Source organism: Biomphalaria glabrata, chromosome 9 (genome assembly GCF_947242115.1).
Source record: "Biomphalaria glabrata chromosome 9, xgBioGlab47.1, whole genome shotgun sequence".
Taxonomy (NCBI): Eukaryota; Metazoa; Mollusca; class Gastropoda; family Planorbidae; genus Biomphalaria; species Biomphalaria glabrata.
This window is the reverse complement of record NC_074719.1, coordinates 3,262,783-3,382,782: the sequence shown is the minus strand read 5'-3', so window position 1 is coordinate 3,382,782 and position 120,000 is coordinate 3,262,783. Positions and strand designations below refer to the sequence as shown.

Here is a 120,000-nt window from a genome sequence, read left to right as displayed (position 1 = left end):
TCTTATAAACTTCATTTTTCTGAACATTTTTTTTTATTGCGGAATTTTTTTTTTTTTATTTTTTTTTTAAGGATTCGAATAAGAGATTGAGTATTTTCAAAACAATTAGATCAATTATAAGACATCAGTTAGGCCAGGGGAGGCACGGTGGCTGAGCGGTAAAGCGCTTTACTTCCGAACCGGGGGACCCGGGTTCGGATCCTGGTGAAGACTGGGATTTTAAACTTTGGAATCTTTGGGCGCCTCTGAGTCCATTCAGCTCTAATGGGTACCTGACATTAGTTGGAGAAAAGTAACGGGGGTTGGTCGTTGTGATGGCTACATGACACGTTTGCTAACCGTAGGTCACAAAAACAGATGAACTTTACATCATCTGCCCTATAGACCACAAGGTCTAAAAGGGGAACTAGTTAGGCCAGGTTCACATCTAACCTTACATTCACATACACCTATCCTTTGATCTGCGGGACCGTTGGGGCACTACACAAGATCTGTTAACCTTCTTTCTCCATTCTTATCTCTCATTTGTCTTTGATATAATATCATTTGGATGTTCTTTCTGAAAATATTGAAGCCTGCCTGGGTGGACCACTTCGGGGGCCGATTTTGAGTTTGTGTTTCCACACAAACTGTCTTTTGTAACCTTGTTTCTTTGTTTAAAAAGCGTGTGTTTTTTTTAAAGAATAAATATTTAATCTTAAAAATGTAAAAATGAAAACAAAACACAGTCATCCGTATAATGCAATTTCTTTAAAAGTTATAAACAAGGACAGAGGAAAACATATTGGTGATCCTTCCTTACATAAACTGCTAAAAAATATCATTTTAAATATTGATTTGTCAATTAAAGTTTAAGTTTATGTGTGTGTTTGTGACTGTGTTTTTCATATACCTACTGTGCTAATTTGTCGACTGCGATGCTCTTTGGGCTGTCAACCTTACGAGCTGTGATATTTGAGTGAACTGTGATATTTGAGTGCGATCCGTCAGGAAAACTGAGACAATGTACTTGTTCAAAGTACCAGTGTAGAATATTAAATTTCTCTCTGTGTCGATTGCTATACTATTTATCAGACTCGCTGAAAAAAAATATATTCAAAAAGTCAAAAAAGTCTACTGTTTGAGATTATTGAAGTAAGATCAAAACGTCACAACTTCTAGTGTGCACAAAAGTAACAAATTATCGGTACCGGTACACTGGGCCCTGGGTGAGTGACATGCTAGGCCTAATCTTATCTCTTATCGAAAATATTATTCTAAGGTCACCACCATGGGAAGCGTGAAACAGAAGACACAGGTAGCATGTCAATCACGCTATTAAATTTTTTTTTTAGTGTGCTGTGCAGCAAATATATCTAAAACATTCCAAATTACATAACTAGTCCAAAATCTTCATGTTTTCTATACATACACCAAATAGATGCTAATTAGAGTTATCCTCTATACTCACATATAGATCTAAGGCATTCTAAGCAAAAGAAATATTTTTACCAATTGTTTCTCAATGACCCTATCACTTGTCTGGACCAGTTGGGAAAAGGGGAAGGAAGAAGGAGGTATCTTGGTGAATGTTTACATGATCGTTTTGTAAATGCATAAAAAAAAAACATCTTTACTCATGACTGATTCAAACCCTTTTCAGACCTTGCGGTTTAATGGGCCAGATGATGTAGAACTCATGTTTCCATGTCTGACGGTTAACAAGGTGCCAACACAGTGACAGACCTCCCGATTTTCAAGCCTCAGTCTCCAACTCTGACCCTCTTGTAAGCTCTAGTCTCCAACTCTGACTCTCTCATAAGCTCCAGTCTCCAACTGTGACTCTCTCATAAGCTCCAGTCTCCATCTTTGAATTTCTCCCAAGCTCCAGTTTCAAACTCTAACTCTCTAGTAATATATATATATATATATATATATATATATATATATATATATATATATATATATATATATATATATATATTAAAAGACCAGCTAAGGTGCCAACTTGCCTTAGCTGACTTGCATGAGGCTTAAGAACGAGACAGCTGGAGATCACACACAAAGGCCGCGGGATACACATTTGAGACCAAAAGAAAATCCGCTGCCAAGGACAGACGCAGACGACGAAAAGAAAATCTTAATCGACCACCGGCGAAAAATTTGTATGCTTTGCACTGAATGTAGCGAGAATGTGGCGAAATATGTAGGTCACAGCTGGGCTGCGTAGCAATTGACCTTGTTAACATTATAAAAAGATTCTCTGCCTGCCAGTGGGCTGTTCTGCTGCAGACCTGCCAAATAACCAGAAAATTTTACAATTGACACTGAAGGGACTGCAATGAATTTTGTTTTCCTTTAATAAAGTTCAACCCTGGCAGTGCCAGAGAATGAAAATTAATTCACTTCCATATTAATAATGATCTTTATTATCCGTGACGAAATTGTTTACAATGTGGCGGATTACAATCTTAATATACTTTACATCTGAATTGCTCTGATTTGGTTGGATGCCTAGCCATACATTTTTAAACTGTCAACATGATAAAGTAAAGTTAGCCTTTCAGACCTTATGGTCCATAGGGCAGATGATGTAAAGGTGATCTGTTTATAAGGCCTACGGTTAACGAGGGTGTCATGTGGTCAGCGCAATGACCAAACGTTTTACTTTTCCCCAAAGATCCCGAAATAAATAAAAAAAATCCCAGTCTTCACCAGGAATCGAACCCTGGACCCCCGGTTCAGAAGCGAAGCGCTTTAACACTCAGCCACCGCCCTATTGATCACAAGGTCTGAAATGGAGTACTTTACTTTTTTACCATGATAAGGCCGAGTATATGGCTTGCCGCTTTCATTATCTGAATGGGGTGTAACATTTTCTGAGGGAATATTTTGAAACTGGACTTCCAAATTGGTAATGTGACTTTACTGTTTGTTTATATCCATGCATACTGGCACCCCAATGTATAGTCAATCTTCCTTGATATATTTTACAAAAATTGTTTAAATATGGGTAAAGCGTTAATTTTTTTAAAATCCTGTTAACTGTAGTTTTTAGTGTTATTTCCAAGAATATAACCCAGCATGTAGCTGTAGTCTATCTTATCTTATATAATACAGACGTTACTTCAAAAAAGAAGATAATTACGTCCTACGCGTCATGCATTTAGTCATGCATATTAACCAATGACTTAAATTCTGCCAAGTCACTGGTTTTCTTGGCTAGCTCAGGCAACCCATTCCATGCTCTAATAGCACTAGGGAAGAAGTAGTATTTGTACAAATTTGTCCTAGCATATGGGACGAGGAATGTGCCTTTATCTTTGTGTCTTTCAGAGTATTTTATTAAATTTTGTTTTTGTATCGGAAGATTATGGTTCAGTGTTTTATGTATGATTGCTACTTTACTTTTGAGCCTTCTGTCCTGAAGGCTTTCACCTTTGAGACAAAAAAATAGTATATACAAGAAAGTATTGTATTTCAAATGTCTGGTATGTATTGGGAGGGATTGTTCCCATTTTAGTTTGAAAACACAAGGGTTAGATAATAACACAACTTATTAAGGTTTGTACCATGAATTGGTAAAATTGAACTTTTGGTGAATGTAAGTAAAGTTACAATAAAAAGTTAATTGCTTTATATACACCTTTCAATCCAGAGGGATAGATGATGTGAAGGTCAATGAGAGTGTTAAGTGACCAGGATGGCTGCCTGGTCGTGCGGTTTGCGCGCTGGACTGTCGTTCGGATTTATCGATGGTTCAAATCCTTGCCCGCTCCCATCCCCCGTCGTCCTGCGGGAGGTTTGGACTAGGATGTAAACTATCTTCAACTCTGAAGGAACATCCGAAACATGTAAAACATTTTACAAACAAACCAGAACAATGACCAAAAATAATTACTTCCCCAATGTATGACAGGTAGCCAATAGAGTTGGCTGGACTCAATAATCTCAGTTGACACAGCGTATAATGGCTGAACTTCTCAATGGTTGGATTAACTGCCTGGCCATGTGGCAAACACTTCAGAATGCAGACTATAATTTTGGGTTTGAGCCTTGCCAGACACTATCCCAAGCAACCATGCAAGTAAGTTTGGTCTAGGATGAAATAATCTTCATTTCTGAAGGAATATCTAAAACTCAGAAGACAAGATTTTCATTAAGATTTTATTCGCCAACAAAAAAAATTTTTGTTTCCAATCAATCAGATTCAATAAATCAATATGTATTTAATGTATCAGTCTATGTTTTAATCAATAATTCTTGATCACGAGTGGCAAGCATCAGGTACTTGTACTCTTGTAAGCATAAAGACCTTTAACTTTAGGAAAGTCTTTGGTCCCGACAGGTCTCTGGTTGCTTCCGTCACGATTCAAACGCATGATATTTCTACAAAAATAAATATAATTGGTAATCAGTATAAATTTTAACAAATTATTAAGCCTCAGCTTTGCTTTTAATTTTTTAGCAATTGTATAGCTTGTAAAATAAGAAGATAAGAAGATATAATTATTGTTTCTGGGATCATTTGCCCCTTTAATGTAATTTTATTTTGTGTTATTTCCCTTTATGTTAATGTGATTGTATGATTGTACATAAAGGGTACATTGGAAGATTGAACAAACAATTAGATTTACTTGATGAAAGTCTTAGTTGTGTCAATGTGTCCTATTAAAACTATCATGATAAGCTCTTTATATAAACATGATAATACAATCAAAAGAATAGACGTAACAAAAGCTTCTGGACCAGATAAAATTAGTGGCAAGCTGGTCAAGCTATGTGCGGAGCAAATCTCTTTTATCTTCTCTCACATCTTTAACCACTCGTTGCAAACGTGCGTAATTCCAAACATCTGGAAAACTTCAGAGATCGTACCAGTACCAAAGAAACCAAAAATAGATAGCTTAATATTTCCGCCCAGTAGCACTAACACCTATAGTTATGAAATGTTTTGAAAAATATATGCTTAAACAACTTGTAGCAAAAGTCAATAACAGCCTAGACCCTCACCAATTTGCATATAAGGCAGCTAGAGGAACTGAGGATGCAATTCTATTGCTTTTGGACCAGCTTTATAAGCATCTCGATATACCCAAAACATATGCACGAGTCCTCTTCGTAGATTTCTCCTCGGCTTTCAATACCATACAGCCACATCTAATGATAAACAAACTCAATAACTTAAATGTAAGCCCTTACGTACAAGCATGGGTTCTAAACTTTTTAACCCAACGGCCCCAGTATGTTAAAGTCAACAACACCAAATCGTAAACTCGAGTACTATGTATGCGTGCTCCACAAGGTTGTGTACTTTCTCCTGTACTGTACATTCTTTACACTAATGACATAAGAAGCATCTATGACTCAGTTAAACTCATTAAATTAGCTGATGATACTGCCATAGTCGGTCTTATTTCAGAAGACGAAACTCAGTATCGAAGCTCGATAGAAGAGTTTACTATACGTGAACTGCAAATAAACACTGCATCTATAGAACAAATATCTAGGCGCTATCATTAATTAACAATCTCTCATGGGAAGACCATCTTGGAACTCTGACAAAGAAAACAGCCCAGCGACTTTTTTTTCTATACAAAGTCAATAGCTTTAAACTAAATAAGAAGATCCTAAATACAAAATCTGCTAACATACGGAATAACTTGTTGACAAGGCAACGCTTCATCTAAGCTGTTGCGCCGTCTAGAAGCCATCATAAAAAGGGCATCAAAATATTACACTCACAACATTACCATATTAAAAGGAACTTTTTGAACAAAAGTGTCTAAGGAAAATCAAAAAAATTTTGGAAGACAATGGCCACCCGCTCCATCAGAACTACGTCAGGTCGTCGCGAAGTGGGCGACTGCTGTCAATCAAAACAAGAACGGAGCGGTAGAAAAACTCGTTCGTACCTCGCTAGGTCAGACTCTATCACCGCCACTCGTTGATCAGGAAACATGAATAGGACCAAGATGCCTGTGTGTAGTCGCTGAATGAACTTTTTATGTTGTGTCTGTTGTATTTATGTGTATGTTTCTATTGTGTTGTCTTTATATGAGAAACGAGTCCTTGTAATCACAACAAATTTCCATAAGGATCAATAAAGCAGTCTTAGTCTTAGTCTCAATAAACTTTTCCCCCAAAAAATGTAAATATGCAGGGTGGCTTAAAAGTAGGTTTCCAGTTAATTGGTTGAAGTTACTTGCTTACTTGCCAAGAATATAAAATGATCTTTTTGGGGAAAAGGTGTAGACAGCTATTAAACTAAAAACTTACACTTTGTTGTAGTCAGAGTAGAAAATGTACTGCGGTGTGATGGTCAGACCAGAGAGTCGGGAGCTGTAGTCTGTGAACAAGACAAGTCTATCAAGTGAGCCAGCAGTGTTGATGACTTCAATAGTGTGCGTACCAGAATCATAGAAGTATAATTTCTTAGCTGGGAGAAGGTAATCAAAGAAACACCAAAAGTAACATCAATCAATTGAGATATACTATAGGACAAAATTGTCTCTAGGACAAAAGACACAAAAGTAAAGTAGCAAAAATACTTAAAACAATGAGCCATAACTTACAATAAAAATACTGAGAAAGACACAAAGATAAAGGCACATTTCTTATTCTTATTCTATATGCTAGGACAAATTTGTGTTAGTGCTCCTTCCCTAAAGCCATTAGTGTAGGCATTTAATTCATGTAACTGTAGCTTTGGGTTCTTATTTGTTTGTATACTGTATAGACATTGAGTAGCATGGGGAGGTACTATGTAAACTGGCTAAGCTATGACACACATAGTTCGTCGATCGTGGTTCGAGAATGACCACTTTTGTCATCCAGGGGACTGAGGGCTTTGCACTGGGGTTTTGTGCTCCTCATGCGACTGGTGAGACCTATGTGAGCCCGGAATGTTCGGCTGCACACTGGGCTGGTTATTCCAGCTGGAGCTAGTATCAGTGGCCTTGCTTTTCTTCTATGGCGTTTTTCTTCTGACAGTGTTGTTCTTTTCCTAAGCAATTTACGCGCCAGTTTTTACAGCGCAACGCCATGATGCTCTGTCATGTGCCTCTGTCTCCCAGGTGGATGGGTCAATGCTGAACGCACTTTCCTTCCCTTAGTTGTCCATACAGGAGTCGTTAAGGGATGATACCACTTCATTACAACTATTCTTATCTTAGTCATTACAGACGTTACTTCAAAAAAGAAGATAATTATGTCCTACTCTACTCTAGAAAACCTAAAAGTTCAACTTTCTTGTGATTTCTCATGTTGCTATTTTTAAATTCAATTTCCATTTTACTAGTGTTTACCTCAATGCATGGGGAAGGGGGCAGGGTGGTAAGGCGATTGGCTTCTAAACCGAGAGGTGTCAGGTTTGAAACGCCGTGATAACTGGAATTTTTAGGACACCCTCTCAGTCCATCGAACTCTAATGAGTACCTGACTTCAGTTGAGGAAAGTAAAGAATGTTGGTCGTTGTACTGGCCACACGACACTCTCAAGGACTACAGAAACAGATGAGCTTTACATCAACTGCCCTATAGATCTCAAGATCTGAATGGGGCACTTTACTTTTTTTTTTTACCTCAATGAATGTCAATGTTAATATTAGATTCATGACAATTTGAGCTTGGTACGGGTTGCCTGAATCAACCAGGAAAGCCAATGACTTAGCAGAGTTTTAATCACTAATTAATATATAGGACTAGATCATCACTTGAATAGGAAGTAATTCTCTTTTCTTTTGAATAAACTTCTTATTATAAAATAGAATCTTAAGAGACATGCAAGAAAGAAGCGACTGGTCAGAACTTTGCAATTTTAGTGATGCCGTTCATATTGTAGATAATTATTATTACCTATAGAATCCATTGCTAGACCATCCGGTTGCTTGAGACCTCCAGCTAAGACTGTACTGATCAACGTGTTGCCTTGGTAATGTCCTTTATATATTCCAGGTTGTGACCCCCAAGTTGTCCAATAAATTTCACTGTAAGTTAGCATATATAATTAGTTTAAAGGTTTTTATTATATTTTATTAATTATTTTTAGTATTATTTCTAGTCTAATACCAAAAGCTTCATAATTAATATACCCTAAAAAAAATATCTAGTCTTTAAAAAATGCAGTATTCACTATATCTTTAATTAACAATTGTACCCTATATTTTCCATTCAATCAAAATGGTTTGAGGAAGAATTATGTACATTTCTATTTTGAAAGATACATTTAAATATTATAAACTTTTTAAATCAAAAATACCTAAAAATGAAAACAAATTTGTTTATTGTTAGAATTTTAAACAACTTTTTTTCGTATAACTTACAAAGTATTAGTATCAACTGCAATACTTCTTAGGTCAGGGAGATCTGCATAAAGAGTCTGAAGATTAAGACCATCTGTGTGTACTGAGCAGATTTTGTTATTTCCAGCGTCAGCAAAAAATAAGAGACCTCTTTTGGCATCTATAGTAAGTCCAGTTATATTCCCTGAAAAAGTATACATTAGCATTGTCAAATGTTTGTAAAATGTTTTCTATATTTCGGATGTTTCTTTCAGAGTTGAAGATAATTTGCTTCTAAGTCCAAACCTCCCGCAGGATGATGGGGGATGGGAGTGGGCAGGGTTTGAGCCCAGGACCACCGATAGGCCTGAACGACAGTCCAGAGCGCAAACCACATGACCAGACAGCCATTGCATTTTGAATGGTCTTGAGAAACATATATATCAAAATGCTTGGAGACATTATTTATGTATATTCCCAAATTAAAAACAAGCAAAATATTTGTAGAAAATCCTTTTTAAAAACAAAGCTTATCTAAGGGAAAAAACAATTACAACTATATCTCTCAATAGCGTATATGTTATTTCCCTTTTATCTCATAAAATTTTTTTTTTCCCAATAGTTAATTGATTACTTAATTTTTAAATTGTTTTATGCATTGTTAGGTATGCTAAATAATTATTTAAAGTTTCCGGTTTACAATGTGAGTTTGAGAGATAATGTGTTCAATTACCAATAAAACTTTACATATTTAGCCGTATATGTGAATACTGTAGGGTTAATTTCCTTAGATGGTATCAAACATATAATGAATAAGCACTAATTAATTGACTAACTGGTTAAGTTTTTATTGATTTATGTCTTTTCTATGCCAATAAATAATTGTACACCGTTTCCCCTTGATCTGAGAATGGGTGTGGGAGAAATAACATGTACAAACTTTTTACCAGACAGATAGACAGGCAGTGAGTTGATACAATCTTTGCAAAATCATGGAGTCATAACTTCAAGCTTTTAATGAATGCTCATCTACACTGGCACAAATACCTTTAGACCATGATAATAAAAATTTCAATATCTCTTAAGACTAGATTGAAAAAAAAAAATTGGTAACTGAAGAATTACATTAGATTGCACTTGCCACTTAAAGTCATAGCTTGTTTCTGAGTATGTGTAGGCCAAATTGGTTAACATTTTTATAAAATCTAGCGTATGAGCTATCGTAAAAAGTAAAATTGTATCTTTGTAAAAATTAAAATGAAAGCATTTGCTAGAAACAGAATCTGCTCATATACTGTAGAGCCTAAGTATATGTTGGCCTCCTTCAGTCGTAGAACGACTATGGTTCATCTCAGATCACACTTTCTCATGTGGCTGTGAAGCCCTATTTTGGAGAGACACTCTATCCACAAATAGCACAGATTAAGGTGGCTTTTGTTTCGGTGGAGCTGGCCATTTTTGGATTGTATGTTTTTGCCACAGAGAAGTTTGTATGATTCCAATCTGAGTGCAGTTTTAACACTTTAACTGCATGTAATCTCTTCAAGATAAATGACTTTGTCATTAGGAAACATTCCAACTTATAAACAAGAATCCCCAAGGGGTAGTTCAAAAAGAAACTGTTTTCATTTCAAATTCAATCTGGAGGACTCAATAAGATATGTTTTTCCATGGATTCAAGACAAGAGGACAACAACAAAAATTGTTATCACTAAACACAGCAGTAGGTGTAACATTATACAAGTGAAAATGTACCTGACATTTGAACATAAATTGTTACTTAATATTTAGATTCATCACTTTTTAAATTATTTAATAATTCCAGGTAAATTGTTTCAATATCACTTGACATACATTGCAGTGATTATAATGAATCTTTTAAAAGAATATGGTAATTATGACAAAATTCATTGACATTTATTTTAATGCTTCTCACTGAGTAGCACTTTAAAAAAAAGTTTTAAAAGTACTGGTGTGAAACATACATGACAGTTTTGTGAACAAACATTGATCTTCTAAACCAGTGATGCCCAAAGTACGGCCCGCGGGCCAGAACCGGCCCGCGACGTAGTTTCATCCGGCCCGCCGAAACGTCGGCACAAAAGTAGAAAATCAAATCCTCACCCCTTCAAAACTGTTAGGGCCTCCACTTTTTCTCTGAAGGATTGGTACCATGACCTTTAACGATTGTGCGTTTATGAGTTTATGAAATGGGAATCTACCGAGAAAAGTGAATGGATCTTTTTTTGTGGAACATGATAATTAGCCAGCATATTTGTTTTGTAAAGAAAGTCTGGCTGTTTCAAAAACAAGAACATATACAGCGGCATTATAAAACAAATATGAAGGCCTTTTTGGTTTGAGCCGCGTATAAAAGATTGGTCAAACTACGCCTAGAGATTGGAGGGTCGATGGGAATATTAACCAAAAAGAGACAAGAAAATAAGTTGGTGGTAAAGGTAGCTACAATGTCGCTCACATTTTAAGTAGAGAAATGATCCCATTTTTAGACGCGTAAAAAAATGACTTTAAATATCCCATTAATTAATACTAGATCCAATATTTTCAAATAGTTTTTGGAGAATTTGGATTTCATTATTTTACCTTTTATTGATGTGGCCCGCGACACGCGTGTCGAAAGTTAAAATGGCCCGCAGGTCGAATTCGGTTGAGCATCACTGTTCTAAACAAAATATTTTATAACAGCTTTAGTATATCATATGTTTCAAGCATGTTCAATGTGCTATGGTCCAATCTCTTTTGTGGACCAGTGAAGAGGTTTTTTAGACAAGGTTTCCAAATTGCCTTTAGACAACTCATCAAGACACATCTAGGACATGTTAGTATTGTAACAAAACCAATTGGAAAGTTATCAGTACTAACCCTAACCAGTTCGAAGAAGTGTGTGTGTGTTGTAAGCTCATGAGATTTACATAAACTCTAGATACCTGGGAGTTTCTCACAATGGGGAGTGGTTTGATGAAGATTTTTTGATATCCCCATTATTTAGAACTGTCACTGCGTCGATGCGTTCCTCTACTACGATGTTAGGGGACGGGCTAGTTGGAGCCTAGCTCATGAGAGCAAAAGAGCCGCCTAACACACCCGAGAAGGCTGCGTCAGTCAGCCCAATTTCGCCCATTAGAGCACCCCGCAAATCAGCCAGGACCCAGGGGATCCCAACCAACCCTCGAGTTGGTGTCCAGCGCTATCCGCTTTTCGGAGATTCCGGTTAGGTCTCTTACTCACCATTGCCTCAGTAGCAAGCAACCAGTACCCTTGGCCACTTAAGGAGCAGGGGTGTTCACTCTGTGACCACGATGAGGTGGTACTGGAACGCCAAGACTGTAGATACCAACCGCCACTATACAAGTCATGAGTAAGCAAGTTAGTGAAGGCAGGGATAAATGAGGACATCATGGGTTGGTGCATGGATGACAGAAACTTTACCCATGTAAGTATCGTAGAACTTTTCAAATAGAAATGGGTACAGAAAAAAAACAAATCCTTATTTATACCTCTAAATACATCAACCACCAATGAAATAGTGGTTCCTAACTTGTTCACACTTCTGATCATTGATGATGCATACATCCATTCCCAGTCACTAAAATAAAATGTCTGAGTCAAAGGATCAAAAGTTAGAGCCTGTGTGATCCATTCAGGGTCAATAGTTCTGATGATGTAACTGAAAAAAAATTGTTATATACATTAGCATATAAATTTTAAAAAAAAGATAAAATGGGGAGATAACGTTTGAACAATAAAAGGAAAAGAAAGAAAGAAAATATTTGAATCAACAAATCACAACAAACTCCCAAGCTGACATTGAGAGCCAAGATTTAAAGGTGTTTACAATGTTTCTATATATAAAATAAAAGGATAAAACATAAGTTGTCGCAGTTACAGAGGCATCTTACAACAAGGCATTGTTGAAAAGGCTAAGACCAAAGTTTTAAAGAGACCTATAGACTTTTTCAAAACAAAAGAGTCCTAATTTGGCTTTAAGATCTGTTGATCTACAACAGAAGTGCTATAATTAGATTTTTAAATTAATACCTATGCTATTTGGATGTATAAAATAAGTTCAAAATATATCTAGATTTTAGCATAAATATTATCAGACCATAAACAAGAAAGAGGAAATTATCCCTTGCATATAATAAAGTTGTCTTTATCGAATGCTCTAGCACATATACATATAATTTTAATTTAGAGAGGCTTTGTGCCTTGAGTGTTAAAGTATTTGGCTTCTAAACAGAGAGGCCTTGGGATTTAGTAGCGGTGAAGACTAAGATTTTAAAATGTGTGATTTTAAAGATGCTCATGAGTGTAACTAGGCACATGACATTTATAAGGGACAGCAATAAATTTGAAGACAATGAAAATCAAACATATTGGCCAAAGATGGGAGACTGATTAAAACAATAAAAAAATCCATCTATACCTGGAAAAATTTAAAAATAAATTTAGAGAATTGAATAAACAAGAAACTGTTTAGCTCACTAACCAATTTCAAGAAAAACATTACCAACCAATAATATTTGTAAAATGTTTGTAAAATGTTTTACATGTTTCGGATGTTCCTTCAGAGTTGAAGATAATTACTTCCTAGTCCAAACCTCCCGCAGGACAACGGGGGATGGGAGCGGGCAGGATTTGAAACCGGGACTATCAATAAGTCCGAACGACAGTCCAGCGCTCAAACCGCACGACCAGGCAGCCATCCATCTCAGAAGCAAATACAATGGAATGAGACAACATAGAATCGGGAAGCTAAAATGAAACTAGTGTGATTGGTCCTGGTGCGATTGGTCCTAGTGCGATTGGTCCTGTTGGAGCATCATCAGAGAAGAGAATACCAACCATGTCCTCCAAAGCAGAAATTATGGAGAACTGCCGTATCTGGAAATCACTGAGCAGTTCATTGCAGACATAGGACTACTCGTCTAAACCAACATTACAATGAGAATGAAGAACTACAGGAGATTTAAGGCAGTTCCTCATTGTGCTAGCCACATGACATCCTCTTTAACCATCAGATGTTGAAACAAATGACCCTCACATCATCCTGCCTTAGAGATCGAACGGTGTGAAATGGAAAATCTATTCTTAAACATGTCTTACTAAATAGTATTATATAATATTCCATATCAACATCATTAGACTTGCCTGTTTGTGTTCAAATCCATTCTTATCCAATGACCATTCTCATCGCTAAATAACAAAAAGTTGTCAATTTGAAAATCTGAAACCAAAGAAAATACTGTCCATCACCTGCTGAGAAAACGTTTCAAATTTAAATATTCAAACTGTTTTTGACAGACATATTATTGTTTAAAGTTAAATGAAAAAGATCTAAAGATTAAGACAAAGACTAAGGGCAGAAACTCTTTCAGAGTTGGGCTCGTCCATTCTTTGATCTATTCCCATCACTTTCTTCGTTGTCTGCCTCTTTATTTTTCTCTTAATACTGTATTGAATTGTCCCTTCAGAAATAAAATTACTTCCAAGCCCCAAACCATCACGATGTCTATCTGAAGCACATGCTATACAACCAATCTTAGAACATTTATCATGTTAGGACAGGTTATTTCTACTTACCAGGCTTACAAGAACATTTATGAAGTTAGGACAGGTTATTTCTACTTACCAGGCTTACAAGAACATTTATGAAGTTAGGACAGGTTATTTCTACTTACCAAGCTTACAAGAACATTTATCAATTTATCAAGTTAGGACAGATTATCTACTTTCCAGGCTTACAAGAACTTTTATCAAGCTAGGACAGGTTATCTACTTACCAAGCTTACAAGAACATTTATCAAGCTAGGACAGGTTATCTACTTACCTTGAGTAGAGTTTCCTTGTTCCTGTGGTTCACAGTTAGCTCCAGATCCAAAACAATAATAGTAGCCCCTGTTTTGTGATGGAGAGCTGCACTCATCGATGTGATTTTCAGAGCCCAAACAGCCTGTTCTATTCCATGCATAGTTACTAGATAACTCCCTGGGGTTCATTTTTATCGATACATTTCTGTATAGAAACATAATAGATATTTTAGAGTATTTTTTTATATAATTATCAGAAATAAAATTGCACAAATAACTTTATTTCCCAGAAAGCAATGCTATTAGAATACATTATCTTCATATCTTATATGACACAGATGTTACTTCAAAAAAGAAAATGATTACGTCCTACGCGTCAATGACCTAAATTCTGCCACGTCACCGGTTTTCCTGGCTAGCTCAGGCAACCCATTCCATCCTCTAATAGCGCTAGGGAAGAAATAGTATTTGTACTAATTTGTCCTAGCATTAGTTAGATGAAATAAATATAGGGGAAAAATTTTAGATTAAAAGAGAGAAAAAGAAAGTGAAAAAGTAAGAGCGAAAAATAATTGAAAGAGATAGTTTGATCCTGTAATGAGTTGGTCAACATTTCCTTAAAGAATTTTGCTTGTAGAGAGTCTATATTCTCTTGGCCAACAGAACGCACTACAAACATTAACTCTTTCTCTCTTAATTGACAATACCATCATTGATTTGACCTCATTAAATTAAATTAATGTTCAATTTTAAAAACTTGACTTAGTGTTATATAAAAAGAGCGTACATTTCCCTTTAATTCTATACCAAATAAAACATTTTCTGATAATAAACAACAAAGCTATTGAAGCCCAATCATAACAGGGGAGTGAAATAGTAATGAGCAAAATGAAGAATTCCTTCAAAACATAGAAAAATAATTACGGAGATAAAGAGTTAAATCTATGCTTCAGAAAATCTGTGACTTTATGTAAAATCTATGAAAATGTTACTCTGTTTCCAAAATAATGTTTTCAACTGAAATAGTAACACAACTAAAATTAAAAAAACAAGGGTGAAACCTAATGGATTAATGCTTGCAAGATTAAACAAGACATTAATAATTGAAGGAATCTCAACTAGGAGGTACCTGTTGAATCCCATCATGTGGCAAGCAACTTTGGCATCAGGATCATTCCAGTAACAGACTCTTTCCCAGAGACCTTTGTCAAAGACTTCTATCTGACCACTGTAAAAGTTTCTTGTTCCATACATCCGAACAAAAGTTCTATTAATGTCAGAGGGAAGAGATAAACTCATGTTGTTACCTAAAAACAAAGATTTACATGAATATATGAGGTACATTCATCCCAAACATTTGAAATGAATAGAGAAGTTGTAACAAGACACTTGTATGAACAAAATTTTCTGGAGCAAAATTATTCCACAGAATAGAAAAGCCTTACCCTATGATTAGTTTTTTAATTTATTTTAAATTGCTATTTAACAATATATTTCATTTTTTTTATTTTAACATTTTTCGGATGTTTCTTCAGAACGAAAGATAACTCTCTAGCCCAAACCTCCCAACAGGACAGCAGGGATAGGTGGTGGTTTGAACAATGGACCACCAAGACAATAGTCCAGAGCACATATCACATGACCAGGCAGCTTTTACAATTGACAACAAATCTAAATAAAATACAATTAAAAATCCCCAAAAATATTGTTTCAGACAAATTAAAATTAACAAAAAAGTTAAAAATTAACAATCCTATAATAACCTGTTAGTAATTTTTTTTAGACCGACACAATAAGTGTCAAATATTTCTTTCTTTGTAACAGTCTAACAACTATTTTTCTAAGCCATTAATAATTAATGAACTTTATAAATTAGAAAACTATCATTGATTCAATCATTTATTATTAGGCATTATTTTCAATTCACACTTCCCTTTCACTCCAGTACACATTTCACTAGATCACAGTGTATTCATAATAATAATGGCAATGTCTTTGATTCAGAAGATATATTAAGGATTTATGCTGGCATGGGGAGTGACTCATTTGAATCCAGGAAACCATCAATCCAACAGCAAAGCTGAATCAGCAATAAAAATTCTAAAAGGACATTATGAAAAAATTAAGATGAAGTCCGATGCTAATGATGTTCTCCTGATGTTTAGAAATACTCCAAGGCAAGACACTAATCTGACTCCAGCTCAGATGTTATTCAGACTTTAATAACCAAGCTCTATGTATTAAAGGGCAGTTTTATTTAACCTGCTCATAAATCTCTTTATGTATTTGAAAATATGCTAGAAGTTTTGTAACTTGTTTGTTTCGTTTTGTGATCCTATTTATACATACCTACATAATCTTTGCCGTATCTGTAAACTTTGAGTTCAGACACCTCATTAAAGTTGGCAGGGCCAATTTCTGATTGTTGTGAGCCATCTTTTTTTATTTGCATCACAGTTCTAGTTAGTGTACAAGGAAAAAACAAGTGATGATTTTCTGAATTACATTTTTAATAGGACCATTAAGATAAAATATCAGTAAGTCAAAATGTACAGACTACATCATACAGAGTATGCCCCAAATATTAGGCCATACATAGTAGGCCACATAGATTAGGCCATACAGAGTAGGCCACATAGATTAGGCCATACAGAGTAGGTCTATTATTTTTTTCAACGAGATTTTAGAAATATGTTTCATTTTCTAATTGAGACAACAATAATAATAATAAGTCTTGTCTTCGAGTCCAAAGATTAATGAAGAATGAAGTATTTCCTGTGGCTACGCAACCCCAGCTGTGACTTACATATTTTGCCACATCCCAAGCAAGCAGAACCATTGCTTCCAGTAGTCGATTAAGATTTTCTTTTTGACATCTGCTGTTAGAAATATTATACTAAAAATAATAATACTTCAATTTATAGATCCCTGTTAAATGTAGGCTCAAGGTGCTGTGGTAACATTAGAAAAACAAACACAAGAGCTAAAGTGACAAACTCATCTAAAAAACTTTATATTATTATACATCATAGTTCTTCTGTAACTTACTTAGTCTCCCAAGTTGTAAAAAATAAAACATCATAAAATATGTCAAGTGAGATGTAGTGGTTTTCTACTCCTTGTAAAATTACTCTTCTGTTGTTACCACGAAAGTCTACAGACTCTATAGTGTTCATGCCACTATCAACAAAGTAGATTCTGTTCTCTGTAAAAATAAAGAATACGTTTTATTTTTTTTAACTCTCATAATTCTTTTGTTTTGGATGTTGTTTTTTTTCAGAATTGAAGATTATTACATCCTATCTGAAACCTCCCACATGGTGGTAGGGAATGGAGGCAGGCAAGGTTTAAACACTGGCACTTTCATGATGACAGTCCAGATCACATACCACAGAGCCTGATGGACATCAAGCCAACTAATACTGTTGTTGGCAGGCTTCAGTTGTTTAAAAATTCTATGGTTTATCTCAAAGAAGTTTGAATGATAGAAAATCCTATATATAAGCATCAGTTATGGTCAGAACACGGTCATCCACACAAATGCTTTCCCTTGCAGTAGGATAGAAAAAAAAAGGGAAATAATCACTAGAGCTTGGGATCAGAAACAGGACAATATCTGAAAGAATTTGGACTAAGTTCTTCAAGCTACTCAGATGTAACCTATTCCTGATTTTTCCTTAGGGCTGATACCAAAGTCTTTCTAATGTTTGGTGTTTGTAAAAATAAAATAAAGTTCCCCTTTCAGACCTTTTGGTCTTCAGGGCAGATTCATCTGATTCTATGGTCTTCGGTTAATGAGGGTGTCATGTGGCCAGCACAACGACCAACCTCCTTTACTTTTCCCCAACTAACGTCAGGTACTCATTAGAGCTGGGTGGACTCAGAGGCACCCAAGATCCTGAAATTAAACATCCCATTTTTCACCAGGATTCGAACCCGGGACCCCGGTTCAGTAGCCAAGCACTTAACCACTCAGCCACAGCACCTCATTGGTGTTTATATGTGTGTTAATTAACATTTAGGTTCAGCTACAAAGATTTGAAAACAAGTTCCCTTCTCCCATCAAAGTGGTTGCCAATAAAGAAAACAAAACCCTATTAAGTTTTAGTAGCCAACAAGGAAACTTTGAATAGTAAGACTAATATAATTTTACATTTAATTTACCAGTCATATCATAATTCAAGATATTCCAACAAGCTATTCTAAAAAAAAAGTAATTTAGATCAAAAGATAAACAAGCGAATAATTAAAAAAAACAAAATACCATTGTAATCAATAGCAAGAGAATTGGGAGATTTCAGGTTTGTATCCACTAATGTTCTTTTGTTTGATCCATCATAGCTGGAACATGTAATCTCTGGATGAGGTCCCCAGCCAGTCCAGCAGAGAATTCTGTTTGGATTTTTTTTCACATAAAATTTTTAATTAACAGTTGATGTTCTTTATAAAGATATGATAGGCTTGGGTTTTAACAATAATATTCCTTATTTATCATTATAATGAATATGGAGTTACTATATTTTTCCATTACTCCCAATTACTGGTCTGTGTTTTTGTTTTTACATATTTTAAATGTTCCTATGGGAATGATGATTATTACGTCCTTACCCAGACCTCCCACAGGATGATGTGGGATACTGGCTGGCAGAGTTTAAACCTAGTTCTTTGGAGATAACACTCCAGAGAACATAAAACAACCAGGCAGTAATTTTCTATAACAATATAGGCAGTAACTCTCTATAACAATCTAAGAAGTAATTCTCTATAACAATCTAGGCAGTAATTCTTTATAACAATCTAGGCAGTAATTCTCTCTAACAATCTAGGCAACAATCTAGGCATGATGACTACTTGATATATCAGTGTTTACTTTGAAACATTATATTCCAAAATTGTTTTAAACATTTGTCAAGAGATTCTTACTTGTTTGACTCCACATTATTAAAACAAAATAACAAATTTTTTGGTATTTAAGCATAAAAAATAGTTTGATTAGGAGGCATTAGTTAGATTTCTACACATGAAGATTATGGGCGAGTCAGTAAATCCCTATAAAATACTACAATTTATATCCCTTCTGGAACATTCTGCTTCAAATGATAAAGTTGATTAAGTTGAGTAGCCTACATCTGCTAGTAGGCTAACAAGTAAAGTAGCGATAATACATAAAACACTGAACCATAATCTTCAAATACAAAAACAAAATTTAATAAAATACTCTGAAAGACACAAAGATAAAGGCACATTCCTTGTCCCATATGCTAGGACAAATTTGTACAAATACTCCTTCTTCCCTAGTGCTATTAGAGCATGGAATGGGTTGCCTGAGCTAGCCAGGAAAACCAGTGACTTGGCAGAATTTAAGTCATTGGTTAATATGCATGACTAAATGCAAGACGCGTAGGACGTAATCATCTTCTTTTTTGAAGTAACATCTGTATTATATAAGATAAGAAGATAAGTATACAACTCAGGATCTGAGAAAAATCAAAAGCTTAAGTTTGGACTTCAAATCAAGAATGAATTCAATCAATTCGTTATGCCCTTTCTTGACCCAGCAGCCTTCAGCAATCAGTGATTGAACTGATCTACCACCCCATCCATAATACTTTACAAAAGCTATTGTTTGAGTTTGATGCACTTTTTTTATTCAAGCATACCTCAAAATACTCAAATACCTGCATAAAAGTATTAAAAGTAAAAGACTTACTGATATCGTGGATCTAGAACAATACTTCTAGGACTTAAAATATTAGATGCTACAAAAAAGTGATTTGTCCCATCTAAATTTACAGATGCAATAACTCCAAGACCAGTGTCACTGTAAAACACCTTGCTATGGACCACATCTGCTTTTATATTGTAAACTTCAGTACCTGGTTTGGAAAAAAAAAAGAAAACATAATTGCACTTTACTTAAAAACAATAACATAAGACACAAACCTTTCTGTTCTTTAATGAAGAAAAAAACAATAATAAAGGCAAGAATCTAGTTAAGTGACTTTTGTGTGCTTGTGTCAAAGTGATAGAGAAATATTTTGTTGGTAATAAATGCAAGCCAGGTAAGTGAGTCATCTGTAAGGCAAATCAAGTTAAAAACTTTACAGTCAGCTAGAGAATTTTAAGACCAGAATCATTTCATGACAAAGTATGTGAAGGCATTTTTATTTATTCTTTGATATTTCTCATTTAACTTATTTGTTTAAAGAATGAAACTACATTGAATTGATAAATAAAATTATAGTTTCATTAAACAATTTTTGAGATCGTTTTGCAATACACTTATTTCTTTTGACAGATATTTCAATTCCTCATCATGCCCAATGTCAAATACAGAGAAATCTAAAAGAACTTTTCATTTCAGGAACCCAATACTGTCAATATAATCTAAATTCTTATACTGTTAATATAATCTACACACCAATACTGTCAATATAATCTACACCCCAATAGTGTCAATATAATCTACACCCCAATACTCTCAATATAATCTACACCCCAATACTGTCAATATAATCTACACCCCAATACTGTCAATATCTATATAAGCCTGAGGGTTTGTATGAAACTACAGAGAGAACTTTACAAAGTAGAAATCTATTTGAATGTCACTACTTCCCTCCCACCTAACATTTAGTCTTGCTATCTGTTTATGGCATTCAATAGTTTGCAAGTATTTCATATTTCAGATAGTGTACCAATCAGCCAAAAAAAAAATATATACATGGTTAAAAATTGTAACTTTTGTATAGCGCTACTTTCATGCTTATAGCAAGCTCGGAGCACTATGGTCCAATCTCATTTGTGGATAGAGGTTTTCCGTGCTGCCTTTAGGGTCTCAGTAAACACAACTCTGCCCGAGTCGGGTGTCGAACCTCGAGCCCCCTTCATAGGTAGCCAAGCCAAATTCAAGGGTACTTAGCCTCTTGACCACGCTTTCCACTATGGTTATGGTTTATCATAATAGTGTTGGTGTTCTATAAATCACCATCCTCTATCAAGACACCAGTAAATGATGGGGCACTACCATTCACCAAGTACCAGGTATGCTAGTTACACCTCTGGAAACTACTATTTTGATTCATAATAATAAGTGTGTAAATGTTAAATTAATCTTGCTAACATACTATTGCTATGGCAGAAGGGGTGTATGGGGTATCTAGGAGAGGTAGCACCTCTAAAGGACAGGCTTCGTACCCTCTTTTTGAGGGTACTTGGCTCACTCTTGGTCCCCGCTCTGTACCCAACTCTCACCAGTGGCTCCCAGGGAGCTGTAGCATATGCAGCGGCCACACCCCGGAAACGGCTTTGACAGGCCGGCTAAACCAGGTAGAGGGTATCTGATGTGTCCGTGACACTCAGTACACTGAGGTTTTGTCAAACCTAGCATTTGAAGTCTGAACTTGACGTGACACTCAGTACACTAAGGCTCTGTCAAACCTAGCATGTGAAGTCTGGACTTGGCGGCCTGTGCGAAACGTCACAAAACTAGACAAATCGGACAGAAAGGCAACTACCAGCACAGTGCTCTGGAGCACTCGAGAGCAGGACAAGACACACAGAAAGTCTTGGTCATCCACTGTATCCAAACTCATCCCCGGACGTCTTGACCAAATCTTGCTTCCGTAAAAGGATGGGCTTAAGGAGGAGAGAGTGAGGTTGATGTGTTGCACTAATCCTCCTCACTTAAATCAAAATTCCAGTGCAAGTCACTGGTCACCCCCCCCCCTTCCCAAATGGCAGAATTATAAATGAAAACAAAAAAAAAGTTTTACTTAGCTCTAGCTGTCTAACAAGTCGTATATCAGTCCCATCTGATCGCATATTTAATATCTGGTTGTATTTCTTATCATAGACAAAAAGTCTGTCAGAGCCAGGATCAAAGTCAAAACTCCCAGGAATGTATACAAGTGGCAAAGGAAGGGTGATGTAGGTTTGAGTGCTGAGGTACATTTTGTAGATAGACTTTGACTGTGCATCTAGCAGAAGGAGCACATCATCTTTATTTTCCTCTGAAAACAGACAACATAGTAGTTTTTAAACTCAAACTTAATAAAAAGTCAATCTTTTGATTGCCAGGTTTTTGTTTTTTTTAGGTATTAAAATATATAACATTTGTATTTCAATACTCTTGCTATTAGTTTATAAAGATATTTTAAACAAATATTTACAGTTTTGTTTTAAATAAGCTTTCTTTTGAATACCGTTACTGATTTTAAGCCTTAAATTATGCATACATTAATTAACCCTTTAAGCGCGTGTGGTAGTTTAGCCTCTAGACATCAGAATTGTAATTCCATTTTGCATGCAATCATTGTAAAACAGCTCAGCACTTAAAGGGTTAATTTTTAAAATGCACAATGCTAGAAAAATATATATAGTAATGCTGATTATAATAATAAGGAAAAAATAAACAATACAATACTGTCACTGTCATGTTTACTGAAAACAGCTGATGTCATGATGTCAGATATATCAAAAATAAATGGATGGCTGCCTGGTCGGCTGCCTGGTCATGCGGTTTGCGCGCTGGACTGTCGTTAGGATTTATCAATGGTCCCTGGTTCAAACCCTGCCCGCTGCCATCCCCCGTCATCCTGCGGGAGGCTTAGACTAGGAAGTAAATTATCTTCAACTCTGAAGGAACATCCGATTCATGTAAATCAAACAAACAAAACAAACAAGCACAAAGTAATAATTATATCCAACCATTCTGTCTAAGTATAACAATACATCTGGTTGGGTTGAGTTTCTTGCATGACCTAGTTTGACTAAAAGGTCTGAACAAATACACAAACCTAGGAATTTTATTTAATATTTTGGAATGTAGAACTTGGAATTTTTTTTGAACTGTCTTCTATACCACATAGCATTAGAACTACATAACAAACTAAGACAATTGAACTAAATAGCACAGTCTATAATATCAACAGCATCAGATGTGTCAAAGTATGCAGGTCGCAACTGGGCATGCATGGTCACGTGAAACACATTATCTTTGGCATCAACTAGTACAACCTACTTATGTAAGACACTAGGACTTTAGACCTATTTATGTAAGACACTAGGACTTTAGACCTACTAATGTAAGACACTAGGAGGTTTGGACTAGGAAGTAATTATCTTCAACTCTGAAGGAACATCCGAAACATGTAAAACATTTTACAAACATTTTTACTAGGACATTAAACCTACTTATGTAAGACACTAGGACTTTAGACCTACTTATTTAAGGCACTAGGACTTTAGACCTACTTATGTAAGACACTAAGACTTTAGACCTACTTATGTAAGACACTAGGACTTTAGACCTACTTATGTAAGACACTAAGACTTTAAACCTACTTATGTAAGACACTAGGACTTTAGACCTACTTATGTAAGGCACTAGGACTTTAGACCTACTTATGTAAGGCACTAGGACTTTAGACCTACTTATGTAAGACACTAAGACTTTAGACCTACTTATGTAAGACACTAGGACTTTAGACCTACTTATGTAAGGCACTAAGACTTTAGACCTACTTATGTAAGGCACTAGGACTTTAGACCTACTTATGTAAGACACTAGGACTTAAGACCTACTTATGTAAGACACTAGGACTTAAGACATACTTATGTAAGACACTAGGACTTTAGACATTATTGAAAATGCCAATACCTGCTCTGCAAATGACACCAGCAGCTTTATTGGCACGGCAGTTATGTTCTCCCCAAGGTCGATGTGAACATTCTAGGATAGTAGTTTCATTGCCACGGCATGTTACATCATCCAGCATCACACTTTGACTGGTATCATAGGGAAATCCTGCAGCCCGCACTGCTTTAGCTCCATATCTGTTAAATCATAAAACATTACACAGTATCAGCATCACAGCAGCTAGCACTGCTTTAGCTCCATATCTGTTGAATCATAAAACATTACATAATATCAGCATCACAGCAGCTAGCACTGCTTTAGCACCATATCTGTTAAATCATAAAACATTACATAATATCAGCATCACAGCAGCTAGCACTGCTTTAGCACCATATCTGTTGAATCATAAAACATTACATAATATCAGCATCACACCAGCTAGCACTGCTTTAGCTTCATATCTGTTAAATCATAAAACATTACATAATATCAGCATTACAACACATATAGCACTGCTTTAGCATCATATCTGTTAAATCATAAAACATTACATAATATCAGCATCACAGCAGCTAGCACTGCTTTAGCTTCATATCTGTTAAATCATAAAACATTACATAATATCAGCATTACAACACATATAGCACTGCTTTAGCATCATATCTGTTAAATCATAAAACATTACATAATATCAGCATCACAGCAGCTAGCACTGCTTTAGCACCATATCTGTTGAATCATAAAACATTACAAAATATCAGCATCACAGCAGCTAGCACTGCTTTAGCACCATATCTGTTAAATCATAAAACATTACATAATATCAGCATCACAGCAGCTAGCACTGCTTTAGCACCATATCTGTTAAATCATAAAACATTACATAATATCAGCATCACAGCAGCTAGCACTGCTTTAGCACCATATCTGTTGAATCATAAAACATTACACAATATCAGCATCACAGCAGCTAGCACTGCTTTAGCACCATATCTGTTAAATCATAAAACATTACACAATATCAGCATCACAGCAGCTAGCACTGCTTTAGCACCATATCTGTTAAATCATAAAACATTACATAATATCAGCATCACAGCAGCTAGCACTGCTTTAGCACCATATCTGTTGAATCATAAAACATTACATAATATCAGCATCACACCAGCTAGCACTGCTTTAGCTTCATATCTGTTAAATCATAAAACATTACATAATATCAGCATTACAACACATATAGCACTGCTTTAGCATCATATCTGTTAAATCATAAAACATTACATAATATCAGCATCACAGCAGCTAGCACTGCTTTAGCTTCATATCTGTTAAATCATAAAACATTACATAATATCAGCATTACAACACATATAGCACTGCTTTAGCATCATATCTGTTAAATCATAAAACATTACATAATATCAGCATCACAGCAGCTAGCACTGCTTTAGCACCATATCTGTTGAATCATAAAACATTACATAATATCAGCATCACAGCAGCTAGCACTGCTTTAGCACCATATCTGTTAAATCATAAAACATTACATAATATCAGCATCACAGCAGCTAGCACTGCTTTAGCACCATATCTGTTAAATCATAAAACATTACATAATATCAGCATCACAGCAGCTAGCACTGCTTTAGCACCATATCTGTTGAATCATAAAACATTACACAATATCAGCATCACAGCAGCTAGCACTGCTTTAGCACCATATCTGTTAAATCATAAAACATTACATAATATCAGCATCACAGCAGCTAGCACTGCTTTAGCACCATATCTGTTAAATCATAAAACATTACATAATATCAGCATCACAGTAGCTAGCACTGCTTTAGCACCATATCTGTTAAATCATAAAACATTACATAATATCAGCATCACAGCAGCTAGCACTGCTTTAGCACCATATCTGTTAAATCATAAAACATTACATAATATCAGCATCACAGCAGCTAGCACTGCTTTAGCACCATCTCTGTTAAATCATAAAACATTACATAATATCAGCATCACAGCAGCTAGCACTGCTTTAGCTCCATATCTGTTGAATCATAAAACATTACATAATATAGCATCACAGCCTGGGGTGTGTATATGATAAAGCAAGGAAAACATAAAAGATGCTTTTTAAAAAAAAACAAAGCTTATACAAAGTCATGTAATTGAATCAGTTAGGGTTAGGTCATGTAACTAAATTTATAATAATTGTATTAGATCTAGATCTAGACCAACAACAATAAATCTGTGCTATTAGAAATAATTTTGTTTAGCGCTATATTAGATCTGAATTCTGGTGTCTATCTCCTGTTGATTGACTTTATCGTTTAAGACATTTTCATCCATTAATGTGGCCTCTGTCTTTGGCAAATGGTAGATTTAAGAAGGTACTTTAAGCCATGACTTGGTCCTTACATGTGTCATGTTATGTCACAACTAGGAATTAGTTATTTGTTTCGTAAATAGGGGAAGTTTCGGCTTTGAGACAATGACGCGACTAGTAAAAACAAGTCTAGGATTTTAGGAAGAATAACGAATGTTGACGGCTTTAGAGAGAGGCAGCTTTTTATGAACGTAGAGATTAGCTTGAGGACATTTGACAGTTCCCTTCGGTATTTCTTGTTCGCCATCAGCATTGACTAACTTATATTGAAAAGGATAAGACTGAGACTGCAGATCTGTCTTGACCATTCAGTCAAACATATTGTTAATCACAAACTTGAAGTGGAAGTCTGGTTTATGTTATACAATTTGGGTTCATCTCGCATAACCTTTTTGTGATTTATTGTTAAAGGATTTTGTCTAAGCCTGGAAGCCTATTCAAACTAACAAATTTAAAAATATTAATAAAAATGATAAAAAGTCGTGTACCTTTGATACCCTAGCATGTAACAAACCACCTGAGCATCGGCATCAGTCCAGTAGTCATCACAGACTATTCCCCATTCGCCATTGTAGAAAACTTCAACAGTGCCACTATGACTAGTATTACCATGAGTCAGACGCAGCATAGCCTTGCCTTAACAGATGACAGAGTAATAAAAAGTCTCAGCAATGAAAAAAAAAATCTTGTGTGCATTAGCAAAAATAAGAATTACAAAGATGTCTCGTGACATAAATGAAGGCATGGTGGCAAAATATTAAAGTACTTGGCTTCCAAATTGAGGGGTCTCAGAACTGAATCCTTGTGGAATTTTAAACTTATTGATTTTTAGGATGCCTTTAAGTGCACCCAACTCTAATCATCACCATCTCATCTCTGAATGTGGTCCCTTCTGGGACATAGGCCACCAACCAGCTTCCTCCAGGCATCTCGGTTCTGGGCGAGTCTCTCCAACTGTCCCCACGTCTTGCCCATTTGCTTGGCATCTACTTCCAAATCACGGCGCCATGTATTCTTGGGCCGCCCCCTCTTCCTCTTTCCTTGAGGGTTCCAGGTTAGGGCTTGCCTTGTTATGTTGGATGCAGGCTGGCAAAGGGTGTGACCTATCCATCTGCAGAGTCTCTGAAAAAATATCTACTTCAATGGGCTGCTGCTTTGTTCTTTGCCACAGTTCCTCATTCGAGATCTTGTGTGGCCAGCGGATCATAAGAATCTTCCTCAGGCAGGTATTGATAAATACTTAGATTTTTTCATGGTGGTGATGGTGGTAGTATTTGCTTAACAATGGTGTTAAAGAGCCTAATCTTGGTGGTGGTGCTTATTTCCCTAGATCCCCAGGTGTTCTTCAGCCGATGGAAGGCTGCTCAAGCTTTACCAATACGGGTTCTGACATATGCATCTGTTCTTCCATGGTGGTCTATGACACTGCCGAGATAGGTGAAGCTTTCCACCTCATCCAGCGCCTCACCTTGGACTGCAATGGGTGTATTGTGGGACGCCTTTATCTTGAACACCTTGCTCTTCTCTCTCTTTATGGTAAGACTGAATTGTCTTGATTGGGTCTTGAAGACAACAACAGACCAGAAGTGGAACGGTATACAGTGGACACTGTGAAAACAGTTAGATGATCTTGACTTTGCAGATGACTTGGCTCTTCTTTCTCACACACAGCAGCAGATGCAGGAAAAGATAAATGTTGTTTGCAGACAATTCAGCTAGAAACCCAACTCTAATGGGTATGCAACATTAGTTGGAGAAAGTAAAGGCAGTTGGTTGTTTTGTTGATTTACTGATATCCTTATTAACAGTTGTCCATAAACACATGACTTTTACATTTGAGTAAAACCAAAAGCATTTTTTAGGCATTATCAATTGTAAAATTAAAAATTCTCTTTTTGCTACTATAGTGTACCAATGGTAAAATATGGTATATATTTTTTTGGAGGTGAGTTCAATAATATAACATATTTCCCTACTAAAAATAATACATTTTTAGAAACATTGATTGTTGATATGGTGCGCAAAGGTGCACGCGTTCAATATAATAAAGTATCATTCTCCGCCATGACACTAATGGTTGTTGTTTGTTTATTGCTGACTGTGAACCTAGATCATAATTAACATGGTCGCAGCGGTGTATAAATGATCAAAGGTAATCATTAATCAGTATATAAAGGTTTATTGTTTGCAATAATAAATAGGCAACAATTCAAGGCTACGCCGTGCAATGGCAGCTAGAAATTTCCTTCTGCTACTATAGTGTACCAATGGTAAAATATGGTATATATTTTTTTGGAGGTGAGTTCAATAATAGAACATATTTCCCTACTAAAAATAATACATTTTTAGAAACATTGATATAGTAAAAAAAAAATGTTAAAAGTTGCTATACTACCTGCACGACAGTTAACAGCAGCCTGCACTTCAATCGGACATTCGGCATTTCCCAATTCTAATATGTTACAACCCAAAAGATTTGACTCATTACCATGACACTTTATATTATCAATGAAATAAGGAACATAAGAAAAAAATCTTGTTGGTCTTATAGCCTTGGCTTCAGATCTGTAGAGGTGAAAAAAGATACTTATTATTAAACTAGAGCTATGTCATACACCAGTGATGCCAAAAATACGGCCCGTGGGCCAGATCCGGCCCACGACGACGGTCTATCCAGCCGGCTCAAACGTCGGCTCATAGTGTAGAATATCCTCCCTTCCCCCCCCCCCCTTTTCAAAAAAAGGTAGAAAAATGTATCTTTACCTTTGTTAGGGCCCTCAATTTTTCTCTGATGAATAGGCACCAAGACCTTAAACACTCTGATGTAAAATCCACCAGGAAAAGTGAACGGATCTTTACTTTTTATGGAACATTGTAAGAAGCCAACATATTTGTTTCGTAAAGAAAGTTTGGCTTGAAAAAAACAACGACAATAAATAGACGTCATTATGAAACCAATATGGCGGTGGTCAAGCTTGCTCCAATGCTGCTCACCTCTTAAGTAGAGAATCGAAGCCATTATCTAACACGCAATAAAAAACGAGGAACTTAAAATATCACAATAATTAAAGTACTAGATCTTCGGGGGTTTCTCATGAAATAAGTTTGAGGTCGATGTCGTTTCCATTTTGTGACATTTTTTTGTAATGTGGCCCGCGACACGAGTATCGGAAATTAAAATGGCCCGCAGGACGAATTAGATTGGGCATCACTGTTATACACTTTTCAGACTTTAAAACAATGTTTAATCATTGCATCATACAACGGCCCTGAACAGCTAGATATTTCAGATTGAAGTCTTCTCTCAATTATCAATTCATGAATGCAAAAGGCAAACTTTGTAACATCTTGTACTTATCTTATCTTATCTTATCTTACTTGCTTCGAATGTACCTTACACTTTATAGATAATTACATTCTAGTCCAAACTTCCTGCAAGATTGGGGGGGGGGGGAATGGTGGCAGGCAGAGCTCATACCCGGGGCCTATAGAACAACAGTCCATAGTGGATACGGTACCTCATGACCATGCAGCCATTAGTGAAGTAATATTACTAGATGTATCATTTTTCTGATCTTATAAATTAAAAATATTCTCAGAAAAGAAGATAATTACTCCTTTATAAGTCTGTGTTATTCTAGTCATTCAGACTAAGTGACTTAAAATTTGCTATGTCATTTTAATCGATTAATCCTAATTTGCAAATAAAAGGGGAACAAAAGCTCTGAATTATAACTTACATAGTTCAGTGAGTTTTCTCTATTGCAATTTAAATTTCAGACATTAATTTTTCCATTCACAGAATCTCTAGAAAGTAATGAGGCCAATTTTGGAGTCAAAAGATGCCATTTGTTGAAGATCTTGACGATTTAACAAGATCTAGGTCAAGTGCACTAAATTGAGCTTCACTTTTGCCATTGCCTAGCTACTTAATAAAAACTTGTTTTAAGTTATAATTTTAATAACAACCCTAAGTTATAAATGTTAAACATTCACCTTTCATATCCCAGCATGCCACAAACTACCTGAGCTTCGGCATTCGACCAGCCTTTATTACAGATAAGTCCCCAAGTGCCGTTGAAAAAAACTTGCACTGATCCATCGTACATGTGTGTGCCATTCACCAGACGAACAGTTAAATTGGAGATTTCTGAAGAATAATGTTGTACTATATTGATGACTATCAAGTGGACGCAATTAGCATTATGTCGCTTCGAAACAAAAAAATGTCTTTAGACACTTCAGAACAAAAAAAAAGAGATGTCACAACATTTCCTATCATAATCTTTACACTTAATGTAAGTTAGAGGTTTAGATGGTCAAGTAATCTCTTTTAGAGGGTCAAGTACTCTCTTTTAGAGGGTCAAGTACTCTCTTTTAGAGGGTCAAGTACTCTCTTTTAGAGGGCCAAATATTCTCTTTTAGAGGGTCAAGTACTCTCTTTTAGAGGGTCAAGTACTCTCTTATAGAGGGTCAAATATTCTCTTTTAGAGGGTCAAATACTCTCTTTTAGAGGGTCAAGTACTCTCTTTTAGAGGGTCAAGTACTCTCTTTTAGAGGGTCAAGTACTCTCTTATAGAGGGTCAAATATTCTCTTTTAGAGGGTCAAATACTCTCTTTTAGAGGGTCAAGTACTCTCTTTTAGAGGGTTGTCACCGTGTTATTTTATATGTTATGAATGTGGCTGTGGTTATCAATGTAGGCGTGGTGGTGACATTGGGTTCTTGTTACAAATCACTGAATAATGAAATGACGCTGGGTGTAGCAGACACAATAAGTTTAATATAACACCACATAGTGAATACACCATACAATTCGACCCAGGAATGGTCAGTATTAATCCAACAGTAATATACGAATATCACAACTTAGTACTTATTCTATAACCAACTACTTTAAACATCTAACTCTACTGCTTATATCTTAAGTGACTCAATACAAGTGCTTGCTACAAGATCTCTATGTGGACTGACTGCCTTTAACTCTCTGGTTCACCTAAGGTCAAAAGTGTTCACCTTAGTGCAACATGGGTTGTGAATAAGATTCACAATATGGAATTAACATACACAATACAGAATTAGGGTTTCTACTCTATGGCACCAACTTTGAGGTGGTGACATTACCTATCACCCCCCTTTTGAAAAAAATTTTTGAAGAAATTTTTTTCAGCTTGACGACATAATTATCATAAGTAGGATCAATTGGAATTCTTGGGGTCTATGAAATGTACAATTGCAGAGTTCAAATAGAACTACAAACTTGCAATAAAATATATAATATGACAGTGTTACACAAAATATTTGCTGAATCAAAAAAATTCATACAAGGGCAAAATTCTCTAATTCATCATATTCTTGTAAGGCAATTCAAATAATTCTCTGAGTCAAATACTTAACATCCCAAATAATTCTTTACATGTAGTTCTAATATATACATCAATATTCAAATGTGTTCAATATTTACAAGTCTTTTTCATAATAATATGTGCAAAGTGTGACGAAAATTTCAATGACAATCTCCTATGTCACAATGTGAAAAATTAATACAAGTTTTTATTCACAATATCTATTTATAAAAAAATCTTTGACACTATAGAAATGTTAGAAGTCTGGTTTTTTTTTTTTAACACCAATAGTACAATATGTACAAATCATGTAGAAAATGTTACAAGTAAGTCTCAATATGTAAGTGATAAGTATAGAAAAATTCAATATATGTGTCAAAATTCAACATCAAATTGTTTAATGATCATTGTTACAAATTCAATGTATCTGTTTACTTCAATATGAGGTTTGACATCTCCATAAAAAATTGTTGTGCATTAATATTACACAAGTAAATATGTATAATGCAAGTATCAAAATATTGGATCAAAAGTATGAACATCAAATCAAAATAAATATCTTTCATGGTGCTTGTTGCATGCACCTTATGTTTCAATTAAGTGTTTCTCCATATGACATTTCAAATAATTTGTAGCTAGTAATGGCAAAAGTTTAATGTTACATTGTTTATCAAATAATTATTGAGTACAAAGTTCAAAAAAACTCTTTTGTCAAAAAAAATTCAACTGAGAAAATGTGTCAGTTGTGATACAATCTTTGAGTTTACATTAATTTGTTCAAGCATATATATACAAGCATAACATCATAATGGTTTAGTTGTATTTATTTTAATCTGTTGTGAAAAAAAATGCAAGTCCAATTTAAAAAATAATATCAAGTGTCTCTTTCAGTACTTGAAATATCAAAAAGTGTGTTTACAAGGATCTTCTTGTTGACATCAATGATTGTTACAAAAATAAAGTTCATAAGAATAGTTTGACAAAAATGTTTTCAAAAAATACAAGTGTATGTCAATATTTGATTACACTAATTGACATTAAATAAATAAAGTTCATAAGAATAGTTTGACAAAAATGTTTTCAAAAAATACAAGTGTATGTCAATATTTGATTACACTAATTGACATTAAATAAATAAGTTACATTATGAATCAATCTCCTTTTTTCAATAGTATTGAAAAATGTGACTAAGTTATATAATTGTGATAAATGACATAGTAAAAAAATTCCAATCTTGTTTACAATAGCTGTAGAAAAAAATTTGTCAAAGTTGTTCTCAATACAATGAGAAAAAATAATGTTTACATTGCATGGAAAAAATTAAGCTAGGTACTGAATAAGTTGGGAAAAAAATTCAATGTTTGTTTACATTGTTGAGTACAAAAATGTTATTCTTGTTGACCAAAGAATGTGAAAAAAAAATTGTTGGTTACAATGAAGTAATCAAATTCCAAAGTTTGTTTACAAATAGAGTTTTTTTTTTTAAAATGAAGTCTTAGTTCTAGTTCAATGTTTACAAATAGTACTCAATGTTTACAAAATAATGCTCAATGTTTACAGAATAATGCTCAATGTTTACAGAATAATGCTCAATGTTTACCAGATGCGATGTATTAAGTCAACAACACTGATGTTAATTGTGAGTCCCTTAATTGGTGTTCCGTATATTTTATGTAATAACTCTTTGTAATGGCCAAAGTTTTTTATTTGTACCCACATTGACTCTCCAAGTTCTGGATGTTTCCAAACTTTTTTATATCCAAAATCACAAGTTATTTCTTGTACTATTTGAAAAATTTCTTTCTGGAAATCACAATCAGATAGGTCATAAAACCATATTGTTTTATGTATTACTGGCTTTTGATGCACTTTAACTTTTGGATAAGATCCAATAATTACTGGACTGATAGTATTTTCAAGTACTACAACTTTTACTTTCCCTTTTATAAATGGTGATTTGATTTCAGCAATGGCAGTTTTACATTCTATCTTTCTAGAGTTTGGTAAGGTTACAATGGCTATATCATTCAAATAATCATCTTTTTCTACTAAATTGGGCTCTACAAAAGTGATTGTGGATTCTTCATCAACTATGCATACAACATCCTGATAATTGACTTCTAGATCATATACTTCTATCTGTTTGCTATTTTTAAATGTCAAGGCTAATATTTCCTCTGTTATTATTACTTTAGGTGAGCTAGTGTTAATGTCATTTTGTATTTCTTGTTTTTCAGCTTTATCTTTATCATCTATTTGTATTTCATCTGTTTGTATTTCACTATCATTTGTTTGTGTGTTAATTGTTTGGCAATCTTTATTTAGTTTAGATGCTTCTGTTAGCAAATGAGTTTGACATTCTACATCTATTTTATTTGCATTTGTAATTGACTGATTATCTTTAGTTGCTTCATGTATACTGACATTGTTGTAATCATGTGAATTAGTAGTTGATGCTAACTCAATGTTTTCTTGATTCACACTATTAGCCCATTTTACTAAGGCTTCTTCTGATAGTTCAACTATATTCTCTATGTTCCCTATAATTAGTTCTTCAGCTGGGTTGTTCATTACTATGGCTTTGTATTGACCAGTGAACCATGGTGATTCAATGAAAACTAATGCTGTTTCACATTCTTCCCATAAGTCTTTATTCGCATAAGTCAGTGTGACCTTGTCTTTTAGGATCTGTTCAGGTTTTACTAGTGATTTCTTTACAATGATTGAGGTGCAGCCGCTGTCACGTAATGCATATACCTTAATGCCATCCACATATGCAGGATACACTTTTAATTTGGCTACCTTTGTCTGTATATATGCTACTGTTTCATATTCTATTGGTCTTTCAGTTGCTACAGCTGCCATGTTTTGTCTGGTATGATTGTTATTGTGGTAAGTATGTTGTCTATCTTGAAATTGGTCTCTTCTAGACATTCTGTTGTTTTGCCATCTTCTGTTTGTTTGATGTGATCTACTGTTAGTTGGACTGTAGCTTTGCCATGTTCTTCTGTTATATTGTTGTTGATAGGATCTATTATAGTTAGGACTGAAGCTCTGGAAAGTTCTGTTATCTCTTCCATATTTATGGTTTCTATTCACATATTGCTGTTTTTCTGATGCCATTCTCTTTCTGCACTCTGCTTTGGTGTGACCCAATATGCCACAGAAAAAACATTGTATGCTCTTGGCATATTTAAATTTATTTGTAGATCTTGGATGGTTTTCTGTCACTGTTGCAGCTACATTGTACAATTCCCTTTTGTCTATGGTGATGTTTGGGTGGGAGTCCTTGTATGTTGTTAAGTTTGATATCAATTCAACTTCATTTTTTATTTTTCTCTCCTTTAGGAATGAGAATGCTGCATCTGTAACATTAATTAGCACATTCTCAATGAGAAAGAAATCTAATATCTGTTTGGGGTCATCTAAGTTACAGTTTGCGAGTTGTAGCCACTTTGTCATGTTCTGGCGCATGTCATGTATTGTTCTTTTTAAATCTGTATTCTTTGCTAGTTTTATTTCCCTAAAAAGTTTTCGATAGTGCTCCTCCGTTTTGCCAAAATGTTCAATAAGTCTTTGTTTTACTGTGTTGTAGTCTTTTCTTTGCTCCATAGTTAGTGTGTCGATGATGTTTAGTGGTTCACCTCTTAGGTTAGCTAGAAGTTGTTGAGCCATTTGTGCACTATTCATATTTGCTGTTTGACAGATGTATTCAAATTGAATAATGAAATTTTCTAATGTGTCTTCTTTTGGGTCAAAGTTCCTAAATTTGCTATGATACTGATGATGAGATGAAGTTTGACTTGCTGAATTGTCTTTGTTTTCTTTTGCTAGTTTTGCCATTTTTTCTTCATGTTCTTTTAATTTTATTTCATGCTGGCGTTCTTTTTCTTTCTCTAAGTTTTCTTGTTCTTTCTCTCTCAGTTTTCTTTCATGTAGCCTTTCTTCCCGTTGCTTGTCTTTTTCTACTCTAATTCTATCTATTTCAATTTTAATGAATGCAGCTCTATCATCTTCTTTTAACTTTAGTTTATCCACTATCTCTATTAGTTTTTCATACTCAGCCATTTTCAAAGATTCAAATTAGTAATATAGTTAATTAATAGATATGTGTACTAGGTAGTTGTAAATGAATAATTGTACAATAAATACTTATTATTGCTCAAATAGTAATTACAGGTAATAGTAGATATATATTTTGTGCGAAACAATTGAGGTTATGAGGTATCTTAAATTATTCTTGGTACTTTGTCTAGTTCGTAATGTAATACTTTACTGATCAATTATGTGATTATGTATTTTTAGTATGATCTCCCCTTGCAATGTAAAAGTTTATTGCAACAAATAATTCACAATTATGTGAGCCTTATTAGTCTGGTAAATAGTGATCAATGTATCAATAGTATCAAAATAGTTGAATGTGTTTGAAGAGTATATACAATATAAATCTTGTCAATCTCAAATCAAAATATATCCCATAGTGTATCAAGTGTGTAGTGTAGTGTTGATAATAATAAAAAATAGGTTGAAATAAGAAGTAAAATAAATATATATTAATAAGTAATTAGACAAACATAAATACACTATAGATACTAAACAGTCTGCTTTAAAGAGACATTACAAGATAGTAGAAATAGTAGACAAAAGAATTACAATGAGAAATAACTATGACGCAAAAGAAAATTCAACAGATGTAAACAAGACAATATCAATACAAGAGTTTAACAATATGATAGATACTTGACGAAATACAAACTAATACAGCTATACGATCAAGTATTTACTTTATCTAAAGAGTCCCTACCAATACCTGGATGCTGACTTTGAAAAAAATATAAATGCTCAGACTCAATAGATAATTAAATTTAGTCCCTAAAGTCAAATGTATATATATAAATACAAATGTAAACAATGAAAAAAAATTGTGGTGTAGTTCAAGAGAACTAATCAATACTGATAATACTAAGGGTAATTAAAGTTACTTCCCTTAAATATTCACTTGATGCTTGACTTGTACATTAAGTTCCGGTGATGCTCCACATAAAATATGTCCACGGTACAGTTCATATGTAATCCACTTGCTAAATCCGCAGCACAACGGTACAGTTCATAAGTAATCCACTTGTTAAATCCACAGTACAATGGTACAGTTCATAAGTAATTCACTTGCTAAATCCACAGCACAATGGTACAGTTCATAAGTAATCCACTTGTTAAATTCACAGTACAATGTTAAATGATACGGTACTCAAGTTCTTGAACAATAGTAATCCAATAGATACTTCATATGTTTGACCGATAATCCATTAAACAATTCATATAGTTGACAAGTAACCCAATAAATAATTCATGTGCTTGATAGGTAATCCACTGTTTCGTACAGTTGCTGAAACAAATATAAATAACTAAAAATGACCTTAGGTAGTGACGACAAGAGAGGTCTAAGAGTGAGAGCGCTCTCTTATTAAATGTGCTGTTAGACAGCGACAATAGGAGTGTGTCATTAGAATTATGACGAACACTCGATGTAGATGATTCTTGAATATGTCAGCTACTTCGACTGACCATATATCAGCTGTCTTCAAACGATGACTTGAATGACTTGTAGTACTAGATTTTCACCCACACCGGTTGTAGTATCACGGTTGTCTAGTTTCACCCACACAGGCTGTAGTATCCAGGTTGTCTCAGCGTATCATGTTTGATCTCTTTCGCTTAGGATGTTAAAAAGTAACTTTGAGCAATACTGTGTTCTTAAAGCTATCTCAACTGGTGTAAAAGTACAACCACATAAATCAGGCTTCCAGATAAATGACACTTAGGACAGTAGTCAACTGGAAAATATGTCGAAGTTGAAAATACAGCTCAGACAGGAACAGTTCAAATTGTTCATTTCATCACCGATGAAAAAATAGCTTGCTAATGGTAACTGTGTCATGGCAGGTCAATGTGACATGTAGTAGTAGATCTAGATACCAAGTGTGTAGTCAAAAAAATTTAATAAATTCTGGATTCGTTGTAATTCATGTATAGTTCAATCTTGAAGTATAAGTTAAAATAATAGGCACAGTTAACTTTCAATTTCAGCTCTGTTTTTTGTTAGAGTTAGAGTGTTAGACTAGCTGAAGATAATAATAATGAATAATGTCACTCTTGGATCACGTGAATCTCACTTGAAAAATTGTGTGCTGGTCTCAATAAATGTAGATCTAGGTCATCTCTATAATGTTGAATGTGTCGCTGAACGACCAAATGAGAAAAATAGTAGAGTCTATAATAATCAGGTTTTAGCTTTCTTGCTCGTTGAGTGGCGTCATGATTTGTGTAAACAAATATTTTTTAGAGTTACTTCTGACACCATTAAATGTCACTGGTTTATTTTATATTGTATTGAATGTGGCTGTGGTTATCAATGTAGGCGTGGTGGTGACATTGGGTTCTTGTTACAAATCACTGAATAATGAAATGACGCTGGGTGTAGCAGACACAATAAGTTTAATATAACACCACATAGTGAATACACCATACAATTCGACCCAGGAATGGTCAGTATTAATCCAACAGTAATATACGAATATCACAACTTAGTACTTATTCTATAACCAACTACTTTAAACATCTAACTCTACTGCTTATATCTTAAGTGACTCAATACAAGTGCTTGCTACAAGATCTCTATGTGGACTGACTGCCTTTAACTCTCTGGTTCACCTAAGGTCAAAAGTGTTCACCTTAGTGCAACATGGGTTGTGAATAAGATTCACAATATGGAATTAACATACACAATACAGAATTAGGGTTTCTACTCTATGGCACCAACTTTGAGGTGGTGACAAGGGTCAAGTACTCTCTTATAGAGGGTCAAATATTCTCTTTTAGAGGGTCAAATACTCTCTTTTAGAGGGTCAAGTACTCTCTTTTAGAGGGTCAAGTACTCTCTTTTAGGGTGTCAAGTACTCTCTTTTAGAGGGTCAAATATTCTCTTTTAGAGGGTCAAGTACTCTCTTTTAGAGGGTCAAGTAATCTCTTTTAGAGGGTCAAGTACTCCCTTTTAGAAGGTCAAATACTCTCTTTTAGGATTCAAGTACTCTCTTTTAGAGGGTCAAGTACTCTCTTATAGAGGGTCAAATATTCTCTTTTAGAGGGTCAAATACTCTCTTTTAGAGGGTCAAGTACTCCCTTTTAGAGGGTCAAGTACTCCCTTTTAGAAGGTCAAGTACTCTTTTTTAGAGGGTCAAGTACTCCCTTTTAGAGGGTCAAGTGCACTCAGGTGCACTAGTCTAAAAACACTGCACACACATGCATGTCAACATGCAGGTCAACAGCATGTGGCTTCTTAGAACTGCCCGAAAGGAACTAAGCAAGTCTGGGACAGTCATCAAGGAAACTAGACATGGCTTTTCCTTACAGCTGCAGGGGCAGAGTGCGTCAAAGTTTGACCTGAACCATGGAAAACATGCAAAGCAGGATGTTAATGCAACATTAAGGCGTGATGGTCGTGTTGGCGATGCTTTTTTGACAACAAGATGTTTTGGTGTAAATATTGCAGACATATATTGTAAATTAATTTAAATACATTTAACTAATATTATTATTTATTAACCTATGGTCCTGTAGAAAGGTAACTAATAACACTTGTCAGGTTTTAACTAGAGACCATCTTGAAAAACATTCCAAAGTGTATACATTCTATTTCTTCAAACATATTTCACAGCTTGTTAAATTGTTATATATCTTATTTTCGCTTACAAAGTCCCGTAAAAATGAAAAAAATTGTATGTCTACAGTTTAAAATAAGTGTTTCAACCAAAAAAACAACAGAAAAAAAAATTACATTCTATTTTAGTGTTTAAAAAATATTGCAGTATAAACTAGACAATTATGTTAGTAATAAATTATTGCAGTATAAACTAGACAATTATGTTAGTAATAAATTATTGCAGTATAAACTAGACAATTATGTTAGTAATAAATTATTGCAGTATAAACTAGACAATTATGTTAGTAATAAATTATTGCAGTATAAACTAGACAATTATGTTAGTAATAAATTATTGCAGTATAAACTAGACAATTATGTTAGTAATAAATTATTGCAGTATAAACTAGACAATTATGTTAGTAATAAATTATTGCAGTATAAACTAGACAATTATGTTAGTAATAAATTATTGCAGTATAAACTAGACAATTATGTTAGTAATAAATTATTGCAGTATAAACTAGACAATTATGTTAGTAATAAATTATTGCAGTATAAACTAGACAATTATGTTAGTAATAAATTATTGCAGTATAAACTAGACAATTATGTTAGTAATAAATTATTGCAGTATAAACTAGACAATTATGTTAGTAATAAATTATTGCAGTATAAACTAGACAATTATGTTAGTAATAAATTATTGCAGTATAAACTAGACAATTATGTTAGTAATACATTATTGCAGTATAAACTAGACAATTATGTTAGTAATACATTATTGCAGTATAAACTAGACAATTATGTTAGTAATACATTATTGCAGTATAAACTAGACAATTATGTTAGTAATAAATTATTGCAGTATAAACTAGACAATTATGTTAGTAATAAATTATTGCAGTATAAACTAGACAATTATGTTAGTAATACATTATTGCAGTATAAACTAGACAATTATGTTAGTAATACATTATTGCAGTATAAACTAGACAATTATGTTAGTAATAAATTATTGCAGTATAAACTAGACAATTATGTTAGTAATAAATTATTGCAGTATAAACTAGACAATTATGTTAGTAATACATTATTGCAGTATAAACTAGACAATTATGTTAGTAATAAATTATTGCAGTATAAACTAGACAATTATGTTAGTAATAAATTATTGCAGTATAAACTAGACAATTATGTTAGTAATAAATTATTGCAGTATAAACTAGACAATTATGTAGTAATCTATTTTTAATCCCATCAGCTACAAGGGTTATAAGTCTGGCCTTGGAATCATGGTTAAACTATATAGGCAAAGTAATTAATATTTGTTTACCTTTTTTTAAAGACAAAATATACTGATTTGAAAGGAAATGTCACAGTTTACCTGGCACACACATAACACCAGCTTGTTGCCTGTTTTGACAAGAATATGGAATCCTGTAGGAAGGGCGACAGTCATCGAAATTTGTTTCATTGCCAACACATGACACGTACTCCACTTGGAAGAGGCCATTCTGAACCTTCGGAAACATTCCGCTGGAGGATTCTACAAATTTAGCGCCGAACCTTTGGAACAGGATTTTTTTTTTTAAATTTAAGATTCTTTACATGAGGTTTTGAAAGGTCTTTTTTAATAAAATAGGCAACAAGTTGTGAGGTGAAATTTACTTAGTCTCCTATTGGAGATTTATCTTGGAGAATTTAAAAAAATTGTATGTTGAAAATTAATGTTTAAACAATTTTCTTTGGGTATATATATATATATATATATATATATATATATATATATATATATATATATATATATATATATATATATATATATATATATATATCATGGGCGTAGCCAGGGGGGGGTTCTTGGGGTTCAAACCCCCCCCCCGAAATGAAATCCCCCCCTGGGGGGGGGGGACGGAATTAAGTGACTGATTTTTGCTTTCATTTTGTTTATTTTAGGTGAGATTTTAATACTAAATCATCACTTACCACAGCACAGCCGAGGCAGTTTTGAGTTAAAAACCCTCTACCAGGGGGTTTTGAGTTTAAATCCCCCTACCAGGGGGTTTTGAGATTTTAAAAAACCCTATCAGGGGGTTTTGAGATACAAATCCCTCTACCAGGGGGCTTTGAGTTTAAAAAATCCCTACAGAGGGTTTTGAATTTTAAACCCCCTACCAGAGGTTTTTGCAGTTAATTAAATCCCCCTCTTCTATAAAACAAAACAAAAAAAATGCAAACAACAATCCCCAAAATCCAACAGCACAGTTAAGGAAGATTTTGATTTTAACCCCCCCCCCTCCAAAAAGCAAATTACACACTCAAAATTCTATGAGCGTAGCCAAAGGGGTTTTCAGTTTAAACCCCCCACCCCCTCCAGTTGGGGTTTGAAGCTAAAAAGTACCTCTTCAATATATAAAAAAAAAAGCAAATTACACACTATAAAATCTATGAGCGTAGTTAAAGGGGTTTTGAGTTTAAATCTCCCTCCTCCAGATGGCTTTTTCTTTAAAGTTTAAAACCCCTCCAGATGGTTTTGAGTTTAAAATTCCCATACAGAGCGTTTAGAGTTGAAAACCTCTCTCTTCAATATTATTTTAAAGCAAACTACAGTCACCAAATTCTAAGATCGTAGCTAAATGGGGTTTTGAATTAAAAACAAAACAAAAAAACTCCAGAGATTTCTTAGTTTAAAACCCCTCAACAGATGATTTGACGAAAAAACTTTCCTTTTCGATATAAAATCTAAAGCGAAATACAGGCATGTAATTCCAAGAGCGTAGTCAAGAAAGGTTACAAATTTCTACCAGTGGCTTGGGCTCCATTAATAAAGTGTGAATAGTCTTCTGACGAAATTGAAAATCATTAATTGTGTCTCAACAAAGATGGCTAAGACAGATTTTAGGAGTCAGTCATAGAGATCGGGTCTAAATCAAAGAAATCATATGCCGAACTGGGAGTCGAATCCTTAGTAAGGTTGTGACAGAGCGTCGCATGAGGTTTTGCGGAACATGTTCTCACACAAAATTAATTATGCAAAATAAGAGTTTCGGAAACAGCTTGCCGGAAAATGTGCCGAACGGCGCGAGAGGGTCTAAGTCAGTAAGAATAGCACATTAGGTTTTTGAAATAAAACTTTTTAATAGCAAGATAATGCACTGTAGATACCTCAGAATATGCATTTTGTTGGCTTTCAATACCAGAAATAGTGCTCGGCGGCGGGGCTTCGCCCCGCGCTGGGGAAGCGCTGCGAACTCCCCCAGACCCCCTTGCTAGCAAGGGCGGGGAGTCTACAATAAACAATAAACGTCTTCCGAAAGGGCCAAAATGTAATAAAGATTAATTATGTACACACACACACACACACACACATATATATATATATATATAATTTTTTCCCCGGGGGGGGGGCCAAAACCCTCCCCGAAAAAAAATTCTGGCTACGCCCATGATATATATATATTACAAATCTTATAAGACTTATATTATAACAGAGTTTGCAGTTTATCAAGCAGAGTTTTGAATGTTTAAGATGACTTTCAACTTCTGGATTTCTTCTGACACTCTTTCTCTCCTCCTATTCTTTCTCTCTCTCTCGATTTTATTTCTTTCTCAATCTACATTTTGTTTATTCTTTTACTTTAACTTTCATATTTGTTTCTCTATCATTCATCTTCTCGTTGTTCCTTTCTTTTCTTACTAATGTCTTTGTTTCTTCTCTTTCATTCTCTTCTTTGTTTCTTACTCTAAGATTTGTTTCTCTCTCGCGATGTTTTTTTCTAAATATCTATTTGTTTTCTTATTTTACTTTTCTCTTTGTTTCATTTCTCTCTTTTATTTTGTATACATCTTAATCCCCTCTTTGTTTTTTTTAACTCGCTCTACTCTTCCGTTTCTCTTTCAATCGTCTCTTTTTTAACTCTTTCTTCTGCTCCCCTATGACTATGTTTAGCTCTTCCTTCTGCTCCCATGTGACTATATTTAGCTCTTTCTTCTGCTCCCCTATGACTATGTTTAGCTCTTCCTTCTGCTCCCCTGTGACTATGTTTAGCTCTTTCTTCTGCTCCCCTGTGACTATGTTTAGCTCTTTCTTCTGCTCCCCTGTAACTATGTTTAGCTTTTCCCCTATGACTATGTTTAGCCCTTCCTTCTACTCCCATGTGACTATGTTTAGCTCTTTCTTCTGCTCCCCTATGACTATGTTTAGCTCTTCCTTCTGCTCCCATGTGACTATGTTTAGCTCTTTCTTCTGCTCCCCTATGACTATGTTTAGCTCTTCCTTCTGCTCCCCTATGACTATTTTAGCTCTTCCTTCTGCTCCCCTATGACTATGTTTAGCTCTTCCTTCTGCTCCCATGTGACTATGTTTAGCTCTTTCTTCTGCTCCACTATGACTATGTTTAGCTCTTCCTTCTGCTCCCCTATGACTATTTTAGCTCTTCCTTCTGCTCCCCTATGACTATGTTTAGCTCTTCCTTCTGCTCCACTGTGTCTATGTTTAGCTCTTTCTTCTGCTCCCCTGTGACTATGTTTAGCTCTTGTCTTGTAAATTAACCGTAGACAAGGACGTTTTACATGTATCCATCCGCCAATTTAGTTGTGCATGTCTCTCTAATAATTAATCTATTACCTCCCTCTTTCATTTTCTCCTCATACAAATAGCTTTAACTCTTTCTCTCCGTAATTATTTACCACATTCTGGTGGAATTAACGCTGGTATCGTCAGTTAGGAGAGAAAGAGTTAAAAGTAGTACGTTAGATACCCATACAGTTGGATCAACTCGAAAAATCCCAAAGTTCGAATTCCCAGTTTTCAATGAGATTTAAACTCGAGACCCTTTCAGTTGAATAGCCAAGTGTTTGGCCACTCAGCCTATCATATCCCCTGATTAAAGAGAAGACGTGTAGATGATTATGATAAATTATGAAATACAAGGACAAAGGTCAAACAGAATTGAGCTAAGTTTACCTTGAAAATCCTAGCATGTGACAAATGACTTTTGCAGTTTTGTCATTCCATCCTGCATCACAAAGAGTTGTCCACAAATGATTATGGTAGATTTCTACAATACCTTCGTATTCGTTGCGTCCATTGACTAGACGTACCACTGAGCTGTTTCCTTTTTTTTGAAAGGTAAAACTGATTAAATCATTCACAAAGATAAAGAACTAAGAGAATCAACTATATTTCTTTCCTTATACAACTTAAAATACGGGCAATAACCAGTAGGCAACAACCATTTGGTGGTAACCAGAGGGCAAGAACAATTTGGTGGTAACCAGAGGGCAAGAACAATTTGATGATAACCAGTCGGCAATAACCATTTGATGGTAACCAGTGGGCAAAAACTAGAGGGCAAGAACAATTCGGTGGTAAACAGTGGGCAAAAACTAGAGGGCAAAAACCATTTAATGGTGACCAGTGGGCAAAAAATAGAAGGCAAAAAAAATTTGGTGGTAACCAGAGGGCAAAAACTAGAGGGCAACAACCATTTAATGGTAACCAGTGGGAAAAAACTAGAGGGCAAGAACAATTTGGTGGTAACCAGAGGGAAACAACAATTTGGTGGTAACCAGAGGGCAACAACAATTTGGTGGTAACCAGTGGGCAAAAACCATTTAGTTGTAACCAGAGGGCAACAACAATTTGGTGGTAACCAGTGGGCAAAAACCATTTAGTTGTAACCAGTGGGCAACAACAATTTGGTGGTAATCAGATGGCAACAACAATTTGGTGGTAATCAGAGGGCAACAACAATTTGGTGGTAACCAGAGGGCAACAACAATTTGGTGGTAACCAGTGGGCAACAACAATTTAGTTGTAACCAGAGGGCAACAACAAATTGGTGGTAACCAGAGGGCAACAACAATTTTGTGGTAACCAGTGGGCAAAAACCATTTAGTTGTAACCATAGGGCAACAACAATTTGGTGGTAATCAGAGGGCAACAACAATTTGGTGGTAATCAGAGGGCAACAACAATTTGGTGGTAACCAGAGGGCAACAACAATTTGGTGGTAACCAGTGGGCAACAACAATTTGGTGGTAATCAGAGGGCAACAACAATTTGGTGGTGATCAGAGGGCAACAACAATTTGGTGGTAATCAGAGGGCAACAGCAATTTGGTGGTAACCAGAGGGCAACAACAATTTGGTGGTAACCAGAGGGCAACAACAATTTGGTGGTAACTAGTGGGCAACAACAATTTGGTGGTAATCAGAGGGCAACAACAATTTGGTGGTAATCAGAGGGCAACAACAATTTGGTGGTAACCAGAGGGCAACAACAATTTGGTGGTAACCAGTGGGCAACAACAATTTGGTGGTAATCAGAGGGCAACAACAATTAGGTGGTAATCAGAGGGCAACAACAATTTGGTGGTAATCAGAGGGCAACAACAATTTGGTGGTAATCAGAGGGCAACAACATTTTGGTGTTAATCAGAGGGCAACAACAATTTGGTGGTAACCAGTGGGCAACAACAATTTGGTGGTAATCAGTGGGCAACAACCATTTGGTGGTAACCAGTGGGCAACAACCATTTGGTGGTAATCAGAGGGCAACAACCATTTAGTGGTAATCAGTGGGCAACTAAAAAAATTAACATCAAGACACCCTCAGTAAATATATTTTATGTTTTAAATTTATTACATAAGTGTCTTACCTAAATCTAAAGGTCCTGCCAAAATAAATATACAAAAATGTATAGTTATTAACTATTATAAGAAAAGAAAAATACATAACAATTCATAATTGTAACATTAGCCTGGAATGTAAAAAAAAATTAAAAAGTAATAAGGTTCTCTTATTAGGGTATCAATACTGTGACTCAAACTAAAATCTCACATGATGCTGAGGTATTTTGACGCATTAAACAACATTTCATAGTAATTTATTCAGATAATTAGTAACAGTATAAAAATATAATGGTTATTTCCCTTCATTTAATTTAGCATGCTCCCTTTATACCGGGTATCTTTTAACAATTTTGAATATTTAAAAAACACAGAGAAAAAAAATCAAAGTTTAATAATAATAAGTATGAAATTAGATTTATAACTATCGAATATTGTCATTTGACTACAGTCACAGTAAAAGTATAATCACTAAACACAGAAAAACTTAAGGAAGACAGAAGATAAACAAATTAAGTAGTACCTAATACATTAAAACACTCAACGAAACTTGTAAATACAAAACTCAAACTAAAAAGATACCCAGATGAACACAAATAATCTTCTTTTGTTGAAGTAGTCTGTATTATATAAGATAAGATAATGGAACAATCGTAAAAGCGCTCCTTCCTGTCAAGTACCATTTGAGCAAGGATTGCCTGAATCAGCCAGGAAAACTAATGAGTTGCAATGTCTAATTAATGTACAAGACTAGATTGTTTACAAGACTAGATTATGTACAAGACTAGATTGTTTACAAGACAAGATTATGTACAAGACTAGATTGTTTACAAGACAAGATTATGTACAAGACTAGATTGTTTACAAGACTAGATTATGTACAAGATTAGATTATGTACAAGACTAGATTATGTACAAGATTAGATTATGTACAAGACTAGATTATGTACAAGACTAGATTATGTACAAGATTAGATTATGTACAAGATTAGATTATGTACAAGATTAGATTATGTACAAGACTAGATTATGTACAAGATTAGATTATGTACAAGACTAGATTATGTACAAGACTAGATTATGTACAAGACTAGATTATGTACAAGATTAGATTATGTACAAGACAAGATTATGTACAAGACTAGATTATGTACAAGACTAGATTATGTACAAGACTAGATTATGTACAAGACTAGATCATGTACAAGATTAGATTATGTACAAGACTAGATTATGTACAAGACTAGATCATGTACAAGATTAGATTATGTACAAGATTAGATTATGTACAAGATTAGATTATGTACAAGACTAGATTATGTACAAGATTAGATTATGTACAAGACTAGATTATGTACAAGACTAGATTATGTACAAGACTAGATTATGTACAAGATTAGATTATGTACAAGACAAGATTATGTACAAGACTAGATTATGTACAAGACTAGATTATGTACAAGACTAGATCATGTACAAGATTAGATTATGTACAAGACTAGATTATGTACAAGACTAGATCATGTACAAGATTAGATTATGTACAAGACTAGATTATGTACAAGACTAGATTATGTACAAGATTAGATTATGTACAAGACTAGATTATGTACAAGACTAGATCATGTACAAGATTAGATTATGTACAAGGCTAGATATGCACAAAACTAGATTATGTACAAGGCTAGATTAAAATGCTGGGGACAAGTTTATTTTCATTCTTTGATGGAAATAGTTTCAAAGAAAATAACGTTAGTTCAATCACACAAGTTAGGACACCCAGTGGCTGAGTGGTAAAGCGCTTGACTTTCGAACCAAGAGGTCCCAGGTTCGAATCCTGGTCCAGACTAGGATTTTAATTTTGGGATCTTTAGGGCGCACCCAGCTTAAATGGGTACCTGCATTTAGTTTGAGAAAACTGGCAACATGGCACCCTTGTTAACCATGGGCTACAAAAACAGATGACCTTCACACCATCTGCCCAATAGATTGCAAGGTCTGAAAGAGGAAACTTTACTTCACACAAGTTGCAAAAGATCAAAGGATAAATAATGTCATATCTATACATGAAACAATCAGAAAATATATTCACCTCTTGTTCCATGGGTAAGAACTCTTTTTTTTTTCCAATACTTATCAAGAATAACATGAGTTGTAGGAACTATCAAATAACAACCATTGACTTTCCAAAAGTTATGTTTCAAATAAACAACATGTATATCACTCATGTGGGGCGCGATGGTTGAGTGGTTAAGCGCTTGGCTTCCGAACCTTGGGGTCCTGGGTTCGAATCTTGGTGAAGACTAGGATTTTGAATTTTCGGATTTTTAGGGCGCCCCTGAGTCTCTATAACTCTAATGGGAACATGACTTTCGTTTGGGAAAGTAAAGAAGGTTGGTCGTTGTGCTGGCCACATGACACCCTGCTCGTAAACCGTTGGCCAAAGAAACGGATTACCTTAACATCATCTGCCATAAAGATTGCAAGGTCTGAAAGGGGAATAATATCACTCATGCATATGCCCAATTTCAATGAAGTGTTTTTAAACTGAATATCTGCATATTATAATTATAAATGAACTGGCAAGGATAGTTAACACTGTTGGCTCAAGCCATCATCCTGTGAGAGGTCAATCTTTATGAGGGATGGAGCCTCAGGAAAGTGCTGCTGTGTACACTCCACATATGAATATCATGCATGAGATGAACACCATTAGGAATCTGAGTTGTAAAGGTCTTCACTCTATTTTGTCAGGTTGCCAAGTGTTAACATAGAGACAGATACAGATTTTTAGCAGTAAAATAAGATGGGATTATCTTATAAGTGTAGATTGCACAAAATATTCAATAATTTAATGATACCAGGAGGGCAAACGACACCAGCTGATTCGCCATCGCCACAGTTGTGTTGTCCCCATGGCTTGTGGTAACACTCTAGTAGATTGTGTTCACTACCAGAGCACCAGACATCATCTAAAAGAAAAGGCAGACTAGCACTTTGGACAAATCTTGATCCATAAACAGCTTCTGATCCTTGCCTGGGAATGAATGAAAACATGACTAAAGTAACTGTCACCTCATAGTTGTGACATATTTAGAAAATTTCATGGCACTGTCAATTTAGTGAATAGTGATTTACGTCAATGTAGTGAATAGTGATTTAAGTCAATGTAGTGAATAGTGATTTAAGTCAATGTAGTGAATAGTGATTTAAGTCAATGTAGTGAATAGTGATTTACGTCAATGTAGTGAATAGTGATTTACGTCAATGTAGTGAATAGTGATTTACGTCAATGTAGTGAATAGTGATTTAAGTCAACTTAGTGAATAGTGATTTAAGTCAACTTAGTGAATAGTGATTTACATTGGCCATGTGCTTGCTTAGGTAAATAATGCCAGTTTTGTAAGGTGCTTTGTGATTGGCTGAAAGGTGTGCTTTTTATTTTGCTTTACAAAATACTGATAATTAAAAATTAAGTTTACATACATAACAGGAATGAAAAATTGCGTTATTCGTATTTTAATTCTGAACAGATTAGTTTTAAAAATTTAAAAGTTATGCTGTTTTGAATTTTTTTTGCATAATCAATGAGCTAAAATGTATCTTTAGTGACCTCTTTGAAATATTGTTTATAAATATAATTTAGTATTTTAAATAATAAATATATAGAATTGTAGGGAATTGAATCAACTTTATTAAAGATTCATTTGTACAAATTAGACATTTTCATCCCAATTTCTTCAAAATAATGGTTTAAGCTGTCCTTAAGTTATAGGGTTGGTCAGTAGTCAGTGAGTACAAGCATACAAGAAAAGAACCCAGTGTCATTCAAAACTACTGGGTGACAGCCATAAAATTAAAAGGGTCTTTCTTGCCAAAATCTTTTGGTAATACATTCTTTGATTTCTCATACATATTTTATATTTTAGCATTTGCGAGAGATCTTTTGGGAGAAAGCTTGCCATCCAATGTGCAGAATAGCACAGGAGGATGTAAAATTATATTAGTAACATGACAGATTTGCTGTTAGATGTGCTGTGTTGTGTTTAGCAGTGTTTACAGAAGGCCTGATTAGGAGAGAGATCGTAACACTGGTGTCAGAAGTGGGATTTCCTATGGCTTCTGTAAAACTGCTAGATGAACTGAATCTGAAAGAACTGAAACAAGAGCTGAAACGGCGAGGACTGAAGTACTACGAAAGGAACAATGAAACTCTTAAAGAACGTCTCCGGCAAGCCCTGGTGGATGAAGAGGAAGATCCGAACACGTACCTCTTTGAACTCAAACCCGATGTGGTAGAGCTCTTGATCACCTTTCAAGAACAGATGTTGGCTGGCTTTCAGAATGTGATCAAGGGTGACTCGCAGAAAGAGACAGATGAATAAGCAAGAGAAGAGACCAAAACTTTTGCTGCAGTTTGACTAAAATTGATAACATACTGTACAATAACAGTATAGATGAGAAATTCGAACAACATTCACACACGAAACGCATACACACTCACAACCAGCGCTTTATGAATTTGACTTCTATGTACTTCTTAATGACGACAGCTGATCTTGTAACACTCTGACCGAAAGTGAGATAAAATATGAAAAGTAACTAACCCTTGGTAACCTAACATGCGACAGACAACTTGTGCATTCTCCTTTGTCCAGCCATCATCACATACTGTACCCCAAGTTCCATTATAATTGACTTCTACAACGCCTTCATTGCTATGGCCACCACCTCTTAGGCGTACAGAGACAGATATATTCTCTGGGGATCATAGAAATTAAACAAGCTTTTATTCAATATGTTTTCACAAAACAAATTTATACATCTTTTTTCCTCAGGTTTTGAAAACATAATACCAATCATAATAAATCTGATATTCTTTTTTAGTTTCTAGGTCTCTTTTGCTGTTTATATGCAGACTCTTTTAAGGACTAAATGCTAATGAAAATTGTCATTCTAATTAATGTTCAAAGTTAGGCTGCGTCATACTGTTATATGGGAAATTATCTCCCTCTTCTAAACATTCAAAGAAATTGCACTCAAGTTTTCTCATTCTTCAATTTTAAAATGGTGTGACAAATCATGCATAAGATATAATGATGATCCAAATAAATGTGACCGCTGTGTAGTTCTTATTACCGTCAACTTAATCATAGTTTGAAGGTTCTATTTAATTCCTCGTCCCATATGCTAGGACAAATTTGTACAAAAGCTCCTCCTTCCCTAGTGCTATTAGAGCATGGAATGGGTTGCCTGAGCTAGCCAGGAAAACCAGTGACTTGAATTTAGGTCATTGGTTAATATGCATGACTAGATGCATGACGCGTAGGACGTAATCATCTTCTTTTTTGAAGTAACGTCTGTATCATATAAGATAAGATACCTATGTACTAAGTCAAGCAAGAGATATATAAATACATACTTTTACCAGACGTTTTATTATGATTATGGACATGATTTTTTTTTATTGACCTGGTTTACAAGTAACTCCTGCCGCTTCTAGGGCATGGCATAGGTCCTCTCCGACAGCTCTGTGTTTACACTCAAGTACACTTGACTCAGTGCCTGAACAGATCACTTCATCAAGCAGGAAAGATAATGTCTGGTTCGAAACAGTGTCAATATATCCGGTGGCATCAGATCTGCTCATAAATGATTTTGATATACATTAGAAACATTAATATATAGGTCATGTTTTAACTTGTAAATTCTCAGTTTCCTTCAGAGAAGAAGATTGTTAAGTCTTAGCCAAAACCTCCTGCTGGATGGCAGGGGAAGGCAACATGCAGGATTTGAACACTAGATAACTGTACAACATACTGGACAGCATATCACAGGACCAAGCAGATTTAAACAAAGGAAAACATTACATACTTTTTTAATGTCAAAAGTTCCATTATATATATATTGTTGTAAACGCCCCCCCCCCACTTACCATTTTATTATAACTGTTAAATTATTTCTATTACTTGGAGTATTGACTGTTCATAGTGAATTGTTCTTCTGCAATCAGAAGGATATCGGCGACCTGACAATCGTGAGTTAACTTTCTTTAGTCTACTCCAAAGTTGCATATATATATATATATATACTCCCCGATTCTCAGATCGCTGGTATCTCTCTGATTGCAGAAGCACAATCCAACTATGATCAATCAATATCCCCGGTAAAAAGAAATAATGTCACAATCTCCAAATCAAATTTACATATCCCAATTCACTAACACACACTAAAGAAAACAATCCTCAATCCTCAATCAAGAAATCCAAAGTTTCTTAACACATTTACACACTAGTCCAGGTCATTTACACCCAGCAGCATAAACAAAAAATCACCCTACTTTGCACGTGGGAAAAAATGGTTAGTCAGAGAGGAACAGGGCTACAACAATATATATGAATTAAGCTAAAAAAAACAACTGATGATATAGTTTTCTAATGAAATCAACTCTAATAAGTCTTGGTCATATTGTATTGACATATAGTGATTCCGTCTTTAATAAAGCTCTTTTTGCTTTTAAGAAGCAGCAGTATTCATGTTGCTTGAGAAGCAGCCATCTGAACGTTACACTACAGAAGTTTGTTAGAAAAAGACAAGCACTACAGATGAAAGAGGAAGTGAATGGACCTCATTCACCAATCGTAAACAAACAACATTTAGTCACGTGATCATATTGATAAAACAACGAAAAAAAAACTGTCACGTGACAGCAACTGTGTATTAAAATTATATCGTAATTTGTATAGAAGAGATAGAGAACCACTTGGCAAAATGTTGTTTGTTTACGATTGGTGAATGAGGTCCATTGAAGACTCGAATTTTGAGTTATAATAAAAAGGCTTCTTGTTGAGATGATACCCTGCATGGCTTTGTTTGTTTTAAATGTAAATTTTTTGTTTCAGATGTTCGTTCCAGATAGAAAATCATTTCATCCTGGCCCAAACATTCTGCAGAACTGGAAGGCAGCAGGCAGAGTTCAAACCCAGGACCATCAAAACAACAGTCCAGAGCGTGTACCACACCACCAGGCAGGGTATATCAAATTATTTATTTAGTGTTAACGTTCTCTCTTTCGTCAAGGTGCTGTGACGGTACACATAACCAAATCCCTCCACATTTCCTGGTTAGCAGCTGTTCTTAGCAGGATATCAAGAGAGATAACAGTCCATTCCTTTACACTGACTTGCCATTGACCCATTCTTCGTGCTCCTTCCACTGTACCTTGAAGGATGACTTTTGACAGTGAGTCATGTCTTACAATAGGACCAAACAGACAAACAACTATATTTTTAACTTATTGAATATTAAAGGTAACTAATAATCTAGATGTCTTTGTAACTTTATATAACATTACCTTGGATAACCCAGCATATAGCAAATAACTTCTGCATTTTCATTTGACCATCCCTGACCACATAATAAGCCCCGTGTATTGTTATAGTAGACTTCCACAATGCCTTCAGAAAGTGTTTTGCCGTTCCAAAGACGAACTTGTAGTTCTGGATCTAAAAATTAAGATTATGTCTCTAATGCATTGATAAACAAGTAGGATATATATAAATATCTATAAGAATCGCTGACCATCTTCACATTCACCCATCCCTTAGTCTGCTGGACCATTGAGCCAATCGTTTTTCTCCATTCCTCTCTGTCCTTTGTCTTGGAATAGAATTTCCTTTACTGACTGGCTCGTTGCCACGTACCTGACATTAGTTGGGGCAAAGAAAAGGCGGTTGGTCGTTGTGCTGGCCACATGACACCCTCGTTAACCGTGGGCCACAGAAACATATGACCTTTACATCATCTGCCCTATAGACCACAAGGTTTGAAAGAGGAACTTTACTTTACATGATTGATTCAAAATAATTGATGTAATTTCCCATTATAAAAACGTTTTCCTTCTGTGTTATTTTCAAAAAAAAATAATTAACTTGTTATATTTCATTGGAGAAAGTGTAACTTATAGTAGGGATTGACAGTTTTTTTTTTAAAGCAATGTTTTACCTGGAACGCAAATAACGCCAGCCTCTTCGTTTGGGCCGCAGTTGTGCTCCTTCCAGTTTCTGTGAGAGCAATCAGCCAGATTCATTTCGTTGCCTGTACACACGACATCATCCAACACAAAGGGCAATGCATGACCAGAGGTAAAATATCCACCACCTACTGCTTGGGCCCCAGATCTAGGAAAGATAGAACATGCAGGACATTGATCATGATGTGATGATATGCAGCCAGATATCCAGGACACCCTATTGGGCAGACAAAGTGACATTTAGCATTAGCTTAGTATTCCAACTAAAATATGCGTGGAACGGTGACCCGACAATATAGCGTCCACAAAATAGCGTTCACAAAATAGCGTTCACAAAATAGCGTCCACAAAATAGCGTTCACAAAATAGCGTCCACAAAATAGCGTCCACAAAATAGCGTCCACAAAATAGCGTTCACAAAATAGCGTCCACAAAATAGCGTCAACAAAATAGCGTTCACAAAATAGCGTCCACAAAATAGCGTTCACAAAATAGCATCCACAAAATAGCGTCCACAAAATAGCGTCCACAAAATAGCGTCAACAAAATAGCGTCGACAAAATAGCGTCGACAAAATAGCGTCAACAAAATAGCGTCGACAAAATAGCGTCAACAAAATAGCGTCCACAAAATAGCGTTCACAAAATAGCGTCCACAAAATAGCGTCCACAAAATAGCGTCCACAAAATAGCGTCCACAAAATAGCGTCCACAAAATAGCGTCCACAAAATAGCGTTCACAAAATAGCGTCCACAAAATAGCGTCAACAAAATAGCGTTCACAAAATAGCGTCCACAAAATAGCGTTCACAAAATAGCATCCACAAAATAGCGTCCACAAAATAGCGTCCACAAAATAGCGTCAACAAAATAGCGTCGACAAAATAGCGTCGACAAAATAGCGTCAACAAAATAGCGTCGACAAAATAGCGTCAACAAAATAGCGTCCACAAAATAGCGTCAACAAAATAGCGTCCACAAAATAGCGTCCACAAAATACCCACAAAATAGCGTCCACAAAATAGCGTCAACAAAATAGCGTCAACAAAATAGCGTCAACAAAATAGCGTCCACAAAATAGCGTCCACAAAATAGTCCACAAAATAGCGTCCACAAAATAGCGCGAAATTTCCCGACAAAATAGCACAAGACAAAATAGCGCGATCTTATATATCATGTGTATAAAAGTACAGGATTATTAGTAATCTAATGTCCTGGGCAGCATTTTTGTTGATGTCTCTTTTTCAATAGTAAACGATCTGAAAATATGCCATATTTGCAGAGAACGAGAGAACTTTTAATTTTAAATCATTCCCCTTTTTCACCAATGTTTAACATGCTTAACTTGCTAAAAGAAGGATTTTGATATTTTGTTCAAGCAATGAACGAGTTTCTTCCTACAATTCAACTTTGTGAAAGTTTGTGTGTGTATATATAAATCTCACATCACAGAGAGGAGTGGCTGAACCAATGGGCATCAGGAAACACAGGCAGAGCCATGTACAGAGAAATGACTACGCCTAACAAACTGGACAGTATTAACTTCCTCCCCCGCAGAGAACAATCTACAATCTTCCAACTAAGAACAGGACACACACCACTATTAAATTACCACCTGAACAAAATAAACTCCACACATCTACCCCTTTGCAGACATTGCGCCCACCCCTTTGAAACCGTAAACCATATCCTCTTTGAATGCCCCTCCCTAATCCACCTTAGGCAGACCCTACTTCCACTACAGCCCAACATAACCAACACCCTGTACGGCAGTGCTGAACAACTGAAGAAAACAGCACACTTTTTTTCCTTGGCACAGTCTGCAAAAGAGCTCACAGCTCAGCAGCAATAAAGCTGGCTAGAAGAAGAAGAAGAAGAATATAAATCTCACAAGTATATTTGCCTGTTTTCAAATTACCCTATTGGAATGTGTATAAATAATATATTTTAAAATTTTTCATTTTAATTTATTATAAATTTTGCTAACTATTTGCATATTTATGTTTTAAGATATCTAAAGTGTTTCCAGCAAAATGACTGAAAAATTATGATAACATTAAAACAAAAAAAATATTGCTCTATTCATATTTTAAGATATCTAAAGTATTTCTTTCAAAATGTCAAATATATTTTTTCTGCACTATTTTGTCGACGCTATTTTGTCGGCGCTATTTTGTCGGCGCTATTTTGTCGGGGTACCGCGTGGAACACCATTTTTAGTTTTTTTTTAATTGATTCTTGTGTTGTCATGTAAAAGAAAAAATTTAGCAAAATTTCAGCTTGATCTGAGATTGGGTGTGGGAGAAATAACGTGTACAAACTTTTTACCAGACAGAGTGAGTTGATAGAAGCTTTGTAAAAGGGGAGGATTCCACACTTTAGACCAGTGACTGTAGTACGGAAGACGAGGCCTAAAAAAAAAGTAGGACATGTCCTTCTTTTGCTGGACATCTGATAAGCTTATTACGGGCGGACTTTAGAAGAGGGGCGGACTTTAGAAGAGGGGCGGACTTTAGAAGACGGGCGGACTTTAGAAGAGGGGCGGACTTTAGAAGAGGGGCGGACTTTAGAAGAGGGGCGGACTTTAGAAGAGGGGCGGACTTTAGAAGAGGGGCGGACTTTAGAAGAGGGGCGGACTTTAGAAGAGGGGAGGACTTTAGAAGAGGGGAGGACTTTAGAAGAGGGGCGGACTTTAGAAGAGGGGCGGACTTTAGAAGAGGGGCGGACTTTAGAAGAGGGGAGGACTTTAGAAGAGGGGCGGACTTTAGAAGAGGGGCGGACTTTAGAAGAGGGGAGGACTTTAGAAGAGGGGAGGACTTTAGAAGAGGGGAGGACTTTAGAAGAGGGGCGGACTTTAGAAGAGGGGCGGACTTTAGAAGAGGGGCGGACTTTAGAAGAGGGGCGGACTTTAGAAGAGCTCTATAAATGTTTTCGCAAGCCTTTTCGTTTTATCATTTCTACTGTATGACCTACCCCGGGTGTAAAAACATGTCACTGATCTTACTTTTTGTATCCTAGCATGTAGCAAGCGACTTGCGCGTCCTGATCTGACCAGGAGTCATCGCAGACTGACCCCCAAGTGTCGTTGTAGAACACTTCCAATAGACCTTCGTAGATGTTGGAACCATTTCTGAGACGTAACTGTATTGTGTCTGTTTCACCTGGGAATAAAAGACAGTCGACTATGTCAAGAGTGTCAATAGTTATTTACTTCAAGATTAAATACATTCAATAATTACTCTCTTTTACATAACTCCACGGAAGCGGTGGCTGAGCGGCAAAGCGCTGGGCATCTGAACCAGGGGTCGCAGGTTCGAATTCTGGTGAAGACTTGGATTTTTGAAATCTTTGGGCGCCTCTGAGTCCACCGAGTTTCTAATGGGTACCTGACATTAATTGGATAAAAGTAAAGGCGGTTGGTCGTTGTGCTGGCCACAAAGACGACCAAGTCAAGAGTGTCAATAGTTATTTACTTCAAGATTAAATACATTCAATAATTACTCTCTTTTAAGTAACTCCACGGAAGCGGTGGCTGAGCGGCGAAGCGCTTGGCATCTGAACCAGGGGTCGAGGGTTCGAATTCTGGTGAAGACTGGGATTTTTTAAATCTTTTGGCTACCTGACATTAATTGGGTAAAAGTAAAGGCGGTTGGTCTTTGTGCTGGCCACATGAAACCCTCGTTAACCGTTCTCCTCAGTAACGTCATCTGCCTTATAGATCACAAGGTCTGAAAGGGAAATTTTCCTTATTATAATTATAATTAAACGACGTGGGGAAACAACAAGAAGACGTAAATACACGATGGAGTAAAAACTGTCTTGTAAATTAAAGACGTTCCTCCTTCAGAAGACAAGTACGTCCTACGTGTAGTCATCTAGTCGTACGTGTAAGTGTTTTTTCCTGGCTGATTCAGGCAACCAATTCCATGCTTTAACTGCACTTGGAAAGAAAGATAGATTTTTACAAACATGTAAAATTTGCCTTTAGCTTGTGTGCCTTTCGGAGTATTTTTATCAGGTTTTTTTTTTGGTCTTCGATTGAACACCAACGAAGAATCTTGGTGTGATTTTCGTTTTAGCCGAATGTTGAAGGTTTTGACCTGCTACAGGGCCGGCCTTAGGCATAGGCAGACTAGGCAGCCGCATAGAGCCTCCCATTGGTGAAGGCCTTGCAGTGGCGTTGCAAGGTACCCGCGGGCCCGGGTGTAAGAATACGACGTAAGGCCCCTGCCGATATGTTGAGTGTGACTGAGCCCATATTAAGCACTACTGTATCTAACATGAGAGAACATAGTCTGAAACTGCAAAGCTAGTCACAAGTCTAGAAACCTCAGTAGAGTCGATCTAGCTCAGTTTTTATGATCAAATTTGTAAACTACTTTGAATAATTGGGAAAATCTTTATCTAATTACATATAAAATGTATGTTACCTAATTTATGGATTTTTACATTGGATGGGAAATGGATAAATACTGACTTTTTTAAAAATGAGCTTGGAGGCAAGAGGATAGCTCAGCTGTCGAGCTGTTTACATCCTAGGAATCCTTGGGCCTTTGCCTCTTTATTGGGCTTTTTTTTTTTTTAATTAAAAAAAAGATGCATATTTTTTTAGTAAGCATACAAATTAATAGTAACATTTTAAACTACAATGATTGCAGTATTATGTCTACGTTGGTAAGCTGATACCAACATTTAAAGTTCAGGATTAGACAGCAAGGTGCTTATAAAAAAATATGACTTAACTGTTTACTTATAATATTAATTCATGTAGTTCAAGTAGGTAGATGCATACCGAAATATTAAGGAAACAAAAGACCAATTCAACGAAAACAAATATGAACATAATTTTATTAAATAAAGCACGTTCACTGTTCACACATCGTTATAATGATTAAAAATCTTAAAAGATTAGAATTTAATAAAACGCTGAACTGACTGTCCAAGAGTTGTCTTCCTTTAGTATATTCCTCTATTTTAAGTCTATGCATATTTCCTACTTCAGTTAAAAAATTTACATCTATAAGAGCAAGTTTTGGCCCTTACAAGAGCAAGTTTTGGCCCTTACAAGAGCAAGTTTTGACCCTTACAAGAGCAAGTTTTGGCCCTTACAAGAGCAAGTTTTGACCCTTACAAGAGCAAGTTTTGGCCCTTACAAGAGCAAGTTTTGACCCTTACAAGAGCAAGTTTTGGCCCTTACAAGAGCAAGTTTTGGCCCTTACAAGAGCAAGTTTTGACCCTTACAAGAGCAAGTTTTGTACAAGAGCAAGTTTTGACCCTTACAAGAGCAAGTTTTGACCCTTACAAGAGCAAGTTTTGGCCCTTACAAGATCAAGTTTTTGCCCTTACAAGAGCAAGTTTTTGCCCTTATCGGTTGTGTGCCTGGGCGCAACGTGTTTTTTTTAAAGAAAAAATATTGCGAATCGTGATTAAAATCTCAATAAAAGCAGAACTCCATGGCTCTATGACTACTAGATGCACGAATGCTTGGATCTACATTTTGGACTACACATGTTGGAAGACCATTGTTTCTAGCTTTTGGTGAAGTGTCGAAACGTTATTTCTAGTGATCATGAATCATCCATGAATCACATTTGAATGAGCTGAAATATTGGTTTATGGCACCTGGACTGTAATTGAGTGTAACAGAAATTTCGCAATATGAATTTAACTTATTTGTTGATTTAGATATAGGGACAGGAAGGTTTTTAATTAATGGCATATTTTTTAGTCTTTATATTTTATTTTTCTATTTCATTGGGGGCCACTCAATTCGCTTCAACCGGGGGCCTCAATTTCCTAAGCCCGGCCCTGCCTGCAACCAAGGGTCTCAATTTAAGATGTCTACTATAAGCCCTCAATTTCCTAAGCCCGGCCCTGCCTGCAACCAAGGGTCTCAATTTAAGATGTCTACTATAAGCCCTCAATTTCCTAAGCCCGGCCGTGCCTGCAACCAAGGGTCTCAATTTAGGATGTCTACTATAACAGATTAAAAAATTTCCATCAGCATTACATCCCCTTGGCCATTGACCTGATCATTTATGAAGAACAAGTTTTCATTTTAAATGAAATATTTATACTTCACGGACTTTATTAAATATCAAGCTTTACGTACTTTTTTAATTTATCTTTTTTTTTTATATATAAAAGTTGGGAAAATGGGAAATAATATTTTTTTATCTTCAGTCAAGTCTTTACATCAATTGGCTTAAAAATGGAATTAGTATAGGGTGGAGAGTTTAAAACAAACAAACCAAACCCCTACTACCTTGCTGCTAGCTAAACCCAAACATGTGAAAGGTTTCGGGAGTCCTAAGAAAAAAATCTGAAGATTTAGCACAGTGTGGACCCTACGACCACAAAAAGTATCGGCCATAGCTGTAGTGTCGTAGATAGGGTGGGGGAGGGGCTCGAAATTTGAAAATCTCGCCCGGGTCCCCTCTTGAGGGTGGCCCCAAATACGTGTCCAAAATTTGTATTTACATTAAATATTACGTCATTATCTCATGTCATGATGTCGAATGTTAAAATGCGGGGGCCCCTAAAGAGTTGAAGCCCCCCCCACGGGCCCCCAAATCCATAGCTACGCCTCTGCATAGCCATTCCTTTGGAGCCGACAGATGCGTCCAGAAGGGGAAACTGTTGTGTTTGCGACAACTTTTTTTGAACATTGATAGCCAATACTTAAACTTTCATCTCTTCAATACCCAGACTTTCATCTCTTCAATACCCAGACTTTCATCTCTTCAATACCCAGACTTTCATCTCTTCAATACCCAGACTATCATCTCTTCAATACCCAGACTTCCATCTCTTCAATACCCAGACTATCATCTCTTCAATACCCAGACTTCCATCTCTTCAATACCCAGACTTCCATCTCTTCAATACCCAGACTATCATCTCTTCAATACCCAGACTTTCATCTCTTCAATGCCCTGACTTTCATCTCTTCAATGCCCAGACTTTCATCTCTTCAATACCCAGACTTTCATCTCTTCAATACCCAGACTTTCATCTCTTCAATGCCCAGACTTTCATCTCTTCAATGCCCAGACTTTCATCTCTTCATCCAAAGTTTAAAAAAAATTCTAATAGTGTTCTCGGATCGATTGAAGTTAATAATATTTTATATAGAAAAATGGACCTTATACTTGCAATATTAATATATACAACAGTGACTGTGCGGTTCTTCCCCATAGATAAGCTTTGTTTTTTATTTTAATTTTTAGTTTGCTTGTTTTTAGATTATACTTTGCTTACTGAGTACCAATACATTGTGTTTAGATCGTTTAAAAATAAAAGAAACTTGCAAATTTGTTTTTCTATGAATAAAGTTCGTCAACAACAGTAGTTGCTATTTGTACGTACATTATGCGTGTGAATAGCACAGTATAAGATTAATAAGTCTATCTCGAAGTCTATCTACACTATTTCCGAATCCAAAAACCAGCACAGAAAGATTTAATACTTGCATGTACTACCACACCGTACACACTAAGCAAATACGGTTGGATGAGAAACCATGATACAATGAAAAAAAACAAATACCAGAAGAACAAATGACCCCAGCTTCTTCCCCGGGGACACAGTCATGATGACCCCAGTCTGAATGATGACAATCTTGTAAAGTCGACGTGTTTGGCTGACAGGACACTTGGTCGAGTAGATAGTTGTAAAAGTGGTTGGAGTGAAAGCCATTGTCCGTTACCGCTCTGGCGCCAGATCTGTCAAGGTCAAGGTTAAATTCAAATTAATTCATGGGTAGAATCGTTCATTGCGATCACAAGAAAATGTAATTACAAATAGATCCAGGGCCTCTACTTATTTACATCCGGCCCTGTCTAGCACAAACTTTTAAGATAAAGAAAGTGTCACAGGCATAGATATAAATAAATATAGACTGGAAAAAGGAAATAACTTCATGTAACTTGAAAACATGTATATCTATTGTTTGTTGTAAAATGTTTTACATGTTTCGGATGTTCCTTCAGAGTTGAAGATAGTTTACTTCCTAGTCCAAACCTCCCGCAGGACGACGGGGGATGGGAGCGGGCAGGGTTTGAACCCTGGACCGTCGATAAATCCGAACGACAGTCCAGCGCGCAAACCGGATTTCCGAATTCTGAAAAGTTGCATGATCTTCATTCTTAGAGATTAAACAAAACTACACTGCTGTATAATAAAGTACACAAAATTGCAAGTCACAAATTTACGTTTCATAAAACTCTTTTATCGGCCAGTCTATATTAATTTATGTCAATGGTCACAGGCAAAATAGTTAACTTATTGCACCTTATTGCACTTTGGTGAATTTTGTGAATATAGAGTGTGAAAATGTAAATAGTGCGCATGAGTGACGTAAGACCAGAAGTACGGTCGTCGGAGAGATCGATAGTTTTAGAAAGTTGAAGAGTCTTAGGATTTGTTCTGTTGTGCTGCGACCTTGTCTAAAGCCCGCTTGTTCTTCTGATATAACTTTGTCAGTGTCTTAGCAGGTTTAGTGAAAATGCTACCGCGTCTTGTGATTACATATGCCCAACATGTGACAGCAGCTTTGTATCAAGGATTGGCCTTTTTAGTCACACAAGAAGTTGCAAAGGTAAAAGATCATCTGTCGAGGCCACAGATTATTATTTTAACATGACTTTGCTGGGATGGCTTGTGGGAATGATGGTGCGGTAGTTTTTGAGTTTTAAAATGCCTTTCTAAGGAAGAGGGATGCTGAGTGTTGGATCAAGTGCTTGGGCCATTCTCCTGACTGCCAGATCTTGTTGCAAATCTTAAAAAGTGTGTTTATCATAGTTTCTCATCCAGCCTGTAGAAGTTCACCAGGAATATTGTCAACTTCGGTCAATTTTCCCTTTTTTGCCGAATAGCAGAGTCCAGATGAAAACAATTATTTTACCTTTGATAACCCAGCATGTGACAGACAACTCAAGACAATATGGAAAGACAAAGGCATAGCCCTCCACAACAAAGTCAGGCTGATGCGCTCTCTGGCCATGATCACATTCTTATATGCCTGAGTCTTGGTTTATGTAGTCATTCAATTTCGCAACAATGAAACAATATATAAATTACAGTTGTTGTTTTTTTACTGGATGTCAAACTTGAAAACTGATCATTTTATACGCATCTATTTAATAGATTTTCTGTTGGTTCTTAATAAATTTTCTGTACTCCTCCATGGTTCCAAACATTGAAGCTGCATTTTCATATCTTTGAGCTCCACATATCAATTCTAGCTCAACCTTTTCTACGCATTTTAAAATATTAAGTTAATCTCATCGGCGTTTTTTGTCTGCCTTATTATCGTAGAACTTCTGAATCTGATCAGTGTGTGCTATGTGCTATGTCAGGTGTGCTACGTCAGGTGTGTTGTCAAACAAAATACAAAAGTGCTTGGGTCATTCTGACTCTAATATCTTGTACGTGTTGCTAAAACATTTATAAACTTTTTTTTAACATTACAGACGTACTTCCGGCTTTGGGTTGTATTTACACAACATTTCCATCATTTCAAATTCTTTATTCGTTATAGACTCGTTGCTAGTATGGTCACAAAATGTCAAATAGTCTGCTTTTATAGAAACAATCTGTGCTATAGTGGGAAGCGTGGTCGAGAGGCTAAGTGCGCTTGAACTTGGCTTGGCTTGGCTACCTAGAAGGGGGCTCAAGGTTCGACACCCGACTCGGGCAGATTGTGTTTACTGAGCAGCACGGAAAACCAACTCCCCCCCCCCCCCACACACACTGGTCCACAAATGAGATTGGACCAAAGCGCTCTGAGCAGGCTATGAAAGTAGCGCTGTATAAAAGCTATAATAATAATAATATCTCCTTGCCTTGTTTTTCTTGTTTAAATCAACTTTAGCAACAACTTCTTTGTCACTTGTGTTTGTAGCAGGATGCTCTTGTTTTTTTCAATTTTAAAATCCAGATGAATTCTTCATACGTCTTTTGCGTACTGGCGTACTTTTCCTTTGTTCTGGATAATTACTTTCTTAAATCATGTGAAATTTACACACGTCAACAAGAAAAAATCCCCCAAAATATTCAAGTATATTATTCGACTGACTCATTGTAACATTTCCTCCAGCTTGGCTAGAACTTCTTTTTAAATTCAATCATCATAGTCAGAAATCTCAATGGCCACTTATTTACTTTCCGATTCTACAAACATTTACATTAGTTACATGTGAGATCTGAATAATGTCGTCATTTGTTAAACAGCGACTATTGGTTGGCATCCTGATATTACGGTGCTAGCTACAATTCAATAGATTCGATTAAAACAATTTGTTGTTTTTTTTTAATCAAAGCAGTGTTCAGATACATACATGCAGCTGGTATACATATGAAAGAAAGATTTCACGTTTTCCTTGTGATATTAAGTATGATATAACATTAAACATTTTGATAGAATTTCATTAAAAAAGGAAAATAAAAATTTAAAAAAAGTATATAGATCTATTTATTACTTGTGAATGACATGTTCCAATATTTAGCCACTGTCGTTTACTTTTTAAAAATTGTCAGTTAGTCCCAAAGTGCATTTTTTTCCTTAGGTGTCACCCCCTAAAGGGTGTCACCCGGTGGGGACCGAACCGCCGCACCCCCTTGCGACGCCACTGATCCTAGGTATCATATTTAAAGACCGCATCACAAACGAAATGATTAGAGACAGGGTTACGACAGTGATTGGACCCCACGATGACCTACTAACTAGTGTAAAAAACGGAAACTCAAACTCTATGGTCTTTGGGGCTTCCAAAGACCTCAGGGAACAGTACCATGAAAAAGAATAAGAGTCAGACAGAGAAAAAGGAGATCGTCCCTGCAGTATTGAGATACATGGTGATTAAGCGGTAATTTCGACTAGAAAACTTTTTTTTTTTATTTTTAAAATATATTTTGCTTGTTTTTTTTTTAAATTAAACTTTATATTCTCAGTACCAATAAATTGTGTTATAGAGCGTTAAAAAAAATGCAATTTTTTTCCTATGAATAAAATTAAGTCAACAAGAGTAGTTGTTATTTGCATGTACACTATACGTGTATATAGCACAGTAAAAGATTAACAAGCATTGATTATGTGACATAAATGATAGCACATCAAGTCTTGAAATATAGTAAACGTTTGTTCCGAAACGTATGTGTCCCTATGTGTTACGATGAACCAGATTTGACTGTATTTTGAAAACAATAGTTTTACCTTTGATACCCCAGCATGTGACAGACCACCTCGGCTTCAAGCTGAGACCATCCATCGTCGCAGACGAATCCCCAATTGTTTTTGTGAAACACTTCCACAGTTCCATCGTATCTGTTTTGTCCATCTCTTAGTCGTAACTGTAGGTCAGTGTTGGCTGTGAAATGCGCAAATGATTCATTCAAATATAGACTTGACATAGTAGCCTCGAAGATACGATTTTTTATATCCCCCTGCTAAATTATCAATGAAGCAAAGCCCATGGAAATCCGAGGAGAAGACTTTTTTTAAGACATGACAGAACTATGACAGAACTGTATTATATAAGATAAGATAAGAACTATGACAAAACAATGACAGAACTGTATTATATAAGATAAGATAAGAACTATGACAGAACTATGTCAGAACTATGACAGAACTATGTCAGAACTATGACAGAACTGTATTATATAAGATAAGATAAGAACTATGACAGAACAATGACAGAACTGTATTATATAAGATAAGATAAGATCTATGACAGAACTATGACAGAACTATGTCAGAACTATGACAGAACAATGACAGAACTATGACAGAACTGTATTATATAAGATAAGATAAGAACTATGACAGAACTATGACAGAACTATGACAGAACAATGAGAGAACTATGTCAGAACTATGACAGAACAATTACAGAACTATGTGAGAACTATGACAGAACAATGACAGAACTATGACAGAACTGTATTATATAAGATAAGATAAGAACTATGACAGAACTATGTCAGAACTATGACAGAATTGTATTATATAAGATAAGATAAGAACTATGACAGAACTATGACAGAACTGTATTATATAAGATAAGATAAGAACTTTGACAGAACTATGACATAATTATGGCAGAACTATGACAGAACGACAGCGATGCTCCACTCTGCTAATACATTGCTTTAAAGATGTGTAAAAAAAAAGCTATATTTATTCTATTATCAATGCTAGAGTGAAAGTCAAAGCACTTACATAGCTTAAACAGGTTAAACGTGGGATGTGTGGTCTAGAGGCTAAGTACGCTTGAGCTTGGCTTGGCTACCTATCAAGGGAGATTGAGGTTCGACACCCGACTTGAGCAGAGTTGTGTTTACTGAGCGCCTAAAGGCAGCACGGAAAACCTTCTCCCAGATATCCCGTCCCCCAACTGGTCCACAAATGAGATTGGACCACAGCGTTCTGAGCATGCTATAAGCATAAAAGTGACGCTATATAAAAGCTATTAAAAAAATCTTTTTTTTTTCAGAGTGGTCTTTTACTATGTAAAACTGTCCGGGCACAAATTCTGTTTAACAAATTAATTTATAATTAAGATTATGACTTTTTCTAATTTCTAACCAACGAACAGTAGCTAGACTCGACTCTTTACTCAACGATATATATTCTCTCTCTCTCTCTCTCTCGGAAGTTTCTAAACATGCAGTAGCGTGAATAAGAGGTGCGAAATAGGAGGACCGCACCGTGTGACACTAACCCTAGTGACGCAGCTGAGGACATACATTTGTATTTCGCTAATTTAAGATTACAATCAGATAAATTGATCTTCATACAGTAAAATAGTCAGTTAGCATGCAGGTGAAAATAGAAAAAAAAAAGTTGATAGACTCTTACTTGTATCAGAACAAAGCCGACCATTGCAATCATTCCAATGGCAGCACTTGAGGCACAGGTTGTCTCTCTTGTCTCTTGCTTCTGTCTCTGTATCGCGTTTACCAACTAGCAGGTCGTTCTCGGTGTTGTAATGTTGACAGAACTGGGTCGTCGTCGACACAAGCACATACATAAATAAAAACATATAAATAAAAACATATAAATAAAAACATATAAATAAAAACATATAAATAAAAACAAAGAAATAATAAATAAATAAATAAATAAATACAAATAAATAAATGAATATATAAATTAAAAAAATAAATAGATAAAAATAAATAAATGATTATATATATATATATATATATCTATATATATATATAGGGCCTATATATATATATATAGGGCCTATATATATATATATATATATATATAGGGCCTATATATATATATATCACACTACTTCAAAAACGTATGGGCCAAAATTTAGTGAAATTTCAATTCAACAAAAACTACCTTTCTGGTTTAAATTTCACTTATGTTCACAGGCAAGTGTGGTAGGAACGTATATTTTATGGGATTATCTTATTAAACGTTTGCTCTTATCATGTAATATATGTGTAAAATTCGGCCCACAAATTCTCTATCATGTGATGGGCATCCATTTCTAGGTGTATCGGTCCTTAAAAATCATTGTTAAGTTTGATAATGTATCGATATGCATGCCTAGAGTGAACTCTATATCTTAATAAGCAATAATAAGTCTTTTTAAATCAGCAATTATGTAGGCCCTAAAATGATGAAGCCTACTAGAAGCACTGTCAACATTCTACATTTTATTTTCGGAAAATGTGTTTGATTAAAATAGTATTACACTGTAATGTCTGTGAAAGATTTTTTTTTTAACACGACGCCCAGAGGGCCTTTTATAAAAATAATAATATAAGAAGAATATTATACAACCTTTAACAACTTGATATGTGTTATAGTGACTTCGATCAGGCCATTTCGGTGGCCCTACCGGCCCATTTGGGTACCGGGCCACCGGGCATTTTCCCAATTGCCCATATAGCCAGTCCGATGTTTGTTTTATTGTGCAGGCAGTTCTATTTTTAGCTGTAGCATGAGATTGGGATCTTAAATACAATCTACTAGTTGACCCAAAAGTTAAGTCTGTCCTTCTATAAGGTTCAGAAACTTGGAGTGTTACTAAAACAAATATGGTAAAGCTCCAGACCTTTGTTAACAGATGCCTACGCCGGATATTAGGTGGCCAGAAAATATAACTACTATCAATTTGTGGGAGAGAACTAGACAAAAACCCATAGCCCAAGACATCACAAAACGAAAATGGAGCTGGATAGGACACACCCTGCGAAAACCAGCTACCAATGTTGCAAGGCAGGCACTTGACTGGAACCCACAAGGAAAGTGGGCAGACAGAAGAAAACCTGGAAGAGGTCAGTCATCAGTGAAGCTGAGGGTACTGGAATGACATGGGAGCAGATGAAGAAAGCTGCTCAGAACCGAGTTCGGTGGAGAGGTGTGGTTGCGGCCCTATGCTCCCCTGGGAGTGCACAGGATTAAAAAGTAAGTAGTCGACCCACGGCGTAGCATACGCCGTTATTTTGCAGGGCCGGCCTTAGGCCCCTATGTGACCGCAGAGGGCCCCGCACTTTCAAAGGACCCGCGCTAATTCTAGGTGTAAATTATAAAAAAAAATTGCAGAAATAAGAGAGTGATCTTTCCTTTACTTCTTCTTCTCGTCCAAGCTCTTGAGGGAAGAAGAGAATTAAATATATAGATTTATTATAGATTTAAAAATTGTTTCCGTTGTCGACGAACAAATTTCATGATTACAGTTCAGAGAAATCGATTGTAAAGAATGAGCTACCTACACCTTGCTTGGCGCAGCCCATGTCATATTGTATTCGTGAGTTGACATTGGTGGTATGGGTGTAGCACACCTGAAAATAACATACACATTTTTGTTCTTGAGGAAACTGTTAGGTTTAATCTAGAGTCAGACTACTGCATTTTAATTGAACAGATTCAAAAAAAGTTAATTTGACCTCATGAGAAGGCAATGTAAAGAAAAAGTTAGTTGGTTTGTAGTTCCAAACAGCTCGCACAATTAAAACTGCGTAGAAAATTAAACTTGAACAGCAGAAGCATAGCTAGAAATTTTCCATTGTTTGGGGACTCCTGGAGGGCTTGACCTATTTGGGGGGGGGGGCCGCTGCATTTTGCGTAATATTTAATTTTATTTTTTTAAATTAATGTAAAAACATTCATTCGGGGCTCCCCTCAAATGGGGGCCCAAGGGGATTTTGAAATGCTCCTCCTCCTTCCCCACGCTAGATACGCCACTAGCTACGCCACTGTTGAACAGACTTCGTTTTATACACATATGAGTATAACTTTTATTTATAAATATACAACAGGTTTTAACTTCACAAAAGGTGTAAAAAGCTAAAACTGAGACTTCAAACAAGAGCTATAACTCATTTTAAATTCACGTCTTTCTGTCTAACTTATCTCTCCCTAGTTCTCTCCCCTTCAACTTTCACACAATTATTTATTAACTTAAACTACGACAGACCAACTCGTGATTTCATCAGAATCTGTTTAGTCTACACAACCAGGCCATACCTCCACCTTTTCTCTTGGTTTTAGCAAGAAGACGCACATATATTCTATAACATACAGTCTTGTCTATTTAAGCAAATATAAAATATTAAAAAGAATGTATGAATCTATCGACAAGGTACAACACCAGGCAAAAAAAGTTCAAAACCAAGCAAAAGAAGGTACGAGACTAAACAAAAAGAAAAAAAAAACAAGCAAAAGAGGGTGCAAAACCAGGCAAAATAGGGCACATAACGACAAGTCTACAAAACCAGGCAAAAGAGGGCACATAACGACAAGTCTACAAAACCAGGCAAAAGAGGGCAAAAATAAGCAAAAGAAGGTACAAAACCAGGCAAAAAAAAAAGTTAAAAACAAGCAAAAGAAGGTACAAAACCAGGCAAAAAAAAAAGTTAAAAACAAGCAAAAGAAGGTACAAAACCAGGCAAAAAAAAAAGTTGAAAAACAAGCAAAAGAAGGTACAAAACCAGGCAAAATATGGTTAAAAAAAAGAAAACGAGTGTACTAAATCAAGTAAAAGAGAGCGCCATATGTAAAAGTAAACATTTTTTAAAGACATTTCTGAAAGAACTAAAAAATTGACAGCGATTTCCGTTTGTTATATAGATTAACTGGAATTGTAGGCAAACAAATGTCGGATCAGACGAATTGTGATCCCACACAAATTATTCATAACACACTCGACCAAGTTTGTAAATCAATTCTTAATTTTTAGTAACCATTATCTATTCTATATTAGCCTGCCATTGCACTAGTTCAGTATTTAAACCCAGCAGCCCCCGCGGGTGGTTAGGGCTAGGATGTAATAACCTTTGATTCTGTGGGAACATACGAAAATAGAAAACAAAACATTCCGAAAGTTTTTCACAAAGATCAAAATGAATTTTTAAGATAAAAAACTGTTGACTTGCGGAGTATGTGTACCTAGCCATCCTGTCTCTTGGTATTCTGACGGGTGGCTTCTGAATGATAGGAGTGGACATCTTTGGTTGCTACCACAATCTCACAGCACACCCACAAGCCCCATGTTAAACGGATGATTGGATTTATTTAGGACAAAAGAGTATTGTGTAGGGTCACAGCTGGGGCTGCGTAGTCATGTGAAATACTGCACTCCTCATTAATCAAAGGTCACAGCTGGGGCTGCGTAGCCAATGTGAAATACTGCACTCCTCATTAATCAAAGGTCACAGCTGGGGCTGCGTTGTCATGTGAAATACTGCACTCCTCTTTGATCAAAGGTCACAGCTGGGGCTGCGTAGTCATGTGGAAATACTGCACTCCTCTTTGATCAAAGGTCACAGCTGGGGCTGCGTAGTCATGTGGAAATACTGCACTCCTCATTAATCTTCGGACTTGAAGACAAGCTTTATTATTGTGCACCAATATATCCCACACTGTCTAAAAAGTTAAGCATCATCATCAATTCGACAAGCAAAAGAGAAAGAGCAACATGTAACAAATATCACTGACCTCATGCTCTGCACATGTAACAGAATTGTTACAATAAAGCTGGTACGAAGTACACTGTAAACATGTTAGTGACTCCACTGTAAATATATATATAAATATATATATATATTATTGTATGATACAGCTGTACGAAAGTAAATGAAATCTGTAAATATTCTTTTTTTGGTTTTTATAAATCATTGATTTTACCAATATGTAGACCAAACAAGTCATATAGGTATAGAATACAAAACTTCATTTTTGAGTTAAAAACTCTTTTTTTTTTAATATAAGAAAATCTTTTTAAAAACTAGTAAAAAAATATTTACAAAATTTCGTTTCTTATATTTATTAATTAACAAGGGAATGAATACATAATTATAATTGCTCTTACCTCTCCATAAATGAAACCAAAGCAGTAAAAGTAAATAACCTGCAGATGTGAGAAAATAGTTACATTTCTATTACCTCTTTATTATCCTAAAACAAGCTAATATACACTGGAGTTACATAAAATTATGCAATAATCAATAAATGCACATATGGATAGAATGCATAAGAGGAGATAAGTGACTTATAAAATCCAGCATCAAAACTATTTCCAGGCTATGGATCTGTATACACGCGTAATTATGTGCTTGATTTAGGCCTAAGGGGAATGACTTCTCTTGTTTTCAACATAATATCACTCATTAAAAAAGCTTTCAAAATGTAAACATCTAATTAGTGATTCATTTACATATTGACTATGAGATAGAGCTAGTAAATAGTGGAGTTTCGTGACCCATTTTTAGAACTGATTTTTTTGCTTTTACCTCGGGATATGTTGAAATTATCAACTGCACACATCGAGACCCCAAACGCGTGTTTATCTTTGTATGTGATTACTGAATCTTTACGAAGTTTTTCCATTTAAAAAGTTTTAACCATAGTTTTGTTACGTTCTTTACTTTATAGTAATATTTATATACATATATTTTAATTCTATTATACTTTTTTCTTTGATAGCTGTTATAAAGTAAAAATCTATTTTAACTTTGCTTAGACTACCCACAGGGCATGCTTCTATCCCACATGAAACCAACTTTAAAATATCACTTTTTCCTTTAATTAACTTTTATAGGCAAGTATTTTAATGACTATGGGAAAACCGCCTTCTGTTTGAGAAAGTCGTCAAGTAGACCTTTGATAAGTTCAAGATGTCCTATTGTTCCACTTAACCCTGGTATAATCACACTTCTACTAGGAAACAGAAGAAACATGCCAGTTTTTTTTGTATATGATTAACTCGCTAGATTCAAGTCTATAGTTCCATGATGTCATACTATAAAAATAGTCTAAATAAATTCATTACATTACCACAGTTTTATTTTGTTACACTTTTACAAATGAGTCTACGAGATGGTCTCGAGGAAGTGCCAAGTGCAAAAGAGTGTGTGTTCAAGTCTTGATTTGTAAAAGGAAAGTTCCCTTACTGTTTCAGACCTTGCGATCTATAGGGCAGATGATGTAAAGGTCAAGTGTTTTCTGTGGCTCAAGTTAACTAGGGTGTCATCTGGCCAGCACAACGACCAACCGCCTTTACTTTTCCCCAACTAATGTTAGGTACTCTAATATTAGAGTTGGGTGGACTCGGAGATACCAAAATTCAAAAACCCCAGTCTTCACCAGGATTCAAACCCGGGACAACCGGCTCGAAAGCCAAGCACTTTACCACTAAGCCACCACGAAAAAAATAAATCAGTCTAGAATGTGAAGTATTTTTCTTCTATTAATTCTATATGATTTCTATTCATTTTAATAAGTTTTATGTTGGATCTACCTGCATTGAGTGTAAAACTTTCGTACATTCTATTTGATTAGATCACTAAAAACTTCGTCCATTTTCTCACAATGTTGTGTGATATATAAAATTTTCCAGAATAAAGGATCGTCACAAAATGTATACGGAGACTTGATAAACTACTGCTTTAAGTCGCTTGGAGAAATGTGATAAATAATATTGTCAAGCCTTTCATTCTCTGATATATTTCATTTTTAAAAAATCATGCTCAGTTATTAACGTTTTGACTCTTTCTCTCCGTAATTATTTACCACATTCTGGTGGAATCAACGCTGGTATCGTCACTTAGGAGAGAAAGAGTTAACAACAGTCAGGCTCCGAGCTTTAATGGTGAAAAAAATATGAATAAACTTGCCATGTCACATACACATGCCTGATAGCAGCTCTAGAGAACAGTCTTTGAGGGAGAAAGGTTAACAGAATTTGATGATAGTCGAAACCTAGGCCCTATATTTGTAGGGACTGGTTGTTTCTAGGCTGTGTTGTGTGTCGCTGTGTTGTGTGTCGCTGTGTGTGTGTGTCCTCGTTATTGAGTTTCATCAATTTTTTCTTCCCTTTCTTCTCAGTCTAAACATTCTACTCTCTGGCTGCATGTTTATCTCATGAGTATTATTTACTAGTGACAATGTTTTTTGTCTTCCTTTGTAAGGCTTTGTCGTCTCTTTGTTCTCCTTTGTAAGGCTTTGTGTTCCCTTTGGATCACTTTTGTAAGTTTGTCTTCCCGTCTTTCATTCTTTGTAAGGCTTTGTCCTCTTATTTGTCTTCCTTTGTAAGGCTTTGTCCTCTTATTTGTCTTCCTTTGTAAGGCTTTGTCCTCTTATTTGTCTTCCTTTGTAAGGCTTTGTCCTCTTTTTTGTCTTCCTTTGTAAGGCTTAGTCCTCCTATTTGTCTTCCTTTGTAAGGCTTTGTCCTCTTTTTTGTCTTCCTTTGTAAGGCTTTGTCCTCCTATTTGTCTTCCTTTGTAAGGCTTTGTCCTCCTATTAGTCTTCCTTTGTAAGGCTTTGTCCTCCTATTTGTCTTCCTTTGTAAGGCTTTGTCCTCCTATTTGTCTTCCTTTGTAAGGCTTTGTCCTCCTATTTTGTCTTCCTTTGTAAGGCTTTGTCCTCCTATTTGTCTTCCTTTGTAAGGCTTTGTCCTCCTATTTTGTCTTCCTTTGTAAGGCTTTGTCCTCCTATTTGTCTTCCTTTGTAAGGCTTTGTCCTCCTATTTGTCTTCCTTTGTAAGGCTTTGTCCTCCTATTTGTCTTCCTTTGTAAAACTTTGTCCTCCTATTTGTCTTCCATTGTAAGGCTTTGTCCTCCTATTTGTCTTCCTTTGTAAGGCTTTGTCCTCCTATTTGTCTTCCTTTGTAAGGCTTTGTCCTCCTATTTGTCTTCCTTTGTAAGGCTTTGTCCTCCTATTTGTCTTCCTTTGTAAGGCTTTGTCCTCCTATTTGTCTTCCTTTGTAAGGCTTTGTCCTCCTATTTGCCTTCCTTTGTAAGGCTTTGTCCTCCTATTTGTCTTCCTTTGTAAGGCTTTGTCCTCCTATTTGTCTTCCTTTGTAAGGCTTTGTCCTCTTATTTGTCTTCCTTTGTAAGGCTTTGTCCTCCTATTTGTCTTCCTTTGTAAGGCTTTGTTCTCCTATTTGTCTTCCTTTGTAAGGCTTTGTCCTCCTATTTGTCTTCCTTTGTAAGGCTTTGTTCTCCTATTTGTCTTCCTTTGTAAGGCTTTGTTCTCCTATTTGTCTTCCTTTGTAAGGCTTTGTCCTCCTATTTGTCTTCCTTTGTAAGGCTTTGTCCTCCTATTTGTCTTCCTTTGTAAGACTTTGTTCTCCTATTTGTCTTCCTTTGTAAGGCTTTGTCCTCCTATTTGTCTTCCTTTGTAAGGCTTTGTCCTCCTATTTGTCTTCCTTTGTAAGGTTTTGTCCTTCCATTTGTCCTTCTTTGTAATGTTTTGTTCTCCCATTCGTCCTTTTTTGGAAGGTTTTGTCCTTCCATTTGTCCTCCTTTGTAAGGCTTTGTCCTCCCCATCTGTCTTCCTACATGCGTGCATGTGTCTGGTAACACTACATATAAAATATGAATACAATTGTGGTGTAAATTTACATTTCATTTGTACTGTCGTATTACTGTGTTCGTTAACAATTTTTCCTCCATACAAATAAAGGTAATACTATTATAGCAGAAATAAACACATTTTCATTTTCTGATACTGCCAGGGTCGAACTTCTTTACTGGCAAACATAGTTCATTGTAGTCATCTCAACAGTGCCCACTTGTACGTTTTCTGGTGATATGGCAGGTTTGAAAACCTAGTGCAATTAGAGCAGGGCCGGTCCTAGCAGTTGCGGAGCCCTATGCGATATTACACTGACTGTCCAAAAACATAGCCTCTGCTCCGGACTGACTTCGCCTCGAACTGGTCACATAGTGAGGTTACGTAAAGTGTCTTGACTCACACACACGCTCTTATATAGGGTCCCTACTGGTCTTTTAAAACCGGATAGAACGTCACTTGACCACTCACTTGATTATATTCGCCGTAACCTGCGTGCGTAATATTTACAACACAGGTCCTTGCTGAACTGGCGTGTACTGTCACTCGTTACGGTTGACCGATTGTCTAGCGCTGGCCTTTGGCGATTTGCGTAGTCTAAAAACAAACACAGCACTACCCCCATCTGTCTCACCACCAGGTTTATAACTATATAATATTCTTCAATATTTAAAGCATGCTAATTGGTTTCATCAATTTTATTTCATATAACACTTAACTAACAATATCTTTCTTGTAGTACAAGTTGCAGTATATGGATCCAGTAGGCCTTAGGTAGATTTAATTTAGAATGCTGTCAAAAGCGTAAAGTCCAGTAACTTGAGGGAAGTCAGGTGGACCAGCAGATCTGTGGTTAGTGCCGTCACGGTTCAGGCGCATGATACTCCTAGAGAGAAAGAAATGATTTCGGTTAATTAAGCTGCGTTATTTGGTTTGTCATCTGTTTAAATATTTGCGTAAATTCATATTTGTGTAAATCTATATTTGTGTAGATATATCACATTAAATTACAACGTTGCATCTCATGGCAATGTATTATGTATGCTTCGCTGTGTTTAAATTTAGTTATGAAGTGTAAGGTTACCTTTTATTCTTGTCTGAGTAAAAAATATATTTTGAAGTGATGGTCAGAGAATCAAAGTTAGAACTGTAGTCAGTAAATAAAACCCATCTATTGTTTCCATCTGTGCTCATGACTTCAATGGAGTTGGTACCGGCATCACAGAAATACACTAGCTTGGCTATATAAGCACAAACAAATTGTTAGCTTTAGTAGATTGAATCTATTCACTATATATATATATATATATATATATATATATATATATATATATATATATATATATATATATATATATATACATACATACATATATATATATTGAGGGAAGTCAGTTGGGCCAGCAGATTTGTAGTCGTCCAATTTAACGTTATACGGATGTATGCAAACGCGACATGAAGCTCTTCAAAATCGACACTGGCAACTGGGAAGAGGTGGCACTGGATAGATCCACCTGGAGAGCGAGCATAAAGGAAGGGTCACGGATTGCAGATGTCATACACAACAGAAGCAGAAAGAAGGGTGAAAATGCAACGGCGCCTGGCGATTATATATGCCCAACCTGCGACCGCAGCTGTGTATCAAGGATTGGCCTCTTTAGTCACACAAGAAGTTGCAAAGGGAAAAGATCATCTCTGGAGACGTAAAATGCCACAAAAAGATATATATATTATATATATATACAGAGAGAGATAGAGAGAGTAGATAATAATCTATCCTACCTTAACTCTATAACTACCTTTCCACACAATATTGCGCAATATTCAACTCGTGATAAGAACGCAAACAGACAGAAGCTTCCTTTCACCCGAACTGTAGAGAAGAAGGAGTCTAGCGTGCTACAATATAGGCGTTCGAGATTTGACGTGGTCATTTTAGAAGGCTGTTCCTGTAGTCCTGGAATAACACTGGGTAGCGGTTGACTCTGTACAGTGATGTAGACTAGCAGGAGGGAATCCTAGAACTAGACTCGGTTTAAGAGAGTGAGCCTAAGGCTTGACAAGCACTGTTTATGTGTGCAGTTGTTTATTTACACATTAATCAAGGTAAATAAACACTAAAACCTTTTTTCCATTCGTTTGAGTTGCCTCCCACGTAACTTCACAATGTGTACAAGGACCTAATGGACCTCATTCACCAATCTTGACTAAATATTGTTTGTTTACGATTGGTGAATGATGTCCATTGAAGCGTTTGTTGTGTGTTTTTTTCTTCAAATCAATACGAATTTCTCTACAAATGTAACATTTTCTTATTTTTTAAATGTAAATGCTAGTTTCGCGATTGTAATATCTATATTTGTTAAAGATTTACAATTATATTTCTTATAGCGATACAGGTATATGGGAACCTGCATTGAATCTACAATCTATAATTAAATAAATATTTCTTGAAATATAGTGAATTATAAATGTATGAAATAATTCGTACCTTTAGAATCAACAGCTATGCCGTTAGGTTTTCTTAAGCCAGTAGTTGCCACAAGCCGTCTGTTAGTCCCGTCGTAATTGGCTTTCTCTATCTTAGGAACTGGACCCCATTCTGTCCAAAATATTGTCCTGTTTCAAATGTTTTCAAAAATTAATTCTACATTTTGTAAAATGAGATTTACTTACAATTTTTTTGGGTGTACATGTTTTCTGTAGTCCCTTAGCTTAAGGGATTTTCTATAGTTTATACAACGCTCAAATAAACTGTCTGTCCGTCCGTCCCGTTTATGCAGCTTCCAATTATCGGATTAAATTTAAACGTTGCACAATAATTCATTCTAAATTACGAATAACAATAAAAAAAAAGAATAAACCAATTAGTTAATTAATTGTTGATATTAAATTATAGTGTTTGATAAAGAAATAATGGGAATAAATGCTACATAATAAGAGATGTGGAATTATATACGGCTTTATTCCCATTATTACGTTTTGTCACGTGAGTTATGTACCTTTACATCCTCGGATCAAGTTGAAATTTTATATAATACACGAATCAGTCAGACAAAATGGAGCCGATTAGTTAAATAATTAGTAGTAATTATTTAATTTTGTTTTACAAAGCAGAAAGGGAGCTAAACTTTGGCATCTTGAGATAAATGGCAGTAATTAGGCTAGCTTATTTTTCCCTTTGTTTTTTTTTTTGTTTTTTAAAGTGTTGTTTTTCTTGTGCCTGTTATAGGTTTTAGGTTATGGAAGTTACTATAATATTTTAGGTCTCTAGAAATCACTATGTAGGCTTATGAATTGTGTTTTTAAAGAATTATTCAGTCACTTGTTTCTTTGCAGTATATTATGATTTGAATTTAAAACATTTTTATTCGTTGTGCATGTACATCTAAACTATAAGTATTTAAAATATTTTTTTTTGTGTGTGAATAAGATAGAGAATTAAACTGACCTATCGAGCTTGTCAACGGCCATATATCTTGGTTCGTCTAGGCCAGAGAGGACAACCCTCGAACTATTGTCACTCATTGAAAGCGCGCCAATTAGTTTCTTCTTGACATCGGTGTAAAATATTGCGTGCAGGTTGGTGTCGATAGCCAGACTGTTGATGTCACTTCCTGAAAGTCAAACACATATATTTTGTTTTGTTATAATACTTGTACAAGTCACAAAAGAAAAAGATAATTAGAATAATTGAGACAATTATCCTGTGTTTATCTAATCGTGCCAAGTCATTGGTTTCTCTGGCTGATTCAGGGGGACCCGCTCCACGCTCTAATGGCACCAGTGAATAAGGAGCACCTGTACAAATGTGTTCGTTAGAATTAGGAGAGTACGTACTTTAAATATCTCAATATAGTTTACTTACTACTTACACAGGAAAAATACTGAATGTCAAATGGCAAGACAAAAAAATACAAGATTCTGAAGTCTTTCGAAGAGCGGGTCTGGAAAGCATCCACACAACCCTGATGCAGTCCCAGCTGCGATGGGCAGGACACGTCTGCAGAATGGAAGACCGCCGCATCCCTAAACGACTCTTGTGTGGTCAATTAAGGGAAAGAAGGCGCTCACAATGTGGACAGAGAAAACGCTTTAGGGACACCCACAAAACCCCAGTGCAAAGCGCTCAGCCCCCTGGAGGACAAAAGTGGTCATCACGCACCACGATGGACAAACTCTACGTGTTATTTCAACGTTAGCTCTTTACCTGAGATTGTGCTTGTTATTTCAACGTTAGCTCTTTACCTGAAATTGTGCTTGTTATTTCAACGTAAGCTCTTTACCTGAGATTGTGCTTGTTATTTCAACGTAAGCTCTTTACCTGAGATTGTGCTTGTTATTTCAATGTAAGCTCTTTACCTGAGGTTGTGCTTGTCATTTCAACGTAAGCTCTTTACCCGAGATTGTGCTTGTTATTTCAACATAAGCTCTTTACCTGAGATTGTGCTTGTTATTTCAATGTAAGCTCTTTACCTGAGATTGTGCTTGTTATTTCAAATTAAGCTCTTTACCTGAGATTGTGCTTGTTATTTCAACGTAAGCTCTTTGCATGAAATTGTGCTTGTTATTTCAATGTAAGCTCTTTACCTGATATTGTGCTTGTTATTTCAATGTAAGCTCTTTGCATGATATTGTGCTTGTTATTTCAACGTAAGCTCTTTAAGTGAGATTGTGCTTGTTATTTCAACGTAAGCTCTTTAAGTGAGATTGTGCTTGTTATTTCAACGTAAGCTCTTTACCTGAGATTGTGCTTGTTATTTCAACGTATGCTCTTTATCTGAGATTGTGCTTGTTATCTCAACGTAAGCTCTTTACCTGAGATTGTGCTTGTTATTTCAACATAAGCTCTTTACCTGAGATTGTGCTTGTTATTTCAACGTAAAGCTCTTTACCTGAGATTGTGCTTGTTATCTCAACGTAAGCTCTTTACCTGAGATTGTGCTTGTTATTTCAAATTAAGCTCTTTACCTGAGATTGTGCTTGTTATTTCAACGTAAAGCTCTTTACCTGAGATTGTGCTTGTTATTTCAACATAAGCTCTTTACCTGAGATTGTGCTTGTTATTTCAACGTAAAGCTCTTTACCTGAGATTGTGCTTGAAATAGCCACACTACTTCCTCTTGTTATTAAGTCATTTGACTTGATGACTGAAGTATTGGTGACTTTATTCACCACGTTGTAATAAATGAACTGGTTCAAGGGGTCATACACAACAGACGTCATTGTATCAGCAATATTTTTTCTAGTGTAACTTAAAAAGACAAAAAAGAAAAACTTGTTATGATTTGGAAAGTTCTTTCTCATATGCCTTTTTTGTAAAAAATATATTCTACATACCTGTTTGTATTTAAATCCATGCGAATAAAATCTCTAGTAGAAGAATTGAAAAATATTAAAAAGTTGTCCAATTTGAAAGCTGGAAAAAAAAAAAAGATGCGGTCAGTGAGCCAGTAATGAATACACAGTAGCAGCTTTTGATTCGGTATTTACTGTTGAATTCGATCAGCACGCACTGCCTATTCAACAATTTGTGAAATACTGTGTGTGTGTGTGTATGTATGTTTGAGTTCTTGGCTATCTGTCTGTCCGTCTGTCTGTCGGCTTTAATTATACTGGGCTTAAAAAAACAATAGTGCATACTTTTTGAAAATTGTAGGTAGTTCATACATTTATGTTTTTTTAAATTTTGTGTGATCTGTCTGTCCATTCGTTCGTCCCCTTAAGATCTCGTAAATTAGAAAAGATATTAAAAATCCGCCATTTAAACCTTTCAAGGTTCTGATGCAACGGTTATTTTTTTCTTTTCTGAAAGTGAAAAATTTAATTTTTAAGATTAACTAAAAACGGTCCACTTTTTTTGGTAATAATAATAATAATAATAATAATCTTTATTATCCGTAAGGAAATTTGTCTTACAATTTGTGCATTACACCAAACAAAAAACATTATAACTATAAGAAACCAAAGTGTACATTCACACCAGACTCACTCATAATTTACATGTGACAAAGTTTATACCAGATTGTTCTTATTTAATGATTTGATTGCCAGGGGAACAAAAGAGTGTTTGTGTCTGTTTGTCTTTGCTATCGGTGTCTTGTATCTCTTTTGTGATGGTAAAATCACAAAGTCCTGACACAAAGGGTGATTCTTTATTTCGAGGATCTTGTTAGCTTTTTTATAGATGTTTGTCTCAAACAACTGCCCAAATGGGGTTTGTTTTTTGCCAATGATTTTACCAGCAGCATTTAGGATTCTATTAAGTTTATTTTTATTTTTAATGCTCAGATTGCCATACCAGGCAGTGATATTGAAACTTAAAATATTGCAGATGTGAGCGTGATAAAACATAGCCAAGGCCTTTTCGCTAACATTAAACGAAGACAGTTTTCTTAGTAGTCGTAATCTTTGCTGCCCTTTTTTGCTGATATAATCAGTATTTGCAGTAAAATTTAGTTTATTGTCTAGGATAGTACCAAGGTATTTAAAGGTTTGCACAATTTCAATAGTCTCTCCAGCTACAGAAACAATATCATTTCCCTTCTTGTCCCTACGAAAATCGATTATCATTTCTTTGGTTTTTTTTACATTTAATAATAAAAAATTATCTTTACAGTATTCCTCAATGTGTTCTAGTTCTTTGAAATACTCATTTACGTCTGAGCTCTCTGAGAGCAGGGCAAGAAGAGCCGCATCATCAGCGAATTTTGTGAAGGAGCAACAATAACTATCGGATTGAAAATCATTGGTGTACAAAATGAACCACAATGGCGATGTTACAGCCCCCTGGGGCGCCCCTGTGTTAACTATGCGTTCATTAGATATAACATTGTTTACCCTAACCCTCTGAGCTCTCTGGGTCAAAAATTCATTAGCCCATAGTATTATGTATGGACTAATCTGCAACGCTTTCATCTTTTCAATGAGTAAATGAAGTTGTATAGTGTTAAAAGCTGATGAGAAATCCATAAAGAGCAATCTTACATAAGTGTTCGGTAAGTCCAGATGTTTGTAGACACAGTTTAAAATATTTAGGATGGCATCGTCTACACCTTTACCCTTTTGGTAAGCAAATTGTAAAGGGTCTAACTTATTACAAAGATCATTCAGAAGAAACATTTTAACCAATTTTTCTAAACATTTAGACACAATGGAAGTAAGTGAAACAGGTCTATAGTCATTCATTTCCTTTGGTTTGGAAACCTTTGGCACAGGTACAATTATAGATGACTTCCACACAGGTGGTATCTCATGGTTTAGTAATGAAGTAGAAAAAATATCTTGGAAAGGTTCAGCTAGTTGTTCAGCACATTCTTTTAAGATTCGCCCTTTTATTCCATCAGGCCCACCAGCTTTCATTGGGTTGACGTTTTTGAAAATGTTACAAACTTGCTCTTTAGTAATCGCTAATTCTAAGCAGTTGTTAACATTGACATCCTCAAGGGCTTTGAGTCTTAGATAATTAAAATCTTTCGTGTCGAAGCGACAATAGAAATCATTTAACTCGTTGGCCAATGTTTTTTCGTCTCTTGTAGCAAGATTATTTTTAAATTTGACTTGTGCTCCTGCCATTTTGTTCATGATGCCCCACGTCTGTCTCATGTCACTTGTATTAATTGAGTCTTCCAGCTTGGTGCGGTAGTTTCTCCTCCCTTCCTCAAGAACGACGTTGAGATTTCGTTGAGCAATTTTCCTTGTCTGTCCATCGCCACTCATAAATGCTCTTTTCTTTTTGATTATTTCCCGTTTTATTTTTGCAGTGACCCATGGTTTATTGTTGGGGTATATCTTGATGCTCTTAGTACTGACACACATGTTTTCACAGAATTTGATGTAATTTGTCACTGCGTCGACCCATTCTTCCAGATTTGAAGTGGTCTCTTTGAACAAATTCCAGTCAGTGCAGTCTAGACATCCCTGTAGTTTGAGAATATTGTCTTGTGTCCATTCTTGTACGTTTTTTTGAATGATTTTTCCTTCTTTAAGTTTTGTACGGTAAGTAGGCAGCAGTTGTATTGTTTTGTGGTCCGATGATCCTAGTGGTGGCTTTTCACGAGATGTGAATGCTCCTTTGATGTTACAATAACATAAGTCCAGAGTTCTGTTTTCTCTTGTCGGACATGAAATGTGTTGATAGAAGGTGGGTAGGTCAACCTTCAAGGTGCATTTATTAAAATCACCCAGTATAACTACTGGTGCGTCCGGTGACCTTGTCTGAAACTCATGCACTACGTCAGCGATTATTGCAGCTGCAACTTCCGTTTTGGCTGTAGGCGGAACATAAACCAGGACAATGTAAATAACCCCAAAGTCTCGTGGCAAATAAAAAGGTCTCAATGAAAGCGCCAGTAGTTCTAGATCCGGACAGCACATTCTCTTTTTAACCGTGTAGTTGGTACAGTATTTGAGGTTGATGTACACACAAAGCCCTCCACCTTTCTTCTTCTTAGACTCAGCCGTTCTGTCAGATCTCACGCAAGAGAAACCATCAATAGCAATCAGATTGTCGTTGTCATCCTCCTCTAACCATGTCTCAGTAAAAGCCAATAGACAACTTTCCCTAAATACGTGGTCGTAGCGTACATGGGCACATACCTCATCCACTTTATTTCTTATTGAGCGGACGTTAGCTAGAATAATCGTAGGAAGTGGTGGGCGAAACCCTCTTCTTCTCAGTCTTTGCCGTAGTCCTCCTTTTTTCCCTCTTTTCCTTGTAAGGGAGATGACTATTTACCATATTTTAACACAATTATACAAACGGTTTAAGATTTTTGTCAAAACTTTTTTTTCTAAAATGTTTTACTAAATTAAGTAATTTCTTTAAAAACATGTACTAACAACATGTACAAAAAGGTTTTCCTTTTTTTAATGAGAAAAAGTTTATTTAGTATGCATGTATAATTTTGTATGTGAAATCTAATTTAAAACAACAATAAAATAATAAGTAGTGTTTCTGACTTTACATTTGGCACGCGCCGTGAGTCAAGGCCATAGAAACAGACGACCTTCTTTGTTACGAGACTGAATACTAAATATAGAACGGAACTAGAATAGCGATAAAGTTACGCGAGAGACCTTGAGTTAGGAGGGCACACTGTGGATGGCTGCCTGGTCTTGCGGTTTGCGCGCTGGACTGTCGTTTGGATTTATCGATGGTCCCGGGTTCAAACCCTGCCCGCTCCCATCCCCCGTCGTCCTGCGGGAGGTTTGGACTAGGAAGTAAACTATCTTCAACTCTGAAGGAACATCCGAAACATGTAAAACATTTTACAAACAAAAACATTTTACAAACACTAGATATGTAACCCAGACAGCCTCTTCCCTCACGAATCCAGAAAAAAAAGATTGTACTGGTGTATAATCTGGCCCATCTGGCATAAAAAGTTGCACTATTTGAAAAGAATTTCGGAAACCGTGACGGGGAGTTGAATTAACAAAAACATTATTATAACCCGAAGGAAACAATTCATGGCCTCTTTATCAGGCTATCAAGTTAGTATTAGTTAATGCATTGTGTGCATTATGTCTTCATGTCTAGTGGAAGTTCGTGGCCTCTTTATCAGGCTATCAAGTTAGTATTAGTTAATGCATTGTGTGCATTATGTCTTCATGTCTAGTGGAAGTTCGTGGCCTCTTTATCAGGCTATCAAGTTAGTATTAGTTAATGCATTGTGTGCATTATGTCTTCATGTCTAGTGGAAGTTCGTGGCCTCTTTATCAGGCTATCAAGTTAGTATTAGTTAATGCATTGTGTGCATTATGTCTTCATGTCTAGTGGAAGTTCGTGGCCTCTTTATCAGGCTATCAAGTTAGTATTAGTTAATGCATTGTGTGCATTATGTCTTCATGTCTAGTGGAAGTTCGTGGCCTCTTTATCAGGCTATCAAGTTAGTATTAGTTAATGCATTGTGTGCATTATGTCTTCATGTCTAGTGGAAGCTCGTGGCCTCTTTATCAGGCTATCAAGTTAGTATTAGTTAATGCATTGTGTGCATTATGTCTTCATGTCTAGTGGAAGCTCGTGGCCTCTTTATCAGGCTATCAAGTTAGTATTAGTTAATGCATTGTGTGCATTATGTCTTCATGTCTAGTGGAAGCTCGTGGCCTCTTTATCAGGCTATCAAGTTAGTATTAGTTAATGTGTATGATGTATTCATGTCTAGTTGAAGTAAAAAATATCTTATTTAAAAAAATATTTTGATTCCTAAAAAGACTTTAAATCTAGGATTTCAGAAGCAATTAAAAAAAAAAACATAGCTTATCTAAGGGGAAAAATAAGCGAAATCACTTCCATGTATCCCAGTATTGCAGTAATTAGCTCCTTTTTTGTCTATACAAAACAAAATTAATTAATTACCACTAACTAATTGATAAACTAATTTGTTAATTTTTTATTTATTCATGTAGGTATCGACTATGAATAATTATGCGATTTCCCTCTTGATCCGAGAACGCAAAGTGGGAGAAAAGACATGTATAACATATAGAAAGTGGAATAACTTCTCTTTTGTAGCTATATCTCTCATAAACTAACATTTATTTCCATTTTTCGATACCAAACAATATAATTAATTACCAATAAAATTATTAACTTATTGTTTTTTTGTTTCATACTTGTTTTGTTACGTACAACAAAAAATTGTGTAAAGGTTTAACTTGATCTAGGAAAGTCGTGTACAGCATTGTACCACACAGACAGAACAGGTGATGTGTACAAATGTGGATTTTTAATTTAAACTAAAACCAAGCACGATAGGAAGGAAGTAATATTTATTCCTACAAATTCATGTCAATGACAACCTATCTTGTTCATTGGCCTACCTAAATGCTGCGGACTGGAGCACACTACAGTTGCCTTATATTTATTCCTACAAATTCATGACAATGATAACCTATCTTGTTCATTGGCCTACCTAAATGCTGCGGACTGGAGCACACTACAGTTGCCTTATATTTATTCCTACACATTCATGACAATGACAACCTATCTTGTTCATTGGCCTACCTAAATGCTGCGGACTGGAGCACACTACAGTTGCCTTATATTTATTCCTACACATTCATGACAATGATAACCTATCTCGTTCATTGGCCTACCTAAATGCTGCGGACTGGAGCACACTACAGTTGCCTTATATTTATTCCTACACATTCATGACAATGACAACCTATCTTGTTCATTGGCCTACCTAAATGCTGCGGACTGGAGCACACTACAGTTGCCTTATATTTATTCCTACACATTCATGACAATGACAACCTATCTTGTTCATTGGCCTACCTAAATGCTGCGGACTGGAGCACACTACAGTTGCCTTATATTTATTCCTACAAATTCATGACAATGATAACCTATCTCGTTCATTGGCCTACCTAAATGCTGCGGACTGGAGCACACTACAGTTGCCTTATATTTATTCCTACACATTCATGACAATGACAACCTATCTCGTTCATTGGCCTACCTAAATGCTACGGACTGGAGCACACTACAGTTGCCTTATATTTATTCCTACACATTCATGACAATGATAACCTATCTCGTTCATTGCCCTACCTAAATGCTGCGGACTGGAGCACACTACAGTTGCCTTGTTTGTACAGTTTAAGAGATTCCATTTGCCTTCTTCTGGTGCCCCACATTCTGCAAGATGTTTCTCAGAGCCCAAACAGTTGGTGATGTTTAAAGGAGTTACACGATTTGTTACTTGAACACCTAAATCTCTCTGAGCTTCTTGTCTGTACGGAAATAAAGATGTTTACAATTTGCGTTAATAGCAAGACTACAAAGCGAGTTTATAATGTCACACAAACTCAGGTAGGGGCCCTAAACGACTTTTTTAATGGACAAGGAATTTTCAAGCTTTTGTTTTTTATTGTCTACACTACAATAATACGATTTAAAAAAACAAACATTTGGCGTTGTTTATCACATAAAAAAGAAACCCATTATCGAAAATGAGACTTTTTCCAAGAAGAAAATGAAATACAATTAAAACTGTCTAAAAAATTAGAAAATAAATATTCCGCATTCATTTAAGAGTTTAATAAATTAATGTTCACGAATAATATACACATTGTCTATAGTCTAGATTCTAGATCTAAAGGCTTATCATTAGAATATTATGAAGTGTAGCAGGATTCGTTCTCTCTCAAAAACAAATGTAGACATTGCCCCGAACATTGCAAGATCTAAAATAAAATTAAAAGTTTTTGCACTCTAAAAAGTACGGACAAATAAAGACACAAAAACTAAAAATTACTTTTCCCCTTAAAGGGGTTTCTACGACGTTCCTAAGTCAGCACAATTCCTTTGCTTCATAACCCGCATGTCCTAAGTGCAATGTATAGAGACTAATAGACCGTGGATCTAGATCTACATATTTTTTTATCACTGTTATTTCATTAGTTTATGAATAAATACAATTTTTTTTCTTTTAGAAAATAAAAATAAAATGCGCTAATAGTACATTTAAAAAATTATTCTAATGTGCATACATACGATAAAAATACGAAAGTAACACTAACAGACCAGATAAAAGATGTGCATACATACGATAAAAATACGAAAGTAACAATAACAGACCAGATAAAGATGTGCATACATACGATAAAAATACGAAAGTAACACTAACAGACCAGATAAAAGATGTGCATATATACGATAAAAATACGAAAGTAACACTAACAGACCAGATAAAGCCGTAAAAGAAATGTTACATCTAAACAGCCCCACACATGTTAAAATCTAACATAACATATAAAACCTAAATCGCCTGTTCATAGCATATCTCTTGAACCCTCCTATGTATTTAGAAACCCTATCAGTCCTGTAAAGTATTAACATACATATTTAATTGTAACATGACTTTTATACTTGTACAAACATGTTAAGCACTAACAATTCTGTAAATATCGAACATATCTGTAAAACGCTAGCATACATCTGTCTAATTCTGTTAACACCAGTTTGTGAGTCTTGGACGCTGTCTGCAGAGCTAGAGAGGAGGATCGTAGCAATGGAATTGAGATGCTACAGAAGGATCATAGGTATTAATTCAAAGACCGCATCATAAACCAAGAGATTAGAGACAGGGTTACTGCAGCGATCGGACCCCATGATGACCTGCTAACTATTGTAAAAAAAAATCAAGCTTAAAATCTATGGCCATATTACAAGATCTTCAGGGCTCCCAACGACCTTCCTTCAGGGAACAGTACCAGGAAAAAGAAGAAGAGGCAGACAGAGAAAGCGATTGGAGGACAACATAAAAGAATGGACGGGCCTGCCATTGAAAGAGGTTCTAAACAACGCAAAAGACAGGGAGGAATGGAGAAAGACGGTCGACAAGTTTTCCTTGATGCCCCAACGGTCCAACAGACTAAGGGATAGGTAAAGGTAAAGGTAAAAACCCCAGTTTACTTCTGACATACCTGTTACCATATCCTACCTTTGAAAGCCCAGCATGGAGCAGACTACCTGTGCTTCTCTGTTGTCCCAGGTGGTATCGTCACACACGTCTCTCCATTGGCCATGAACAAAAACACTTACACTACCCGAGGCAGAGTCTGTGCGTCCATCTAAGCGTACGAATGTTTCGGAGGAATTCCTATGCACACCTGTTGTATAACCTGAAATAAAATGACTAAAAGAGTCAATATATTAAGTATGCAGCCGGTTTCATTTCCCTAAAATTAAAATAGTAGGTGCATGTAGACTATGACACTACAGTAAGTAAACCAAAAGATAAAAGCTAGTCACATGTAAGGGTATAGTGTCACGCTTGACAGCACACAATAACGACTGTAGTGGTATTAATAGGTCACATTGAGGTGCGGGGTTAAATGAAGCAGATTTCATTATACGACTTGATTTACAAAAACATGAAATATGGTCAAGATAAACGCCTGTAGAATCTACCGACAAGTGACGCAATGGACCCAGAAAGATCCTTGAATGGCACTATTGAAGGAGTGTAGAGCCATATATAGTCTATGGTAGAGCTTATTAATCTGGTCAGTCGCTATCAGAATGAAGCGTCCTTGGCATTGTTCAGTTTATCTCCAATATGTATATATATATATATATATATATATATATATATATATATATATATATATATATATATATATATATATATATATATATATATATATATATATATATATATATATATATATTTAGTTGTGGAAACAGTTTATTTATCATTTTTCTCTTTGTTGTTTTTTTTTCAAACTCTCTCTTCTCCTCCTTACGTTTTTCTTTAGGTTCCATTATACCGCTACCACATTTCTACATATCGTTAAGTCTTCCCAATGTCTATGGCTGAATTTTATTGCTTAAAGAAGGTATAGAAATAAAAAAAAGTAACTAAAGAGCCGATTATTTGGTTCAGTGTGAAATTTTTCGAATGCCAAGTCAAATGACAGTTACTGCTACTCATATGTCAAAGCTAGCGTAAGCACCGGCTACGCCCGTCGATATTTTCATAAGCTTTAAATTGTTTATAATGGCTGAAACATCCCCTTTTTTAATTTTATTAAACGGACCACATTTTAATGATCTAATTAGTGTATCTGTTACAATGAAATTTCACGGTCCACTCGCTCTTTACTTTTCTCTCTCTCTCTCTTTCTCTCTCTCTCTCTTTCTCTCTCTCTCTCTCTCTCTAGCTCTTTGGAAACCCCCCCCCCTCAGTTTTGTTTTACCTGCGCATCGTAATTTCTCCTACATAGCCTTTTGACTTGATTAGGAATGACCCACTTCATAATGCACCCCCCGACACCTACACGCTCTCATATTTTGGGCACGTTAATTTTAGTAGCACTTTTATTTATCCGTTCTCCCCCCCCCCCACAGCCCCCCCCCCCACCCTGTCAACAACAAAATGTGGGTCCTTCGTACTCATGCCCCTTTTTCCTTTCCACATTTCTCTTGGCATTTTGTTCTCTAAATAAAAGGAAATATCAATTTAAGTTTTATTCATTGTCATCGTTTAGTTGACCACTTTTGAATGCAGAGAAATGACAATGGATCTTGATCAGCGGTTCTCAACCTTTTAAGCTCGGCGACCCCTTTTTACAATCCCCCCCCACTCTGCCGCGACCCCCATCCCCGCTCACACACATACAGCAATAGAAGAATATACTTTTTTCGATGGTCTTTGGCGACCTCTGGCAAATCGTCAATCGACCTCCAAGGGGGTCGCGAAGCACAGGTTGAGAACCCCTGATCAAGATTTATCTTTTCAATGCTATTACTATTAGGATTCAATTGTTGTGACTGTGTTACTAAGTACTCTTTGCTGTATATCCCACGTAGTCGATAAATAGGATAAAACTCTATACCTATCTAATTAATGATGTTAAATTGGTTTTGTCTAAAAGGAATTGGAAACGACGTAATGCATATTTAAAATAAGTAGAGTTAAAGGAAAAAGAAAACAAAATGCTTAAAAAAAAACAAATTTGTGTGATTTTAAGATGCTTTTTATATAGACTGCGGCCTTTTTGGGAAATACCGAAAATAAAATACAAAGGTTTGATAGAAAGTTTGCGGTTTTTCGCAAATGACGGTCCCAAGGTTGCGATTTGGTCAAAAACCGTTCTTAGTGAGTATCTTGAAGGTAGAAGAAACCTGTGTAAGAAATTTTATGTGGATACGTGCGACAGTTTAAGAGATCTCGTGATCAATGAGTGGTATGTCAGTGAGTCTTAATTTACAAATATAAAATAGATTTGCAAGTATCCTAAGAATAATTATTTATTGTTTCAATATTGTTTTCGTTTTAAAAACATTCAAAATATTTTAAGGTTTTCGATGTCATAATATCAAAAATGTAAAACCTCACCTCTATAATCTGTGCCATATTTGTTAAATTTGATTTGGGACAAAAGACTAAAATCTTGGGGTCCGATAGGGGAAACTCCGGTTCCGTCTTTTTTAACTTTGTACGCTCCGCTGAAGAAAACAAAAATGTCCTTAAACATAATATAAATAACATACACAACATACACATAGCAGACACATAAAGTAAGCTCCACTGTATTGACACAACAGGTTGTTACAATTGAGCTAAGTATATATCGTTTCTTGTTCTGTTGGAGATTGTTACAATTGAGGTAAGTATATACTGTTTCTTGTTCTGTTGGAGGTTGTTACAATTGAGCTGAGTATGTATCGTTTCTTGTTCTGTTGGAGGTTGTTACAATTGAGCTAAGTATATATCGTTTCTTGTTCTGTTGGAGATTGTTACAATTGAGCTAAGTATATACTGTTTCTTGTTCTGTTGGAGGTTGTTACAATTGAGCTGAGTATGTATCGTTTCTTATTCTGTTGGAGGTTGTTACAATTGAGCTGAGTATATATCGTTTCTTGTTCTGTTGGAGGTTGTTACAATTGAGCTGAGTATATATCGTTTCTTGTTCTGTTGGAGGTTGTTACAATTGAGCTGAGTATATATCGTTTCTTGTTCTGTTGGAGGTTGTTACAATTGAGCTGAGTATATATCGTTTCTTGTTCTGTTGGAGGTTGTTACAATTGAGCTGAGTATATATCGTTTCTTGTTCTGTTGGAGGTTGTTACACTTGAGCTGAGTATATATCGTTTCTTGTTCTGTTGGAGGTTGTTACACTTGAGCTGAGTATATATCGTTTCTTGTTCTGTTGGAGGTTGTTACACTTGAGCTGAGTATATATCGTTTCTTGTTCTGTTGGAGGTTGTTACAATTGAGCTGAGTATATATCGTTTCTTGTTCTGTTGGAGGTTGTTACAACTGAGCTTGCATATAACATCTACAATACATTCAACTATATCTACCAACATCATCTCAACACCACATACAAAGTCGACACATGATAAAAACAAAAAGAAAATAGCCTAGATTCAGGGCATACTCTAACTCTAAAGCCTAAAGCCCACCCCATGATAACCCTGGAGATTTTATTTTCGTTATAATAATTTCCGAAACATTTATTTGAATAAAGAACTTATTATGTATTGTTAGTTGTTACTGATAGGAAACAATATTGTCCCAGATAAAATAGTGAACTGATAGTACTTGATTGTAATTTGTAACTTTGGTGAATTTAGTGAATACAGAGTGGGAAATTGTAAATAGTGAACATATAGTAACAGTTGGTCAGTTGGAAGTGACCAACTGTTATACATTGTTGGACACTTAGTTTAGTTTAAGAACGCACTATTCTAGACTGACTTTGAACGCGACATTTTATCTTATCTATCTTATATAATACAGACGTGACTTCAAAAAAAGAAGATGATTACGTCCTACGCGTCATGCGTTTAGTGACGACATAGGCACTGAGTTAGAGATTAGTATTGTAGACTTTTAGGACAGTTACTGCTAGGCTCTTGAAGGTATGACTGTGGCCCATTCTGTGTTAAAGTTTGTTATTCTATTTTCATCTCGAGTAAACTTAGTTACTGTGCATTGATCCTGTTGGTTCTTCATGTTTGTGACTTGATGTTTGTAAAATGTTTTGTTTGTTTGTAAAATGTTTGACATGTTTCGGATGTTCCTTCAAAGTTGAAGATAATTACTTCCTGGTCCAAACCTCCCGCAGGACGACGAGGGATAGGAGCTGGCAGGGTTTGAACACTGGACCATCGATAAATTTGAACGACAGTCCAGCGCGCAGACCGCACGACCAGACAGCCATCCAATGTGTGATGTGTGTTTAAGTTACGCAACTCGCAATTGTAATTCACCTTACAAGATACCCAAGCATCTAGGATTATCAAGATACTGTAGAAATAGGCCTACATCAAGTACAACTTATACATACATCCGTTACAATCTATACATATTATCATATATATATATACTAGCTGGAATGACTCGCGGCCTGCGGGCCTAAGTTTGGGTATTAGAGAGGATTGGATTTAGACCTATGTCAAACATGGCGTATGAGCTGAATTAGTCCCCTTTAAAGGTCGTGGTTTGAGTCTAAGTGAACACAACATGAAAAATAGAACTAGACCATAGAAACAATAGATAACAAAAGATATCAAGAAACACATTAGCTTCATAACAGCTGTCTTCATATACTATAGAATAGAGTTGGCCAAGACATATTATTAGCCACACATTTCATAGCTTATTCATGAAAACAGGCAATGAATGATATAACTATAACTATTAGAAGAATTGCGATAAGCAGGGCCAAATTAAAGGCTAGTTTGGCTGGGCTACAGCCCTTGGATATCCACAAAAAGGGACCTCCCCAAAGAATATATCCAAATTTCGACGGTTCAGAAACGTGTTTTTTTTCCGCATTTTTACGGCTGGAAGAAGTGAATAAAACTCCGAATTTACTCCACTTCTTTATTCTAAAATATAACATCCCTTCAGATACATATTTAGTCGTATCTGTGAAGACTGGAGGGATATTGTCCCTCTTTGGTATCAAACAAAATAATTAATTTGTAAAAAAATTTTTATTGATTCATTTATTGTCTCTAGTCTATGGCAAGTCTATGCAATGAATAAATTGTGCAAAGTTTTAACTTGATCCTAGAATGGGTTTGGAAAAATTAACGTGAACACACATTTTACCAGACAGAGTTGATATAAGCTTTGTAAAAACATAGGGTTGTGTCATGCATTGACCTAATTGTGCGTTGTCTCTCGTGAAACTTTTTCACATCAAAAAACAATGCCAGTAATAGTGCATGGCATTGATTGCAGATGACTGTATTCAATGACAAAGATAAAGGCACATTCCTCGCTCGATATGCTAGGACAAATTTGTACAAATACTCCTTCTTCCCTAGTGCTATTAGAGCATGGAATGGGTTGCCTGAGCTAGCCAGGAAAACCAGTGACTTGGCAGAATTTAGGTCATTGGTTAATATGCATAACTAAATGCATGACGCATAAGACGTAATCATCTTTTTTTTTTAAGTAACGTCTGTTTTATATAAGATAAGATAAGACAACAGAATTTTCCAAATGTTCCGAAAGTTGTGTAGCACTGTTTAACTTAACACAAATGTATCATCTGCTTACCTTTTCCCCAAAGCAGTGAAGTAAATTGAGTCGGAGAAAACATCAAGAGAAAAAAGATGGGCGGCAGGGTCATGGAGGATAACTCGTCTGAAACTTCCTCCCAAATCCATGGATTCAATGGTACGCAAGCCACCATCCACAAAATAAAGCCTTCTCTCTGCATTCAACATGTTAAAAAAATACGGTTAAACAGGTTAGTTAATTTACTAATGAAATGTGTATTTATAAAATTAAATTTAATTAAATTATGGCTTTTATATAGCGCTACTTTCATGCTTATAGCATAGTTCAGAGCGCTTTGGTCCAATCTCAGTTGTGGACCAGTTGGGGGGGGGGGAGGGTATCTAGGAGAAGGTTTTTCCGTGCTGTCTTTAGACGCTCAGTAAACACAACCCTGCCCGAGTCGGGTGTCGAACCTCAAGCCCCCTTCATAGGTAGCCAAGCCAAGCTAAATTCAAGAGCACTTGGCCTCTCGACCACAACGTATTGTACCTTGCAATCTAAAGAGCAGATGATGCAACGGTCATCTGTTTTTTTGTGGCCCATGATTAACAGGGTGTCATGTGGCCAGCACAACGACCAATCGCTTTAATTTTTCCCCAACTTAAGTCAGGTACCCATTAGAGCTGGGTGGACTCAGGGGCGCCCTTACTATTCCCACATTAAAAGTCCCACTCTTCACCAGGATTCGAACTCAATACCCCTCTCGGTTCGGAAGCCAAGCGCTTTATCACTCATCCACCGCGCCTCCTTATTGTTTCTGAGTGTTTAGAAATGTTTTATGCCCACTGTGCTTTAATACCATTCATAAACTTATGTGCGTATATGTGTCAGTGATTTTTGTTTTCATATTAAAATAGTCTACAATCTTTCAAAGTGTACTTACCAGTGTAGTCAATAGTTAAAGAGGTCGGCCATTTCAAGTTTGTAGTCGCTAGCAGAGTTCTACCAGTTCCGTCATAGTTGGCAGTTTCAATCTTTGGCAGGACTCCCCATTCAGTCCAGAATATTTTTCTGATAACACAAGTGTTCGTATGCTTTCAACGCTTGATGTTAACTGTGCATTGTATATCACTAATCATAATATGTTAAATATTTGAGCTCGAACTGAATCAATTTTATATTTGCAGTGAACATTTTTAATTAATTTATGATAGAAATGAATTGATTCTCATTTTCAGGCTCAAGAATCGTTAGAAGAAAAAAAATCATTGTAGCCCCAGTAACAGAGTCCAATGAGGAATTTCCAGGTGATGAGGCAGATCGGACAGTTAACGAGAATATTCTAAGATAGTTTCATGGCCTCGAATGTGATTGGGCGTCATTTATCACAATCTTGCGATCTATATAATATATAATATATTATATATAGGTATATTATATAATACAGACGTTACTTCAAAAAAGAAGATGATTACGTCCTACGCGTCATGCATTTAGTCATTCTGCTAAGTCACTGGTTTTCCTGGCTAGCTCAGGCAACCCATTCCATGCTCTAATAGCACTAGGGAAGAAAGAGTATTTGTACAAATTTGTCCTAGCATATGAGACGGGACGAGGAATGTGCCTTTATCTTTGTGTCTTTCTGAGTATTTTATTAAATTTTGTTTTTGTATTTGAAGATTATGGTTCAGTGTTTCAATGTATAATTGCTACTTTACTTTTAAGTTTTCTGTCCTGAAGGCTTTCTAAATTTAGTGATTTTACTAAAGGTGTTACTCTAGTCAAATGTGAATATTCGTTTGTTATGAATCTCACTGCTCTATTTTGTGTCTGTTCTAGTTTCTTAATGTTTTCTTGAGTTGAGGGGTCCCAAACGGAGGATGCATATTCTATTATTGGCCTAACCAAGGTTAAATAACATTTATATAAGGGCAGATGATGTAAAGTTCATCTGTTTCTGTTATCCCCGAGAGTGCCATGTGGCCAGCGCAACGACCGACCGCCTTTACTTTCCCCCAACTAATACCAGGTACCCACCAGAGTTGGTAGGACCCAAGGGAGTCCTAAAATCCCAGCCATCAATGAGATTCGAACCTGATACCTCTCGGTTCGGAAGCTAAGCGCTTTACTCCTCAGCCACGACGCCTTCTTGCTAGGCCCTACATCTGTATTCAACTTTAAAATAACACTGTTTTATTTGTCCTACTTGGACTCCGGAAGCAGGGCGACACTTCTTGGACTGTTGAGACTGGATGAGATGACGTATCTATGGTTACTGCCGTCAACATTGATTGCCGCGATTACATCCAATCCGTTGTCGCTATAGAAAACAATGTCGTTCACAGCGTCTACTGCAATACCACTGACGTCAGAGTCTGAGACGAGACAAAAAAAAAGACAAAAAAAAAGTCAGAAAAGTCAGAAAAATATATGTTTTTTAACAAGTAAAAACAAAAATGAATACTGCTGCCACCGAACTTGCTTTGAACACGTGGCTCATTTCGTTCTGTGCAAGAAGCAGTTGGCAGCATGTACTTTGACCATAAAAAAATCCACAAGAAGAGGTGGCAATCCCCAAACTGAGAATCTTTCAGTATGATCCCCAAGAGATGGAGATCATTATTATTATTATGTTAGAAATGAACGAGTAGTCATTCTCTGGCGCTGCCAGGGTCGAGTTTCGCTGAAGAGAAACAAAATTCATCGTAGTCCCTTTAACAGTTTCCACTGAGGAATTTTCTGGTGATGTGGCAGGTCTGCAGCAGTACCGCCCTCTGACAGGCAACGTGGATGTTCCTAGAAAGGTTAAGGGCCTTGAAGGTGTCTGTGAGGTCAGTTGTTATTATCCACTCGGTTGATATAACAATGGGGTATATTGTTATTTTGGACAATTTCCATATTATTATTATTATGTTAGAAATGAACGAGTAGTCATTCTCTGGCGCTGCCAGGGTCGAGTTTCGCTAAAGAGAAACAAAATTCATCGTAGTCCCTTTAACAGTTTCCACTGAGGAATTTTCTGGTGATGTGGCAGGTCTGCAGCAGTACCCCCCTCTGACAGGCAACGAAGATGTTCCTAAGAATGTTATTATTATTATTATTATTATTATTATAGCTTTTATATAGCGCTACTTTCATGCTTATAGCATGCTCAGAGCGCTTTTGGTCCATTTGTGGACCAGTGAGGGTGGAGGGGGTATCTAGGAGTTGGTTTTCCGTGCTGCCTTTAGGCGCTCAGTAAACACAACTCTGCCCGATTCGGGTGTCGAACCTAGGTAGCCAAGCCAAGCTAAGTTCAAGCGCACTTGGCCTCTCGACCACGCTTCCGACTCATCACAGAATACAGTGTTGGACCCGCAGAGGAGCTGATATTGGCTCGGGACGCTACCTTCTCAACTGCTAATACAAACCGCGGTTTGAAGCGCCAACAGAAACCAAGTTTAACACCCACCCACCCCCCCCCTTATCTTTTAAGTGAACAAATTTTAAGATCGCAGTATCGTAAAGCGGCTCCAATAAAAAAACGGAAGAACCGCGTTGAAGCTCTATAAACGAAATGGCACTTGAAGAAAGTGCTTCTGCTTTAGAGATGCAACAATTGGCTGTGCAGAAGAAATCAATGGACGTGAGGTTATACACTAAGAGTGTTGGACCCAAGATTTACTATTGTGTGTCTAGATCTATTACAAATTTAATTAGATGACTGATCCAAACTGTAACCATTGATACAACTGCGCTCAATATAAAAATAAAGTCCCCCTTTCAGACCTTGTGGTCTATAGGGCAGATGATGTAAAGGTCATCTGTTTCTGTGGTGGCCTACGGTTAACAAGGGTGTCATGTGGCCAGCACAAGGACCAACCGCCTTTACTTTTCCCCAACTAATGTCAGGTACCCATTAGAGCTAAGTAGACTCAGGGGCGCCCGAAGATCCCGAAATTAAAACATCCCAGTCATCAAATGGATTCGAACCCTGGACCACTCAGACACCTCGCCTCCACGCTAAATATAAGCTCTGTTTTAAAATACAAAAACTATTATGTATGTTTTGCTTGTTTTTTGTGTGTGTGTTTTTTTTTTTGCTTGTTTTTGTTCTTTTCACTGGATTCACTAGGAAGCCAGCTATTTATAGCTTGACCTCCATATATGACAACACTTACTGTAATCCAATTGTTGTATAACAGATAAGCCACTACCATCAATTCTCATACTTAATAGCTGCTTATATAGATTGTCGAAGAAGTAAATCCGGCCTCCGCTTGGATCGTAGTCAAAAGTACTTGGGTTATATTGTATGTCAGTTGGAATCACTTCGTACGTTGTTAAGTTGATGTCAGCTTTAATAAACTGTCGCAGTTGTGTGTCCAGGAGAAATATAATGTCATCTTTTGGTGGGAACACTGTAAATAAAACACAAACAAATTTACAAATGTCACGGAATTTGTGTAAAGTTATTTGCTGATAATAATATTGTGTAAAGTTATACTTATGGGGGACGACCATATGCCTAAGGCAATCCTTTTGTTGGTCGGCGTAACATAGGCGCCCTCTCCCCCCACCCCCCGAAAACGATTTAAGCTTAGGTTCCAACTTGCTATTAACTGACATAGAAGAGAGCCTCCTGGCAGCAGGCGACGTCCGATCGAGACAACTGGAGATTTTTTTTTTTACAAAGCCTGCGGGATGTAAAGAAAATCTATTGCCGAGGACAGACGTAGACGTCGGAAAGAGAAATCTCAACCGACCAAAGGCAGACAACGGTTATGTCTGTTCTGGATGTAGCAAAATATGTAGGTCACAGCTTGGACTGCGCAGCTACGTGAAAGACTGCACTCCTAATTAATCTTTGGACCTAAAGACAATCCGTATGTAATATTATTCATCACCTAGATCGTCTACGTTCCTCAACCCCGCTACGTATCAGATTTTAAAAAGAAAAAATATCTTGCGATCTCTAGGGCAGAAGATGTAGAGGCCATCCGGTTCTGTGGCGGCCTACGGTTAGCGAGGGTGCCATGTTGCCAGCACAACGACCAACCGCCTTTTCCCCACACCTAATGTCCCATATGAGTTGGGTGGGCTCAGGTGCAACCTAAAAATCCAGAAATTCAAAATCCCAGCCTTCACCAGGATTTGAACATGAGTCCTTTCGGTTCAGAAGCCAAGCGACGCACGACTGGCCACCAGCCCCCCCCCCCTCGAATATGATTGGAAGCATTAAAATTTGTTAAACAATAGCAAAGGACTTTCATAGAGGTTTAGGGAAAGATTGCTCTAGGATGAAGCACAATCAAAGCAAAGGAGCAATAGCTATAGTGAGCCGACCCGCGGCGTAGCATACGCCCCCCCCCTCCTCTCCTTGTCATAGCGAACGTTACGTGGGGTAACTCTAGTCCAGAATCGCAGAAATAAAAGAGTTATCTTTCCATAACTTTTTCACCGTGGTGTTTCTGCATGGTTGGGTCACGAGGAGAGTTCTATATATAGATACGTTCATTTTATAAGGAATCTTATTCAGCGCTGTGTCCAAACTTTCCCTTGTGATACCACGTGATAAGGAGCAGATTTGAGCGTGCCGATCACCACAACAACAGTTAGAAAATACATATATTACAATTGTCTTCTATTATAAAAAAAAAATTGTACCTTAGATTGTATATTAATGTACATATATCAGTAATGGAATGAGTTGTCTGAGTCAGCAAGAAAAAAACAGTAACTTGGGCAGAATTTTAGTAATTGGTTTACATGCATGACTAGATGCATGACGTGTAGGACGTAATCATCTTCTTTTTTTTCAAGTAACGTCTGTATTATATAAGATAAGATAAGGTAAGATATGTGGGAAGCGTGGTCGAGAGGCTAGGTACTTGGCTTGGCTACCAATGTCAAGGTTCGACCCCCGACTCGAGCAGAGTTGTGTTTACTGAGCGCCTAAAGGCAGCACGGAAAACCTTCTCCCAATTACCCCCACCCACACACACACACACACATACTGGTCCACAAATGAGATTGGATCATAGCGCTTTGAGCGTGCTATAAGCATGAGTGTATCGTTCTATATAAAAAAGCTATAATAATAATAATATAATAATCAGCTAAACAGAACAATTATATTATTAGTATTTAATAGAATAATAAAAATATTTGATAAAATAAATGTGTACTCGGGTAACACTTGACTCCTGCATTTTTGCCCGCTAAACAGTTGTGTTGGCCCCACGGCTTATGAGCGCAGGTCCATAAAGTGGTAGCAGAGGGAGGACATAGCACATCATCAAGCCAGTAGAAAGAACTAGAGGAATGGAATTCATTGCCATTTGTTGGTCTAGCGCTCCATCTGAAATGAATCAAATTTTTAAATAACTGAAAAGATGTATGTCTAACAAGAGCAACATGACAATTATTTTATTTTTTTTAAAAAGACAATACCTCCTTTATACAACATACTAACTCTAAGATTAGGCCCACTATTTTTCAGATAAAATACTTCAGATTTCAGATAAATTACTTTAGATTTAAGATAAAATACTTTTGATTTCAGGTTTCGGATAAAATAATTCAGATTTCAGATATATCAATTCAGATCTCAGATAAAATATCAGATTTCAGATACATTACTTCAGATACATTACTTTAGATTTCAGGTTTCAGATAAATTTCTTCAGATTTGAGATAAATTACTTAAGATTTCAGATAGATTACTTCCGATTTCAGATAAATTACCTCAGACAAATTACTAGCTATTCGATCTCTCTTGCTCTCTTGGTTTACTGTTGTTTCAAAGTTTGTCACATTCGGGATTATTATCAAGTTTTATTTTTCTTATTTTTACTTTTAACCATTGTTGAATTATGCCCCTTTTAAAACTTTATTCTAGCATTCTATCAATAGGCCTAATACAAATAAATCAAGAGGGGATGATGCCTGATTATGAGTTTCCATTCAAACTTTACCCCCCCCCCACCTCACCTCTCTCTTCTCCCCACCATAAAACCAGTTTTTTTAAAGAAATGCTCTATATTTGTAGCGTTCATTTGTTGGTAATCATTTTTATACTTTGAAATCAATTAGTTAGAAATATTTTTCATCTCGGTATGTTAATTTCCAGGAGAGTGACGAGACCTATGGATCCATGCAATGTAATCCTTTACTTTTGCAAGGAGTCTTTTATATAGCAGGAATCACGCGATCACGTTTTTAATCAGCAATCCACAATCTACATCACATAGTTGCAAAATGTGTATGTACGTCTATTTATTCATACAAACCATTACCAAAATACAAACAAACATTTGTGTTGATTGCCGGGAATTCCCACTGAAGCAGTGTTTAAAAAGGCGACATCCAATTTTATATAACAGGAATCACGCTATCACGTTTTTAATCAGCAATCCACAATCTACATCACATAGTGTGCAAAATGTGTATGTACGTCTATTTATTCATACAAATCATTACCAAAATACAAACAAACATTTGTGTTGATTGCGGGAATTCCCACTGAAGCAGTGTTTGAAAAGGCGTTATCCAATTTTATTTTTACGATGATTATATTTTGAAAATTATACAAAAACAAGAGTTTCACTATTTTCTTTACAATTTGTGACCAACGTGGTAATTGTTTCTCCAAAAAAATAGAATAACTGTTAATTTTTTTTTTTTTTTTGGGGGGGGGGGAAATCGTTAGAGCGTTTTCGAAATATCCGCTCAACTTCCAGTTTCCAGTCCACCACGAAGATGATACACGAATATTCACATTTGACTAGAGTAACACCTTTTTAAAAATCAACAGAGAAATATAGTCTACAGGAGAGAAGACTCAAAAGTAAAGTAGCAATTATACATAAAACACTGAACCATAATCTTCAAATACGAAAGAAAATCTAAAAAATACTCAGAAAGACACAAAGATAAAGGCACATTCCTCATCCCATATGCTAGGACAAATCTGTACAAATGCTCCTTCTTCCCTAGTTCTATAAGAGCATGGAATGGGTTGCCTGAGCTAGCCAGGAAAACAAGTGACTTGGTAGAATTTAAGTCATTGGTTAAAATGCATGACTAGATGTATGACGCGTAGGACGTAATCATCTTCTTTTTTAAAAAAAAACGTCTGTATTTTATAAGATAAAATAAGCTAATGATAGGAAACGTGAAAAGATAAATTATCGAAAACATGTCAGGTACCTTTGAAATCCTAACATGGAACAAACTATTTCGGCACTGGTGTCGCTCCAATCATCATCACAGATGGCGCCCCATCTGTTGCTATGAAATACTTCCACGTTTCCCTCGTACTTTGTGAATCCATCCACGAGACGCAGGTCTAGTTCAGTGTCTGTGGTAGACGCCTCTGGGTTCTCTGTAGCTAATCGCACGATGGTCAGGGAAAAAAAAAAAGAAAAGTCAAAACTAGGGAACGTCCGGATATTACCTAACACCAAAAATTATGTTTTTATAACCTCCACTCCACCCTCTTATAACAAATAGTATCAAAACTCACCCTCCATCTCCCCCTGCCCATATAAAGTAACAAAACAAGAAAATTCGAATTTCACAAAAAGAAACATTTGTTAATTATCATTTTCTAGGGGAAATAAACTCGACTTCCATTTGCTCTTCCATGACATATTCAGTTGTCTTTTCCCTAATATTGTAAATATTCATCGGGTGGCCACCGAATAATCCGTGGAGTTTTAAAAAATGGGGTATTTTTTTCCATTAATATCTAATCTTGTATAATACAGGCGTTACTTTAAAAAAAGAAGATGATTACGTCCTACGCGTCATGCATTCAGTCATGCGTATTAACCAATGACCTCAATTTTGCCAAGTCACAAATATTTTTTGAAAACTCATGTGTCATGACTTTCTAATTCTAATCAAAGTAAGAAATTCGTCTAGCTCTATTTAATATCGCTCTGAAGCATTTTTATTCAGTGCTAAGTTTCTATTTCACAGCTACACCAACAGGAGTAGTCGTTTAACTGCCCTTCTGTAGTCCTGACCTCACGTTACCGCCTCGAGGCTGACCCATTCAACCACTGGACAGTGACAGGACAGGGGCCTAACTTAAGGATGGCACTCATACCCCATGACAAACAAGCGAACACCGAATTCACAACACCTGGCGCTAAGTGAAAGTCGAACCCGCGAAAGGCAAAGGGAACTCTCTATCTGTTAATGACACTACTTTAAAATTATAAAGCGCGTTAACTCTTTCTCTCCGTAATTATTTACCACATTCTAGTGGAATCCAATGTTGGTATCGTCAGTTAGGAGAGATAGAGTTAACAAACATAATGTCAACTGAAGGTGCTGTGATAACATAAAACAATTAACACGATAGTCAAAATGATCTTTTTTTTTTCTGTTATTTTATTTAAATATTTGTTGCAACGTATGAAATCTTCAGATCCCCCTACCTCATGTAACAAACCATAACAAATTTTATACCCCTCCCCCTTTAGCCGTTATGTAATCTCCGTATGGGGGCGCGGTGGCTGAGTGGTTAGGCGCTCGGCTTCCGAACCTGGGGTCCTGGGTTCGAATCTCGTTGAAGACTGGGATTTTGAATTTCGGCATATTTAGGGCGCCCCTGAGTCCACCCAACTCTAACGGGTACCTGACTTTATTAGGGGAAAGTAAAGTCGGTTGGTCTTTGTGCTGGCTGCATAACACCCTGCTTGTTAACCGTTGGCCATAGAAACAGATGACCTTAACATCATCAGCCCCATAGATCGCAAGGTCTGAAAGGGAAACTTTACTTTTTATTTGTTTTTAATATAACCGTACGTTCCCTTAGTAAAAAGATAAAAATATGCGATTTTTGGTACCGCGCAGGTACTGAGCATGGAAAAGTTAGAAAGTTAATGTAGATTCAACTTAAGCTCACCTGTTAAATCACAGAAAAATAAATTGCAGTTATCTGAGGAACAGCATTTGAAACACGAAGATTCTCTCCTTAGTAAATCTGTCTCAGTATCTTTTCTCAATGGGAATCTTTTTCCAACTAAAACGTCATTATCGATTTGTGGGCAATACTGTCACAAAAAATTTAAGCGAATGGTTAGCTGAACATGCAATGGTAAAAACAAGAACTGTTGATATGGTGCGCAAAGGTGCACTCGTTCAACATAATAAAGTGTTAAAACAAGAATTGTTGATATGGTGCGCAAAGGTGCACTCGTTCAACATAAAGTGTTATAATTAAAATGTTGATATGGTGCGTTCGTTTAACATAATAAAGTGTTAAATTAAGAACTGTTGATATGGTGCGCAAAGGTGCAGTCGTTCTGGATAATATGTTTTGTTTTCCACCTTGGCGCTAATAGTAGTTGTTTACTTATTGTTGACTGTTGACCTCTTGTTCCCATCTGTGAACAGTATAAAGGGCTATGGAAATATGAAGTTATAATTGTTTGTTTTCTTCTTGGTTCTTACCTATAAGCATGCAGTTTTACCCAAATGAGTAAATCGTTGCAAAAAGAAATTCAATTGCATAAAAATACGTTGAAAACAATAAAGCTTATATTAAGTGCAATTATATCGATTAGTTTGGATCAGTCGTGTAATTATACTCTCTACTGACTACAAATTATTTTTTTCATTTGCTTTTAGCTTTCTTAATGCGCTATGATTTTATTATTTGTCTGGACCAGCGGGGAAAAGGGGAGGGAGGAAGGGGGTATCTTACATGATCATTTTTTAAATGCATTAAAAAAAATTAATTAGGGATCAAGATTCCTCAAGGGGACCAATTTAACTTATATCACCGCATCTTTCATGTACGATTTCTTTCCCTTGTTCAAGATGCCAAACAAAATAATCACTTACCAATAGGTAATTAACTATTTTTTAAATTGATTCCTGTGTTGTCAGGTAAAAGAAATAATTATGCACAATTTCAGGTTGATCCGAGATTGGGTGTGGGAGAAATAACGTGTACAAACTTTTGGCCAGGCAGACAGATCTTTGGCGTTAAGCGTTTGACCTGCATTCGGAACTTAATAAATACTATTTTTGATGTGTCTACAGCGTACTATCCTGCTATACTTCTACCCGGGAAATTGTGGGCCAAACATCAAATCTGCTATTCACTGCACTGTTCTGCAGTATAATTTATGTATGATGGCTGACTTCGACAAATGTTTTGAGTTTCTTGTACGGGCGTATTCAATGTACTCAATAACTAAGAATAACAAATCTTATCACAATAACAAGATGTAGAAACTTAGTCCAGACCGTTAGATACTTAAATAAAGTTTTATACATAAAGGCCGCAGTCAAGTCTGTGTCCGTAATAAGATGTTGTCACCCTGAAGTCCTGACACCAACTGACAGATACCAACGCAAACAAGCTAAACCCCACTGTCCATGACGTCACTTATTATCGCGTTCAAAGTCCGTCAACAATGGTGCGTCTCTATACTAACTAACACTTTAGAATGTAGGTTATTGAATGCTAGGAGGTTTAATGTTCGAGATATTTTATTTTGAGGAGGGCTGAACATTATTCCCCTGGCTACGCCCATGGAGATTGAGCGACTGTATTTTGCTTAAAATTTTGCCAGCCTGTTGCCCGAAGTGTCATTGATTTACTTTAATAACGGAACCCAGCGCCTGTGAGGAAAAGAGATCATTGTGCACAGTGGGGTCACTAGGACAGGTGTCACCCGGTGCGGTCAGATGATGGTGTCACTCCCCTGCCGCACCCCCCCCCCCCCCAAAAAAAAAATCCCTTTGGTTTGTTCTTTAGTTGAACCATCATAGCCTACATTGAGCTAGTTAATCTACATTCATTGGTGGCTAGACTAAATCATAATTACCATTTTATATAAAACGTGTGTTGTTTAGGAAAATATATTAATGTTATCCGAAAGTATCGGAGTATGAATGGTTAAGCGCTTGGCTTCCAAACGGAGGTGTCCCGGGTTCAAACCCTGGTGAAGAATGGAATTTTCGATTTCGGAACCTTCACTGAATCGTCTCTGAATCTACCCAGCTTTTTTTTGGGTACCTGACATTAGTTGGGGAAAGGTAATGGCGGTTGGTCGTTGTGCTGGCTGATAACCGTGGGACAATGAAACAGATGATCTATACACCATTGGCCTTATAGATCGCAACATTCATGTTCAGTTATATGGTCATTTTAAGTTATATGGTCATTTTCAGTTATATGGTCATTTTCAGTTATATGGTCATTTTCAGTTGTATGGTCATTTTCAGTTATATGGTCATTTTCAGTTGTATGGTCATTTTCAGTTAAATGGTCATTTTCAGTTAAATGGTCATTTTCAGTTATATGGTCATTTTCAGTTATATGGTCATTTTCAGTTATATGGTCATTTTCAGTTATATGGTCATTTTCAGTTAAATGGTAATTTTCAGTTAAATGGTAATTTTCAGTTATATGGTCATTTTCAGTTATATGGTCATTGCAGTTATATGATCATTTTCAGTTATATGGTCATTTCAGTTAAATGGTCATTTTCAGTTAAATGGTAATTTTCAGTTATATGGTCATTATCAGTTATATGGCCATTGCAGTTATATGATCATTTTCAGTTATATGGTCATTTCAGTTAAATGGTCATTTTCAGTTAAATGGTCATTTTCAGTTATATGGTCATTTTCAGTTATATGGTCATTTTCAGTTATACGGTCATTTTTAGTTATGTGGTCATTTTCAGTTATATGGTCATTTTTGTACACATGTTTTAGCAATGCAGAATTAAATTTCTAAACTCTTCCCGTTATTTAGCGCAAAATAAGATCAATGTAAGGGAAATATGAAAAGGTTTCTCTATGACAATTGCATGTGAATAAGATGTTTCATTTAAATCCTGACTACTTACCAAAGACTTTACACATCCCATGCTGTAATACTCGCTCAGTGAGCTGGTGTATCGCTTCTCTGTGTAACAGTGCTGTCAATTTAGAAACATTCAGAAAGGTATTTGTGTATTTGGTAAGTTTATAGCAAGAGACACGTTAATTTTTGCGTCTAAATAGTGGATCTATCCAACTTGAAGGTAATGTCAGTGTTCTATCTTTACCATAGCCCCTCTCCTAACCGACGATACCGACGTTGATTTGACTCCATCAAATTAAATATATTTTTGGTTTTATAAATTTAAATATGTGTTACATAAAAAGAGCATGCATACTTCTATAAGTATGTACCAAGACCGGACAGCATGGAGACAGACTGTACTTGCTGGTACGAACTTCGCTGAGTGCAAAAGAAACGAAACTGCGTCAGTCAAGAGAAAGAAAAAGAAAGCTGCCCAGTCAGCTAGCCCTAGGATAGATGCATATACATGCACGAACTGTGGCAAACTCAGCCGCTCCAGAATTGTCTTGATCAGTCACATTAGATTCTGCCCCGTCTAAAGACGAAACCGAAGACAGTGACTCATCTATACTCATCCATTGTCTTCCAAGACAGAAGGAGCCAAATATAACTAATATAACATTTCTAGATTACATACAAAAAAAATTATTGAAGTTTAATCATAACAGGGGATTGAAACACAAATGAGCAAAATGAATAATTCTACCCAAACGCGGAATATAATTACGGTGTGAAAGAGTTAAGGCACTGGGATTGAGTGGTAAAGTGCTTGGCCCTCGGGTTCGAATCGTGGTGAAGACTGGGATATTTAATTTCGGGATCTTTAGGACGCCTCTGATGGGAATCTGGCATTAGTTGGGGAAAAGTAAAGGCAGTTGGTCGTTGTGCTGGCCATATAACACTATTGTTATCCGTGGAGCACATCAACTGATGACGTTTACATCATCCTCTCTATAGATCACATGGTCTAAAAGAGGAACTTTATGTTTTACTTCACTATCTCAAAAGTTAAAAATAGTTTGTCATGGTCTGAAAATACGTTTTTAAAAAAGGTTCTTAGATTTAACATGTCAATATTGACCTAGTTTTATTCGAAAAGTCTATTTGTAAGTTGGAAATCTTACCTCGTCTGCTGCACAGGTCACGTGCGCCTTACAAGACGAGGTGCTGTTCACGTTCGGACACTGCAAACATGTCAATGACGTCACTGAGGGGGTAAACTTATATTTACATTCGGAAAAGGGAGAAAATAGGGGCTACTTAATAAATGTTACCTTTTATTAGGAGATACGGAATCTAGATCTACTAAAGCACTTAAGATGAATCGCATTTAGTGTAATAATTCACTTTTACACTAAATCGTCTCATGGTGGATTCTAATATCAAATTACTTATTAATTATTATGTGGTTTTATAGGAGACGTCAAGGCTACAGTAAAAATGAAAGACATAAATAGCGTCAATGCTCGTCCAATTTCAATGGGTCCAAAATAAAAAAAAAATCCTTAGAAAAAATAGTGTAAGGGAAAGAAGTCCGCACTTACAACTGTACCTCTCAGGAACGTATAATTTATTTCCCTTATTCAATATCAAACAAAATAATAACTTACCAATAAAAAATTGACTATTTGGTTAATTTCTTTTGTTTCATTCACGTTTTGTTAGGTACAATAAATAATTATTTAAAGTTTCAACTCGTTGCGAGAGTGAACCTCATTCACCAAAACGAACGATCACGTGATAATATTGATAAAACAACGAAAAAAAAACTGTCACGTGATTAAAATTAGATCGTAATTTGTCTAGAAAAGATAGAAAAGCACGTGACTCAATGTTGTTTGTTTACGATTGGTGAATATATATATACAGTGCTTTTTTTTGTAAAAAAAAATTGTTGCTGGTACTCAATGATTAGGTGCCGGTATTCAGTAGTTGATTGCCTAAGTTTTAACTACTAAAAATTAACAATATACGTTAAAATACAAGAAAAGTAATATTTTTTACAAAAAGGTGCCGGTACGTCACAATATATATACACATTTGAGACATAAAGAAAATCCGCTGCCGAGGACAAACACAGACGGCGAAAAGAGAATCTAAATCGACCAACGGTGGACAATGGCTGTGCTTGCCCTGGATGGAGCAAAATTACATATATATGCGCACACACACACTAATTCTCACTATTGATTATTAATGAATTAGTGAGATTATCTTAATGCCATACCTGTTAGTGGGCCATAACACAACAATAAAAGAACTGTGGCTAGGAAAATATAAAAGATACTCCAAATATTAAATATGTCAACTTAAACATGGTAAATTATTTCTAGTTCAATATAGTAAGTCAGGTTCAGTTGTCATTCAAAATCATACTTGGTTGAAATGACAGACGTTTAAACAAATAAATTATATTCATTTTTACAATACCACTTTCAAGACTTACATTCCAAATGGGTGGGTAAAACTTTGTTGGGAAAAAAAAATGAGATAGAACAGCATAAACATGTCCTTAAAACAGCTCTATCAATTTTCCTAGAAATTCAAAAGTCTGTGTTTATCGTTGGGAAAAGAATTAGTAGCTCGTTGGTTACACTGGGGAACCTCTCGTTTGACCGTTTTAAAAGAAATATTTAAATTTTGTTAGCAGAACAGAACATATTTATCTTGAACAGACTAAACGTCTTTGGGTATTTCCACAAGAAATCTCTATTCATTAAAAAACTTAATAAATTCAAGAACATTTTGCGCACCGTCTATAAGCCTACATCGAAAGGCCTGCCATTAGAATATTAAGTCTGGTAGATTCATACAATTGTTTAACCATGATCTTTTGTCGAATGGGGTCGGAATAAAAAAAACAATTTTTTTAATCTAAGATTTATTAGTAATTAGAGAGAGCAATAATCGCTTTATACTATGTTGAAAGAAGGTATTATTTTTTTTTTAAGTATTTTTTTAAAGTATTTTTATATTTTTCTGGCTATGGTGTAGGGCTTCCCCTTGTTCGACGTTGCGGAGGCTTTGGTTGCTGCACATCGGCCACATCTTCGGCACGTATCCCGTCTGGGGTCGAACGTATGCAAAAGGCAGTCTTTTTTTTTTTTGGTGATCTGAAAGGTGGTCGACGTAACAGAGGTGCCACACGGAAGCGCTTTAAAGATCAGCTTAGGCGCCAACTTGCCTTGGCTGACATAGAATAGAGCACCTAGTTGCATGCGGCCTCAGAACGAGACAGATGGAGGTCACTCACAAAGGCCGCGGGATACACATTTGAGACATAAAGAAAATCCGCTGCCGAGGACAAACGCAGACGGCGAAAAGAGAATCTAAATCGACCAACGGTGGACAATGACTGTGCTTGCCCTAGATGGGGCAAAATATGTAGATCACTGCTGGGGCTGCGTAGCCACGGGAAACACTGCATTTCTAATTAATCTTCGGACTTTTATTATTATTATTATTACTATTAGTATTATTATTATTATAAATGTTTAAAAAATCGCATTTAAATTATGTCTGCATTTATGTCTGTATTATTTCAGCAGAAATCCAAATCTTGATTAAACAAGAATAGGACAGAACTGTTATCAAAATGCTTTATCGACAAAGTATGACATACATTTTATGAACAGGTGTCCCAGTGGTGTCCTTACACTAGTACATTTGAGTGATAATTTTTTCCCCAATTTGTTTTATTTGTATCGTTGAAATAGCTTTACGCGTACAAGTTTTAATTGTGTACTTATATTTATCAAAACACACGTTGGCGATCTTCTTACCTATATGAAACATGATTAACTTCCAATACGAATTTAACCACGTACCAAATTTAAGTTTGTTGTCATTCACATAAGTAGTTAACCATCTGTTCGTCAATAGTCATACATTAACACTATCTCACGACTTTTTAAAAATTAATTCTCTCGCTATTTGTTTCAACTTATACAGATAAGATCCAATCCTGTTGAAACTCTTTATGATTAAGACATAGAAACTGAGTAGTTTTTCTCTCGCCAGATGAAATGTTAAATTTACAAAGCCTCGGTTTCAAAATGGCATTTACATCTCAACTCGGGTGTCCACTTTTCGAAGAGGATTAATTGCAGTGGCTCTTAAAACAGTATTTTTAAAATACACATTCAGACTCTCGAAGAACATTATCGCATTATCTATAACTAACACCAACGCTACAGTAGAACTAGATAAGGTTAGTGAAATAATCTGTATTGACCTGGATCGACTGCATTGCAGTGTACCTAATTGCAGTGCTTTTTTGTGACGTTACGCACCGATACGGCGTACCGGCTCCTTTTCAATGTGGGGGGGGGGGGAGTATTGCTTTTCTTGTATTTTAACGTTTAGTATTAATTTATTAGTAGTTAAAATTTAGGCAATCCATCACTGAGTACCGGCACCTATTTTTTTTTTTTACCAAAAAAAAAAAAGCTCTGGATATTTTTATATTCTATTACCTTAAAGAAACATGTTCGGTTTTTTCTTGCGATAAAATACTACAGATGTGTTCATGATTATCGGATATTTAATTTTAAGATTTTTATAGAGATTCGACAAGTGATATATATTATTGGGAAAGGTGTTAGCCTACTAGATCATTGGGCTCACTGGGAAAATTCTAATTTGACTAAATAATTTTTTTTTCAAAGTATTAACAAGAAAACAAGAATAATTTTTTAAAAAGCTTAGGCCCTTTAGGAAGTGTAATTGTATCAATTAGTTTGGATCATCCATGTAACTAAATTTGTAACAGATCTCTAGACTAACAATTATTAATCTGTGTGATTACAAATTGTTATTGTTTAGCGCAATTTCATACTTTTAGTTTTTCAGTGCGCTCTCAATGTCATTTGTCCGGACCAGTTAGGAAAGGAGGAAGGAAGAAAGAAAGGAGTATCTGTGTGAAGGTTGCCGTGATAGCTTTTAAATATATTTTATTTCAAAAAAAAAAAAAAAATTACGGCTTAAATTCGAACAGAAGCTCGCGGTTTAATTTTAAAATTTTCGTAGCTTCCTAAGACAGAAAAATATCTGAAGGATGACTTTGATAGTATAGAGGAATTTCTCATCTTTTTCTACAACTAAACACTTTCGGAAAATTTAGCGGAACAGATTTTTTTTATTTATAAGTTGATTTGTTCGCAATGACCTTCCTCCAGGGAACAGTACCAGGAAAAAGAAGAAGAGGCTGACAGAGAAAGTGATGGGAAGACAACATAAAAGACGGGCTTGCTATTGAAAGATGTTCTAACTAAGGCACATGAAAAGAGGAATGGAGAAAGACGGTTGACAAATCTTGCATGGTGCCCCAACGGTCTAACATACTTAGACACAGGTAAAGGTACAATTTAAATTATGTTCTAAATTCAGCATTATTATTTTACTTTTAAGTATAAAGTTGTACTTAAAAACAGACATTAATTTTGAAAACTAAAGTGTATGACTTTGATGACATTGTGTACCTAAACATCATAACATCTTGATATCATGATGATATTCATTAACAAAAAAGTTCCCCTTTCAGACCTTGTGGTCTATATAAGGCAGATGTTTCTGTGGCCTACGGTTAACACAACGACCAACCGACTTTTTTCTTACTAATGTCAGGTACCTATTAGAGCTGGATGGACTCTGAGGCGCCCGAAGATCCCAAAATTAAAAATCCCAGTCTTCACCAGGATTCGAACCCCGGTCCCCGGCTTGGAAGCCAAGCGCTTTACCGCTCAGCCACCGCGCCTCCATGATAGTGATAAGCTTCATTGTATCTGTTAAGCCGTCAAGCCTGTTTCTATACTTTCATTCTGTAGAATAAAAAATAAAACTCACGATTTGCGTATGTTAGGTGTAGGGAATAAATTTTGAAATATTTGGGTACTTTTCAAACTCAACTATTAATTATAGTATGGTTTATTATAGGTATCTTAATTTATAATCATTGTTAGTCCGAATCTAGATAAAGTTATAGTTCATTTTAATGTTGTTATGGGATTTGCTATGGGATTTGTTATGGGATTTTTTCCGTCATAAAGGAAAAGCTAATAAGATTATTTATTTCTGCATTGACGTAGGAATTAATTTGCGTTGTAGGACCACTAGTTAATAGCGTTAACGGCTCGTGGAGCACCTTTTCAGACCCTGTGGGACCCTGTGGGAGGACCTTAGAGTTTCACAAGACACACGTTAGCAAACCTTGATGTAACCCTGGAATGTAAACTTGCGACAAAATAAAGATGGGAGCACCTAAAACGTGAAACAATTTAAAATAGCAAGTTTAAAATATAGAAGATTCCCTTGACACATCAAATTACCATTAAAAAAAAAGTAATTGCATTCTTTTATTGCTAGGGTTCTCAACCTGTGGGTCGCGACCCCTTTGGGGGTCGATTGACGATTTGCCAGGGGTCACCTAAGAACATCGAAAAAATGGATTTTTTGGGTCTATTCATCTATTTCTGTGGGGGGGGGGGGGTCGCGGCAGAGTGGGGGATTGTAAAAAGGGGTCGCCGAGCCTAAAAGGTTGAGAACCGCTGTTTTAGAGTTTCATAGTGAAGTCTTATTCATTTCCGTGATTGGACAATTTCCAGAACTGGATACGACATAGTGGTAAACAGACCAGTGGTAACGACTTGCGTGAATGTCAACACCATGAGCTCGTTGCCCTACATTGTCTGTGGTTAATCAAACAAAGGAACAAACTGATTTAGTGATTAGTGAGCCATAGCTCTAGCATTTTGGGATATGCTGTAATGCCATTAACACTTTCTCTCCGTAATTATTTACCACATTCCGGTGGAATCAACGCTGGTATCGTCAGTTAGGAGAGAAAGAGTTAAATCAGTGGATCACTTGAAGAGATCATGAATACGTCAATACATGTTCAATATTCATCAGAGTTGTATACAAATACCAGATCGTACATCAATGACAAACACTTGCTTGTCGTGGTCTGTATTTGTATATCTTTAGTGACACTGTTCACAATCTTAAGTAATGGAGTGATGATGTTAGCCATGGTGAAGACACTGATAGCTGATTTTCAACGAGGATTACAGACTAGGCCAAACAACGGAAAGAACAGCTTTATAACAAAACTATGCATGCTGTCATTCGCTGTCTGTGGCGCCATCTACGGACTATTTGAAATGCCTCTATCTTTGCTGGATCTAATAAGCAGCAGATATCTAAAGGTCAATTCTTTATGCGCCGTCTATTTTTACGTTGATTACTGTTTGACTTTGGTGACAAATTTACACGTAACAAGTTTGTCTGTAGATATGTTTCTATTGGTCTGTAAACCGTTGGTCTACAGGTCGCTTTCCGCTACAACCGCGTATGTCACTGTCGCTGCTTGTTGGTCGCTACCGGTTGGCATCATTGTATTGTGGTACTTTATACAAACGAAAGATTTGGACGAGTGTTCTGAGAACATCCACAACTTCAACAACTTTGATGTGTCGGCGTTATTCACGTTTCTATTTGGAGTCATGTTTCTAGCGTCACTGATACTCATGTGGGTCATGTATTTTCTAGTCCTGTGTGAAATACTGAATCTCGTGAACCGGTCCTACAAAAAGAAGGCACATAACTCCAGCTTGAATCATCCAGCTACTTCGACTCGAAACACCAGCTTGAATCCTCCAGCTACTTCGACTCGAAACACCAGCTTGAATCCTCCAGCTACTTCGACTCGAAACACCAGCTTGAATCCTCCAGCTACTTCGACTCGAAACACCAGCTTGAATCCTCCAGCTACTTCGACTCGAAACACCAGCTTGAATCCTCCAGCTACTTCGACTCGAAACACCAGCTTGAATCCTCCAGCTACTTCGACTCGAAACACCAGCTTAGAATCATCGTGTGTTCCCCAAAGCACCAGCTGTAAAAGAGATATCACCATAGCAACGTCAAAGCATAAATCCTGCGTCAAATCATTTCGCTATGTCGGGCTGCTGCTGGTCATTTACACGGCTGGATGGCTACCTGGTTGGGTTGTGTACATAATGTATGCTACGACTGGGCTTGACTTTCCCATTTGGGCATACAAGATTCTTACATGGGGCATGTACTGCGTTTATGCCGTAAACCCAGTTCTCTATTGCCTCAACAAAACCATAAGACAGTCAGTTCTGAGTTTGAAATGCTCATGACACATAACGTGTTGTTTTTCTCTTCACTAAGACCAAACGCATTACGAATGAACACATAGATATAATCTGTATAAATAGAAAAAATCTTGGAAGACAACGGCCACCCGCTCCATCAGAACTACGTCAGGTCGTCGCGAAGTGGGCGACTGCTGTCAATCAAAACAAGAACGGAGAGGTATAAAAACTCGTTCGTACCTCACTCTGTCAGACTCTATCACCGCCACTCATTGATCAGGGAACATGAAAAGCACCAAGATGCCTGTGTGTAGTCGCTGAATGAACTCTTTATGTTGTGTCTGTTGTATTTTTGTGTATTTTTCTGTTGTGTTGTATTTATATGAGAAAAGAGTCCTTGTAATCACAACAAATTTCCGTAAGGATCAATAAAGCAGTCTTAGTCTTAAACCATAAGACAGTCAGTGCTGAGTTTGAAATGCTCATAACACATAACATGTTTTTTTTTCTTCACTAAGACCAAACGCATGACAAATGAACACATAGATCTAATATGTATAATTGTATATACTTAAAGTAAATAAAAAAAAAACGATGCTGGATTGTTGCTTGACTTTTATATGCAATTAACAGAAACGTATTTTGAAATGAATCAACGTCAAATTTTATGATGAAAAGGGCACTATTTTTTAGAATGCACGTAGAGATGAGGCATATTGAGCTGAGCTAGCAAGGAAAACCAGTGACTTGGCAGAATTTAAGTCATTGGTTAATATGCATGACTAAATGTAGGACGTAATCATCTTCTTTTTTGAAGTAACGTCTGTATTATATAAGATAAGATATTAAAACGCGGAATTGACGCACATATTTTTGACGTTTAGCTAATTTAAACGAAAATTTAAAGACTGACAATTTTTTTCCAAACAATAATAACTTTCTTCACTCTATATTTCTAAATCTTTCAATTGTTGTGTAGACATGTGAAGAGGCACTACTGTAAACAAAAAAAAAGTTTTCAAACAATTTAAACAATAAACTTCAACTCTTTGAGTGAATTATTGTTAGGTATGTACAAGATTTCATAGTGTTCCCTTATAAAAATGGCCCTCATCTAGCCTTTTATAAAAGATCTTATCAAGACTTCCCTGTATAAATCAAGTTTAACACATCTTTTGAATGCATCGCTTTCTGGTGAGTTTCAATCCATTCGGCACAATGCGACTAACGAACAGCAGCATTTTAACTCTTTCTCTCCGTAATTATTTTTCCACGTTCTGACAGAATTGTTCATTTTTCACATTTGTACATTCTACCCTGTTAGGATTGAACGTCAATGATATTTTTGTTTGTTATCAGAAAACGTTACTTTTGGTATAGAATTATAGGAGAATGCATGCTCTTTTTATATAACACAAGTTATACTCTCTGATACCAAAAATTAATTTGATTTAATGGGGTCAAATCAACGATGGTATCGTCAATCAGGAGAGAAAGAGTTAAAACAAAAGGTTTAAAAGAGACAGCAGTCTGATTTTCTCTGCGTTTTATAAGTTCAAATATGTAGGTCACAGATACTCCTTCTTCCCTAGTGCTATTAGAGCATGCAATGGGTTGCCTGAGCTAGCCAGGAAAACCAGTGACTTGGCAGAATTTAAGTCATTGGTTAATATGCATGACTAAATGCATGACGCGTAGGACGTAATCATCTTCTTTTTTGAAGTAACGTCTGTATTATATAAGATAAGATAAGATAGGGCTGCTGGTCGAGTGAAATACTGCACTTCACCTAAATCTTGGGACTGATAGAGAACTCTTATATACCGCGTATATTTTTAATCAGATAAAGGTATAGATTGAACCTGTAAATATAAGGTAGTATCATAGGAGAACAGACTCTTAGAAAAGATGTTATCTCCCCCCCCCCTAAAAAAATAAAAAAGTAGAAACATCTTCGTTGCCTGTCAGAGGGCGGTACTGCTGCAGACCTGCCACATCACCAGAAAATTCCTCAGTGGAAACTGTTAAAGGGACTACGATGAATTTTGTTTCTCTTTAGCGAAACTCGACCCTGGCAGCGCCAGAGAATGACTACTCGTTCATTTCTAACATAATAATAATAATAATCTGTATTATCAGTGAGAAACTTTGATTTACAATCAGGCATTACAAATAACAATATATTAGTAGAGCAAACTATTTACACACAGTGGCTGAGTGGAAATGCGCTTGGCGTGGTCCCGGGTTCGAATCCTTGGGATTTTTACTCTCTGAGGGCGCCTCTGAGTATAATGGGTGTGCTGGAAGCCTGTCTGTCCTGCAGTTAACTGTTGATGCTTGTCAGATTATGACAAATTACTCAGCAAATGTATGAGTTTCTTATTCGGGTGTATTCCAGTGTAGTTAACTAACAACACAGACGGACACAGACGGACAACATCAATTTAACAAGTAGATAGTTGAGTCCAAAACACTGATGAACAATTAAGATACTATGTAATCTATGGAAAGGTCTAAGTCTCTGTCAATAAAACACGTCTTTACCCTATAGAACCCTTTCGCTAACTGATTTTCTGTCTCTAAGACGTTCAAACCCAAATAAGTCAAAGCGTCACTAGTCCCGTTCAATATGCGTCTACTATGGTGCGGTGCGTCTCTACCTAACTAAAATACAAACTAAGTGTCTAGCATGGGTACCTGACATAAGTTGGGGCAAAGTAAAGGCGTTTGGTCGTTGTGCTGGTCACATGACACCCTGGTTAACTGTGGGCCACAGAAACAGATGACCTTTTCATCGCAAGGTCTGAACTTACATAATTGTAGGACGACACCACTTTTTGCAGTTATTCATCCTTCACGTAGACCAACGCTTAAAATGTACTGATAGTTTTACAGACAAGAATTGGTCCTATTCTTTTTTTGGTCCTCTGTACCGAGAACGTTTAATGATCTGGGAAAGCTTTTTTTTAAACAGAACCAGCAAATTAAAAACATCCTTTACGAAAAAAAAAATGTATCTAAGGGAAATAACTCTGCACTTGCTACTATATCTTTCAGTAATGTAGAAGCTATTTTCCTTATTCAATATTAAACAAAATGAAAAATGGCCAATAAATGATTAACTACATTTTCCTCTCGTTCCTACGGGAAAATTTCGGATAATTCTTAAAATCATTAATGTATTCAGTTTTGTATGCGTTATTAAGCTTTACATATTATGAACACTTGTACGAAATATGTTGACCAGATTGTATAATAATGCCAGGGTCGATTTTACCAAAAAAAAAAGCATAATAGTTCTTTTTACATTCATACATTTTAAAACAAGTATAATAAAAAAATATGCTTTTAAAAAAGCACAAATATGTGTCATTGTCAATATTACTAGGATTGTCGACCTTTCTATGTAAAAAAAAAAATAATTAACTCCCACTAATTAATTAGCTAATTTGTTAATATTTTCTATTGATTCACGTGTTGTATTCGACAATGATAATTGTGCAAAGTTTCAACTTGATCCGAGAATGGGAGAACTAATGTGTACGAGATATCTTCCAGACAGACAGGAGTGAGCTGATATAAGCTTTTCTAAATATTAACCCTTAAAGTGCTGAGCTGTTATACAGTGAGGGCAAACAAAATGAAATTACAATTCTGATGTTTAGAGGCTAAACTACTACACGCGTTTTAAGAGTTAACAGATCGATCTACGCTATGAGAGTTTTTGTCTACATTCTAGAATCTAGATAACGACACGAGAATATGGCGTATTATACTGACCTAGATCTATATTTAATGTACATTCTATGCTAAAACTGTGGTCTATCAAAGCATTAAAAGCATTCACCCAGCAAGGGATTCAACTTTTACATTGAAAGTTTACAAAGTAGATCTAGAGTTTCTGTGCTGACTATGTCTTTAAATAATTTGTTCAAGCGTGTACATTTGTAGGAAAACAAACACAATACATTGATTAAATGACAGTAAAATAAAACACAAGACATTTGATAAAATGACAGTAAAATAAAACACAAGACATTTGATAAAATGACAGTAAAATAAAACACAAGACATTTGATAAAATGACAGTAAAATAAAACACAATACATTGATAAAATGACAGTAAAATAAAACACAAGACATTTGATAAAATGACAGTAAAATAAAACACAAGACATTTGATAAAATGACAGTAAAATAAAACACAAGACATTTGATAAAATGACAGTAAAATAAAACACAATACATTGATAAAATGACAGTAAAATAAAACACAATACATTGATAAAATGACAGTAAAATAAATTAGAAGACATTTGATAAAATGACAGTAAAATAAAACACAATACATTTGATAAAATGACAGTAAAATAAAACAGAAGACATTTGATAAAATGACAGTAAAATAAATTAGAAGACATTTGATAAAATGACAGTAAAATAAAACACAAGACATTTGATAAAATGACAGTAAAAAAACAACACAATATGTTAACTCTTTCTCTCCGTAATTATTTTCCACCTTCAGATGGAATTCTTCATTTTTCCTCATTAGTATTTTAGTCCCCTGTTATGTTTAAGCTTCAATAACTTTTTCGTTTGTTATCAGAAAATGTTTTAGTTGGTAAAGAACTAAAGGTGAATGCATGGTCGAGAGACCAAGTGCGCTTGAACTTGGCTTGGCTACCTATGAAGGGGGCTCGAGGCTCGACACCCGACTCGAGCAGAGTTGTGTTTACTGAGCGCCTAAAGACAGCACGGAAAACCTTCTAACAGATGCCCCCCTCCACCCACTGGGCAACAAATGAGATTGGACCGTAGTGCTCTGAACACGCTATACTGCGGCTATACGCATGAAAGTAGCGCTATATAAAAACTATAATTTATTAAAGAAAAGTTTATAAAATTATACATTAATTTAATTTAACGAGGTCAAATGAACGATTGTATCGTCAATTAGGAGAGAAAGAGTTAATGCGTTGTTATGAGTGACAGTAAGATGAATGTAGTCTGAGATACTATATTTCTGATGCGCTAAAGACATAATATAGTTCCTATTGTGCAATCTGGACTTCTCGTCAGCTCTACACCCAGTATATTTAACCCATTAAGCAGTAAGGGAACATCAAGATGTTAAATCTATCTGTTTTCACCTCGAAGTGACGTTACGATACACACCCACATTTGTTACAAATTTTATTTAATTTTAAACGGCGCAGCGCCAACTAGATGCACGCTCCACTCTGGCAGCGCTCCATTATCAACATTGACTTTTTTTAAAGCACAGTGAACAAAATGTCATGACTCAAGGTATTAAATACACTTAGTATGAATGAATGAATTATAACAGGTAACAAAATCAATTCTTTTAAAGTGCCGGGCAAACTAAT

The 120,000-nt window shown here is 36.0% G+C and overlaps 2 protein-coding genes across 4 annotated transcripts; both read right to left on the bottom strand.

The window, feature by feature from the left end:
- Nucleotides 1-4,127: 4,127 nt before the first annotated feature.
- On the bottom strand, nucleotides 4,128-71,846 carry LOC106072935 (uncharacterized). Of its 3 annotated transcripts, none has more exons than XM_056040667.1 (33): nucleotides 71,833-71,846; nucleotides 71,173-71,211; nucleotides 70,800-70,876; nucleotides 68,576-68,644; nucleotides 66,696-66,837; nucleotides 65,049-65,202; nucleotides 61,382-61,557; nucleotides 56,838-56,994; nucleotides 53,807-53,982; nucleotides 53,157-53,307; nucleotides 51,275-51,444; nucleotides 50,410-50,563; nucleotides 48,664-48,839; nucleotides 45,832-45,846; nucleotides 44,136-44,286; nucleotides 40,554-40,735; nucleotides 30,120-30,273; nucleotides 28,519-28,688; nucleotides 26,612-26,759; nucleotides 23,753-23,928; nucleotides 21,867-22,103; nucleotides 19,802-19,967; nucleotides 18,356-18,483; nucleotides 17,140-17,296; nucleotides 16,441-16,550; nucleotides 15,221-15,398; nucleotides 14,112-14,296; nucleotides 13,433-13,508; nucleotides 11,779-11,948; nucleotides 8,303-8,465; nucleotides 7,836-7,966; nucleotides 6,259-6,418; nucleotides 4,128-4,368 (listed from the first exon to the last, which is right to left on the bottom strand). In XM_056040667.1, exons 1-33 carry the CDS (start codon nucleotides 71,837-71,839, stop codon nucleotides 4,263-4,265), a joined length of 4,611 nt encoding a protein of 1,536 aa, XP_055896642.1. In that variant the 5' UTR covers nucleotides 71,840-71,846; the 3' UTR covers nucleotides 4,128-4,262. The 3 variants fall into 3 exon arrangements, with proteins under 3 accessions (XP_055896642.1, XP_055896640.1, XP_055896641.1); XM_056040665.1 differs by lacking the exon at nucleotides 71,833-71,846 and adding an exon at nucleotides 71,594-71,730; XM_056040666.1 differs by lacking the exons at nucleotides 45,832-45,846; nucleotides 71,833-71,846 and adding an exon at nucleotides 71,594-71,730.
- A 3,491-nt stretch (nucleotides 71,847-75,337) lies between these two features.
- LOC106077226 (low-density lipoprotein receptor-related protein 4-like) lies at nucleotides 75,338-110,650 on the bottom strand. The gene is made up of 20 exons (XM_056040676.1): nucleotides 110,273-110,650; nucleotides 108,718-108,756; nucleotides 107,615-107,697; nucleotides 106,492-106,563; nucleotides 103,530-103,677; nucleotides 101,822-102,002; nucleotides 99,799-99,971; nucleotides 97,792-98,031; nucleotides 95,838-96,006; nucleotides 94,575-94,702; nucleotides 93,689-93,845; nucleotides 90,509-90,618; nucleotides 88,109-88,289; nucleotides 86,215-86,396; nucleotides 79,995-80,073; nucleotides 79,742-79,908; nucleotides 78,106-78,271; nucleotides 77,146-77,273; nucleotides 75,739-75,895; nucleotides 75,338-75,540 (listed from the first exon to the last, which is right to left on the bottom strand). Exons 1-20 carry the CDS (start codon nucleotides 110,283-110,285, stop codon nucleotides 75,435-75,437), a joined length of 2,679 nt encoding a protein of 892 aa, XP_055896651.1. The 5' UTR covers nucleotides 110,286-110,650; the 3' UTR covers nucleotides 75,338-75,434.
- Between the last annotated feature and the right edge of the window lie 9,350 nt (nucleotides 110,651-120,000).

Coding starts and splice junctions, on each gene's coding strand:
- LOC106072935 (XM_056040665.1), bottom strand. CDS start 71,690: ATGGAAAAACTTCGTAAAGATTCAGTAATCACATACAAAGATAAACAC. Junction 26,760..28,518: donor TGCTGTTAACTGTCGTGCAG/GTAGTATAGCAA, acceptor TCATCTGTTAAG/GCAAGGCTATGCTGCGTCTG. Junction 4,369..6,258: donor TACTCTGACTACAACAAAGT/GTAAGTTTTTAG, acceptor TTATTTTTGTAG/AAATATCATGCGTTTGAATC.
- LOC106077226 (XM_056040676.1), bottom strand. Junction 107,698..108,717: donor GTGTTATGGCCCACTAACAG/GTATGGCATTAA, acceptor TTACCCCCTCAG/TGACGTCATTGACATGTTTG. Junction 78,272..79,741: donor TATTTCAAGCACAATCTCAG/GTAAAGAGCTTT, acceptor TTTGACTTTCAG/GAAGTGACATCAACAGTCTG.